General features: G+C 48.2%; 2 long non-coding RNA genes across 2 annotated transcripts; one reads left to right on the plus strand and one right to left on the minus strand.

The window, feature by feature from the left end:
* Positions 1-6,672: 6,672 nt before the first annotated feature.
* On the minus strand, positions 6,673-85,683 carry LOC140843562 (uncharacterized). The gene is made up of 8 exons (XR_012121416.1): positions 85,546-85,683; positions 62,338-62,437; positions 51,246-51,287; positions 38,583-38,735; positions 36,591-36,684; positions 25,661-25,800; positions 20,277-20,380; positions 6,673-6,946 (listed from the first exon to the last, which is right to left on the minus strand). It is a non-coding gene; the product is annotated as an uncharacterized lncRNA (long non-coding RNA).
* Positions 37,601-50,279, plus strand: LOC140843563 (uncharacterized). Its single transcript, XR_012121417.1, has 3 exons — positions 37,601-37,827; positions 48,773-48,865; positions 49,935-50,279. It is a non-coding gene; the product is annotated as an uncharacterized lncRNA (long non-coding RNA).
* Positions 85,684-144,179: the final 58,496 nt, after the last annotated feature.

Genomic DNA, 144,179 nt, shown 5'->3' on the forward strand with positions numbered 1-144,179 from the left:
GATGTGTCCTGGGAACTCAGGCAGTGTGGATGGAGAAGCTATCATGGGTCTTCCCTCAGGGTGTCTGCACTCGGCTTCCCCGTTGACACTCCCCGCCACGGCTGCGCAACCACACTGCCGACTTCACCTCCATCCCTTGCCTGAGACGAGTCTGGGATTCTATTGGTGCTCTTGTGTCTTTCTTCTGCTTGGGCACCTGAGAGAGAGCGGATGGGGGAAGGAGACGAGACTGCAGGGAGGAGGAACCCAGCTCTGTTCCCCATCGAGGACCCCCTCCTGGTGTCCTCGGTGCCGAAATTTGCCTCGGATCCCTGTTGTGCAGATGGGTCTGGCGGGTGACGCAGTCTGGCTGCTTTAGGCAGAAGAGTCTCCGGGTTATTAAATCCTCAGGGAGTCGATCGGAGGCAAAAGCAGGGGGAAGGGTGGAGAGAAGAATTGAAACAGTTGTGAAGGATCAGAGGGACGACCAGCGCAGCCGATAAATGGCTGAGTGAGTCACCTCTGCCTTGTGGAGGTGTTCCTGATTTTTCGAGATCAAGGAATTGTTGGCGTGAGATGTAAGTTTTTTGAAAGCTGTGAAATTTCCAGGACTCCGTCAGCCTCTAGGCCATTCTGGAAGACTCCAGGGGGTTATGAGAGCCTGTGAAGGCAGCCCCATCCCTTATACGGTGAAACAACGGAAAGAACCAGACAGACGAGCAGAAAACACCACCATCTCCTCTGAGTTCACCCACGCCGCTAACACTGCAAACCCACAAGGCAGGAAGGAGGTCCAAGGGTGTGGGCCCAAGTGAGCAGGATCTTCCAGAATGTCATCTAAACCCATGTGAGGTGGAATTGACAAGTTCTATACAGCTCTAATTATCACAGTCATCATCGCCATTAGCTCCCTGCTCATCCTCTGCTTAATTAGGAACAGCGTGGCTTCTTCTTTGTGTCGCTTCCGTATAGTTTCTGTCTTCTCCAACGCGCGGAGTAGAGTATCGTAAAACAGCATCGTGAGGACGACGTGTCTCTGAGGCTGTCAAGAGCTGAGCAGTCCACAAAGCAGATACTGGGCATTAAGGCATCAGACAGAAATCAGGGTAGTTACAGGGCCTTCTCAAGTTTCGTGATGTTCATAGGGAGGCTGCAACAAGCTATGCCCTAAATCGACACTTGACAGTGGCCTTAACACCTGTGGGTTTCTCCACCGATCAGGGGTCATGATGTAGAGACCATACACGGTGCCAAAGCCTCACCCGGTGGGACTGAGGTCTAGAAAGCCCCTGGGCTGGCCCAGGCCACACAGCTGACACGCCTCAAGATTTGAGTTTTTCAGCTTCCTGATCAATCCCACCTCCATTTTGACTTTACATGTTTTTGTATTTAACCATGATTGATAGTAAAAAAAAAATTTTTTTAAAGCCTTAAAAATTTAGGGTGAATTCATTTTTTAGAAAGACCCAGTCCCAAAGCATAAAGACTCCCATAAATGATGCTCTTTCATCTCTCAGCAGCAGACAAGCCAACACGCACCCAGGGGGCAGCCTCCTCACACCCAGAGAACCACCGTTCTCCTCACACTGGTCGGAGAACGGACCCCTATTCCATTTTCACAGGAAGGTGAATAAAGCAAGATGCTTTAGCTCCTTGAAGTCAGGCCGTTCATCATGCAAAGAAGCTAATAGTTCCAGTTTAATGGAATGTCAAGATCAGTAAACTAGGATCCATCATTTAGGAGTCCATTCCCTAACATGGCTTAAGATTTCCCATTATCAGTGAACTGGAAACTAGAAATCAAATTTGGAAAACAAATATAATTGAATGATTGAATCTGCCACCTCCGTGTCTTCGGCTGGAGACGAGGAGACATTTAAGGAGCGTGACCCTCTCCGCTGTGTGTCATGATCCCATCAAAGTTGACAGACGAGCACCTGGAAAGCTCTTTAGTGTCACTGGAAAAGTTGACCTTAGCTCTGGACATTTCATAGTTAAAGTGTGTTCCTGAATTGTGTTTTGTGCAAACTTAAAATACGTTCTTTTATTTCCATCATCAGAAATGCAGACTCTGGGGTCCAGCTGGGGGAAGTGTTCAGGAGCCCCGGAACAAGCAGCTCTGTCAGAACTTACAATCCCCACCTTCTCTGGTTCTCTGAAGATGGTCAGCACCCTCAGCAGAGGCTCCTGCCTGCCTGTGAGCCGGACGCCTGCGTGGAGCTGCGGATACCCTGCCCTGTTTGACCCCATGTGTGAGAGAGGACGCGGAACATACAGAGCGGCCCACGCATCGGTGGCCGCATGTTTGGGGACAAGAAGAAGCATTGCCCTCTCCTTCCCACATGTTGGACGGATCAGGGAAGAATTTCAATTACTTTGACTTTCAAGTTTGTATAATGAAATAAAAACATCCGAAGAAAACCCAAAGCTTAAGAGATTTCATTCCAAATGGCACGGAAGTGAAAAATAACTCATTCTCAGAATGCATACTGTATATAATGAAACGGTTGTTAAAATATGTATTAGGCTGCAATTCTTATTTTAATGGGAAATCCTCAGGGTAGTAAAATCAGTGTTTTAATTTCACAGAAAATAGCTTTAATTGCACAGATATGATATTATATTAGTTACGTTTATGGCTGTGAAAAATAAAATTGCCTTTCTAATAGGGGGATATGAATCTTTAGTAAATGGATTTGACAAATGCGGAATCGTTCCTGATTCACCACGTGACTGTCTCTGCTGGGACTCCTACTTAGGACACAGTGCGAGAACAAGAGCGGTTGGGGAATGCAGGGTCCCTCTCTGGACTTCAGGTAGGGTTTTCTTTCTGTTGTTAAATGAATAGAATCTTCAAGAGCCCCAGAGTCCAAATTTGCCCGTGTACTGCTGTTCAGACTGACTCTCACACGGTGATGGGGCCTGCTGCTCCCCCGTCTGCAGAGGAGACGATTTTGGATGGCAGGAAAAAGATCAGGCCAGCAGTCTTTTATTCTGGGGACTGATTCTTCTGGAAGATTGTGACTAGGGAGCTCTCCCCAAGTATCCCTGACACTTAGCAAGAGGAAAATCCCTGAGAATACTCCTTGGGCTACGTGGAGAGTACTAAAAGTTAACTCATTAATTTCCATTAAAACGAAACACACTAACACAATTAGACGTATCAGGTCAGAATTTCAGTTACTTTGATTTTCAAGTGTGTATAATGAAACCAAAGATCAGAAGAAAACCCGAAGCTTAAAAGATTGCATTCCACACTTGGGGATGTTAACATATCGTCTCAAATCGGATTTCTAATAATGTCATAATTGTGGCTGCGGTTGCATTAAAGTATCTATAGGATTGTGAAAGTTTATATGTTATATAACATATTTGAACAAGAATAAAAGACAGAGAGATTTTAGAAATGCAATACATTTTTGTCCATTTATCACATGTTTCTTGAGCCCTTAACAAGCTACCGTCTGTGTTCTAATTATTGGTAGTGACTTGTTGAGGGGAATGTGTATTTGTACTGTCCACTTAGAGTGCACGAAGCAGAAATACAAAAGGTGCCTCAAAGCTACCAGCGACTTGCCGGTCTCCCCCCACGGCCCCTCTGCAAAGCCTCTTCTCGCTGCTGGAACTGCTCCTGTTTCCGCTCCATGGTTTTCATATTTCTCTTTGGGAACAGACCAGCCCTTGGGAAAGGGTCTTAGCAAGTGTTTGGAACAACACATGTCCCAAAAGCTTTGACAAACATCAGTCTACCTATAAAAAATCACCTCTTTTCTGTTAACTTCCACCTCTGCTAACAGATTTTTGTAGAACCACATATTCAAGTGCATTTCAAGAATTTGGATCCTGGCTGTTTTGGTAAGGAATGGCTTACCATTTCTCTGGCTATGTTGAAAATCTAGACAGAATTTAAAAATCATTTGACATTTGTAAACTCTACTCAGATATGGTAGTTAGCAAAAAAAAAAAAAAAAAAAAGCATAATATTCTCGTGTGGCTCTGCTATAAGTGGATTCATAATACTTTGGTTGGGACCACCCGACACGGGGCAACAGCCAGGGCGCTTGACTCTGGCTTCAGGTGATTTCTTTTGGGTTTTTCATAATCAAACATTGCTTGGTGAGGAGGAGCTCATTAAAGAGTGCTGCTTTTTATTTGTTTTTATGCAGTTGAGGCAGAGAACAAAATAAGCAGCATTAGGGGAAATGCATTGAATTAAATTACTGGTGGCAAAAGCAATGAACACACCAGAACATACAGACCATAGGCTCTGGGGCGGGGCTGATAGGAAGGACATGGTGGCCGTTAGGCCCTCAGATGCCCCTCTTCTCCGTGGTCAGTGGTCGGACTGTGAAAATCCAGTCAGGGAGCCTGGCGTCAAGCTGGGTGGCCTCTTCCCAGGAGGCTTTTGCACTCTCTCCACCCCTTTCCACCTCTCCCCCCACAGGCTTGGTTAGGCCCTAATTATTATGTTAATACTGTTCCATTTTTCAAAGGCATACATACAGCAGCTCACTTTTCAAGAAATGTATAAAGCAGTCCCACGGAAGGAAAGAGAAAGGAACCACATCTGACCTTGGGAGGCTGCAAGTCACAGCAAGAATTTTGAAACCAGACCTAACCTTGAGTCCCTAGCGACTGTTCCCTGGAGGCAGGGAGAGTGGAGAGTCCGCCGAGCAGACCTAGCATTACTGCGTGGGGCCAGCTTCTATGCCTCACTTTCTATGTACATGTCCCTTTTTGCTTGGGACCCTCAGAAAAATTCACCCTTTGATTTTGCATTTCCTAAATGAAAAGATAATTAGTAATTTAAGCAGACCTAGAGAAAAAGAGCCAGTGGAATAAAGACATACTACCAAGATCTGTAGAATCCAAATAGTGCTAAAGCTTTAAGTCCTCATGTGTAAAGAGTAGCCGCAATCTTTGTGACATTTTACATTTTAAAGCATCTGTGAGTGGCATTTGCTAAGTCAGCAGATGGCCAAGGTGCCCTCACTCCTCAGCACCTGGAGGCCCTGGGTGACCCCGAAGCAGCCTTTCCATCCCTCTGCCCGCATTTGCCTCTGTCTGGCCGGTGGTGTCCGTAGTTGGACGAAGAGCTGGTGGCCGGCCGCTGCGGGCGGGGTCAGCTCGTCCTCTGCAAGTGCCCTTGGCACGCAGGGCGAGCCTCACCTCTTCTTTCTCTGTCTCTCCAGCTACAGGCCCTTCTTGACACACACCCCATTACCACGGCCCAGTGCGGGCTGCCTTCACCCCACTGGTTCTGGTTCCTAAGCGCCTACCCCTCACATTCCAGCCCTTTCTCCTCAGCAGTCGTTCCACTGTCTTATACAATTCTCACATAATTTATATGCAAAATGCAACTCCACACTTTGATTTTGAATGGTGTGTTTTAGCTGAACACCTGCTACTTGCTGGTCTCTGTTATATGCAAAAACTCTGGGCCTTCAAGAAGGGAAAGAAGCAGCAGGTGGGTCTGGAGATAAGGAAACATAACGTGGAAATCCAGTGTGGAAATGAATGCTCCTGTCCTGGGCTCTGGACGGGATTAAATCGGTCGGGGGCTGGTGAACTTCCCGGCCTTTATCAGGAGTCCCGTTGAGCCTGGGTGCAGGGATGGGAGGGTGCTTGGGGTCCAGAGACCAGCAATCAGGTTTTCTTGGAAGCTCCTGTCACCATGAAAAAGAAAGCCAGCCATTTCTATTTCTACAAATGTGCGCTGAGGAACATCCGAGAGACGGCCAGAATGGTCGATGCTACGCGGGTCCCGGCCTGAAGCACTCTGGCACTCTGTCCAGAGCCGCTAGCCCTGTGCTCCACGCGCTGCTGAGAGATACTGACCCTCATTAGCAGACCTGTGCCCCCTAAACCTATGTTGGGTGATGAGCTAGCCTGCTTCTTAAACACTCCGTTAGCCCTGCTTCCCTCCGACCAACGGTGAATGTTCGCTGGGCTGTGGCATGATTAGAGGCAGTCTGTGGAGCTAACTGGCCCACACAGGGGTCAGACCAGAGCTGCACGCTGCCCAAGCCAGCCACCAACGAGCCCCAGAAGCTGGCTGACTGCTGACGCCCTGTGATGCTCTCAGTGGGCCTTTGTCACCCTCGTCCCATCCGTGCAAGCCCCCTCCACACTGTAGTTTCTTTACTGTGTTCCTGTGCTGACTTTAGCGGGTGGCGGTTTCAGCTGAACACGTCTGTGACTATAAACGTGCTGTCCACACACCTATGTATGAAATGCTGTCAGGCGGGCATGCACGTACAGGTGAATACCCTGGTCCCAAGGAGAGGGACACACCAAGGGCCTCACTGATTCATGGCTGTCTGCTACTCAAGGGGCGCTTGGCATAATCAGAGGCAAGCACAAATGTTGAAGAAAGAGGATGATAAGTGCAGATTCGCCCTGCATTTTGTAATTACCTTTGTATTCATCCAGGACTCCCAATAGCATAAGGGAGGAACTAGGTGGTCGTGTTTTGGCCCCCAAAGAATTTAAAACTATGGTGCACTGCATTTCAGGGTCCTATTAATAATTAAACTGCCTGTCACTTACCAACAACATACATTCCAAATTAAATTTAAGCAAAAGGGAAAAAGAGATCATTTGGGACTGAATTAGTGGGCTTCAGAGAGAAATAAATAATAATCAAACATCTGTGTTCTAAATAGTACGTGCTTTATCAGACAAACAACTGTTACCGTCTCGTTGTGTGGAATTGCTTGGGGAAAATGCGGTGACTGGGAAGCTGAGCCTTGGTGAGGAGGTGGGGGAGGTGAGAAAAAGTTCTCTGGCAGGCCAGGTGATGGCACGTCGCTGGGAGTGTCCCCGGCTTCTTCCTCCGCGTCTTGGTTGGCAAAGAGGAAGATGGACTCATGTGGAGGCCTAGCTCGGGGGCTGGCCCCCCAGGCCCAGAAGGGCAAAGAATAAAAATATCGCGGCTGGCTCCATAACTGCTGAGTTGCCTGGAAGCCTGTCGGTGGTGAAGGTTACAGAAGAGAATTTATTTTTTGCAGGAAAGGAAGCGAGAAAAGATGTAGCATTAATAAACAAATGGGTAAAGAGGGAGAAATTAATATTGCCCCACCTCTGGGGACATCCAGTGGAGGGCATGACATTAGCACAGCGACCGACGGAGCAATGGCCAGGTGAAGCGACAGCACCCAGCCACCGCACCTGCTCATTAACCCGGCAGAGTATTTCATAAACAGGAACTTTTTTCTGTCTGTCTTATCCCAGTGACATTTAGCTCTCGGTCAGTCATAAATCTAGCTGGCTGCCACCGGGATAGTCATTGTAAATAAAGTGATTAGCTATTCTGGTCATATATTGCTCGCTGTCTTCCCGTCCCTCCCACGGCCCTGCTGGGGTCTCTGTCTGTGCTGCTGGGCCCTCATACAAAGAAGGACCTTGGCGTCTGATAGGAAAGCCCTGCAAACTGGGCGTGTGATCTCTGGGAAGTGGGGTGGCTCGTAGCTGCCCCCTGTTCTAAATGCCTGCACTTTCTGATGTGCACCTGCCGGGCCTGGCTGGACATCACCCCTGCAGCCAGCTCTTGGGGCGTCTTGTGCAGGGGCCTCTCTCTGTGTGTCTTCTCCTTAGGTAACTGTGTTAGAATATCCTATTCCAGCTGTAACACTTGTTTTACAAGAGCCCTGGTTTTGTCTGACACAATATGGAACAACATTTGTCATCCGTTATCAGGGGTGATATATTTGTTAGCCTGCAGAGAAACATCTGCCGTGCCTTAATCTCCAGTGTGCAGGCCAATATTCATAGGATACAGCTGCATGAAATCGCGGCATTAGATGGGGCTGTCCAGTCTGACAGGAAGGCTCTCTGGCAGGCGGAAAGAAACGGATTTTATTATCTCCCTTTTACATATTTATTCACGTCAAATATTTCTGAGAATCCATACATTACCAGTCCTTTCATGCACTGTTGTTGCAGTGACAGGCCATCGACATTCGGATGAAAAATGTATGTTACATATTAAATATGGACATCTGAATGATTATCAAATCTATAGCAGCCAAGCCTGGCCAATCACCCCGAAATAATGTATGAGAAGTAGATGTGACTCAATTTGTTCCGTGGAAAGCCTCGGTGACCCCGGGCCACACACTCCATCGGAACAGCTTTGCCATTATTGCTTCTGTTCCCCTCACTTGGCATCACTCAATAAAATCCACACGTGACAGAGAATCACCTCGGTCAAGAAGGAGGACAGAGGAGAGGACCTTTTCCTCCAGGGGTGGCAGGGACGGAATGGTGCACGGTGGCTTGGGGTGCACGTCAGCACACCTCAGAGGCGTGAGTATCCTGCGTTCCCGCCAACGCACCCAGAGGACCGGAGGACAGCCTCTCAGGGGGCGGGGGCAGCAGGATGTAAGGACTGCACTGTCGCCATGCTCCACGCGTGTACACATGGAGAGGGAACACGGGCATCCCACGGTAACGTCCAGAGCAGTGAAATGAGATAAGCCAAGCATCTCGTTATAGTTGTGATTTCAGACCTGTGCTCACCTAACAATGTAAAACACATTCAGGTGAATTACAACTTTTGAATCACTTACTTAAATTCTTTTTAGCATGAATGCAATGCAGTCTTAACGCCTAGGAAGCGTGTTTCTTCCCAACACATGCCTCCCTGCATGCCGCCCCCACAGGTGCAGCTGACTGTTCAGCACACAGAGTTCCCGGCGAGCCAGCGGGGCCCACCGTCACACCCTCACCCACTCGGGTACAGACTTGTGGACAGATGCACAGCCCGACTCCTTGAGTCATAGACTCAAGAGTAGGGCCTTAGTGGGTCGTAAGGGTGACTTAGTCACGGGGCAGCGTGAGTCCCCTGGGCCGGCCCATCCGAGGAGGGTTGGACGGAGGACAGAGCGTGTGTGGTGGGAAGAATGGATGTTGTAATGGAGCGGTGGGAGTCAGAGACACCTTTATGTGACCAAGAGGTTTTTATTTCACATGCAAGCCCACAGGAAGTCAGAAGAGCTTCAGGAGTGCTATATATTAGGACAGTTTTTTGTATTAATTTAAATACATGCAGGGTGATTTCAAGAGACTTAAGGCTGAAAAACACTACAGTAGTAAAGGGGACTTGAAGTAATCCAGAAATCAGCTCTACAGAGGCTGTGTGCTGCATCCTAAGGATGCCCTGGAAAATGCCACAAACTGAGCAGTTCACAACCACACACAGCACCCTATAGTCTGGGGCTCACTAGTCCCGCCTGTGTCTCCCTGAGCTGCAGGGACGTGTCCGCAGGGCCAGCGCCTTCTGGAGCCTGCAGAGAACACCCGTCCTCATCTCCCAGCCCTGGTGGTCACCCGCCTTCCTCGCCACCTGCCCCCTCCATCCTCAGTGCCTGCAGGGGGCTACTGTGCTTCTCATTCGGCACCCCTTCCTTCCTCAACCACATCGAAGGACCCGTGCAGTGACACTGGCCTCCCTGAGGACCCAGGGTAATGTCCCCATTTCAGGCCGTCCGATGAGCATGTTTCATTCCCCCCGCTGTCCCCTTGCCATTCCAGGTTCAGGAATCTGGAAGTGGTCATCTTTACAAGGTCATATTCTTTCTACCACGGGCAGAGAGAACAGACAACTGAAAGACTCGAAGCAGAACACAATGGAAAAAGTGTCTTTTTCTTGAAAGGAACAGTTTCATACATCAGTAAAGGAACTCATGATTTCAGTGCACACACAGGGTGTGCTGTGTAACAGGAGAGAAAGAGGATGCCAGGGTCAGACACAGTCTCCTTCCCATAATCGATGCAAAATAGCATCTAATAGGTACTTTCTATGTGCCAGCCACTGTCTATATAATGAGACTGACCTCATTTAGTGTCATTTAATTGCTACAACTCCATTTTACAGATTTAAGAAAATGACATCAAGACCCACGTGCTCAGAAAGATCAGGGTGCATCCCACAGTGTGTCCCTGTTGTATACCCCCTACTGATCCTCAAGGCACTCAAGCACATGCATTGGGAGGACACCACCCAGCTGGCCCGGTCTGGGTCCTGCCTAAGAACACTGCCCATTACCTTGTAATAGGCATTGAGAATATTTTACAAATGAGCATACTGCACTGAAACTGACGTTTCTGCAAGACTCAGGATAAGCTGCAATCCCGTAACAGTGGAATTGTCTAGAAACCTGTTTTCCTTCACGGAATAGGCTCAGCAGTGAGTCTCTGCCTGTGTCTTTGCCTCTCATCTCCACAGAATCTCCGGGAGCTCCTGCTGTAAGAAAATATGAGGCTTTTGTGTCGGCAAGATAGGGTTTGTTTCAGGGCCTGATTAGGTTTTACTCCACTTCATCTTTTAAATAGAGAGGTTTATGTAAATACAAAGATCACAGTGACACACTCATGGAATTATTGACTTTCCCATATCATTCGTTTGGAATCTTTCACTGGGGGACAAAAGTCGACATTACACCATGATTCTAAACATCTTGTTTATATCTGAAAACTACAGCTATTTCCAAAAGTCAGAGCCAGTAGACTAGCCACTTGCCTGAGAGGTGCCCCCAAGGATCCCATTTTCTCCTGACTGCAGGGCCATGTAATGGGGATTTGGGGAACAGAGGGCCCTGGGTCTTCCTGGGGCAGCCACGGAGTGGGGTGAGTAGGCAGTCAGGCCCTAAAGAACTGAGAACTCCGAAAAGAAAGCTTCATGGAGATGTGCGGGCTTACGGTGGAGCGGGGCTGTGCACAGGAAGGTTCCCTGGGAAAACCCGGCGCCCACACTCAGGCAGGCCCCGTGCTTCAATGGGGAGTCCTGGGGGGGCGGCCTCCAGTGTACTCAGGACTGACTTCTGCTGGAACACCCCCTGTGTGTCTCCCCTTCCAGGGCCAGGTCTTTGGACCTTTGGTTGTGTTTTGTGGGCGGCTAGAGCTGGAAGCCGACTTTCCCAGTTTGCACTGGTGTGCGGCCAGCCCCGGGGTCGTCAAGCAATGGGCAGTAACGCTCCTGGGCAGGGGTGGCTGGGCTTGGCTGCAGGATGGTCTCACTCACGACCCAATAAGCCTCATCTCATCCCCAACACCACGGCATTACCTTTCTTTCTCTTCAGGGCATGGTCGATGCTTTGTGGGTATCTGTGAATCTGAAAAAATCTCAGTACACATCACACAAAATTACTGACTTGTTAGTTCACCGAAAAATCACAGAGACTGGGTGGAACCAGGCTGAAATGCATCCCTGTCGGTGTGGTCTTATTTTTGCCACCTCCTCTGCACTGAGGTTCCTGAGTTCAAAGTGTCTTCATCTTTGAAAGCAGCACCACATGGAATGACTGGGAGCTGATTCTACCCAGTGTTCCACCTCCTCAGGGAGAATCCACCCCGACATGCGGTTCCATGAGGAAGGTCGCCTTGCAGGGGACAAGGGGGCCTCTGGTGCTTGATCTGCAGTCAGCCGTCTGCCCTGGAACCTCCAGGCACAAGGAGCACAGACAGAACGTGGCCCCTGAGAACTGCGGCCACCGCAGATACACTTTGTCAAAGGTTAGTCATTTTGGAAATACTGAGAAAGCACCGGTTATTTTTTAAGAAGAATTAAAAAATTAAGAGAGGCACTAGAAAGGTGAGGAAAAGTAAGTGGCCAGTGAGGGGTCACACAGAGCTCTGTAAGCCGGGAATGACAGGCGCCAGCAAAGCGCGGGAGTCCCTGAAACATCAGAGCATCGCAGAGGGCGAGCATGGTGGCACTGGTGGGGTTTCAGGAGGGGCTGTCCAGGTTTGCAGGAACCATCGAGGTGGCCCCTTGCCTCTGGCCCTGAGCCCTCAGAATGAGCAGGGTCCCCGGGCACCTGTGTGTCTTCATTCACTTTTAAGGCTGTCAGCACTTGCCCTGGCCAGGGGTCAGATCCCCCCCAAACTCAGCCCCGCTTCTTATGCCTGACTCTCCAAAATGCACAGCCCCCTCACTCACAAAGCCTTCGGCTGTTTTAGTGTCAAGCAAGCACCAGGCTATGGAATTCACATGTTTCTCCAGTGTTTCATGGCCCAGGTCTGACGTCTGTCCCCCCACACGTCCCCCGTTGTTGGAAATCATGGGAACGGTGAGCAGCCGGCTGCTTCTCTGCCTCTTTGAAGCCCTGTGATTTGTGCTGGGAAGCTAATGTTGGCAATAAAGTACCCCTGCCTATCTGTTAATCAGGGGAAGATGGCAGCTGTTCCCCATCACGAGGACTGAGAGACAGAAGCAGGGGAGGCTGGGGCAGAGCGGAGCGCAGGAAGAAGAGAAATCCTATTTTGTCGCAGGTTAAAATCAATTTAGATGATTCAAACCCTTCTAATGAAGAATTTAATGCCCCCCTCATAGCTCGTGAAAAATACAATCTTTCAATCCAGGGTATTGATACAATCGGCCCTGGAATTCAGTTCATTCATCGACTACCTTCGAAAACCCTTTACTTAAGGGACCTTTCAACCAACAGAGGGGAAAACCCTTACAGAATTCATCTAAGTCAAAAAAATTCCTTCAGTAAGTTCCGATTCTGCTTTTTGTTTCTCCCAGGAAGAAAGGATACAGTCAGTGTTTTCTTTTGGACCTTAGGTATAGACTTGAAAGATTCGGTAGACGGATTTTTTTTCCTTTCTTCCATTATCTGACAGGACCGAGTTAGACACACGTACCACCCAGCTGGGCTGGTCTCCCGAGATGGGGGAGGGGTTCACACCCTCGGTGCAGGGGAAATGAAAGGCAGAAGCCCCTCTCGGGTCAAGTTATTATTTTGAAGGCTATAGTATGTATTAAAAGAACTTGTAGGATATTTTCTACTAATGTAAGCTCATCTGATAAAAGCTCCCAGGGAGGCAGCCGCCTGCTGTGGGAAGGTTTCCACGGCACCGCACCGCACATGGGGCCTCTTGTTCTAGCTGTTAAGGATCCAGTGATTTTAATGAACATTTAATTAATATTAATGTTATGCTAACAAAATACATTGATTAAATAACTCCTGTAATTTATTAAACATCTTGCTAGAAAGTGGCTAAATATGCGCACCGTGAAAATCCCCTTGGAAGTTTCAGAATTACAAAGTCACTGTAAATTCAGAAAATGCATCGCAGCGAAGAGAGCATGGTTTGTTCCCGGCAGCACAGCCTGTTCATTCTTAGGAAATACATACGACTCAACCCATTCAGAGACAGCAACTTCAGGGCAGGTCGAAATTTTAATTGGGTCATTTTTTCTTTTAATGGAAACCATACCCTACATAACATGGACCAGGCAATTGTCATAACTAATATATCCCAGGTAAAAAAAATTAGCCAAGCTTTGGTTTTAAATCTCAGTGATCACAGAGTAAATCTGTTTCAGAAAGCAGTCGCTACTTAAGCAGAGCCCTCCTGCACGCCTTCTGCTGCAGGTAAGTGTGCCTCCCAAGGTCTTTGCAGGGAGAGTGCACACGGCAACCGGAACTGAAGACTGAAGACGTGGGCAATTCTGTTCAGACAGCAGGAAGCGCGAAGGCGTGAGTTTCAGCTCCAGGCGGTATTTCTGAACATCCCTTGTCTAATGATGGATGAGGGGCTCCTGCTCAGGACGCCACGTGTGCCATCACATTCTGCTCATAGTTCACACTGAAAAGGTCCGTAACTTGCGCCGCCCAAGTACCAGGGCCTCTCAGGAGCTTTGGTATTTGGGAAATTATTTGCCTTGGTTGCATTCATTTTTGTTTATAAAATACTAATTACCTCTTTTATTGTTTGAAGAGATTAAAAGTTAATAGGAGAAACTAAATAAACAGAATGCCATTCTGCACAAACTATATAAGCTGGTAATTAATTTCTGGCCTCCTCTGAGCTAATTAACTCATATAAAGAAATGAAGTTAATGAACCATAATTCTAGTCATACAAGTGTAGATACAAGCAGTTTGACTTAATGAATTAATAAGATATTTCCTTTCTTAGAGGTTTTTCAATTGTGTTCCCAATCTGAAGGCCCCTTTAATGTTCCTTTCTGGTTAAAATGTTTAATAAATGGCAGGGCAACCTGGCACTGGGTGTTAGCACATGGCATTGCCACCGAGGTCCCTGGGCTCTGGAGTGCTTTCTGTCATTCGCTGTGCCGTGTGTAACCAGGTGTGCCCTTTAGGGGTGTGAAATGCAGAGGACACTATTGCATGACACGACTTTTCCAGCTTCCTTTGACACACAGAGGTAAACTGAGCACATGTCCCCGGTGCGCTGCCTGAGGCCACACCCGCTCATGAATGTCGTAGACGTTTTCTTCCTCTATCAACATTTCTCATTTTCTGCACCCACATCTGAGACCCTGATCTGAAGTCCAAAGGCATAAAATGCAGATGAATGAAAACCATCTTTCTTTTTGCCTTGTAATGTAGCATTAAAAAATAGCATAAGGCATTTTCTATGGTATTTTGGGCACAAAAGTGGTACCCAGTGGTGCTGATAAAAGCTTACATTATTTTCTGACATAGAGGGCCCACCCAGTGTACAGAAAGGTGTATTCTTTGTTTAAAATAATTTTTAAAGTAAACTATCTACTTAAGCTCTACGTTTTCATTAACTGGCTTCCTAGAACTTATCAGGAGTTTTCAGAGTAAACAGTTAGGTTCCAGGATTGGCACATATTCCAAGTCTCTCACTCTGCGTGTAACTGGAGAGACACACTTAGGACACAAATTTGTATGACCTAATGGGACCGAAGATCGGGCATTTGGATGGGACCTTCGCAGCGGCAAAGGCGTGCTGTAATCTTGCAGGGGAGTCTCACCATCCTTGCCCCCCAGGGAAGCGTCCACCCTGGGCCCGCAGGTGCCACACAAGAGCCCATGTTCACCATGCAAATGGGGAAAGATAAGGAAACTGAGAAGGAAGAGAAAGCGCGTGAGAGAATGGCCCCCGGGGTTGGGCACACGCTGCTCTGGTCCTGCGTTGAGGGCTTGAAACGGAGATTTTTAGAGGTTCTATGAGTCATCCAAAATCGCACAGCTAGTCAGTAGGAGAGCATGAATTTTAACATCATTTCTGCTCTGACACCATGCGTTGAACTGCTGTCCTCTCCTGCTCTGCCGTGATTCCTTCTGGAGCAATGGCCCTGCCCCCAGGGCTGGCAGGACTTGGTGACATCTGACACCTCAGTCCCAGAGCCTCTATCCACAGCCTCCATGGCCTCCTGAGCAGAGCCAAGTTCTTTACCAGAGAATCGTAAGGCCTGTGGCTGCGGCGAGGGCGAACCACTTCCACCTGGCTCCCCACTCCCCACCCGTCTTCTCCTCACTGCGACCACACATTCCGCCGTTGTAGGAGCACCTCGCCCAGGCTCCGGGTGGTAGACATGCTCCTGCCCCTGCAGCCTGTGGACACAGCCCCTCTGCCTTTTGTTCTCAGCTTCTACACAGGAGGAATTGGACTTTTTTTTTTCCTGGCTTGGTCAGGAAGACAAGGATTCAGAGCCAAATATCATGTCAAGAATGTGTGCCCCCTTGTCGGAAGCAAGGAGTTTATTCCGTGTGAGCAACATGGCCCAACAGACCACAGAGGAGAAAGCGATGCACAGGGCTCTCCCTTCAGGGGACCAGGGCTTTGAACCTGCTATCACGATGCCCAGTCCTCTGACCCAAGACACGAATGCATCCCGACTTTTTAGGGAAGAGAGCAATTTCTGAGCAAAGCACCATATCTCCTGTCTTCTCACTTTCTCGTCCTGCCCCGAGGACTGTAAGGCAGGAATAAATTAGGAAGCAGACACTGGGGCCCCATTCCCAGCAGGGCGCACTCCCAGCCCAGCCCAGGCCCTTCACCGTCTGGCTCTGCAAAGTGCACTGGCCAGCAGCATGCGAGACAGCCTCACCCCTGCCTAGGCCGCGTGCCAGCCACACGATGCCTCCATGCCTCCAGGGAGGCCCCCTGCCTAAGCTCTTCAACCCAAAGCTTATCCTATTGCAGTTTTAAAATCTTCACCCAAACACCCAACATGACCCCAAGTTCAGTGTGAATGCTGAATAAAGGCTGGAGGAAAGGGGGCCTCTCCCCCTCTGTGGGAGTCAGTCTGGCCCCCCTTGTCCACCTGCTTGTGGGATTGGGGTAATGCCAGGGGGTACTTGGGATGTACATTTGCAAAGACACCTGGGAGCTGCTGCTGGGCATGCAGGGTGGGAGTGAGGGACCCCTGGCGGGTGCTGCCACCTTCCTGCACCGCAAGCCTCAGGAATTAACTGCAAGGAGTATGTCAACTCAGCAGGTGGTGGGAGGCCCACAGGGACAGGTGACGCTCCCCGGTGGGAAGACTGAGGTCCCAAGGCTGGAGAAGACGCATCTCCAGAATGACAGGTTCAGATCACGCCAAGCTGGAGAAAGCACCTGGGGTCTGGGATGGCCCCGCACTCGGAGCTTCCCAGGCCCGCTGAGCATCACTTCAGATAAGATTGCAATGGATGAATTCTCTCTCTTAAGTTTGGGACAGAAAACATGGAACTCCAGGATACGAAAAGGAATGTATAGCTCTCCCTTCTTCCTAATGGTAAATGAAAGATTGCAGGTGAGGGCATGTTAGTAATGTTCAGTTAAGCCAAGGGGTGTTTGAACAAGATTATGATTTCAGGATCGAGCTCCAGAATCCATGGCCCCCACCAGCTGTCATGCCTCCTCAGCAGGGTGCCCACTGCGGAGCCCATGCTTCCTCAGCATCCACATCTGCGGAGCAACCTCATCACGGTGTAGAAACGCCAAGTGCCTAATGTGGTGCCCGGGTTAAACGTCAGCAGAAATCGGCGCCCAGGAGCCTGCCCACCACGCCCAGGCCGGCAGGCTGTGTCATTCCCATGGGTGCCCATTAAAAGATTCCAGTTTAGGCAAATCTAAATTATAAATACAGAAAAAGTGTTTCATTATTACTGAAAGTGAAAAAGCACATGAAACTTAATGCCTAGGATAGTTGGAATTGACACACAATACCAAGGGGTGCCTGAGATGGATCTTCCGTGCTCCACCTTTAGAGGGTGCAGAGAGCTGTGTACCCTCTTTTCAGGAGATGCACACGGGTCCACGCATAATAATGTGTGTGCAAAACTTACGCATCCCATGAGAAGAGTTTTTACTTTAAGCCAACCAGAGATCATTTTTCAGATTTCTTAGGGAACTTTAAGAAACCTTGAATGTTAGTCCACAATGACATTTAGCATTCTGTCAGAAGAAAGAAAGATTGAAAGACAAAGAAAACGAGAGAAAGCAGTCCATCAACGACTGAAAGTCCCTTGAGTATTATACTAGAGATAATATGGCTCTTGTCCTATCATTTTAAAACATGCCATTAACTAAAGTACAGTAACGTCCAGTGGAGACCTTTGGTCCCACACTGCAGCCAGTTGATCAATCGTACCTCCATCCTCCGACTGAGAGCAAGGCTGACACAGGCTCAGAAATGTATTTCATCTTGATTTAGTAAATTTCATTTATCTGTCTCCATTATTTACTCAGATGCTAAGAATACATCTTTTCTTGGCCATTTGCTCCTAATTGATGAGGTGGCCATGCGTGCAGATCCAGGGGCCCAAGAGAGGTTGTCTCCGGCTTTTGATCGACTGTATATGAAGTCGGCTTTTAAAACTTCTAACAGCCTCTTCTGTGACGATGACGGCACTTGTTATTAATGAAAAGCATGGCTGTCAGGAACTGCAAAGCAATCTAATTAAATAGCAAGATTTCCATAAAATGAGTTTCAAATCAATTGGTCAATACTGGAACCACTTAAGAAGATGCAGGTATGATAAACTGTGATTTACCTAAAGGAAACAGTGGGAATGTCACTCAGCCCTGTCGTCAGACGCAAGGCTGTCTGGGTCCTGAGTCCTCCAACAGTTGTTATCAAACGTTACTTTTTTCTCTTAGAATTCAGAGGATTCAGACTCAGGCAAAACTACTGCCACAGGCTTCCCACTCTGAGCACGTTTGCTGGCAGGGTTGCATGAGAGCGAGGTGCCAGGAGCCCTTGAAGCCAGGCGCGGCCTCAGCCCTGCACGAAGTCACCGGGGAGTCCCAGCTTAGACCACGGAGACTTGGAGGTTGTTGAACCACAGAACTGGGTCGTCCAAACTGGTCCACATACAACTCTTTGTAAATACTTATAGGTCTCTTCTATAAGCTGCTGTATTCCCGAGGAAAGTTTAACATGTCATTATTTCCATTACATCTCCTTCTGGCTCAGGACATTGACACCTCTTTATAAAAGGGAGAAAACTTATTTTAAAAATTGATGGCAAAAGATGATACAACCAGGCTATGATCTACCTGCACAGTGAAGTGATGTTGTCGCAAGAGCGATGAGTCGGTACTGGAAACAGTTGCTCCTGGGGTTTGATGAGGCACAATGGCCAGCATCTCCTTAGCCTCACCTAAGGTATGTGTGTGCATAGAAACTTAACCTGGTTCCAGGTGCAACCTTAATGTCCAAGCCCAGCTGCTGCTTTTGAGTCATAAAAGCCAACAATATTAAGATGTAAAACTTTTTAACTACTAACTTGAACCACAAGAAAGTTATTTCTGCAGGCCGGAGATGGTCAGCAATATCACACCAGAATACTGCCAGCTTCATACGTTCTGATCAGAAAGAAGCTATAGGCCGCTCCTCATCTTTGCATTAATTTCTAACCACTGCTTCCAGATTTCAAACTGCAGCACACATATGAAATTGCCTTTCAGTGTGACTACAGTTAGTTGCCTTATTTATAGAGTCATGCTTTCCCGTAAAAATGACTCTTTCTTCTTTTCTGAAACATGCACAATCGTGTTAGAAAGTGAAACTGTTTCTCTGCATGGCGTTTCTCTGCCTTTGAGATGACCCTGCCCCTGTTTTCTGTCCCTGCTGATGGCTCTGCAGCACCTCCTGGGAGTTTGCCCTGGGGAAGAGATCACCTAGTCCTCAGAACAACAGAAACCCGAGGAAATAGCAACCTTGTTTCGCTGGAGATCTTACCCCTCACTTTGATCCGTTCTAAAAATGGGACTTCTCAGGACTGATAAAGAGGCGGAGTTTTAGGGAAGTGAAGAACGCTGAACTGACACAAACATCACCGCATCTAGATGTAGTGCAGAGTCCTTCTGCCGTTTCCATTACCTTCCTCTCAGGACTGCTAGCTACACACCCGATGCTGTGGGGACGCGGCCGGGGGACACCCACACCCACAAAGCATCAAACACGGGCGGTATTTCCTCAAAGCCAATCAGGTGTTCTATGTCCTAGTTTGGGGCTTGTTGAAAATAGCATTTGCTATATTAATACTAATATATATATATATATTCCCTTTAGGAAAGACAAACTGAGACTCACATTAGAATAACAATGAACCAAATTACAGGAAAAATAAATTCTTAAGCAGATAAGAAAAGCTTAAATACATCATGATTAAACCATATGTCCCAGACCATCATCTTTTAAGTACATAAATCTTTACAGATGCGCAGACCCTGTGGATTCCAGAATACCAATGAATTCCTTCTCTATTTTGACAGTCATATGTTCCCAAGTCTTTTGAAATGGGAAGTGCCTTATTTCATGAATACTAAAATTAAAATTTATGAATATTAAAATTCCATTAAAAAAGGAAAGTAAGATTCTAAGTTAACAAACTTTCTTCATTTTCTTAACTTTATTTAGCACTTGAGATATTATATTCATTTTACACTTGCATATTTTTATTTGGTTTTTACACTTGAGCTACTGTATTTATTTAACACTAGAGACACTCGCCTGTTTATTCATTCATTCATTCAGCTGACAGTTCTGCAAACTTCTCCTCCTGACCAGCATGTTGCTGATCTTAACAGAGGAGACAAAGCAACAACTGTGGTTTCTGTTGACATCAAATGTTTTTATATTTAGAAAAGAACAGGCCTAAATATCAAGAATGTTTAACTAGTCCATTTCCAAACCCAGCAAAGTTAGAGAATATTTCTCCCCTCTTCCATGTTTTGTTGCCTAAATTAAAAATACCTCCAGCCCATGCCCTTGACTGAGTACCTGCTGTGTGCAGGAGATGGCAGCCTGATTATGAATAAAATGTGATGGGTGCTGTTAAAATACTATAGCTGATTACAAAGTTGAAACTTGGAGGATTTTTTAATCAAATTACATTTATCACAAACAGTCCAATAATTGGAAGCCTATATGTGGCTGTGTGGCATTAAAAATATAATGGATAATTTGGTAAAGTCTTATTACCAGTAAAAGAAAGTTCAGCCTTGCAGTAGATTTACATTTTGAAGGAAATATGTTTTAAGAGAAATGTGGGTATTTTGTGAATATTAATATGTACTTACTAATTGTCCTGAGTGGAGACAGGGAGGTTGTTCGTCACACACACTTACAGCTTGACCATATGTGTGCTGCAATCAAAGCTGCTATCCCCAAACCCTTAGAGCAGCTGTATTGAAAAAAATATAAAACACAATGACTTCGCTTGTACTTCTTGCAGTCATCTCTTTGCGTTTTTTCACACATTTTCGTTAGATTACACACATGCACACAAGCGTGCCCACATGTGTGTGTGCTGGACAAAGGAACTTAGGACGCCTTATTTTTTCCATCATCCCTGAAATGTCATCTGCGGCCCCTTCCATATTTGGGGCACACAGATATTTTGAGTTGAATTAAATTGATTATGCTCTGTGGTTATTTTGGCATTGCTAACCTAAGTCACTTAGTATGCATCTCAGTCTTCTATTATTGGGCTGGCAGCAGTTTGCTGTTTACTGATTCACGCTAATTCAAACAGTTTATAATATGTCAGAATTTTTCCAGGGGTTATAGAAGAGACGCTCTGGGGAGGTTTGCACAGCCACTGATAATTAGTACATTCGCCCTTGGGTTGTTGGCTATTTTTGTTTCTGCAAAAGGAAAAAAGAAACAAAACACCTGGATATGTTAAAAAATAAAAATTGGGTACTTATACAGAAAGCACACAATTTAAAACCACACAGACACACACACTAACAAAATACACAAACACACTGACACACACGCCTTTGTACAAGCCAGCAGGCTCATAATTTCTGTCCAGGAATTGAAATAATCTATGCACTCTGCACTGATAAACTAAAGCCAATGATTTTACACTGTGCCAATTTTCAATTAAAATGTCTCTCTCACAGATATTAATAAATAACCAAGTTTTTTTGTTTGCATGTTTTACTGGACAGCCCATCCCTTCCATTTTTTCAAACAACAGCTTCTTCCCTTGGTTTAAGCTACGAGCATCGTTCTGAGACTATTTGTTGGCTGTATCACATCTATTGATGTATTAAATTAATATTCACATAGGGTCTTACAACCCACGTCCTTGGTGTGATCACTGATGAAACACTGCAATCCCCTTGTGACATTTCAGCATTAGGAAAGAGCACAGCCATGCACTGGAAAAAATACCTTGTAAACGAATAACAAGACAGTTTGTGACACTAAAAATAAAATTCTATTTGTTAATCTTTTTGTCCAGAAGTTAACATTCAATTAAGGAGGAAAAATAACTTTCATTCTGTGACAAGAATCTTTTATTCAGATATGATTCCAGTTTGTACTTGCAAAATAATATTTCCTTGCCCTGGGGATATAGTTACACTTTAGCAGAGAAATGTAGTGAACTCATCATTCGTCACTTTACCCCCAAAGTTCAAGTCTCATATGCACCAGTTCCTACATATGCTATGTGCATTTCAAAGCCTAGGTTCCTAATTTTATCATAAGCTGTTATTCTCACGTACAGAAATTATGGGGCTAAAAATGAAAAGTTTTATAAATACGATACCAAACTTTCATCTCAGCCTAACAAGGAGGTCAACAGGGAAAAAAACTTTCACAAAAGGAATGCTTAATTCGTGAGTTTTCAAGATCCTTTAAAAATATGTTTTTGGTAATTCTTTAAATGCAAGTTTCAAAAGAGAAAGCAGACAGAGTGAATTTTCCTATTAAGTTGGCCAATCTGGACTCGCCTTTGGAAAACTAACGGGACGCGTCCATCATAGCTCTTAATGTTTTAGTACTGGCTGTGCATTTGTCCAAAGAAATTTAAAAGGTTTTTGAACATTTATATAAATTGCCATTGAACTTCAAAATTCATTTAAAAATATGAATTATAACCCTAATATGTATTATTTCCCAGGATCATAGCCCATTCATATCTAAAAACTCTTACTCAGTGAGAATCTTGCCTGCTCGCTGACACCCAGAACTTCCTTTCCCCAAAGCTGCCTGATGAGCGAGAGGCACTAAGCCAGCTCCTGCTGCTGAAGCAGTTTCAGGAAGCTCTTGGTGCCTTGAAAAAAAATTAGAGATAGCAAGCCGTCTGCATTTGTTAAAAGAGCGTGACTCATTCTGCGACTGTATTTCTTCAATTTATGTGCTATTCCTGAATTATTGGGAATTGTTTATAGGCATAAAACTCAGAGAGGGCAGGGGCTTGCCCCAATCACACAGCACAGTGGGTTTGATAAGAGCTACTCTAGGTGAATCTATAAAATAGTGAGCAGACAGCAGCCACTTGTCAAATGTGGGACTAAGGAAGGGAAAGAACAGGGGAGGGAAGGTGGTGGGGAAGGAAGGGTGGGAAGGAGACGGGAAGAGGGGAGCAGGGAGGGCTGGCAGGTGGGTAGAAGGACCGGCAACCTGAGCCGCCCATCACCCCCCACTGGGCTCACCCTCCATGTCAGAGCAGATAACAGGAGTCACAGCGCAGAACGGCCCCACTTTTATTTCTGCCTTTCCAAGCTATTGGCTCCTTCACTAATAATCGGGATTTATTACTGGACCCATCTGCTGCCTCTATAAGGTCAAAAGGTAAACCACAGGCATGGCCGATGTCACCATCAAGGTAGCTGGTAGCAAATGGACCCTGACAAGTGTGCTTTTAAAAGAATATTGTAGCAAGAGCACTCTGAGCATGAAAGTCAAGCTGATAAAGAAAATAAAACCTAAAATACTAAAAAGATGTCAACTTTTCACCCATTAATCCTAGTGATGGAGTCCAGCTGTCAGTCTGGTATCTGAGCAGCAGTCAGAAAGAAGAATGCATCCCTGAAGCCCACAAAGTGCACTCAGGCCCGTCGCTGCGTGTTCTGCGCACCGCGGCTCACTGTGCTCCTGCATTCGCTCCCGGGACATGTGCCCGCCAGTCATGGGCACGGAGGACAGGCAGGCGAACTCGCAAGCACACCGTCCAGCTTCTCAGAGCTGCGTCAGACTTGGCAAAAGCTTGTTTTCCCTTTCGCTGTCTAATTCTAAGACCTTGCTTCCCAGGAGGAAGTTTTGGATGTTGAGCAGATAGTCTGGTTTTTGTAAATGCTGTCAAGACTGGAGAATTTTTGACAGTGAAATTTTTCTACTTATTCAAAAACGTCAAAAGGGTGCCGTTAAAGTTGAACTTTCCGAAAGACCCTGTTTATGTGTTCCTTACCAGTTTCCGGCAGGGAACCCCTTTTCCTTTCCATTTCCAGCAGAGAATGAAAAGAAGAAAGGGCAGAGAGCTCGGGGCGGGATCCAGCCCCCTCTTTTCCCGGGGAGACAGAGAAGCCACCTCGCAGTTCGAGAACAAACAAGAAATCAAAAACAAAGAATCCTGTGCTCTGTCTCAGCTAAGGCCTTAAAGAGGTTATCCGCGTCCACACAGCATCCCCAGAGCAAGCAGCAGGTAGTAACAGTGGGTGCAAATTTGTTTAATTCCTCTACTTTCTGGGTCACTCATTGCTCAAATCATTTTCTTTTGTTTTTCCATTCTCCATAGAAAGAACCTATCAGAGACTATTGTAACACAGATATGGGGACAGAACCCCACCCGCCCCCCTAAAATGGACCCCATGGCCCCCTCTGGCTCACCTAGCCCCGCCTCCTTGGAGCTCCAAATTCCCCTTCCATACAGAAGCACCCTCTGCCAGAGTGATAAGCTGGGCACATCTGTTTGTTCCCCGGTAGAGCTAGTCATGTGCCCACCTTGTAGAATGGAAGCAATGAGTAAACGTCCGTCCTTAGGTTGAGGAAAGGAAGGAGAAACGCTGCCCCCCCCCCCACAGTAGCTTGCACCCTGCGCGTCTTCAGGATTATGATGAAGATTAAATGAGGTCACACACAGAAAACGCTTAGCCTGGTGCCTGGCACAGTGCCCAGCTCCGGTAAACGGCCAGCATCTCTCTGGACTGTTTGACTCCACAGATTACCTGGATCACCCACGTCTGAGTCATGTTCACATACCACTTAGTTCTTAACACATTTCTTGTTTCACACGTTCAATAAATGTTTGTTTGTTTTCCACCTTCCCATCTTCCCATCTGTGGTTCTACTTTTCCTTGTCTTATCGTTGGGATGACAGTGTTGTGAGTGTACACATGTGTCAAAACCTATCAAAGTGTGTACTTCCACATCGTGCCACTAACATGTATCAGCTAGACCGTGACAAAACCACTAAGAAACACAGCCATCCCGTCAAATCACTATGTAGTGCACCTAAAAATAATACAATGTTATATATCAATTCTTTCTCAATAAAAATAAAATACTGTGTCCCTTAAAATAAAACTTGGTTAAAGTGCAAAAAAAATTTTCTTTTTCAGAACAAAGAACATTTATCCTCGTATTTGTACTGATTCTCTTTGAGCTTGTCGCCTCATTCTCCTGTCATGCAGTAATGTCTGGCTCCAGCACCCCAAATCTCCCTGACGTGCTGGTTCTAGGTTCACACGGAACCTTTGTGGGTCCCTCTGCCTGGTCACAGGCACAGGGGATTGCTGATGCCCGTGGGTGCAAACCACAGGGAAAGGCTTTGTGGCCCTTCTCCTCTCCTTTCCCCCAGGCCAGGAGATGGCCTCCATGTGTGATGCCCATGGCCAGGCCAGGGAGGGGGACCCAGTGGGAGCTCAGCGGCTCTGGCTCCTCATTGAACGGCACACCTGGGGAATTCAGAGAGCAGGGTAGGTGAAAGCAAGCAAGAAGCAGACCCAGGATTCCAGCTGTGGAGGACAAGCCAAGAGGCAAGGAGCCTGGGGAAGCCCCACCCAATGGGGAGGCGGGACTGAGGTCATGGGCGCCTGGAACTGGGCCCCATAAAGAGCCCAGAAGGCCCTCCATCGCCTGCATCCCCACACAGCCCTACAGCAGAGCACAAAAGCAGCTGCATGGACAAGGCAGGGCCCCAGGGCTGGGTCAGCAGCAGGGGCCAGCAGCTCCAACGGGAACTCAGGTCTCAGCCCAGACAGCCCAGATGTAGCTCAGCCTCGGGGCTCTTGTCACTGCTTCTGCACAAGCCTTTGTCGTCCCAGACCACCTTCCCACCACCTTGATGGGGCAGCCTGGACGCAGGAACCAGCCCAGCGGTTCACTGTTTCTAGAAGGTAAAGTTACATTTTTACACCATATTTTAAGCCATCCTAGATTCAATTTGCTACACACATGGCAGATACCATTTAACACATTGTCACTTTTGTTACAGTAGCGTTTGACTTTTTTCAGTTACAATTTATTTTAATGACTGCTAGAGACTAGATGTTTGTGTCTCCCTGCTAAAAAAAAACTCCTATATTACAATCCTACCCTCCATGGGCTGGTCTTGGAGGTGGGTCCCTAAGAGGTGATGGGTCATGAAAGTGGGGCCCTCATGGTGACATCAGTGTCCTTTTAAAAGGTGCCACAGAGCCCCCCATCCCTCCTCCCATGTGCTTACATGGTGAGGGGGCACCATCCCGGATTCAGAAAGAGGGACTCTCCAGGCACCCTGCTGGCGCCCTGGCCTTGGACCTCCGGACTCCAGGACCGTGAGAAGTGTGCAGGCATCGCTTATAAGTCACCAGCCCATGGTACTTTCTGAAAAAGAAAAAAAAAAAGGAAATTTTAAAATTGAAATTGAAAAAATTTAGTGTGAATATTTGATATCTTGATCTGGGCAATGGTTACATAAGCAGATACATGTGTCAAAATTCATCCAGCTCTACACTAAGATTTGTGCATTTTATTCTCTGTACCTCAGTATACAATTTTTAAAACAAATATAAAATAAAATAAAAAGGAAAGTGATTTCTGCTGTCACCACCTATGTGCAAACGCCTCTTGGGTGTAAAGCAGTGGAGCTGGCGTGTGTCCCTGCGACTGTGTCATTTCCCTGCACAGTGAGTGCTCACATGACATGGTGACCAAACACAATGGCCTGTGACTCGGGGGCCCCAGGTTCATAAGAGCCTGGCTTTGTTCTTCAGTTTTATACTGCATGGGAGAATTTGGAAGTTTTCCCAATCTGACTAGTGTTTTCTCTGCTCTTTTGGATTCTAATGGAAGGAACTTCCAAGTCTATTTTCCCTCCATCCAACTTAGCAAATATCAATTTAGCTAATGAGACACAGGTGTGATTGCAGGCGCTCCTTCAAGAATTCTTCAGCCATGAATCTGCCTGGGAACTGCAGCGCCGTCCATAGTTGAGGTTTGCAGGGAAAATTCACAGCTCCACTGGCCCTCACACATGCTCCACCTGTGTGTACGCATGTGGGCCTCGTGTGAGAACACTGTGGTGCAGTAAATAAAAGCAAGCCTAGCCAATGGCTGAGGAGCCTTTGAAAGTGTATTTCCACCTCACTCTATCTTCTTCAGTTTCACTTAGACCCTGCTTTACGTGTGCAAAGAGCGTTACCTCTAGAAGAGACGGTGTGACTGGTGAACCACCTTCCTCCCCACCCTGCCACCAGCCCCCCCTGAGCCCCGACTCCCACATAGGGCAGAGCGGAAAGTTGAGGCTCCAGTGCTGCCTGGACAGCAGACTATCGGTTTCAAGCAGTTTCCTCATGAACCAAACAGCTGAGCTGCCCCCATAGCCTGTGGGGGCCAGAACACCAGATGGCCAGATTGTCCACTTACCCATGAGATTCGGACCCAACCAGAGGAGTAGGACGGAACCTGTTCTGTGACTCTACACATCGCTCGCTGGCAGTGCTTAACATTTAACTTTGAAGACCCTGGTGGGTGATGACCTAGTGTGTGTAGATGACAATATACTATTACGCTGCACTGCCAGTTTCTGGGAATATAACATGGGAGTGCAAGAATTTCAGTTCTTCCAAAGCACCCCGTAATCTCACAAATGCATCGCCCCTCCTTGTCAATGATCATTTTTATTATTCAACGTAAGGAGAGAAATAAAAGCTATTCTCTCAACTAGTAGACATGCTCCATTGCTAAGTTTTTATTAGCAAATTTTAATTTGTGCTGAAGAAGTCTTATTTGAATGAGTCAAATCTGAAACAAATGTAAATTATTGTGAGTTAGTTGGATTAACTGTAAAACATTAAATAATGTTGCAATGAAACTAGTGCCAGGTACACACCCCCTAAACAGGCATCTTTAAACGGGGTGACGGCGTGGGCCCAGCCCCAGGGCAGCCAGGCCTCTCCTCTCTGCTGTGGAGTAGTACGTGCAGGAGGGAGCCGGCACCCGCGTCCTCAGGGTGGGTCCAAGGGAAGCAGTGACTCCTCGGTGCGTCAGCACGGGGCACAGCCCGAGCTCCCCACCTTCTCCAGCTATGACTTGCAGAACAAAGGCACGCTTCCACTTGCTGCCTTACCAAGGGTACGGCAGCTCCAGAACATTCCATATGGCCAAGCGGATGTACAAAACTGCTGATGCAACCATCTATTAGCTTAACTGTGGCAAATGCAGGTACACGACATTTTAAATTTTTATTATTTTAATGTAGTGAACAATATGACCATGATATAATTTCACATGAAAGATCAAAAAAAGCTTTTGACAAAGTCAGACTGCAATTATCTATGGAACAAATTGCTTACAATTTTGGGATGTTTTGCCTCCTTTTGGCACTTGCACCACACTGTCTTACAGACCTCAGGTCTCCCGCTGGGATCATTTTATTCCTTTAGTACTTCTTATAGCTCAATTCTGCCAGTAACAGGTTCTCCTGGCTTTTGTTTGCAAAGAAACTCCTTGGTCTTCACCTCCATATTTGAAAGATCGTTCCCCCCTCTAGGCCTCTCCCTTTGTTTCGGCGCCTTCCCCGCGTAGTTTGCAGCCGTTCCGGGATCTCTGGTGCTGCACAGCCCTCCCTGCAAACAACAGTAAGACTGGACACGTGTGGTTTTCAGGTTGATGCTGAATCTCCAAACATGACTTTTCCAGGCTTTTGATAGGGAACCTGGGAGGTCTGCATCTCCTTAGCCCTTAATGACACTGAGGAACTAACTTCTGACCTTGAGATTTGGACCTTACTATTTAGCCTTACATTCCATAAACCTTCAAAATCTGAGAACTATCTGGAGGGGTTGTCCTTAGAATAGAAGGCACAAATAAATATAAAACAACCAAATGTAAAGCATCTCCAAATGTTTTGGCCAACTATAATGTGATATTGTAGGTAAATTGATAAAATTCTATAGAGAACATTAATTTATTAACTTAGCTCACAAATGTATTTAAATCACTTATGACAGGTATTAATTTAGAAATATCATTTGGCACTTTCTCTTATTATAAAATAATTTTATTTGTTTGTCTCTTTATAAGAATATTACATAGCTCTTCACCCGTTTGATTTACATAAAGTGTTTTCTAGAAGAAATTGCTTTTATTTTATATCTAATTTATTTTAAACACAATCTTTTTTAAATGTTTGTATTACTTTTCTCACTGGAAATACTACCTAAGCCGTAAGGGTTATTTGATAACTTTTTCAAAAAACCTCTATGTGTATATTTGTGATTTCTACAATGAAGGCTCTATCACATTTTTTATGTGCCCTATACAGAGCTTTCTTATGTGACACTTATCCTTGGAAGGCCACTTGTCAAAGAAACAGCACATTTAATACAGAAGAGGAGTAGTTGTCCCAAAAAGTCATTTTGGGACTATTTGCACTTTGTTTCCTTTTTCCTGTCTAATTGCAAAAGATAAGACTTCCAGAATGATGTTGGATGGGCGTGGTGAGAGCGGACTTCCCTCGCTCGTTCCCACCCAGGCTCCCACCAGGCAGAACCGTGTGAGCTATAGGATTTTTTATATGTATCCTTTACAAAGCTCGGAGTTCCCATTTCTCTTCAAATGTTTTTGAGTTCTTTTTTATCATGAATAATTGTTACATTTCATCAAATAATTTCTCTGCATCAATTGATGTGATCATAGTTTTTTCCCTTTTTTGTCTTTTGAAGTGATTGATCACAACGGCTGATTTTTGAATGACGATCTCCCTGGCGTACATGGAATGAACCTCACTTGGCCGTGGTGTACAATGCTTTGGATTCAGTGGAGGCTTTGTATTCAGTGGAGTGTATTTTGGTGGGGATCTTTTATGTCTGTGTTCCTTATGGGTGCTGACCTGTGGGTTTTGCTCCTTTACCTGGTTTTGGTATTAAGAAGTCTCCTATAATGAGGAAGGGTTTTCCCTGCTTCTCTTTCCTGGGAGAGATTATGGGGAGCTGGTATATTTCTTCCCTAAATACTTAGAATTCACCAGTGAAACCATCATGGCTTGGTACTTTTTAAATCAATTTTTTAAATTAATTTCATAATAAATCTAGGCCTTTTTGGGTTCTTCCTGTCTCCCAGTTTGAGTTGTAGTAGATTTTTTTTCTTTAAGCAGTTGGTGATTTCATCTATGTTCTCAAATATTTGGGCATTGGGTTGTTCCTATTATTCCTTTGTTATCTTTTTAATGTCCATGGACTCACTTGCAGTGTCCCCTTTTTTCCTGATACTGGCAGTTTGTACAGCCCTTTCTTTCTGGGGTAGCCTGGCTGAAGATTTTTCAGTTTTACAGATTTTTATCAAGAAAGCTTTTGTCTTTTCTCCCGTTGATTTTCTCTGCGTCAGCTTCATTGCTCCCCTCTTCTGGTTTCCAAAAGGGAGAAGCCTTTGCTATCAATTTTAGATCTTTACTCTTTTGTAATATATCCATGTAATGCTTTACATTAATATACATTTGCAAACAAATCTAAAACTTTAAATGACACTGCGCTGCTCCCACGTCATGCCGGCCTTTACATCAGCGTTTGCCTTTCCTCGCTCCCACCTCATTACACTGCTGTCAGATGTCTATCAGCTGCTGGTTCTGATCACCCAACACACTGTGACTACTATTGAGTTAAATGAGCAATTAGTGATTAAATCAATTAAGGATAAGATAAATTAAATATTTTATTTTGCCTCTATTAACGTCTTCTCCAACATTCTTTTTTATGTAGATTCAAGTTCTGACCTATATGATTTTCTGCTTTAAGAACTTCTTTAATATGTCTTGCAGGGAAGTTTTGTTCATGGTGAATTACCCAAGTTTTTGTTTGTCTGAAAAATTATTTTTCCTTCATCTTTGAAGGATATTTTTTGTTGCATATTGAACTCTAGGTTGTCAGTATATAACTTGCAACACTAAGTAGCTCACTCCATTTTTTTTCTTCCTTGCATAATTTCTGATAAGTATGCTATAGTTCTGTGTTTTTCTACACATAACTTTTTTTTTACTACTCTTGCTTTTTTTCAAGAGCTACTCTTTGTCTTTGGTTTGTGTAGTTTTAATATCATATGTGTCTATTCTGATTGGTCTCTTCTGAGATACTTGAATCTGTGGGTTTGTGTCTGTCATTAATTTTGAAAGTTTCTAAACCACTGTAATTTCCAATATTTCTCTGCTTTGTTCTCATTTCTTCTAGTATTCCAATAAGGTGTTTCTTATACTTTTTATATCATCCCATAATTCTTAAATGTTCCCTTATAGGTTTTTTCCCTTTTTACACCTATTTTCATTTTTGTTTGGAGGGTCCCTATCTATTTATATTCAAACTCACTGATTCTTTCCTCAGGTGTGTGTATCTACTAAAAGCATATCAAAGAAATTGCTTTTATCTCTTACAGTACTATTTTTATTGCTTATATTTTTTTTATTATTTCTTAGATTCTTAAAAATATTCATCTTTGAGATTTATTTTGTAGGATCGACATACACCTTAATGTGATTTTGAATTTATATGAGTAGTTCATACTCATATATAGATACATAGATACTCACACTTACATTTGTCCATTTACACTCACTTTTGGCATTTTCTTTACTTACATTTTCATATTTATTCAAAACATTATTACTTTTCTGATTTTACATAAGTGAAGCCCATAACTGCTTTGTGGTTATACCCCAGTTGTTCTGCAACTTTATGTGTGATGGTTTTGAATTCAGCAATAGCCTAAAGCTACAGTTTGAGAATATCTGGTGCTAAGTCCTTGGTATTTTCCAACTGGTTTCATAGCATATTTTAACTGGATAATTTCATACAGCGATGTATCCAAAACTGGTTAGTTTATTTGTTATAGGAGGCAGTGTAGACAGGCCTAAGGACAGGTGGCAGGAGCCAGCTGGCCCTGGGTTTGAGTGCAGGTGCCTCCGTCCACTGTCTTGTGACCACGAGGGGACAGTTCATGGCCCTCCTCAGGGTCCTCATCTTGAACATAATGATCACAACAGCACTTACACACCTGAGGATCATTCAGAATATGTGCTTAAATAAACATGAGGTGCTGAGAACAGACCTTCACTGGTGAAGGCTTGAAGCGCATCAGTTGTCGCTTGCTTAACACACGTGGGGACTCTCTAAACATGGTCAGATGACTCGTATTTGCTGATGCGCCTGGAACGGCCCTGCGTGCTTCCTGCTTACGAGTAATCAGCTTCCGTGCACATCGCTGCATTCCTCAAAACCTCACAATGCTTTGTTTGGAATATGAGGGTCTTACTGCCATATCACTTTCACCCTGGAGCTTATCAAAAAGCTCTTCATATTTAGGAATGTTCCAGAAGTAGTGGCACTAACTGTCTGACACTTCGTCTCCTAAAATGAATGGGCTGGATTTTCAAGACAACTTTTGGGGTAACTACTAATGATGTTAACTCATGAATACCCCAAATGGTGTAATTCTTACCACTGAGGTCATACGAATATCATGCATATAAATAATGATCTTTTGTAGAGTAAAAACTATCAATTATAACTTATACACCTAAAACCATATGAAATGGTGACTAGCCTTTTCTGATTTTGAGTTGACATAATCTTGGTATTAAAGTATCTGTAAATATGGAATATAACTGTTAATAAGCTCCATTGAAAATATTAAACAATGAATCATGAATTCAAAACTTTCTAATTATTTTAGTTTCTCTGAACTTTTTTAGGTAGATGAGAAACTATATGTGTCAATTTTTTTCACAGCCTCCTCAGCACTGGTTATAACTTTTAACTAGCAGATTCTTAACGAATACATTTTTTAATGAATTGGACAACATTCACTTTCAATATAAATCTGAATTGTCATGAAATTTACATTATGCTTTAATTTAAGACCATTTTGCTGTAATTATTGTACATAGACTCAAGATCAATATAGCAAAACTATCAGCCCTCATTTGATTTTAAATCACGATAAGGTCTTAAAGAAAAAAATGCATTCTGACAACTTCATTGTTTGGCCCTAAACATTATAGCACCTGATTTCTAGACGTGACATACTCCCCACCCAGCCCGGGCTGGTCGTCTCTGTCCACGTGCGACTCGGGGCCTGTGCTGCCCCCACGGTCACTCGCATTGCCAGCCCCCACCCTTCTCAGCTTTTTGCACACACTCCCTCCAGCAGGACGCAAAAGAGGAACTTTTACCAGATTCTGGGGCCGACAGTGCGACTTCACCTGCCCACGCGGTGAGATTTACCGGCAACCCACGCTCCGCCGTGTGGGGGACGACGGGATGCAAACCATTCCTGGACTTGCCGGCTGGCGTGCGCAGGTGTGGGGTGAGGGGGCCGTTGGCCACCGCGCTCTGGTGACGGGGGGAGTGTTCTGCAGCCAGAGGCTCAGCATGGCTCTGTGAGGGCCCATCTGGCTTACCGAGACTTTTGTCTTAAATTGCTGGTGTCTGGTCATCACAGGCCAGGGATTCTGTGCAGAGAAGAGCCTGGAGGCGGGGGGCCCCCCTGGTGGGGGCATTCCATTGCTGTCCCCCTGCAGCAGGGACCCCGCGCGGGGAACAGACCACCAGTCCTGCTCACAGTGCTGGCTCGTGGCTGGCATCTCTGCTGAGACCTGGCTGGGAGCACCCGTCTCTGACTGGGGGGGGATCACCGAAGTGCCCCTCTCTCCGCACCTGGAGGAAGCTTGGGACTGCAGCCCCGCCGGTGGGACGACAGCTGAGGACACCCTTCGCTGACCCCCCAAGGCCCTGGGTCATGGAACGTCAGTTTGGGGGACGTACCCCGCTCGCCACCCACAGCCAGGCCCTGAGAACAGGTGCCCTGAGTCACGCATGCCTTCCTCCACCACCCCCCCGTGCCCTCCACCGCACCTGCACCCCTGCTGCCCCGCTTCCCATCCCGCGCTGGGGGCCCAGGTGAGCGCGCCTCGTGGGTCCTGGTCACGGTTGGTCTGGCTGCGTTGGGAGCGTGCTAACAGGTGCAGCCAGGCAAGCAAGCTGTGTGGCATTTGAAAAAGAAGCATTTACTGCCCCCCTGCCATGCGTTTCAATCAAGCGATCTGCACCTCTTTTAATTTTTGAAATACTGGTTTGTTGGGAATCCCATTCGCTTCTTTTCTGCTCTCGGAGTGCCCCCACCCCGCCCTGTCCCTTCCTGTCCTCACACCCCACAGGTGCCTCCACTGGCTCAGCCTTGGTCACAGCACCATCTCTAGTAAAGAACTAACTACTAACTATATGGTATTTATTTCCTTTTAATGTGTCAATGAAAAGCTAATTACATTTCATTTGTGTTTTCAGGTTATAATTGACTTGAAGCGGAAGCTCACTGCCTGGAACAAAACTCACAGATTAAACCGAAAAAATGAAACAAAGTTGACATTTCCTTAAAGCAAAGTTACTGTTGTCATTAATTTTTTTTTGATATATCAATAACTTTGCTCTGAAAACTCTTCAGTGGAGAGTTCCAGAAAATTCATAAACCTGGCAGATACACTGAGGGTGCATTTGGTCTTCTGGGCACCGTGAGGCTTGCGGAGCTGCGGCCAGCCGGTGGACACGCACAAACCCCAACTCCTCCCGCGATGACAGTCCCGCCAGGGCATGGAGAAACGGATTTCCACTTTTAATGGTTCTAAGTTTGATGAATTTGAGTTTCCAGTCAGTTATTTTTTCCTCCTTAAAGAATGCCAGCATGACTGACAGGAGATGAGTGGGTAGATGAATTTGCTCAACGTTTGAATTGTAGAAATTGAAAAACAATCCCTAATAAAATTATTTATTGATTTATAATCTTCCTTTCCATGACATAAATTATTTATGCTAAATTTAAGAACAGATTAACAGAATGGCTTGAATATTGGTTATTCTTATTTAAATTATTTAAATTATTTTTATTTGGGGCTCTATCTTTTCATGATAGTTTATTTTTCCACTATTTTTCATTAACCACACAACCCAAAGAATGGATACACTTTCTGTTTCTCACAATTTTTTAATTTGTTTTTTACACATATGGGTTTATTGTATTCACAATAATAAGCTGTTTTTAAAAATGGACGTCTACTAATTACTGAAAGAGGGAAATACCATATCAAGAAAATGTCATTTAAAATATTACATCTGTTTTCTATTTTTAAATCTTCATTACTCCCAATTCAAACGTCTGATCGCAACTTACACTGCATATTAATTGTTGAGCCAGATTTATCGGAAAGAGTCTTTTATATAAAATCATCCAAAAGATAATTCCAGAGAAGTTTTGTAAAACAAATGACCATGCCACTTCCGGCCGTGGCAGGTGCCCGGTGGTGACACAGACACTGCCCATGGTGAACCCGCTCCCCCTCATGCATGGAGTCCCCCGTATCCCTTATGTGTCCATTGATAGTACATTCTTCTGGGTTAATGAAATATGATACACTTCCACAAGCATGAGACAATATTTGCACTTAAAATATTTGCAACAGACTTCACTCAATATTTGAGGATGAGAGTAGAGTTTCAAGCCCTAAAGAAACATATTTTCTATAATTATTTGCCTTTTTGAAATTATTCATGTGTGGTTTAGAAGGGAAATTATACACAAACCCACACACTGAAGAAGGAGGTATCAGAAATTATCATTGTAAATGGTAATATATTTCAGAATCATGGGTTAACATATACTAGAAGAGAAATAATGTGCAGAGCTAGATTAACTTCTAGGATGTAGGAAATAGCTGTTTAATATTATTGGGTCAAAATCCCTTATGAGAATACAATAAAAATCTTAGGAGCCTCAAACCTGGAAAACTACATTTATCACCAAATACACAAAATTTTGTGTATAACTTTAGAACATTTACAGACTCTCTGAGGCCTGTTAAGCATACCAGGTATAAAAGCTATCTTTACATAAGAATATAAAATGCTTTCCATGTTTTACCATTACAGCTGCCGGGGTATTTTCAGTGGGAACCCTGAAGCTACCTGGTTCTGAAAGAAATTGATCTGGTTCTTTTCTGTCAGCATCATCATACGTCTTATAAAAGATCCATGCCTAAGAACTCACCATCTCCCCAGGACAGGGTAACAGCCACCAGATTCACCCTCCCAGACTGGAAAACTTCAATATTGGTTAGAATATATAAAACAATGGTTTCCAGACTTCCAACATATATCAAGTGACATTTAATAGAGAATAATAAGCTTTACAATGAACGGTGCTGGGACAATTGTGCGTCTGCATTGCCAAGAACCTGGAGATGATAAAAGGATGATTATGCCTGAACAGGCCACACCCACACCTCGCGTCCTTACAGGCGGGCCACGAAGGAACCGGGGCACACGCACAGGGCCTCTGTGCTGTCTGCAAGGGTTTTTACTAGGACTGAGCAGATCACAGTGATAAAAAGACTAATGAAAATGTACTCAATTGAATAGAAAGTTCACTATATGGATACTCTGTTATGTATCTTTCTTTAAACAAATATTCCAAAATATTGACAGCAATGATAATAGCAGACACCTTTTTAGCCCTTTCTGCTTTACAATGTCTTTTATTTATTAAATAATATATTGGCTAATTTTTTTAAAGCATTCCTGGCTATTACTCACAGTTTACAATTGAGAGAAAAAAAAGTAGAAGGGTCTCAACCACAGACCTAGCAAGTGACAGTGCCAGCTTCTGACTGGCTCCTGACTCCAAGCCACACATTCAACAGCTTTCTATCCTAACCGGTCAAGACAGCACCTCATTTCCCATAAACTCCCACCAACACTTCTGCCTTATTCCAGATCTAAGGATGGAATTGTAAGTTTAAAAATGCATAAACTAGCCTTTATTCATGTTCTATTTTCATGTGTTATGCTCAAAATACTATTATAGTCTGTAAAGATAATTTTAAAAACTGAAACCATCATTTGAGGTATTAGCCCCTCAGGGAGAGTGTGCCATCTGCAAATGGAAAAGCACACCTTTGTTGATTTCTAAATAAGTTTATATATATATATATATATATATATATATATATATATATATATATATGAGTCAGGGCAGAGGATGGAGCTCAAAGGAACAAAATTAGAGCCTCCCTTCTGAGTTAACCAAGAATCATTAGTTCATACACTTTAGGCATAGTGGTTTGACCATCAGCGACCCACCTTGCACAGACACAGTGGACGGTCCTGGCCCTGGGCAGCCAGACAAGGCATTTCTCCTTCACTTCATCTGCCATCTCTCCATGCACAGATTTCACTGCACACCAAAAAGGAAAAGGAAATAAAACTTATTTCATTTATTACTGCAAGCGAAAGAACAGACTGATCGAATTAAAACGTTAATTAAAACATTTGCTTCACTTAAGACTTGTAAACTAAAGTTTCTCTCAGCTCTGTTTTCTATTTATGATGAATGGCACCCCCTGGTTACTTTGAAGTTTGAAAAGAAGTTAGGAAAATAGAAAAGTAAATGCCTTTTGAAAATAAAATAACACAGAACATATTAGTGTGTTCATCTTCCTGAGCTTTTAAGGACATTGTGTTGCTCTAGGTTGAATATTTTTATAGTAATTAGAAAAATAGTTATTTCCTCCATGGGACCATTTCCCAAGGGCCTGTGCCCGCTGCACAGCCTACACCTTTGCTCTTTTATTTTTATTAGGGTTGTACTTTTATGATGAGCAAGGTCAGCAAGTAGATGGGAGACAGGATTCCAGCAGGAGGTGAGGGCAGCGGGGCCAGGAGTAGAGAAAAACCCCAGCCTTTGCTGCTGTGAAGAACCACACCAACCCAGCCCAGGCAGAGCATTTGGGCAACAGGAAATTCACAATGATGAGTGCTAAGCAGGACAGGCCCTCAGGATCCTGTGTGCCACCCCGAGGACCATGTGTGCCCCCTGCCTGTTTCATCAAACAACCACTAACCTCAATGCCTTAAAAAGTGTACAGTGTAAGTCATTATTTGTGTGTTCTATGAAAATGCACAAGCTGCTGTTTTTAAAATCAAGACAGACTGGACAATGAAATCTTGGAAATTAACAAAAAAAATAAAGTGGGGAAATCCCCTATAACTGAAGGGATCCACAAGCGTATAAAGTACCCAGGAGAATGACCTGTAAACGGCGCGCATCAGAGAACAGCGCCACAATGTCCTGTCACCCAGGGAGAAGGAGAGGGTCCTGGAAACTCCCAGAGAGGAAGGAGGGGGCGTTAGAACGGCATCGAATTTCTCCAAAGGAACACCAGAGGTTAAAGAATGTGGAACGTCCTTCAGAATCCTCAAAGAATAATGATTTGAAGGCTAGAATTTTATACCCAGCTCAGGTATGAACACAGAATAAGGGCTCAAGAAATTTAACTTCTGTGCATCTGGAGAAAACCACGAAAGCAAGACATTAGAGGTAAGAAATGGGGCTTCTAATGCAAGACAGAGGGAAAGATTTTCAGCAAAATGAGGCAAGAAAGCCCCAGAATGAGGATGGCAGCAGTGCAGCAGGCCTGCAGAGCAGCTAGTCAGGGGCGGGAGTCAGAGGCCTTCTAAGGACAAAGTCCCCCACCCAGATAGAGGTACTGATGAAATACAACCAGTTTGACCATCCTGAGAAGATACAAGGAATTGTCAGAATGTTAGGGCAGAATTGTTGATAAGTACATAGAAAACTAAGCAAACAAAGACAATTATTAATTCCAGGAATAACGGACGTTTGTACAGAAAAGTAACAGCATCAGTGGGTCAACAGTGACCAAACCACAGAGCCACATCATGATGTTTACATTGATTTTTATTTAACAAAAACTCCATGGAAACATGTTTGGGGGATGTGCTTTTGTATTTATGGGAAGAATTAAGGCAACTAGACAACTAGATGGTCTTCTTTCGTCCAATGGCAATTGATAATATCTAAATAACATCTGATAGTATATGAACATTATTTAAATAAAAGTGTAAATGTCAGGTGGAACAGCTACTATATTATTATATTTGAAAGTGGTTTCCTCTAGATCAGAGGCAGGCAAATTTTTTCTGGGAAGAGGAAGATGATTAATATTTTAGATTTTGCACAAATGGTTTATTCTGGCATTACAGCATGAAAGCAGCCGTCACCAATACAAAAGAACAACGGTCAAGGTTGTGCTCCCATAAAGCTTTACTTACGAAAGCATGTGCTGGCCCGTACTTGGCCCCCGGGACAAAGCTTGCTCCCCGTTCCTCTTGAGAGTGGTGGCCAAGCGTGAGGGAATTGGGGCTGGCGTCAGCTCTTTTTTTGTTATCAGCCTTTAAAACTTTTTGTAACGTGTTATATATTTCCTGGAGAAAGAAATAATATCAACATTTAATTTTCTTTCATTGATATGACATTTTCTTTCCCTGAACTGAAGGGGGAACACAGGATTTTGATTAAGAGAATGCACTATGTTCTAAGAAAAGGTGAAACAAATCCGCAGTCGGTGGACACACCTAGTTAAGCCTCTGAGGGTCCAGGGAGAGCTGAGGGTCCAGGGAGAGCACAGGCCCCCTGGAGCCCCAACCAGGTTACAGCAAATCGCCAACACTGGGAAAACGTGAGCTGGCCTCAGAGGCTCCCACGCTCTGGCCAAAGAGAGATGGGGAATGGCCCCCCAGGCACGATGCTGCTCAGGAACAGACACTGTCTTCCGGGGAGAGAGCGGGCGCCTGAGAACAGGCTGGGGGGCTGGCCGGACACCATGGTCAGCCCAGCACAGCAGGGGAATCAGATTCAACTGTTGAAAGAACAAAGGGCTGAGATGAACATAGAATCAACTTGCCTAAAGAAGTAATACTAAACAACTCAGGGAATGAGCTATTATAGAGCCAAATGTGAATGTGACCTGTATCATGAATGTGACATGATGTGATATATGTAACGTGATGTATGTGACGTGATATGATATGATGTAATACATTATAACCACCTCAAATCAGGGGACAGCAGAAAGGTGAATGGGACATTGTATAAGAAAGCCTTTAGATTTACTTTTCAATGCAAAGTAATCAATGTGCCATTTTATTCTGCTCTACTGTGTTTCATAGTTTGTTTTCTTAATATTCTAGAATCCTTTCTGGTACTAAAGAAACATTTGTTTGAATTTCCAATATGACGTTTATTTTCCTTCCATGAACTTAAATTCAAATGAAATTAAATTTTATCTTTGAGCAAAATATCTATAGTATTAAAAGTATCCCCAGTCATCTTTCTACCTATGTTCACCATAGACAGATATTTGAAATAATAGTCGCTAATGTTCATGAAGGTTATTTCTGATTATATTTCATGCATTTTATTATACTTACATGCTGTCATACCTCATTTGAACTGTTTATAACTACATTCATGCATAACTTTTACAGTAGCAATAGACTGATTTTTCTTAAGGAAACAAGAAGACTGGAAGTAAATACATAAATATGTAAACAGTACAGTGGTCCCCCCTCCCCTGTGGCCTCAGTTACCCGTGGTCAACCACAGTCTGAAAGCAGACATACTGTCAGAAGGCCGACAGCAGCCTAAGGCCATGTCGCAAGCCCACCCCCCACCTCACTTCCTCTCATCACACGGGCATGACCGATTTGCGTTCCCACAAGAAGACTGACATGCTGAGAGAAGAGAGACCCCGTTCACACACCTGCTATTACAGTGCATTGCTGTAAGTGTTCTCTAGTTTTTAGTTATTGCTATTAATCACTTGCTGTGCCTAATTTATAAATTAAACTTTATCATAGGTGGCACGTATAGGAAGAAACAGAGTATATATGGGTTCAGTACTACCCGTGGTTTCAGGCATTACTAGGGATCTGGGGGGCTGTCTACTGGCAGTAAGGAGACCACTGTACTTAATTCTAGCTGGTAAGGATTGGATAGTTGTTATTTTCTTCTTTCTTATTATCTTATACTTTTCTGCTTTCTGTCTTCATATTTTATCTTTTAATTTTTGTTAACTTGAATTTTAAATATAATTTTAAAACGTAATTAAAATGTTTAAATTTAATTCTAGTTTTTATTTTTAATTAAATGAAATGTTTAAGCTTAAATTTTAACTACTGTAATTTTAATTTAAAATTTTTTCATTTTTGTATTTTTAATGAAAAAAAAAACTGTGAAATGAAGTTTGGCGACTACTTCAGCCAGCAGACCCTATCCATATTCCTCCTTTTATTATATGCTGTTCTACACCCAGTAGATACCCTACGAGCAGACACCCTCCCGGCCAGGGTGCCTCTGGGAGGGAGGCTGGAGCCTTAGCCTCCTGCCCCCCAGCTCTGTCTGGGCCTGACTGAGCCAGTTCACAGATTTGGACCTTCTAGATTCTAAGACCAGCTCTAGTCAGATAAAAAAAAAAACACCATGTGACGGGAGCTTCCTTATAAAAGTCGCCCCATCTAAGCTCCATGCTCCCCCCAGATCTGGTTTTAGGCCCAGATGTTTTCGCCTTGGCTTCTGACTGACTCATGGCTCTGCGTCCATGTCACAAACTGGTCATCTTCCAAGCCGAGCGCTGGGGGACGAAAGCGTGGTCTTTGGGCTCCTGAGTTCACCCGGGACCTGGGTTTGTTCCACACCCCCGCCAACACCCTCAACCTCAACTCTGGGCATCTCCGCCCTGCCAGCGCCGGACGGGGCGGGCAGGCTCCAGTCACTCAACACCGAGCAGGGCCCTTGAGCCCCCAGTGGGCTGGGTTCAGCGCTGCCTCCGGACGACCGAGTCCAGTGACTCACCTTCTACCCAACAGGCCTGCATTCGGAACGGCTTTGCTCTCGGATCCCCATCTCGGGTTTAGACGGACCTGCTGCTCCAGCTTCGGAAAGCATGCCCCGGGGAGCCCAGGGCCTGAACATGCCCCCGCGGGGGGCGGGGGGCTGCCCTCCCCTCCCAGCTCTGGCGGCTCCGCGCCTCTTGGCTCCCCTGCTCTTAGCGTCCGTCTTCGCATGGCCTTGTCCCTGTGTGTCTACATGTGTCTTCTCTTCTTCTAGACCCATCACTGAATTGTAGCCGACTCTAACCCAGGATGACCCCATTCTGACTTAACTAATTACACCTGCTATGACCCTATTTCCAAATAAAGCCACATTCTGAAGTTCTGGGATGTGGAATTGCAGGGTGGGGGGCACTGTTTGCCCCACTACACTCATCTCTATAATGTGACAGTCCCGGTCCTTACCTCTTATGGATGTTGAGGGGCTGGATATGGTACAATGAACACAAATACAAACCCAGAATAAGTGCCCAGCAAGTGCAGCAAGTGTTATTTTTTGTTCCTATGCCTGTAAGCGAGGGTCTAGCTTACCCTGGGATATGCTCAGGCACTTACGTGCATCCTTAGTCCGTACACTCCGATTGATATGCCACTCACTCAACCAATATTGTTATCTGACTGGTTTTCTGTTAAATCTCCCTTACAGACAGCGATTACAGGTTAAGATCTTGGTTATCATTGCGTAAGAGTATGAAGCCAGCAAAGGAAATGCTGGGAGGCCGTATATCATCATACGTCCTCCCTGGACTTTAGTGAGGATTGGCGCGCACCTTGGCCTCTATGAATATTTTGCACAAGGAGTCAATTAGAGCTCATAAGAGAGGCAAATGTATTTACAGACTTAAAAACCACTCCAGGCACACGAGAAATGAGATTTATACCCAATTCCATCTTCTGGTCAAGCCTCGCTTGTTCTTTTGCATGAATATTTGGCATTCTGCGTGAATTCTGATGCAAGTCGAGGTGGCTGCTGTTTCTCATTTAAGTAAATTAGAGGCACAGGTAGGAACGTCCCATCTCAACTGGCACCACACAGAAACCATGCATGGGATTCAGAGAGGGTGCCAGGCCAGCATGGTGCTTCCAGAAGGTCTGGGAGTCGCAAGCCAATGAGTGAGTGGTCGTGAGACTGGCATTTTTTGACAGAGTTGCACCCTCTGAATGGAGTCAGCCAAGTGGGGAGTGAAAAATTCATTTTGTGACAGGGGTGTCAGCAGAATCATCAGGAGCCGATGACAGCAAATCCATAGCTGAGTAAAAACCTGACAGGGCGGAAAACAAGGGCCTCCGAGGCTGGTCTCTCCCTTTCAGCTGGCCAGAACATCATTTCGCAGCAATTATTGCCCCAGCTGGTTCTACTGACGATGGGCCTCGCTATTTTCTCGTTATTGGGCTCACACAAGCAACCCAATAAACGGAAGAGCAGTTAGGGCTTATCAATGAACCACAGAAGTGATTTCTGCCTCTTCTGCAGAGCAGATAGGCTTGGCTACATGGGGACCCCAGTGCCTGCGTGACGTGGGCGGTCCGGACGTTCCCCCTCGGGACACCTGGCTCTCCACTGCAGTCCATTCGGGTGTCCTGCCCTTCTGGACAAGCACCACACCCTGCTGCTCACAGAAGCTGTGCTTGGCTTTCTAGAGACACCCAAGATCTAAAGAGCCAACTTTGCACCGAGGAGTGTAAGGGGATGAAGATGCTTTCATGCTTCCACTTTGCGCCGCTTGCTGTTCGCATGCTAACTACACTCTGCGGACCTGGGTGGCGAGGGCCCCATTTCCAGCACAGCATGGAGTGGGTGATCTCCTCAACTGTAAAATGAAGCCATAAGAGCACAGCATGACAATGGATTAGCAACAGTTAGACAAGGGGGACCTCAGCAAGGCGTACATGCTTTCAATTGGTAAAATAATGTCTGTACAAATTGTTTTTGGTACATTAAGTACCTTTCACAGCCAAAATTAAAAAAAACGAAGAAGAAGACGGGAAAAACAAGAACGACAGAGACACAGAACAGTACACACAAAAGGCAGGGCCAGGTTGTTCTCAGGCGAAGTAATTTCATGCAGAAATTTTTTATTGAAATTGTTTCTCAAGTTGACAGACCTAGTGTACAATGATAAATGACAACGTGCCAGGCAGCTCGGCAGCCTGTGCTGGGGGAAATCTCACCCAAACCTCTCCATAATAATAATAAGTATGCGTTTCTTCCAACAGAAGGTATTCTAAGCTTGTGAGCGCAGTAGCCACGCAAAGTAGCGTTAAATAGCAGTGAGCTGAGCTGAGAAAAGATTTATATGTGTGTACAGACCTAACAGCTCTTTACAGGCTATGACACGGAGACAAGGAAACAAGGGTTATGAAAAATGATCTGACTCAACACAGCTGAATCCATGAATTTCAAGGGTGTGAGGGGTCTGGAGACCTCCTTCTGTGGTTGTTACAGAAAACTATGAATATGACAACAAACCCTAAATTCATTAGCGTCATGAGGACACCTGCTGAGCAGAGCTGATGGGAAGCGTCACTTTTGCAAGGAGGCCAGTTTAAAGGGAAGCTTAATCAAGGTCAAAGGTCTAAAACCATAGAAATGCAAGTGGCTGGCAGATGAGCAGATAGGAGGACTCACCTCAGCTGAGTGTCCCTGCAACCTGGCTCTGGCCCTGGCCTCACCCGCTGGGCTCACCAGTGGATCCTCTCTGCCTCGGGGGCTGCAGGCAAGGGCTCCGGAGTTTATGTCAGTGTCTCGTGTAACACACATTCCACCGAGATCACCCAAGACTCCCATGGAAACGGTCTTACACCTACACACACGGGGGCAGAACCTTCCTAAGAAACATTCCAGTTGTGCGTTAGATCCGAGTGTGATTTCCCCAAAACTACAAGGTAGCACAAGAGATCAGTAGAGGCGAGGCAATAAGAGAGCCGTCAGCCTGAGCGGCGAGAGCGTTCCCTGCGTCCTAGAGAGCAAATCCGGCTGTACATCAGCTCCAAGTCCTGCTGTGAGCCAAGAACCCTGAGTTTCGGTCTCTGCTCGGATGTTAAGTGGCAGAGCAGGACCCATCGCCAGCAGGGACCTCCTTTTCCTCGTCAGGAAAATGACCTGGGTTCATAATGATCTGGATTAATCATCTCCGAGGCCAATTCTGGCTTTGGAATCAGACATCCCAGAAGTGTCTTTCACAGGCAAATGTTCTAGAGAAAAAAACCCCAAACTCAGAGATGACTTCACTTCTAACCCCACCACTTCCTGGGCATATCCACAACTTTTCTGTCTCACATGAAGTGGACACACAGCTGTGGCTATTCCTGGGCTCCTCAGCCACTGACTCAGGCCAGAGAGCAAGGTCTCCTTCATCTAGGACATGTACCAGGTGGGCATTCCTCCTTGGCAACCTTCACCAGGCCCGTCTGCCCATTCTCGTCCAGGGCCAGGGCCCGGGAGGGGAAGGACAGCCCAGAGCCTGGGCGGGAGGCCCTCCCTGAACACGCTGACCCCCGCTGAAGGCTCGGCCCTGTGACTCTTTTCTATGGACCCTGTAGGCAACGGCTGGCCTGTAAGCCTCAGCCCCACAGCCCTGCTGCTCCTGCCCAATGGGAAAGGAGAGCTCAGGGGCTGCAGGAAGTGGACGACGGTCCCTCGTGAGGATGACACTGCAAGCCGGGACCCTGGACACGGAGGCCTTCAAGTGCATTTGATTATCCATCACGTAAAGTTGTACGACTGGCTTAACTAAGCTGCGATATAAACACAGGTTAATACCTGCCTGTTCACTCCCAACAGACTGCCTCCCAGGGGCTCCTGTGGTCTCACATGGCCCAGCTGCAAACATATCAGGCACAGAATACTCGAGCCAGTAACCAGCCTAACCCAGAATCAGCAAAAACACATAAACTAGGACTCATTATTGCCAAATGACAGCCTCCTAATATATGTTTGCATAAGTTCTGTCCCGAGCATGCACCAAATATTAATATAAGACATTTTAATCTGTAAAGATGTCTTTTTGATTCACAAAAAGAAACAATAGTCTGTTTGGAAAGAATATAGGATAAAATGTCAGGGTGGAAAGGAAAAGCTAGTGCGTGGTGTGCAGGATCAGTTTAAATCATCCACTTTCTACTAACTCACTTTCCTTGACGACACTGACGGTCATTATATACACATTATGACTATTTAATTTGTTCTCAGGACATTATTTTTAGCAGATAAACACTGGGGGGAAAACTAGGGCTGTTTAATCTTTGCCACAAAGGGACTCTGAAATCATCTACTTCCAAGTGTCTCTTCTACAGAATCTGACACTTTCCTGTTAATAGTTTAACTATAATTACTAATTTTCTGATCTAACCTTGAAAGGAATCTGAATACAAAAGGTGCTTGATGTGAGCCCAAGTTCTTTTTAGAAAAGAGATACTATTTTCTGAGACACCATAGCCAAGTTTGCCCGTCTTTCCACGGTAACATTTTTATTCATAATGATGTTCCTATAGAAGGTGTAATTCATCCAAGGATGAACATTTAAAACAAGTTTCTTAAAATGTTATTAAAAATAAGTTTACATGAAAGCAGTCATGGTAGGTGGATTCTAATGTGAAAGTAGAAAGTTCCTGGCACCTTTTTTGTTCACACAGGAGGACTTCAACATATATTTTTTCCAGATCAGTTAATTGTAGCAAGCAATTTAACCTTTTTATTTTAATGTTAAGATAAAATGGTCAACATCTTATTAACACATGGAAATCAATAGGTTGACAAGTAGCATCTTTAATCCAAATAATACTCAATGAAATCCATGCCTGTATCAATAATTTACTCTTTAGAAATAAATACTGTGCATCCTTGGAAACTATATTGACCAACCAGCCAGTTAGCACATTGGTTTTACTTGCCTCTGGGGAGTCTTATTTTCCATTTATATTTTGTTACTGATGAGTATATTTCCTCTGGTATACAGAACTCAAAGGCATGTCTAGAAGAGGCAGAATATTAAAAGAATGGTTTTGGAAAAGGAAAAAAAGTAAAGAAAGAATCTATCCTGGCCAAGTTGTTTCTGATGCAAATTGCTCCTTTAATATCAGACCTCAAATTTTACAGCTACAGAGCATTTTATGCTCTGTCGTGATGAACCCATGGACAAGCTGCCCTTATGTAGAGGAATAAAACAGCTGAACTAGAATAGCATGAACTAAGGTTTTTAATACAGCTATTTGCGGGCACAGAGATTCACTGATGTCAGGGTAGTGGGAGTGACAGCGTCAGTTTGTGTGTGGATATCTGCATAAACACAAATCCACTTTAGAGAGAAGAATTCAAAATACATCACGAAATTACAGAAATGTTAACAGAAACTAATTGTGCCTCCTAATGCAAGAAATTGTATAAAACATTTTGATACTTAAATGATTAGAATCTATATTTATAAATTTTAAATTGTGTATGCTATCTATTAGAATATACATAGAAGAGCAATGCATTATAATTTCTGTCAGTTTTCTGGGACTTAACAATATTATGTTTTGTCATAGCATAACAGCTTGCTTTTTAATAGGTTCAGTCTGAGACTTAAAATAATTACAATTATTTCAAATGTTGTATTGGTATTTTTAAGAACAAAACTGTATCTACCAATGTTTTAGAAGTCTATCAGTGTCTTTTCCTGTATGTTTTAAGCCTATGAATGTGTTCTGTCATTGCATAGAAGGGTGTTCCTATGCTTTAATTTTGTTTTTATCTAAAATGAGTCAAAAACCAGGACCAAGATTATGCAGAATAACCCCCCAAGGTATGTTGAAATCCCAGCTGTGTCTGGGTTCTTTCTGTGCAATGCAAAAACATCCAGTCATGAGGCAGAAACCAGAGCATCAGTCAGCCTTACGATGTGTTAAATTCCTTGCCAACATAGAGCTGTGGTGTCTGCAGGAACACACTTACCTGCTCCTAAGAAAACCTGTTCCATAGAAACTGAGGCAAGATACATATTCATAGAAATTCAGCTCATCCATTTCCTGGTTTTCTTCAAGATGACAGCAGGAAAGAGCTTCCTCACTTATGTCCCAGGGCACGCTTACCCTCACGCCGGAGGAGCAGGCATGGAACCCTCCAGGAATGTTCCTGCAGCGAGTGTGGGCTGTCGCGCTGTGGCTGACATGGCGGCAAGACAGTGGCCCAGGTTGAGTGGAAGTCAGTCCATTTCCCCAGTTTTAGCTGGAAAGCTTTCGTCAAAGTCGAGAGCTGTCAGGGCAAATGCATGAATTCCTACAAAAAAAGTATGAGTGTGGGAACAACGGTCTATGAAGAGCGAGTCGACTGCCTGGTTGCAAGGCCAATGGTTTCCAAGCTCATTTTAAATTGCCCGGTGTTTCCATTTTAAACTAAATCCACAGACATGGAGCCGCTGTTCTTCATGACCAAACCCGTCAGAGCCTTGGGGTCTGACTGAGAAAACCCAGTCCTCTGGACCTGGTGCCACCTCCTCACCGCCCCCCACCCTGGGCTCAGCCCCAGGAGGCCCACCCCAGGCCCCCAGGCAACAGGATGAAGCAGCAGGGGTTCCCTTTGGGCACCTCCCCTGTGGCAGAGGCGAGCCCTCAAAGTCAAACACTGGAATTGCTCTGTGCACATGGGCTGGAGGAGCCCAGAGAAAGGAGACACCAATGGTTTTCACATGTTTTTGTGGACATTGCCGCTTCCACTCAGATTGCAAGTTTCTATTCCATTTCTAGAGGTGAAGGAACAGATGGGGTGCAAGCACGGCTCCGATTCAAACAGGAGCTACCACACCGGGGTGCCTCAGTTTCTCTTCTGTAACATGGCGAGGAGCAGTGCCACTTGTCAGCCGCTCCACTGTCAAGCAGCGAACTCAGGCTGAGGGTGCAGCGTGGGGGCTGTGCATGCGGTGTTGGCTACTATTAATTGCTGTTAACTATTTATAAGCTATATTATTTAAAGGCTCTTATTTTCCCTATGCTTGTTCACTAAAACCGCCTGTATGCCAATCAATACCACCGTTTCTCACCCATAACGACATTCTAGTTCATGACAACTGACTGTGAGTTTGGCCAATATAAAAGGGTGTCTGGGCAGAACTGGAAATCTATTCATTCGGACTCTGTGCTATCTGGTGGGCTCCGACACATGCCAGGCCTGGCCTTGCTTGCTGCAGGCTCTCAAGTACATGCTTCATGGTGAGTGGCTTTAGCTGTGCACCCCTATGTCCCGTGGTGCTCGGGGCTCATCGCCCAGGACCGAGGGCCCCGGCCCAGCGCCTCCCAGGACCGCCAGCCCCGCCTGGGCCTGTGTCGCAGCTCTGCAGTGCGGTTGTTGGGGACAGACCTCCCGTGCCCTCCAGAACACTGCTACTCTGCGCCCCTCCGAGGGTCCGCAGGATGGTGGGGAGCTTGTACACAGAGTGTTCTTTACTGAAGTAATGACTGTGACCAGTACATAAATCCCAGAGTTGAACTTTGTTTGGTCCAATCTGATCCTGTTTCCTCTAAGTACACATATGCATTTGGTGGGAACAATTCCCTCAAAACACAGAAAAAAAAAATCTCGTTTCTTACAACAGCCTCTGCAAGCCTGACCTGTGCGAGTGTCCATCTGCCCACCCTGGCAAGGAAAATGTCCTGCCAAGCACCCACACAGGCTCCTCCAGCTTCAGGTAAGCAGGGACCGTGTGCTTTGCCCCCACACACATTTATTGCCTGCTTACACTGGGTGAGGCAGCACCCTTAGCGGGCAGCAGAAGTTCTGATGCCCAGCCCTTATCAGAATCCCCCAGGACGGAGCACCCCACTGCCACGCCCGCATCAGTGAGCCCAGATCAGGCTGGGTCCGTGGGTGTGGGCGTCAAAAGCCAGGGAACACCTGCTTGGGGTGACCCCCGGGGCTGCTCCATTTGCTGGCCATGTGGGTGTAAGATCTGCTCTGCTCCGGCTCAGCCTCTATGAAATCTCAGCCCGCTCACAACAGGCCTTGTGGATTCATTCAGCTGATTTTTAGGAAGCCGTCTGTGGGCGCACAGCCCTGGTGGAGAGCTTAGTCTGCTGACGGAAGGCAGGTTTTTGGCCTACTGTTTAAGCCCTTGAGCTGAATTTTTAAGCTCGTGTGTCCTGAAGTACCTTTAATGGTAATTTAACAGAGGTGACTTTCTTAAAGCAGTTAATTTAATTCTCGTTGATAATGAGATCCTGCCTCTTAGGCAATCGGACTGCGCAGGCCTGAGGACAAAGCGTGTCGAGGGAACGGGCTCTTTTGACCGAGGGACAGAGTTTTCCGGAAAGCTGGCCGCTGCTGCCCTCGGCACCTCCAGGTTTCCGTCCTCGGTTCCCTTTACCGCGGGCACCCCGTGAGCCAGCTGGCTTCGTGCGGGTCTTCCTCGAGTCCCTCTGGGCCCTGCGGATCCTCAACCAGCGGCCCGTCGGCAGAAGTCCCATTCCAGGGACCCACCCAATTCACAGCCCCACCAAACTCCAGGCACAGTTTGGAATTGAGTAGAAAAGGAAGGTAAAATCTGACATCTGCAGTATTGGTCGTAACCACAAATCATCTGCTAAAAGAATCCCCTCGTTTCCCTTTTGTGTAGATGCAGAATATAAACCAAAGTCACCTTTAAAAAACTTCAAAACGCATTTTTGAATTTGAATTCAAATGCACTGATATTTGTAAAAGAGCATTTTGAATACTGGAGGCTTTAAAGCACTAATGAATCCACATATCTCTGCCGGTAGATCCATACCACCAGCTGATAACGGATGACATGCAGTTTGCGAATTATAATGAGAAGACCAGCCACGACGAAGATTCAGACCTGGCATCCCAGGGGCATCGCAAGGAAAGGCAGGGCGGCGATGTAAGCGGCCGGGACCAGCGTGGCAGGCTCCACGTACTCTCCTTCATCTTCCTTCCTATTTTTTAAATAACTACTGGTGATTAGAATCCCCAAGTGGGGGCATCCATGCAGGTGTGCACAACAGAACAGCAAAATTAAGCTATTGCACTGTTAACAGCTACCTTAACTACATTTCAAAAAACTCAGTTTGACCACTAGCTGTCTTTATGGAAATAATGGATGGTAGACGATTCAAATTCTTCCACATCAAAAATAATTTTTTAAAGAAGAAAATGAAAATAAAATAATACCACAGCCCTCAATGAAATGCAACAGTGCTGACTTCAGATCCAGAAAGAGGGGCTTTCCTGGTAAAGCTGCAGAGGAGGTCTCAGTACAGGCCCCGTGTTGTGCCAAAGAGCAGAGCCAGTGTGGCAGAGGGCAAGGTTAAGGGATTTGTCACTAAGTGCTGGGCAGGCCTCTGAAATATTAACTCCTTTCTAACGAAGTTTGTAGGGGGGTGTTTACACCCCTGCACCCCATTTCCGATCCCTTGGCCCGCTCCCCGGCACTGCCATCACAGAGCCTAAATGTGCCTCTGTCTGGAAAGGCTGCGATGGCTTCCTCCCATTTTCCCACCCGAGATCCAGTTCCAAACGGCGGCTCCCTGGAGACCAGGCCCAGGGCTCATCGTACCCATGTCTAGGCTCTGGGTTGGGGTCAGTGAGAGCCCCACGGGCAGGGTCTCCTGCATGGCACCGGGATGCTGAAATAGCAGCATTTGACACATTTAAAACTTGCTGTTTGTGCAACCACTAAAAACTGCACCATTAGCTGGATTTTCAGATTGCATGAGTGCAGATCATTAAGTGTTATTACAGTATTAATTATTAGAAATGTCCTGTACTGCCCAAATTAAATTGGGATAGTCAACGACCTGCGAGTTCCCAATACCACGGATAATTTACCCGGGGATCTGCTGCACTGGTAAGGTGTCTCCAATTCCATTCGCATTATTTCACATTAAGTGCCCACTGAGGGTCCCAGAAGAATATGAATAAGTCAGAACTTAATATTGTCCTCTGGCTACCTTTGTCACGGGAACTTCTGGAAGAAAACAGAGCCTGGGACCAATATTGATGCTTTGGTGACAAAAAGGTGCCTCAGTACAGAAGGTTGACTGGTTATAATCCAGGTTCTAACAACGTACCTGGTGGTGCGCTGATTTCATGTGACTTCTGTGTTTCACACTCTGTTGAATTGATACAAAAAGAAAGTAAAATGCGCATCATCAGTATTTAAGGCCAAAACTGGATGAATATTTTTAAAACACCTTTGACTAAATAGACCCAGTCACTTTCCACATCGTCACAAACACTGGGTCTTAAAGCCGTTCAACCTCTTCTTTGCAGTAAGGAGGCTTCTTGCTGCTGGAGTGGGCGGCACCCTTCCCCGCAGTGACGCTGAAAGTGGCAGGTGGCTCCGTCCTCCCCGGCCATGGCCCATAAAGGCTTCTTCTGGGCGCCCCCTACCCTCCCAGCAGCCCTGGCACGTGGCATCCCCTCGTCCCAGGAGACCAAGCCTGGGGACCACTCAGCTGCCCAGGTACATTCAGCAGGAGTGCCCATTTCCACAAGAGCCCGTCTTTGGCCATTTGGACATCTAAATTGAAAAGCAAGTCCAGGAAAAAGATATTCTTAACAATAAAAGTGAGTTTTGTTCCTAAGACGTGTTATTAGCAGTTCATAAATTAACTCAACAGTTTAATGCAGTAATTCAGCTCTGATTTAAATGTGTTAATGTGCAAGTTACATAACATTCTGTGGGCTCAGTTTCCACATCGGGAAGAAACCACCTCTGATTCCCCTCCCATGGAGGTAGCTTGGCAAGGGGAAGGGGCAGGGCCAGGTTTCTGATGCAGCCCCACCATTTCCTGGAAAGCCATCGTCTTGGCCTCACCATTTCTGTCATCAAAGCATCAAGAAAGAAAATAGGTATAAGTTCCCAGTTTTCGGCACTGTCAGGTAAGCGTCAGCCTCTTTCCACATGTTCCGCCCCTTTCAGATGTGAAATTCAAGTCCACATGCTGTTTAATGGCAGTGGAAGTAATTCACTACAACCCCTGACTCCCTTCTACCAGGAAAGAAGTTGAAGTTAACCCAAGTGAACACTTAGATATTTCAGATTATCCCTTAGGTTGGATTTTTAAATTTTTATTGTCATTCACAAAGTTTAATATCCTTACAATGTTAGTTTTTTACACTTAATGTAGATATATCAAAGTCATTTGAAACTTTGCTTTATAATTAATGTTTCTTAATACATAGCTCCAAATGGTGCTCAGCCTAAATATCCAAAAATTGGACAGTGATGGAGCTATTACGTGGTATTTAATCTTTAAAACAATGGTTATGAAGACTATGTAGTGAGATGGAAAGTGGTTATGTAAGATGCTTGAAAAAGTAACATCAAATTGTATGTGTAAGCATAGTGTTAAGATTACAAGTATGTACAGAAATGCACATTCAAAACAGAAACACCAGAAATTATAAACATGATAGAGTGACACACACAAGATGAGACCCTCTGTGTGTATATATATCTGATGTTTACACTCAACTAGGACTTCCACATCCAATCTGATGTGAAAGTTAATAATATTTAGTTTTTCCCTCTAATAAGGAAACCCAACATTCCCCCAAATCTCTACACCTCTCAAAAGCCTATCTTTGTTTAATAAGGCACAAAATATTTTATAAGTGACCCTTGTATTGAAGACAGCCACTCCCATCTAAGTGGGGTCGTGTCTTATTTGTAAGTCAAAGCTGAGAAGGGCTACACTGTGGGGTGGCACAGGCTGGGAGCAGACCCCCTGGGTTTGAGTCCCAGCTCTGCCCCACTGGGTTTTGTGGAACAAAATGAGCCAATACATGCCCAGCATCCTCCATGCAGGGCCCGACCATCACAAATGCTGGCTCTGGTAAGCCTGCCTGCTGTAAACGGTGCAGAATAGCAACTGGTCCCCGTTTACAAAGCTCTTCAGGGCTGTACCTCCGTGGGGATCCCTCAAAGGAGGGAGTCGTTGCCCTTTCCCCAGCCCAGGTGGGGACATGAAGGTCCCAGAATTTGATAAACTCCTCCAAGGTCACACATTCCATGAGCCACAGAAAGACAACTCAAACGTGGGCCTGTGGAGCCAAAGCCGGTCTGTTTCCTACAGCTCATGGGGGGCTTGTTTGGGGTCTCCCAAGAGAGCGCAGAGCGGCAGCAGTTATGGGCACTGCTAGAAAAATGAGGACAAAGTAGGGGTGGAACTAAGCCTGCAGTCATGAAAGGCTCACGGCTAATGCCCATTCCACGCAGCACGAGACCCAGGGGCATCACCCCCAGTGACTAGGTCCCAGCAGGTACATGCCAGCTTCACATATTCAGACACACAGAACGGGGAGCAAAGCTTACTAACTCTGTTTGGGGCGCACACATCCTGTCGCAGGCACAGCATATTCCTCAGACTGCGCGATGTCCGTACGCCTCCCACTTCCTGCCCTGCTCCCCTCTGGGATCCCACCACGTCCCCGAGTCCCAGCACTCTGGGTGTGCGGTGTCCCCAGGGTGGGCAGTCAGACAGCCTAAGTGTGGCCGGCTGAGAGTGGGGCTGTCACATGACTGTGTCAGGGGCCACCTGAGAGGGACCCTGTCAAAAGCGGGGTGGGTCTTCCTGCCTCTTTCTTTGCCTGTGCAATGCCAGGGAAGATGTTGGGTTAGGTGAAGAATAAAGCTGGTCATGAAAGGGACAGGGACAAGTCAAGGGAGTCAAGGCTGAGAACTGGGGGCTCCAGAGAGCCTGCCAGCTAACCCAGGAGCCAGCAAAGCAGGACCCCAGCAGGCACCACACTGCCCCCTCTCCCCACACCCAGGCCCTGGGTGTCAGTATCCTGGCCACATGGCACACCTGGGCTGAGGGCCTCCAACACTTAACAATGACCAGAGCAGTCTCACAACTGTGCAATCTTACCGAGTCCACAGCCTCCCCTTAAGTCTGGGTGGTCAAACACTGTTCCAATTCTAATACTACACGGTGCATGGTGGGCTCAAATATCTCAATCTTACCTAGTTCTATCACAATTAGTAGCTCAGCAATTAAACTCTCTACAGTTTTCAGGTATTTGCTTTCTTGTTCTCTTCTGCCAAATCCAAAACTTTTTAGAAATGCATAGCCTCCCAGTTTTTTCAGCTGCAAATTTCCAGACTACAGAACAAAATCCAGGGTGCTGCTGTGAAGGTAGCCTGGCAGAAAACTGTCTCCAGCTGTATGAAGGCAGGCGCAGCAAAAGTGTGAATTGCTTCTCCATCTATTCAGCTCAATGAGGTGATGGTCACACAGCCCACACAGGCTGTTTAAATGCAAACACTATTAACCACTGTCTGTGTCTTTCTGTTATTTCAAAAAATGGAGAAGAAATTAAACATAAAAACTTGTTAAACCAAAGTTAAGATTACAAATTTAAGCACAGAAAAGTCAGTAAATGCAAATGCCAATGTTCTAATTGTAACGTTAAGTTAAACACATTTCACATCTTAGCTCCATCAGCTGTATGTTTAAAAGGTCTAATTAGAAACTTAAGCTGTTATGGGCGATATGGATGAACACATTTAAAATGAGTGTGTTTATTTCTTACAGCTTTACACCTTTAAGTAGTAAGCTCCTTGAAAGTAGGGCTTTTTTTAAAAATTCATTATGTATGTGCAGCATCAACAATATGGTGTTGATCTGACAAAAATAAAATAATCCTAGGAAAACGCTCACTTGGGTCTGGATCAGTGCAGTAGCACATTCTCTTACTGAACCCAGTGCTGGCTTGCATGGCAACATGGTTGCACGTCACATGCTGACAAATACACCTGGAGAGCGTCTGCACCTCCCATCACTTCATGGATTAGCTTTCCTTAATTAAAAAAATCTGTTTCAAAGCATTTTCAGTTTCAGCTTTAACTTGTTTTTGGGGGGTTCTTTTTATTACTATTTTAGATTTCATGGGGAAAAATTTAAGATATCAGTAATAGAAAAAGAAAAATAAATGCAATCAGAAAAAAATATGCCTGTATTCCCATACCCTGGAAAATCACCCATTTTCCTATCCTCATTTTTCCTGCCTGTCCTCATTAACAGGATGCATGATTTTGTGTAGTTGAAAAAATGACAATGCACATGTATAGGCTTTATCTTGGTTTTGGTAGTGTGTGCACACCCATTTCTTGCCACGCCACCCTCTGCCTAGCTATGGCTCGACCACTGCACATTTTTTAGGTATTTTAAATACTGCTATACGGCGCGTGACCACCCTGCCACTTTGTGACAGATTTTTCCTGGGTCTTTTTTTTTTCTTTGATTAAATGATCCTTGAAAACTCCTCAAGAGCTTGCAGTATTCCTTCAAAACAATTTGGATAAATTGAAAGCACATTTCTAGCACAGTAACAATTTATTACAGTAAGTTATCCATCTGACCAAAAGTTGCAAAATCTCATTAGAAACTCATATACGGCTGTCATTACTTTTTTAAATAGATCTAGAATATCCTCTACTATTTCTATGATTTGAAATAAGTAACCTATTAAAAAATATGAAACATTTATAGGCCAAAAATTTTTTTTAAAGCTAAAGAATAGCTTTAAAAGATTCTTTGAATCTTGAAAAGAGTAGTAAATAAAAGCACTTAAGATTCATTCTCATAATATGAGAAATGGCAGCTAAAAAGTAAAATAAGATTTTTCACCTATCAGATTTCTAAAAATCTAATATTTAATCAGTAAGGTCTAAAAAAAAACAGGGGATCTCAGAATTTGAAGAAAGCTTTCAAATAGTTGCATGTGAACCGGTGATCCATATTCTATTTCTCTATCAAAAATGAAATTAGATTAAGTGACAGATAGATGATACATTCACTTCAATATGACTGGTAATTGTAAAAGTTGCAAAAGGCAACATTCCAGAGATAATAACATAAACTATAACGGTTCTCAGGGAAAGTTGCTATAGACCATTGAGGACATAGTCACGTCAGCTCTTACCAGCTAAGCCAGGGCTCATGCCGCCTGGCTCAGAAAGGGCAGAGCTTCAGCAAAGAGACTCGGACAGGACTATTTTCTAATGGTAGCAGTGGGTTTGCCAATATAATGTGGTGGTGGATATTTTTTCCTGATTCTTTTCCCTCTCACGGAGTGCTTAGGTTTTCAATAATGAGTCTACTTTTGACAATCCAGGAAAGGTAACTTACAAAGGACATCATTTTGCATTGCCCACCCCCAAAAGGAAACGCAGCCATGACTCATTTGTCTTTCCTTCCTTTGAGATGAGCAGTGACCTCACCAGTATTTTACAGTATTTAATTGGGAAAGATAACATTCACGCCAGATAATATGCCTGTCTGGTGCCTCCCCACCGAACAACGAGCTCATGTTCACGTGGAAAACACCAGCCAGGGCGGAAAGTAGCAGACAGAACCCTGATCCCACAGCCCTTGGCACCCACACGCCTCCGCTGCCCCATCTCTCGGCAGAGCCGTGGGCACTGAGTTCATCTCCGTCTCCCTCACGCTCAGCCACTCTTGAAGTTCAGTGACTCTCACACTTTCTGATCTCAGGATCCCTTTGCACCAGGGGACGTCTCCTAAGTACCTCTGAGAGCTTTCTTTGGAGGGTCTTATCTATCAATATTTACCGTACTGGAAATCAAAACTCATGAAAGTTAAATATGTATTAATTCATTTAAAAGTGACAATACTAAACCCATTACATGCCATCGTATGCATTATTTTTATGAAAGTAATTATTTTACAAAAACAAAGAGGAAGTGATGAGAAGCATGGCACTGTTTCAGGTTTCTGCGAGTCTCTCGAGTGTCTGGAGTGTGGGGGGCACCTCCTGGTCTCTGCTTCCACACACTCTCAAGTACCAGAAAGAAGGGCTTTCTCACAGAGCCATCGTTGGAAACGGGGTATTTCAATCCCTTTCCAGATAATTGCCCATGTTCTTCAACAACATGCTGAAGCTCAGGAGGTGCTGCCCTCTGGAAAGCTGAGTCCAAACCAACCACTGCAACCGACCTACCGCCCACGGAGGCCCCTTGGCCTCTCGCACTGGAAGGCGACTTCCACCCCGATTTGGTGCTGTCTTCCAAACCCCGACCCATTCAGTACGAACACACTGCGCTCGTTAATCCCCACCCGTCTCGTGCATCCCTGGGGTGCCAGCTGCAGGCCAGAGGCATCTCAGTCTGACCGTGCAGAGACCTACGACCCTGTGACTCCTCGAGCTCTCTGGGGCCCTGCAGTGCCCCTGGGCCATACGTGAAAAACTGCTGCTCCACTGATGCACGTCTTGTCGGGTCAGGGAGACCTGCCACATGGTGAATCCAGCAGCCTATTTCTGTTCTGGTTTTGGGGTCACCCATCCCCTGGAGCACCTGCCCCTCCCTTCCACTTCACGCCTCTGCAGGACCCTCTCAGCTCGCTGGACTGTTCCTCTGCTCTTATTTTTAGGTCCTGCTGCCCCGCCCTTCGTCCACTCTCCCCTGCAGAGTCTCCCTAGGCATCAGCCATCATTCCTGTCCAGGAACAGGTGGGTGACTGCTGCCTTCGGGTCTCCTAAGCTCAAAGCTGGACATGTGTGCGGACATCTCAAACCCTGATTTCCCTCCTTCTCTGCTCCCAAACCGGATCATTTTCAGCTACCCACACTTTCTATCAGGTGCACCCAATCCCACCCATTTTATTTCGATTTTTCTTGAATTTTTGCTTATCTGCTCCTCTGTCAGGCTCACTCCAGTCCCACCTGCTCACCTCTCTGCAACTGAACCATCCTGCACGTGTCCCCTTGTTACTTGCCATGAACACCATGCACACAGAAGTGACCTGGGACGAGAGGTAAACGGTGCCTGGAACCCGGTGCCGATTCCACGAGTGCCAGCAGGCGCTGCGGGCACAGGGTCCTGCAGAGGCCGGGGGAGAGCGCCCCGCACAACAGAGGCAGTGCCCACGAGGAGGCAGACCACCTAGAGCCACAGAGAATGCAAGAAAGGAACCCCGAGATGGAAGGATCCTGAGCCGGAGACACTCGGGGAGTCAAGGCCGGACCCTGCGCTCCTCCACCGGTGCCCCTCCCCGATGCTGGTTCAGTTTCGCTCAGTCCCTCTTCCCTCCTCTCGTAACAGACAGTTTCCTCCAAGTTCGTCTCCCAGGCCTTCCTCCCCTTTTCGAAGAAACCGTTGTTGGTAACATGGCACCCAGTTTATGCCACTGACCCCCGAACCTACGTCTCCGTCTCCAATTACTACGCAGGAACGGGGTGTGCACTCAAGGCCCGCAGCAGCGCGGTACCTCCAGGGTGGCGCCCGGGCCAAGCCACCTTCCAGGGCCCTTGTGTGGCCAGCGCCTGCTCCGCACCGGGTGGCCTGGGCACTTCTGCCCCTGCGCCCTGCACCTGCCAGCAGCCACCCCCTCTCCCCCAGGAAGGTGCCCGCACACCTGCCTTGCCTGCTCTGGGTGTCTGTCTGTCTTTTCTACCCTCCGGTGTTGCCCTGGGCCCCTCACAGCCATTGGCCACGACGAAATAGTGGTTTTCATAAGCTACTTCTGTTTGCGTGGGTTTCTTTCCTCCCACAAAATAAAAAGAGTCAAGTCCCTAAGAATGCTGCTGTCACCTTTGAGGACTTATAAGCTAAGCGCTCTTACTCAGCAGTCCTTGGGACGTATTTGCCCATAATCCATCTCAAAAGTGCATTTCATGTTACATGATGTCCAATATGCCCGAAGGCAAGATGGCCCAGGGGATCAGGTAAGGTGGGTGGAAAGAGGCCTGGGGTGAAGGAAGGGTCCCAGTGGGTCATGCGCTCCTACTCACACCTGCAAGCAGCCAAGAGAGACAGCAGTGGGGCATTTGCACTGGTCGTGTGGCCATCTCACAAGAAGAAACCATTTACCCATTGATTATAGTCACTGAAATGTCCTGTGACTCTCAGTCTTAAATAATTGTCACAGTTAGGGAACCGTGTCATTTACTGAAACACTAAGACAGTAAACATTGTGTGTGTGTTTGTGCAATGATGTTCAACACATGATAATGGATATAATATATGCACAAATATATCAGTATCAACACACTCTCCCATAGCTGCACACAGATGTGCACATGTTTGTGTATCAGTGTGTGTCGGTTTATATACATGTTAATGTGTGTCTGTGTGTCTGTCTACACCTATGTCCGCCTGTGTGCCCCTGTGTGAGTGTCCTGGGGAAGGGGCTACAGGCCTGGCTTCACAAGCACCAGAATTTGCTGACTAGTGTACCAATACCTTGTGTGCTTGTGTCTTCACATAAAATGAGGAAAAAAAGCAAAGAATGGAAAAGGAACAAATTAGCCTCCCTAGGGAAGAAACGAGCCACCCTCAGTATAAATGGATAGTTCCGCCAGATAAGTCAGAGCCACAGCAGCCTTTACACATTTTGGAAAGTCCTGTTTTTATTCTTTCTCTGTCAAGCCCGACTCCGAGAGGCAGTGAAATATAATTATGGATCACTAAGCTGCCCCCTGATGTCACGTGGGGTCCACGGGGGGCTGGGAGGACCCAGTGAGCTGTAGTGTTTTGGTTGTGGGGCCATGTTCAATCACCAAGCCCGCTTATGACAGATCGATGAACAGGAACTCATTATATCCCGGCCAAAACCAGCCACAGGACGGGGCAGCCTGGGTAGGTGTATGGGGGTTAAATTATATATTGTTTCTACTGTTGTTTCATTTCACAAAACTGCAAAAGTCCAGGCAACATTTTGTCAGTAAAAAACAATAAAGAATATGAAAAGCCTAACTTCACAGAACATTGGACATTGCAAAACAACCTGCAGCTATTATGGGATATATCAAAACTGACAGGTAAACTTTGGCCGTTGATTGGACCATATCTCACAGGGACAGCACCTGCCGCCCCATTCTCTCCTCCATGGAGCCACTTATCCAGGAGAAGCAAGGGAAAGGAGCTTATGGTCTTAATTGAACTGGTGGCATTTGGATGATAGAAAAAAAATTGGTGACATTGCAAAACTGGTCATTAGATTTTCAGATGGATTCTTATTCCTGACGGTCCAGGAGGAATAGTGGGTTAGAAATTTTGCTCATATACTGTTGCAGAAACCAGTAACATCTCATGAATCCATTGTTAATGTGCTTCCTGTTAACTGCCTCTTACCTTTAAAAAAACTTAATGGATGGTTACACACATTGGTTCTAATAGTGCCAAAAAGGCAAATTTTTCTTGAAAACAGGAAAAAATTTCAGCACCTTCGCTCTCATGCTCCATTTATGCCCATATGGAATGCATTCTATGTGTTTTAATGTCACTTTGCATCTTTCTAACATTGCACCATGAACTGTGTGTGTGAGTGTGTGTGTGTGTGTGTGTGTGTGTGTGTGTATAGAAATTATGCCCCTAAATTAAATCAGGAGGAAATAATTCAGAATGTTGCTTTTTCTGGGCTGCTTACAAGTAGGAAAAAACACATGAAAGCCAAATAGGGGTCATATCCTAAGTTACAGATGTGCAAAAAAGCACTGTTTTGCACAACCGGCATCCCCTGAAATTCCCTTCAGTGTGCTTAATAGTACACATTAGGTATTTCAGGTGCATTATACCACTGCACATCTGTTTTTGGGGTTTCTGAGAGACTGTAGTGAAAGCATAAAGGTTTGGTACTAAGGGAAATAATTAGCATGTTCCTTGGCATCCAGCCAGCAGGGCCAGACCCTCACCTGGAGGGGACAAACTCTCTTAATATCCTGCGTCATCATGAGCAATGCCTAGAGTAGTTCAGAAGAATGGTTGTAATAATATGCCCCTCTCCTCAGAAGCTAGGGATGTGACGGTGGCACATGATTTCACAGGTGTGGATATCGGGGGACATTCTTCATGAGAGCTGAAGGTCAATGGGTTATCTATTCATAAACTAGCCCTGACGTGACATTCTTTCAGTTCTTAAAAACGGTATGCTGTTGCATTAATAAGAAATTGAAGATTTTCATGGATTCTAAAACCTGAAAAAACTTCAGTCTTGAAATATACATGTAGACATACCTCAGATTCTCTCATTAATGAATTACAACCACAGGTCTGAAATTTATTTCCACTTTTCCACCATTGACCCCAGTATTATCGGACAAAAAAGTTTTTAGTTATGTCAGGTATCATTTAAGTCTTCATTTTCCTTGAGTATACAGAAAAACTCATCCTCAAAGGATTTAAACCTTCTCAAAATAGAGCAGGAATGGAAACAATGAAGTCTGGGGGGTGCTTTACTTCTTTCTCTTCCAATGCTATGATTCTTGAGATATGCGAGCAGCGCAGAATATGCACTGGGCTCTCTGCACCTCCGGCGCTCCCATTACATATTTTAGATACAATGAATTTCTTCTTCTTTTGTTTTAGATTTACAAGGCATTTTTATTTTGCTTTAAATTTTGGGAAAACTAAAGAAGATACTCAGGAGGTTTTTGCTCATCCGGCCCAAAAATGGATTCCCTATTTAAACATTTCTGGAAAACACTCTATGAAAGTAAACACCCATTTCAGGCAGCAGTGTGATGGTCTCCCAGCAGAGCACCTTTGGAGAATGTGAGTAAAGAAAGGAAGCCTCCTCCTCCCACCCCTAGGATGAATTTTTTAATTTTTAACAATGCGTACTACGGAATCTCTTCTTTATTCTTTCACATGATTTGTAAGTTCGGTATTAAGGGAATTATTAGCTCTGTTCAGATGGCATTTACGTATTTCCATGCAATCCGCCTCCCTGTTTCCCCTGCGTGAAGGTGGGAAACTGACAGCGAGCCGGGGCTGCTTCAGGAGAGCAGCCCAGGCGCAGAGAGTGATTGAATGATCTCATTTCGGGCTTTTTGTTAGACAACAGGCAGCCCTCTATGAAGATTGATACAGAAGTGCTGGGCTCCGTTGGCCGCATCATCAAATGGATTGATATTATACTCCAGCCGTGGATGAAGACAGAGTGACTGTTATCATACTCAATACAACGGCTTGTCAGGAGCAGAAAATCATCCCGTGTCCCTGATTATGGGAGCGTTTCATGACTGTCATGCGAATTTAGTAGTGCAATGTCATGGGCAGGCTGCCGGGCCCAAAACTCTATGTAAGAAAAGTAGAGGATGCCTGCAAATCCCGCCCGTGGAGGCCCAAATAAAGGAGCCTCTGGCTCCTGTGAGGACCCCCTATGAACATGCAGAGAAACAAAGGCCACTGACCTGCAGGTCAAGGTGAGCCTCAAACACGTGCGCATCTGGTTCCCACGGCCGGGGCGACTGGGTCCCGGGACTTGGTGTGCTCTGGTTCTCTGATGTGTATCTGCAGAAGGAGGACACCGTGCACCCAGCTTAATATTTTGTGGGGGAGAATAGAAATAACATATATTTTGAAAAATGGCTATGATTTATTGACCACTTACTATGTGCACCCCATTTGTTCTTCATGTATGTGTGCACAAACACACACAGCGGTGAGGATGGAAATGCTGCTCCTAGGCTGTTATGGGGAAACTGAGGCTTACAGAAGGCAGGCGCCTTGGAAGAAGCGCCTGGGTGGGAGGGGGTGGTCCCTACGTGGCGTGATCGGAGAGCGTCCGAGGCTTGTCCCGCCCCATGCGCACCGCCAGCCGGACCATGTCTCATACTGGAGAATGTATTTTTCTTGTCTGCAGTGCCTTTAGGAATGCAGACATCTCAGGGCGAGTGCCCTGTGCATAAAGCATGTCACAGCACAACAAAGTGATTTGACAGCATGGATTCTGCTGCTATAAATCACAATGACCAAGCATATAAACATTGTTCTCTTTTCTCCAGGCACGTTCAGATGAGCAAGAGCAACCCCTGGAATGTAAGTTTCATGAGGACCAACACCCATTTTTGAGTCCCCAAAACTTAAAACAGACACACGGTGGATGATCAGTACTGGTGGAGTCGACAGTGACTTCCCAAGGACAGTGCTGGTGGCAGGTGGGGGGCCGCAAGGCGGGGCGGCCAGGCCATGCTGGGACGTGTCCCGTGGCCAGCTCTCCGTGCGATCTGTGCTTGGAATAGACGTGTTGCTGGCTGCTAGGCACAAATGGCAGGGCGGTGGGAGGGCAGCGGGACAGGGGGCCGAGCGGGGTGGACGGAGGACAGGAGCAGGGGCCCCCGCCGGCCCCGCAGTGCCTGCACCATGGGAGCGGGAGAGAACCAGGCTGAGGAAGCCCCAGGCTCACTGGCGGTGCAGCCCGGGGCGTCTCGCGCTAGTGTGGACAATGCCGGGCTAGGAGGGCCTTGCGGTGGGTTAAAGGCCAGACATCGGAGCTGGCATTTCGATCAATGCCAGAGAGGCTTCAAGATGCAGGAATGGGCTAGCTGTGCACCCTACAGGGGCTTCCCCACCACAGGGGCCACAGAGGGAGGAAGGTGCAGGGAAAGGAGAAAACGGCCCAGAACAGCAGGGAGAAAGCCGCGCAGAGATGGTGCCGAGTCTCATTTATCCTGGGTTTTGACAACACTGAAACTCCCCGCAGCAGGAGGAAGCCGTGAGCCGCTGCCTCACGGGCAGGTGGCGCCCTGTAGGGAGCCAGGGTGACCTGCGGCCACGTCGGAGTCAGGATTGAGGCGCCCTTCTGGAGAACGCACTAGAGTGGCGAAGCCAGCGTGAGGAGAAGCAGGTGTCAGGCTTACAGCTCACTCATTCATTGCATCAGCCCTGCCCTCTCCCTTCCGCGACACCAGGCCGCCCGTCTGCAGGAGAGGCGCAGCACCATATAATTTGAGTCCCTGTCACTGCATGCCTGTCTTTCTGTTGCAATTTCCATAAGTTTTTGTTTTAGGAAAGAATAGATGAATGCGGGATGTTTCCGCTCTTACCGATGCAGGTTTCAGACCCCGTCAAAGCTCAGGGGCCTAAAACCAGTTTCATCTCAACTGGGAGGGAAGCTCCGGGCACCTCTGCCAGCTGCTCGCCTGGCAGGAGACCCCCCCCTCCAGGAGGCACACCCCGGGCTGGTGGTGTACGACTCGGCCTTGCCCCATGGCCCCCTCACTGGATGCTCCTGCCCTCCCCTGCCGCGGCTGCTGTGGACAGGGAGCAGCTTTTCCCTTGACCTTGTGCAGCTTGGGCAAATTTTGGTCACTGTGCCGAGTTGGCGCTCATGCGTTCACCTCCTTGCTGCTGGCCAGGCACGGGTGTGCAGTGCACATGTGTCAGCATCTTGGAGGAGCTCGTGAGTGGGGGGCCGGCACCCCGGGACATTACCGACTCCCCGCCCGCGCCCTAACTCCGTCCTCTCCCTGCTGCAGCACGCCGCCTGGGGCATTTGCAACGGTGGCGTTACCATCGTGCAAGGCAGCATCTGTCCTGAAAGGGGTGACCTCGGGGGGAGAAAGCTGTTTCTGAGCCTGGATCTGCAATTTTCTGGTGATTTGATAAGCGCATTATTCTCCCTGCATGAACAAAGTCCACTTCCCTCCCGCTAAGGGACTGTTTCAGTCCCCCTGCACCTGCCTGTGTGGCGGGTCCAGCCCATGGTCACCGATTGTGTGGCTCTGTCCTTCTATCTGGATGCGGGGAATTCACTACCCTGCCCAGGGGAAGTGAGGACGCTGGCCCACTCGCTTTGGCCGCTGAAATGTGGGCAGAAGAGCCACATGTCGCTGGCAGACAGGTGCACTGCCAGTCAGGGCAGGACCCACGTGTCCTGTTCCTCTGGGAAACGGAGGTTCAGATGATGGGCCCCAGGACGCCAGGGCCACGCCAAGCACTGCCCGGGGATATTGGCCAGGTGACCTCCTGTTTGCCGTGGCCTGTGCCAGATGGGAAATGGGTTTCTGCTGGTTGAGCAGCTGCGAGGGGTGTAGCCGTGGGGGTCCCTCCACCCACTAAGCCCCGGAGCACTTGTGACCTTCAGCGGGGCTGCAGTGCCCAGCACAGACTCCTGCCCGGCTTGACCCCATCAAATGGATTTTGGAGTGAAAAGCTAGGAGGGGAAGAGTAGGTAGGGGAAAGAAACGTCTGCACAAGAATCTCATCGACTCAGTTTTGTGGACAAGTTATTTCAGGTTGATCAAAAGGTGGTAAACACACACGTACATGCATACGCTTCTACGGTGTTATATATTTGTGCACTCCTTAATAAAAATAGACTATTTTTAGTGTATGCTGCTTGGTAGAGAAATTCTGTCACAAGGCCAGGCTCCTGGGATGCAGCAGAGCAGGACAGGGGAGGACACAGCACAGCAGCATCTCCAGCCGGGGCGCCACTCATCTTGGTCACACTCCTGCAGGGGAAAGCCTGTGGCATGCAGGGCCCAGGGCAGCCCACAGCCTGTTAGACCCTAGGGACACAGCTGCCTACACCATTTAAATATAAATGCAAAATTCCACTATTCCAGGCTCAAAGCCTGGTGACCAGGACGAGATGTGATCCCCAACTTATTTGTTTATAATTACTTTGTTCACAATCAGCTGCTTCTGACCTAAAATCCAAATACTACATAGTGATACACAATTGGAACCTTTTTTTCCAAATCAAGTATAAATATCCAGCCACCAATTAAAATAGGGGGTGGAACTAATCTCCCTGAGCTGGCATTTTAGATTAATTTCAATATGTTAACACATAAAACTCCATGTGCAGCATACTTATAAAATCAAGTAATTAAAGGACATAATTATTATGTGAAGAAATTTTGGCATTTATGAAAATCAAGAACACACTTCCAAATGATTGGAAAATTCCTCCTGCTTCTGGTTGTCTGGCACATTTCTGACCAAGAGATGGTCATCAGATGATATGGAAGTTGCAGGATCCTCAGTGCATTCACTATAAATTTGGCTACTGTGTCAATATTTTCATTTATGCTTTAAATTTTTCAGGGTGGCATCTAATTTAAGAAGACATTCTCTTTGGGTTTAGTAGGTGGTGTGGTTTCATAAAGCATTTCTTAAAATATGACAACTTTAAAAAAGTGAAAATGTCTCCTTTTCCCTTTAATTTTTAGCAGTTATTTTCATTACATAATCAATTATTTCTGTGGAAACTCAGTCATGTACATTCACTAATTTTTGCAGAAATACTGTGTTTTTCTCTCCATCATTGCAGAGTGCTACGGTGTGCTTCTGGCCGGAAAGTATGGCTTGCTTTTGGAATACAACGCAACAGGGAGCGACAAAAATACTGATGATTACTTCTTCAAATATTTTCTAAAATCAGGTTTGTATCCATGGAATCTACACGGCGCAATAAATATTTACAAATGGATTTGATTTGGAGAACAAATGAAGTCTGTTCTTGAGTCAAAACCTGTCAGTGTGGTTTTAAACAATGGTGGTCATGTGTGTGTGTGGCACTACAGCGCGTGGAAGCCTGACCCAAAGTGTGCTTCATCGTTTGGTGACGATGAGATTCAGAGCCTCCACACGCCACCCCCCAGCCTGCTCTCTCCCCCCTGAAACAGAGGTCGCTTTGCCAGAGCTGTGGAGACCACGCTACCTGATGGGAGGGAATTCCAGCTCTTCAAGCCCATAGGGTCCTGAGACCAAGAAGAGCCACAGAGCACAGATCAACCTGTCTGCACGCTGTTTCCAATGTTTTAAAAGAGGGAGCTTCTATCTGACCTCGTAAGGATTGAAAGGAAAACCAAAGAGCAGGGGAAAGTAGGGATCCCACAGCTCGTTCCAATCCTACAACATTTGTATTTTATACTGAGTTAACATCCTGGGAATTATGTCCAAAACTTACCTGCATCTCAGCTTTCTTATTATCTGTGGACAGTCATGCATGTGTTCATCCTATAAACACACATGAGCACCTGCTCTGTGCAGCCCCACCACGGGGTGAAGACTAAGACACCGCCCCTCCCGCAGGGAGCCTGGGGCTGGGGGGACAGTGGAATACACAGACAGTTCTGCATGTCCATGCAGGTGGCAGGCGGACACGGCGATGGAAGGAACGACGACCAGCCCCACTGGCCAGGTGGGGTGTGGGTGGGGCCCGACGAGGCATGTACTCAGGGGGTCACGTCTATGAATCACTTCACAGCAACACCCACACGGGGGGTCGTCAAACAACGGGGACCCACAGCCCAGCCAGGTCGACCCATGAAATGAGCCCTCACGGTCAGGAGGTGGAAGGCCCCAGCGTCCCGGGAAAGGGACCCAGCAGTGCCACCATCTGCCCGGAAACCGGCTCCCTCTCCTTTGCCCAAGCAGCGGCTTTGGAGAGTGGCACCCCGCCCTGCCCCCAGCCTTGTGAAACTCTCCGAGTCCTCCAGCCTACAGGCAGCCTCTTCTGGGAGGACAGGTACAGGCTGGGAGGTGAGACCCTCAGTCGCCGCGGCCCCTGTGGGAGCACCATGCCAGGGCCCTGACCTCAGACTTTGGTCCTCAGGACCAGGAGAGGACAGACGTACTGTTTGAAGGCCCCAGTCTGTACCCGCAGACTGGTTACAGGAGTCCCAGCAATGGGTGCACCAGTGAGTTTCCACGCCACTGTTTCTCTCAGAAATGCTCGGTCATGTCCTCTGCACTTTCGTTAAGAAATCAGGTGCCCCCTTTGCAGAAGCAGTGGAGGAAGGCATTGCACCCCACTGTCAGCATCCTCACGGCCTGCAGAGGGGGACTTATGGGCCCTGAGAATACTGTGGTCAGAGTCCAAGGGCTTTGGTGCCCTTCCCCTCAACAGTACAGACACAACCCCTCTTTCCCTTCCAGGCCAGACCCGCTGCAGAAGCCCTCGGCTTTGCAACGTGCATCCTTCCACCGGCTCAGATGCTGCACGTGGGTCCTTCACCTGCCCTCCTGTGGGCCTCTTGGTGAAACCTGCCTCCTAACAGCAGCCCTAAAAACTACAGGCAATTGCACCATCCCCATTTAAAACAGAAAAAAAGGGAGAGGAAAAAACAGAAGCAGCCTGGTATCCCGGGAACTTGCTGGGAGAATATTTTCCATGGGAACCAACTGACCATCCATCTCCTCTTTAAAGAGTGTCAGGGCTGGTTGGCTTGATGATGATTTGATCCTCTCAACTGCTCCCCCTCGCCCACTGAACATGAGTGATGGCAGGGGACAGCCATCACGCACAGGCTGAGGCCCTGTAGCAGGCACTCGGCTGGCCTGGCCCTGAAAAGAAAAAAGAAAAAAAAAGCAACTGTTTTTAAAATAATGGAGCTCCCTGGGAAAAATATACTTCATGATTCGCTTTGTGGGAAGTATTTATTTCTCTCTGTTTGTGAAAGAGGTTTATCATGCCTGGTGCATTTCTCCACAGTAAAACAAAAACCTCAAAATCTATACAGAGAAAAAAACACAGTTGAAATAGAAGCTGCAGGTACACACATACCCATTCACGTACACACACACATGTGTATATACACATGCATATGTGCACATATACACACATTTTCATATACATACACATATACATACACATATGTACATTCACATATGCACATACACATACATATATACATATGCATACATATATACACATTTTCATATACAATTTACATATATGCATATAGGCACAGCACACATGTATACACATGCACGCACATGTATACATATATGCATATGTGCGGTGCATATGCACACATAGGCACACATTTTCACACATGAACATACACACATGTACTTCAACATACACACACATACATGTCTATCCTATAGGCTCATTTCTCTCCTCCTCCCTATGTGCCAACGTGTGCATGTATTTGAAGTCATATAGTTTAAACGGACTCTGCATCCTGTGTCTATTCTAATGTAAACAAGGGGTTGCTGTGATGCATCCTCCCGTGATTGGGGTGGGGAGAGCGACCAGGTAGGCAGGGCCAGGTGAGGATGCGGGTGCCCTGCCGCACCCCGTCAGGAGTACAAGGCCCTTGTCACGCGGCAGGTGGGGTGCAGGGGATGGATTCATGTTTGCCAACTGCTGGCTGGACCAGCATTACTAGGCTGTTATACTACTTCTAAGCATGAAGGGTCTGAGGCTCCGCGAGGGTAAAGACGGGACCCAAAATCACAGAGCTGCAGGTGTGACGGGAGCAGCCAGACGCTGGCTTGGGGATGAACGCCACCCAGGCAAGGTCAGGACAAGCTGCCTGGATGCAGATCTCAGCTCCGGCCTCTCCTGGCGAAGGGCATGGCCTATACCGACTTCCAGTGGGTGCAAAGGCAACATTAGCACCCACTCCCATGATGGTGCTAAGTGATGTGAAACATGTTTGCCTCGCTAGCACAGAAGACAATTCTTTATCCCAGGCCGTGCTGAACTTGTTCTGTGTGGGAGAGATGAGAGTGCACAGACTTCACAGCACTGACTGCACCCGGGTGGGGAGTCAGCCAGCATTCTGTGACGTGGTGTGGTCCCGAGGAGCAATCTAGCCAAGTGAACACTTGACTTCCCGTGAGTGTTCCGGGGTGTGCAGGCCCGGCCAGGGCTTGCTCCCCGCAGAACATGACAGACCCGAAACCCACCCCTGCGCTGACATCGGGTAGAGGCATGGTTTCTGGAACACTGGCCTCCACTAGCCTAGGTGACATTCGTGTATACAGTTCCCCACAGAACCCTGGGGACTAAATACACGCCCTTCCACTATGTGCATGATACAACTGAGGAGGTCACACAGCTCTTAGTCAGCAAAGCGGCAGCCAGTCAACTCTGCCAAGTGTTGAAATTCACTCTTTCTAACTACATCGATTTCTCATTTCATTTTGTTATTTTCGAGGATAACAAGATTATTCCAGTATAGAATCCTTAGGCTCACTGGCAAAATTTTAAAGTACGTCATTTGGACTTTGGTTCAAGAAGATAGGGCAAATGAAGTCACTTATGCCCTCTCACTCCCAAAACCTTTATTAAAGTGGTAGAAAACATAAAAATACATTTACGAGCAGGCCTTGTAAGAAATCAGGAGGCCTAAGAGCTGAAAAGATTCCCCAGGGCATTGCAGAGAGGTGGATGGGATGAAGGGGTGGAGTTGGGGGGAGACAGAGGTGCAGCGAGGGGCCTCCCCAGGTGCAGAGAGGCCCAGGCCCGTGGGAGACTGAGCGTGGTGGGTGGTGCTCACCCAGCGTGCTGGCAGCAATTGCTTCATGCAGGTATAACTGTGCCCACAGGCCCACTCACTAGCTCACATCATGCTGGACACAGGTTGGGTCCACAAGGCCAGAGCCAGGGCTGGAGACCAGGAGGACAGTCGGCACCAGGGCTGATGGTGTTCAGGGTAGCTGTGGGTCTGGGGCTTGTTGTCCCCAGTACCAGGCACATGGCCCTTCATGGGGAAGCCAGAGGCCACGTCCTGTCTGCTTAGTCTGGGGACCCCTCCGGCCTATGCTCAACCCCACCTGCTGGCCCACCTGCTGGCCCTGCCCCAGGAATCCCTAGTCAGCTCAAACAACTCACCTGCGGTCAGAGGGAGAGAGGTAAATACATGCCATCAACCTAGGCGACTTAGAGGTAAAGTCCCAGAGCACAGAGCTTGGACACAGGATGACCGAGAAGGGCAGGGGCTTCTGATACCCTCTTCAAACAAAGCTGCCACAGAACACACTCGGTATCCGAGAAAACAGCGGTCGTCACAGGGAAGCAGCCTGTGTCGGATGGACCCAACAGGTAAGGGCACCTGATGTAAATGAAATCTTAACTGAAGATGTAAAGTGGTCATCTTGGGGACAGACATGTGGGGCAGAAGTGGGTAAAGCATTTTCACAGGCGTGAAAATCAAAAATATGAAATACTGTTTTTTTTTTGCACTATCAGTTGAAATTCATTCTCTTTCATTCTCCTTCTCTCTCAATACACACATGCACACAACACACAATATATTTTTTTAATAAAAAATAATCGCTAGTCATTAGCCACATGAATTCAATGAGGAAATGTAAAACTGACAGCTCTTATTACCACCCAAGGCAAAATGCTGCGTAGGTCTGCTTAACTTAACATACCAAATATTAGTGTCAAATGGAAGCAAGGGCAGATAATTTTAGAGAGTTGTTATTACGTGGCATTCAAAATCATATGCTATGTTCTGCGACGCTCAAGGAAAGATAAAAATGAAAAATGAAGTTAATGAAAAGTTATTGCCTTCCTGACGACTGCAGAATCAGGCACTTTACATTAAAATAAAATCTTTTCAGAACACTAATGCTTACAGAAAACAATAATTTACGAGTGAATTGCCCTAATGGAATACTCTCAATCTCATGTCCACAAATAGTCTTCCCAGCTGAATCAGAACTCTTTATTTTTATCAGCACACATGATTTATAAATACGAATTTCTGGAAGAACTCTCATAGGGAAATGTGGTGGGAACTGCCTGCAAATGGGACCTGGCTGCTGTAGGAACGTCGCTGTCAGAAGACAGGAGTGGTCACTTCCCGCTGTCGGCATGACAGGCCGAGGCCAGGGGTCCAGTGTCTAACTGCGTGTGGCTTTCATGTGGTGCCGTGTTTGCCCTTTTTATAACGGGCTCACCACTGAGATGGGACAGCGTGCCCATTCGCGGGTGTCTGTGCTCCCCTCTGCCTAAAGATGAAAAGCACGCTGGCCTCTAAGGACTTACTCACCCTTCACCGGAACTTGCCTTGCGCCACGGCTCTGCCACAGGGCACTCGACGGGGTGTGCGATGCCCAGTGCTCCTTGAGTGCTCAGAACATACAGCACACACCCAGAGTGCTTGTCCTTCCAGAACCTTCTCCTTTGGGCTTTCAACAGCCCCTTAATCAGTCTCTGTCAGTGTTGCCCATGATGGACAGAAGCCCTTTTAATCACAATGCCTTAATTTTCAGAGACTGTTTCTCTCACTCACAGGCTGATTTTCCTGATCCTCGGCTGGGCCCTCAGCTTCCGGCGGGGCTCATGTTTATCACCTCACTCCATTCTGTGCACAACACACCCCGCAGTTCGCAGTGATGCCCAGCCTCCCGCGCACTCCTCCGTGGCACCGTGCCCCCGCTGTCTGCGAAGGCGTCCCCGCTGCTCCCGCTCTGTGACACCTGAGTGAGGTGACTCGGTGGGTGCCCCCATCTGGACGGGTCGAGCCCCTCCTGCCTGCAGCCCTCATCCCTGGAGGCTGACCACCAGGCCCTGTACCAGCTGAGCCCCACGGGACATCTGCACACCCTCAGCAGGGATCTGCGGCCCCCTGGTCCAGACCACACTGCACTCCTGGGTCCCAGGGCCCTGGCAGGAGGCTCCTCCCTGGGCACAGAGCTCCTCTGCCAGTGCGTGATTTCAGCCACCACTGCTCGAGCCTCAGAGAGTGGACACTGCTGTCTCCTTTCTGCATCTCAGATAGCACAGGCCCTGTCTCCAACTTCCCATCACACAGGTGGTACCAGCCTGCAGGTAACATGGGGCATATTTTGCCAAAGGCTTGGGGTAGCTGACGGAAAACACACAGTGAGGAATTTAACCATGGATAGTAGGCATTACTGCTTTCAGAGGACACAGACCCCAGCCCTCACTCAGGGACTCCTCTGGGATCTACCCACCTGTCCACCTGCCTGGTCTCCATCCCACCACATCTTGCAGGAGGAGCTTCCCAGTCCCATCAGCGACTTGTCATGCACCCTTCCCAGCAACCAGGCCCATCGAGTTCAGACCGATAAAGAGCTCCCCAGCCCTGAAGGCACTTCCAAGCTCCTCCACTGTGAGGATTGTGCCCTCCAACTTCTCCTGACAAGAGCTGCCCCCAGCACTGAGCTGCAGTGGTCTGACACCTGCACTTTCCCAGATACAGTCACCCCGCAGCCAATAAGGTACACGTGGGATGTGAGCCGCCCCATCCAGGGTCTGAGAGTGCATTGAATTTATGTCAGCTGGGGAAGAATTGACATTTTGATAATATTGAATTATCTTGATGACATTTTCCTCTATTTATTTAGGTTTTCCCTAATTTCTCTCACCAATACTTTATGGTTTTCCAAGTATAGGTCTTACACATATTTTGTTAAATTTACCTCTTAACATATCATATTTTTTGATGCCACTGCAAGTGGTATTTTTAAGTTTGATTTCTGAGTGTTTATTTTAAATACATAGAAATACAACTTATTTTTGTATATTAACCTCATATCCTGCAAACTTGCTAAACTCATTTATTAGTCCTGATAGATTTTTAGTAGATTTCTTAGGAATTTCTACAGAGATTTTCACGTTATCTTCTAGTAAAGACAGTTTTACCCCTGGCTGTCCTATTATATGCATGTCTTTTGTTTCTTTTTCTTGTCCTATTGCAGTGGCTACAACATCTAGTGCAATGTATAACAGAAGTGGTACGAATGGATATCATGGCCTTTTCCTCATTCTCAGAAAGATAGTATGATAAAGTATAATATTAGCTGTAGTGAATTGTGGATGCCATTATCAGGTTTAAAAAGTTATTTCTTATTCCTAGTATATGGAAACTTTTTATCCTGAACAGGTGTTGAGTTTCATCAGATGCTTTTCTGTATATATTGAGATAATCATATGGTTGTTCTTGTGGAGTCTGCTAATAAAGTGAATTGCACCAATTTATTTTGAAGTGGCAAACCGACCTTCCATTCCTTTAATGCCACCTGGTCAAGATGTATTTGTGTGTGTGCGTGTGTGTGTGTGTGTGTGTGTGTGTACACATATATTTTTTAACCCAATTACTTTTGAAACTGTTTTAGCTAAGAGCAGCAAGGATGGCATGTCACTAAATTTAGCTGACCCCTCTCAATGCTCCTTTGATCTGACCTGCCAGCAGTACACAATGGGAACGTCCTCATCTATTTAAAGTCTCAGTGATTCCACAAGCTCCTCATCTTCCACCTGCTCTGTTTCCACTTAGGACCTCCTGCTGTTTCTCTTATCCTGTCCCCTATACCTAAATCTGTGCTGGTATTTCTCTGGGCATTGCTTGGCTTGTTTCTGGGCATTTCCCTGCTTTCTCTCTGAACCCTTCCCCTTGATGATCATCATGACTGTATGCCTGTGTGTCTGTTACACTCCACTCTGCTATGGTCCCACAAAGTGGCACAAAGGGGTCTGTCAGTCAGTGGTGCCAGCACAGCCCAGCAGGACACACAAGGCAGTGTCCCCCTGTGGTTGCCTGCGCCAGATACTGCTATGGCTCAACATTCCACATACCATCCTACTACCCTGACCCATAAGTTAGTTTCCACAGTGAGTCCATCACAGGTGTGTCTCCCACAACGTGCTGTGCGTGTCTCATACTTTCTTTCCTCACTCCCTCCACTGAGATCCTTCTCCTGAGGTTATTCTCATTCCTCCTGGGTTCACCCATTATGACTTCCTTTGGTGGGTTTCTAATAGTAGCACAAGACTTCTGTTTTTATCTCTGAAAACATCCTTGCTTCCTGAGAGCATTCCACCTTGTCCCTGGATGGCAGTCACCTCCGTCGGACTCATGAAGGCAGCAGTCCCCTCCCTTCTGTGCTGCGGCTCAGCATCCAGCCACGACTGACTGGTATTTCTAGGTATGCAAACTCTCTGCCCTTCGGGGTTCCTTTCTGCGTCTCTCTTCATCATTGCAGCTCTGTGTTTGACTGGAATATGGCTAAATGCATACTTCTAATGATATATCCTGCTTGGAATTCATTCAACCTCTCAAATTGGACAATTGTTGTCTTCATTAATTCAGGGAAATTTTTAGCTGTGTCTCTTGGATTATTGCTTCTCCTTCACTTTTTCTATCATTTCCTGCTGGAAGCCTGATCAGGCATACATGAGACTTTCTCACTCTCTATCCCATGTCTTCAAATCTGCCTTCCATACCGTACATCTTTTTTTAATTTCTTTTTCCCTTTCTGTGGCATTCAGCTCCGCCCTCTGGCTCACTTCTCTTCAGCTTTGGTTAATCACTGTTTAATCTATGTATCCGTTTCTAATTATAATTCTATTCTTTAAGTTCTATTATTTATTTTTTCAAACTTAACTGGTCCATATCCATAGCTTCTTGTTGCTCCCATTTTTTTTAAGTACCCATTTTAAGTTAACCCATTTCTCACTTTACAATGAGAAAAAAACACAAGTTCTGCAGCCCAGGGAGAGGAAATACAGGCTGACGTGGTGTGACGCCTGTGCCCTGAACGTGTACTTCTGCGGTCACTTGTTTGGCGACGCCACCGGGCAGGGCGTGAGCAGGAGTGGCTGTGGAGAAAGCTCCAGGGCCAAGCGCAGCCGCAGGGGCCAGGCTCACTGAGGCAGCGGCAGCGCGGTGAGCTCGGGACTCTGCCGTCAGGGTCCAGTGACAGAGGGGAGATGGCAAAGGCCACAGGCTAATTTTAATGTGAAGGGAACACATCTCTAACTTAATTAATCAAGCCTCAGTGGAGGGAAACGATCTGGTGTTTCTGGGCATGGCCATGACATGACAATATGACAGCGGCAGTGAGATTTTAGTCAGATATTTTCCCTGCTGGTTCTCAGGGATGACGTCTTAGAACTAATCAGATGAAGCAAATAATTACATTTCAGATTACCTGAATTCAAAGCATCTGACTGTCGTAGAGTGTGTGGTTACAAGGATTTTTTGGTTTGTTTAGTCTTTGCTTGCTAATTTCTTACCTAATTACTTGAATTACCCCCACTTTTGAGTATTTTTGTAATGTAAAGTTTAAGTTTGAGTTTGACACATAAAATCCACATTTTTTATTTGCAACACCTCTCACCTTGATCTCAACAGCAAATAATTGGGAACCAGTCACATTTAATGGAAGCCAAACACAGTTGGTACTCGATCTAGTTAAGAATTTGCTAAAAAAAAATAAATGTATGGCAGTTGGGTTCTTATCATAAAAAGAGTGTACATTTAACTGTGTTCCAGGTCAGTCCCAAAGTCAGCCTGACCTCATCTAACACATTCTATGGCTCTACAGTCCAGGGATAGGTCACTGGCAGGTGATGTGGAGTTTCTAACATCTTGGATTGGATTATCTTTGAGAAGAGCGGGTGTCGTTTCGGCCTGTTTGTGCCCTGTTTTGTGTCTTTGGAAGGAAGTCACAGTGGTGGGTTTGGCCCCGCACCGTGTGTAGCTCATGTTGTCCCCTGAAGAGCCGGACGTCCTGCCTGCAGCCTCACAGTGTGGCCCCCTCGGCCAGCTCCAAGGCGCCATTCACCCTGGGCACAGTGAAGCTGGCTCGGGCAGAGCGCGTGGCTGGAATTTCACACCAGCCGGTGTAGGGATGCTGGAATCTCAGCCATGGCATCTGTGCGCTGGTGAGGTCGGTGTGAAGCACCGCAGGGTCAGAGCCCCTTTAGGGCAGGAGAGGTCTGCACAGGGCTTACTAAACGCAGGGGCAAATTAGCTCTACCTGCACAGCTTCCCCATCGTCACTCGTTTCACTTCTCTGAAATGTTAATGAGATGTGAAAAGCCTGTCCTCTCCTTGCCAGGTGCCAGCAGAGGACCATTAATGCCGCAGCATCGGCTGCAGTGGACGGGGAAGGGCTCACCTGCCCTATGATTTGTGATCGGCCTTCTCAGGGACTGGACCAGCCTGAGCTTTCAGATATGTTCCCTTCAGGCTCACATCGTCACAGAGAAGGTCTGGAAGAGTCCGTGTGCATCTGATTCAGACGCCAGTATTCTCCTCTGAAAGGGCTCAAAGGGCAGAAGAGGAGGGGAAAACCCTCCAGCTTCCGTAAGGCCTGCATGTGACATCAGGATCTGGGCATGAAAATGCCCTTGTGACAGGCATCATTCTATCATTGCAGTAAGGAAAAGAATGGATCAGTCCCCCAAACACTTCTTGCAAAGATCCAAACGTCTGCAGACGTGCCAACTCCCCCAAAGCCTTCTGCGTCTGGGGTGACGCAGGGCTGGAGCGGCAGCCCATCGGGGAACACTTCATCTTGAGCTTCTGCCAAGGGGTGTTTAACCACCACTAAGTTAGAACAGTGGCTCAGGGAACTGTATTTGTGAGTCACGTACATATCAAATGATAACTTTGTGACGGGTTTTACTGCACCGAAAGCCCGGGAGATGAGGTCTCATAATGGGGCACGGAGAAGGGGCTGTGGCCTGGGGGCCCTGGGAGCCAGCCGGTGCCTGCGAGGGAAGCAGCCTGCCTGCAGCGGTTCGCACCCTGCCAGGGAACCAGACACTACCGGTCACCTGCTGACCTACGACTGGCATTCCTCACGGGGTCCCTGTTCCTTACTCATGTGCTGCAGGGAGCCCAGGAACGCAGGGAGGCCGGGGGGCAGATCTCGGAGCCTCCACAGTAGCTTTGTGCCAGGGTCCCCTTCCTCCCCATCCCTGTGTGTGTCCCAGAGCCTCCTGCACTACAGAACCAGGTGTGCCGGGCCTGGTGCCGCCCTCCCTCACCGGGCTGTGAGCTCACCAAGCCCACCCGGCCCTCCTCCTCTGGCGCCCTGGGTGTCTGGTCTGGGAGCAGCAGCTCCCCACCCAGTTAGGATGTCAGGGCCCCCCAAACTCTGCCCTCACACAAACCCTCCAAGGCCCACCATGGACACCCCAGCACCTCCTGGAACTGTCGCACCTTCCCCACCACTTGGCTGAGCCTCACAGGATGCCAACTGCAACCGGCGCCCGTTCCCCAGTCTCGCTCCCCAACCCAGGACCTTTGGGGGCAAATGGCATCATGCTGTCACCATTCTTATCTGCAGGCGCCACCCGAGTCCCCTGGGGAGGGTCTCCGCACGCGCCCTCCCATGCTGCCCCACAGCATCCCTGCCACCCGAGGTCGCTGATGACGCTTACCTCCCTGACCCAGCACACACCTGTCTGCAGGCTGCTCAGCTCCAGGCAGAAGTGCAGGCTGCGTCCATGGCCTCCCCCGGGCCCACAGTCTTCCCGCCCCGAGGACACACTCTCTGCAATGCGGCCTCCGTGCCCGTGGCACAACGCGCTCCACAGGCTCTGTGAGGGCTACCACCCTGCGCAGACAAGACCGAGTGCCCCAAAGGCACAGGCCAGTCATTAAACAAAATTCTCAGCCCACGTGGCATGCAGGAGAAAGCGACCTGCCTGCTGAGCAGACCCTGGGCTGGTTGAGGGTGCTGGGCCAGGAAGAGGCTGCCAGAGACTGCTCATCGAGACCGGGCGGCAGGCTTGGGGCCGCGCGTCTGCGGGTCCTGGTCCCCTGACGCCGCCGCTGCTCAGGTTAACCCACAGTGCAGAACAGAGTCCCGTCTGGCAGGCGTAACCCTGAGTGGCCGCTCGGAGTGGGCCGGGCAGAAGCTGATCCTCCTCGTGGCGAGGCCGCCTCGCTGCCCTGTTCCAGCTGACCCTGCTCGGCTGTTCCTCCCGCACCCGCAGGCAACCCCCTGGCTTTGCTCTGCCCCAGGCCCCCCCACTTATGGAGAAAGATGATTCTTTCTTCCTAAAGGTTACTTCATTCTAAACAAACCAAGAACGGGATTGTCCTTGTCCTCCTAACAGTTTGACATGGATGTTATTTTGTATCTCCTATTACAATTAAGCATAAACACCTTTTAAGAAAATAATTTAAATAATTAATGGAGAAATTGTGGTAACCATCTTTTCTGGACAAAACTATACCTGCCACGAATAGTGGTTCTGACCGCTCACTGCGCACATGTGGGGGCCACAGGCACATCCATGCGCACGACCTTCGAGCTGAACAAGGTTGACCAGGGTCTGAGGCCCTGGAGACCATGAACGTCGTGGGGACCAGCTCAAGGCAAGGGAGGGGAGAGCCAGGCTGTACCACGGGTCGGAGCAAAGTAAGCCAGCTGTGGGGGTGGACGGTGTGATGGTCAACAACGTGGCTCCACTTTGCATGCACCCTGGGGGGCGGGCAGCAGGGGCAGGTGTTCGCCATCTGAGCTGGAGGCTACATGACCCGTGTAGTGGCGGGTCACTGCGAGACACTGGTGTGAGCACACAGCAGCTCAGTGTGGGCACAGATGGCCACATACAGAAGTAGTTACTGGTGCTGGTCTACAGCCTAGAACACACATACTTCCCTGTTACGTCACTGACAGGGTCCAGGAGCAGGGAACATGCATGGAACAAGTGTCCAGCAAAAGCAACCAGCAATCCTCAGAGAAATAGCTTCTTCTAGAACTGGGGCTGGAAATGTACCAGAGAAGCTGGAGCATCTTGTCGTGAAATGGGGTGGCAGGACTAAAGCGCAGCCCTCGATGGGGGTGAGCCAACTGGAAGTGCTCCCAGTGGCCAAAGCTGGAATCATCCAAGCAAGAAAATAAATACTGCTGGATTATCACCCAATGAACAAATATCCATAAGTCATGCTGATTACAAGAAACGAGCCAATGAATAAATAAACGGAGCATCGGCAAATATCCCTAAGGAAGAGTCCCAAGTAATTTGCATAGATGCTCCATCCCCAAGGAGGCAGACGTCCCCCAGTCCTTACACGCGGCCGCTCACATGCTTCCCTCCCAGCGCGCAGTGTGCAGAGGACCAACCCAGCCGCTCCCCAGAGCAATCAGGGCTAACGGCACCGGGAGTCTTGTGGACAGCGTGCATGCTGATATGCTGCGGTGCGAATGACACTCCACCTCTGTGGTCTTCCTCCCCAAATTCCACATGCCCACTCATGAGAAAAACACAGGCCAATCCCAATAGACAGATACCATCCAGTTCCCTGCCAGCCGTACTCAAATTTGTCAACATCAAAAATCAGGAATCTCTGAGAGATTGTCACAGAGCAGAAGAGCCCCAGGGGCATGATGACTAAATGTGGGGTCCTGGATGGGACCCTGGGACAGAGTGAAGACGCTAGGGAAAACTAAGGAACCGAATAAAGATGGTCTTAGGTCATAATAACGCATCCACACTGACTAGCTGGAACAGACGCACCGTGTATGATGTTAACTGCACAGAGCCTGGGCACTGATATGTGGCAGGCAGCTCTCTGTACTTCATTCCAGCGCTTCTGCAAAACTAGAATTGCTCTAAGAAACACTTATTTTTTTTAAAACATTAGCTGTGGGGCACATGCAGGGCTCCGTGTACCAGGTCACAAGGTTTGAGCAGTAGGGATTTGAGCAGAGTGACTGGAAGGAAACAATCCTCTAGGAAGCGTCAACAGAGGATGGCAGGACAGCTTGGACAGGCAGAGGGGGTGGGTCCCTCTCGTGAGCTGTTGCTTTGTCAGGCCTTGACCCAGTGCCAAGCTGGGGTCACGGTCTGGCAGTGCGAGGTGGAAACCCACCTACCAGGCTGCAACCCCAACAAACAGCCTGAAGAGTGATCTAGAAGAAACCACTTGGGTGCATATGCATCCTAGCTTTGGGTAGCATAGTTTAAATTCAAACCCAGTATGATATAAAAGGGATACAAGTTCATCAAGCAAAAATTAAAACATGCAAAATGAATTTCTGAATGTCTTCAAGAAGACACGGTTAGAATTTCAAAGCCGAGGAACTCACAGGAGCCATTTCTCAAACGCTGCTTACAGCAGGCGCCCCGGGCTGGGAGCACCCGGAGGCCTCTAAATGCTGCACAGGTGAGAAGTCTGTGCTTTAGCGATTTGCTTAATTATTACACAGCCGAGGAGGGGGAACTGAGAGTTAATTCATTCTCCACTCTCTCTTTCACGTTGTGTCATCTCACATCACAGATACCCCTCGCGTGTTTCATCATCTTTCCTAAGCCACTTGCAGTTTTGAATGGGGTTTTAATGTGTGCCGGTGGTAATAGCAAATTAGGAAATTATCACCTTTTTTTGGAAGAGCTCCACCTCCTCTGTGAATTTGTTGGTGACAATGAGAAATTTATGTAATCTGTTTCAAAACGAAAACTCACCCCATTTCTGCTGTAGAAAGCATCAACTGGCTGCCCGCAGAGCAGCCAAGGAGGTGCTGAGGCTTTCGGTCAGAGGGCCGGGCTCCACGCTGCTCCCAGAGCCCACGAGCAAGGGTGCAGACACTTGTGTCTCAGGAGCTCCTCCGGGGTCTCTCCAGAGCCCCGTGGGCGCACACAGAAGCTCACCGCTCCACAGGCGTGCAGAGCCCCTCTGCCACCAGGAACTCAGATTCCTGCGATTCATAGTTTCCATTTTTCCCAGCTAAATTTGGGAAAAGGAACCTGGAATCTGATTGCTAAATATATAGACGAGTGGGGAAAAAAATGAACTTGGGTTTTAGTTTTATAGCTCAAATAATTTTTAGCTGAAGAAAATAATAGAAATGAACAACAGACATAAAACTTTAGCCTGTGTAAATTAAATGGTTCTGCTGCATTAACTTCATAAAGCCATAATCCTCTCCTCCATAAACTATTACATGCACTGCAACATATCTGATTTATGGGGTGTAGAATCGATGGGAAAAAATTAATGCTTGAAAAACATATTAGAGGCATTATTGAACAGATTTTAATTGAGATTTGATTTCAATGCCCCTTATCCACATGATTAATGGGTCCTACCCCTCGACTGCTGCCGCCTGAAAAGAGTCTTTAATATGACAATTAAGTATCTGTCTTTAGGTTTTATGTCACTCCCCCACCCCCAGCCTCCCGCCCCAGCCACTTCATCAGTACAGTGTGGCTTTTGTGCAGATTAAATTGAGACTCGATTTTCTCTATTTTCCAGCACTTACTTATGTTTTATGACAAGCACTAAATCAATTTTATGCTATTATTGATTTTTTCTTAAATGGACACAAACCATTTCGCCTTTTGCCCTTCGTTTCTGCTTTCCTTTCCTCCCCTTTCCCCACTGTACGCTTGATAGATGGCCAGGTCAGGAAATTTCTACCGCTTCCTGAGATTTCCACAGGTCGTGCCAATCCATTCCATTTTTACAACATCAGAATTGACAAACTTAACCTGGAATTCTATCAAAACTTATATATTTTTGTGAGGGGACGGGGTTGGGAGTTGTTGCGACTCTTTTATCCTTTTTTTTCTGAACCTAAAAGCCTCCAGGTTAACTCATTTCCCTGTAAATTCTGGCAAGATTTCTTCTATAATATTGCCTACATTTTTTTAACAGAAGCTTAAGCTCTAATTTTTCTAACATCCTTGAAGTCTAATTAATATAGCAATGGAGGAAGAATCTATTTCATGGTTTGCAGGAAAGGGCATTATCTGCAAGGTGCAATAACTCCTGGGAGATGCCTGGCGACAGCTAGTTGCATGCGATGCAATTAAGAAGCTCCCAGATCTTTGGGGCTTTATCCTCTATGACCTATGGCAAAAATTAACTGCTGCCTTGGGCAGAAGAAGTAAGAATAGGTACATAATTTGTAATCAGATAGCATTTTTTTCTGAGTGAAGAATTATACATGAAGAAAAACAGCAATGCAGGCTGCTATAAAGGGACCACACTGATTTGGTGGTTCAACTGCCTGTCTTTCAAAATAAAATCATTAAGTGCAAATGCCCGATTAAAACATGTACAAATAAGTACATTTATTGCACTCCATTCTATACTTAACACATTTTATATATTTATTCAAAAATTCTCCTCATTAGGCTGTACATAGATACGAAGACAACCTGTCTTTTCCCTTGAATCTGTAAAAATACAAAACACAAGTAGTAGTAGAGTAACACACGCAATGAAATTTTGAAAACAATCTAATTTGCAAATGCACATGATACAGAAATCCAATGCCTGCTTTTGGTATCTTTATATAATGCAATATTAGTTTACTTTTAAACTTTGAAGGAAGAAGAATAAAGGAATGCTTAGTGGCCAGGAAAAAAAAAGTTGCTCTTTTTTTTTTTTATTTTTATTTTTATTTTAAGGGCCAAGCCAGCCCAGCTTCTCTTACAGGGTCTCAGCCTGCATGTGATGGCTGCTTTTTTTTTTTCAATCTCAAAAGTATTCTCAAGAACATTATGTAAAATTTTATAAAATGCTCTCTAATTTTAGGCAATATTCATGCATACATAGGTTTAAAAACAAACACTGTTTAAATATTTCCCATGGAAAAACACCCAAGGTCGATTTACGGTAAGTGTTTAGACCACAGCTACTGCCACATTGCAGTACAATGGATGTGTGAGTCCCGGCGGCTTATTCTGGAGCAGCCGGTCTCCGGTCCCGCGGTGGGCACCCGGGTGTGAGCGTGTCCGCAGATGGCTGGACCCTGGCCGCCCACCCGCACGGGGCTCCCTCACGGAAGATACGATTCTGGCTCTGATGTCACTTTCAAGACTGTCCGGAGACTCATCCCGTCGGCCTTTGGGTTCCTCTTTCTCCTGAGTCCAGGATGATGGCGCAAGTATCTTGAACCAGGTTCTTCCCACCACCCACATGACGTAATAGCGAGCTACCTCCCAGACGGCCATCCATCTGGGGCCAGCACGGAAAATGCCCATGAGCAAGAGGGCGACGGACCGCTGCCCTCTGTGTGCAGGAACACGCACACTGAGACGACCAGAGCCACGGAGAAGTGGGCAACAGACCAGAAAACATCATTCACAAATGGAAATTCATAAAACACGGTGGTTATGAGAATATATTTGAAAACTTGCACATGTGCTCCAATTTTGCTGAGAGCAGAAGTGACTTGAAGAGCTCTCTCTTCTGGCAAACAGATCTGTACTTCTCTCCTGCCAGGTCTCCCAGCCTTGACGCTCGTGACGTGTTGGGGGTGTCCACGTGCATCCCTGCGTCCACCCATGAGAAGCATATGTCTACCCCAGTCCCCTGTTCTCTGACTTTCTATGTTTGCATTAATGACTTGGCTTACATTTTATGAACTTCAAATAAATCTCCATGAACGTGCCCCACCTGCACACCACCAACCCTCATCTATCCAGTGCACGTGGCACAGAACTTCTGCAAGGAGAAAACCCCCGCTCTTCACAGTGGTAGAAGCGTTCCGATGTGAGGCGGCCTCCACAGCTCACCTCCACGGCAGTCTGGCCGTTTTCAGAAGTGCCTCAGAGAGTGTCCGCCTTGAGCACCGTGTTGGACACTGGTGACCTGGTTCACCTCCTTATTTTTAACACGGCAGTGGCCAGGGACTCAGGGTCACAGCCAGGAGCCGAGGCAAACGGTGTACGCGTTTTGCATACAAGCCATTTGTTCAGCAGCAGCAGGGAGGGAGCCAGGGCCCCGAGGCAGATTTGGGTTCCCCAATCCACATGCAGCTCTGCCTCCCCTCCCGTCGCACAAGCCCAGATAAACTGAGTAAAGGGCTGGAGCTGTTACTCTTCTCTCATCAGTTTTACAGGTACTGTGTGTGTTTCCACAGAACTATAGTCAAAATAATTTGGGGGGTTATTTAGCAATTGAAAAACCTAATACCAGACCAAATTTCCTTGCGTAAACCAAAATACAAAAATCATGATATACACAATAGGTACTTAAATTTCAGCAATGAAAATTACGAAATTGTCCGGAGCTCCCATAGCCATCTTCTCCATCGCTTCAATTAACGAGCTAATTAAGGCGAGATGGCTGTGTAATTATTGATGAATTAGTTCACGGCTGCTCACCACACGGAGCAGGATGTGGGCCTGTGTCACCGTGGGAGGAAGGCCCGAGGCCTGCGGGTTCTGCCCCCAGGCCTGCCCCGCTGTGGCAGGCACAGCACCCGGCGTGGCGCGCTGGGACCCCGGGAGCCAACGCAGCCCTTCACCGCCGCCCTGCCCTGGGCCCCCGCCCCTGCTCATGTCCCCTGCCCCGCATGCCCAGGTCGCCGCCTGGTCAGGGAGGAAGCCCAGCCCGCCCGGTTACAGGGGTCGGGGTGTCTCAGCGCCCGTCCAGTGGGCACCCTCCGCTGCGCCCGTGTCATGGGCCACACAGACGTGGGCCCTGTGGAAGGACTCCTGGCTGCCCGCTGTCGGGGATTCCTCGGCAGGGCTGGCAGCAGGGACAGCCGCCCAGCAGAGTGGCCAGGGGGGGGCCCTCGGGCAGCATATGGGCTGCCCATCCCTCTCTTTCCCCCGACGATCTGGGCCTGCCCGGCTGGGTCCCTGTTCCCAGACGGGGCGGGTGGGGAGGGCTTCCTGGGGCCACAGGGCGAGCGGAGAATCCCCTGGGCTCCTCGGAGCCGCAGCAGCAGAGAAAACACCCCAACTCAGCTCGGGAGAGGGGGACCCCCTCTGAGCGCAGCTGCCGCGGGAGGCTGTCTGCCTGAGCTGCTGGGAAGACGCGGAGACATTACCGAGCGCTCCCCGTAGGGGCCTCGGCGCCGGGCCCGGCCGGCCGCTCAGCGCGTGGTAACACGCTCCTCTCAGCTTTAATAGCCCCGTGCTGGATTCAGGAGGTATTATGGATTGTACAGCAAGCATATTGTCATTAAATTAAATTTTCAGAACATTCCCCAGCTCATCACAAATACCACAGAGAGTCATCATAATCGGCTCTCAACACATGTGTAATTGCCTTCAGCTGGCGTTTTTTACAGTTGACATTGCTCAGCAGTGATAAGGTGATTGGCGATTTGAATACACAGCTTGTTTCATAGCTGCCGTAATTGAAATATGGCATGTGTGAATGGAAGATTACATTAAGACCTCGGATAATCACCTGACACGGGAGTAATTGAGTCGACAATCTGCCACTGGGTCTCTCAGGGAGGCGGAAATGAAAAGCAGCCGTTAGGAGCCGCGCTGCGGGCTGGCACGGGCGGCGGGCCCGGCGCGACCCGAGGCCGGGGGCTCGGCGGCTCCCCGGAGGGCCCGGCTGCTGCGGGGACAGTGGCACGTGGCTGCGGCCGCCAGCAGGGAGCGGGCAGCGCGCGCCTCTGGCCCGTCTCTCTCTCCCCCGCCCCATCCGCCGCCTCCCTTCTGGCCTGGGGCCCTGCCTCCTTCTGTCTGCCTCCCTGGGGACCACACGCTCACACACACGGGCACACGGGCACACATACAGGCACGCGTGCACACACAGGCACACATGTGCACACTTGCTCACACGGGCACACACTTGCATACATACAGACACACACACACACACACACACAGAGAGGCAGGCACACGTGACTCCTACAGAGTGGAAATCAACCATCAGGCCCGCCAGGCCCGGGAGGCAAATACATCGTTTTTCCTGGACGCTGGCTGGCCGTACTGTGCTGCACATCGTCCCTTCCGGTGGAAACACTCCTGCCGGCCCAACTCCCCCGTCCGCATGCAGGTGGTGAGCGAGGGCCTGCCGACACCCCTCCCTGCCGTCTCGGCGTGAGTCACACATCCCGTATCCTGAACTACACTGGACCAGACTCCTGAAGACATTTGAAAACAGAGCTTGTTTATTGCTCCATATTAAATTTAGACAGTGATGTTCATTTAAATAATCTTGACAAACAATGGGCAGACAGAAATCTGAGTGACTCTTAATTTTTTCGTACTTAAAAAACAGCAGAACATTTTGTTTTACAAAATCTCCTCTAACCCCACACATAACGTTTCAAAATTGGAAATACCATCTTATTTAACACCCTGAGCTCCCCATCTTAAAATGCAGTGTGATGCAGGAAGCGAGAGGCTGGCACGAGCCTGGTGTGGTGTTCCAGCAGGACATCAGCTTTCCGCTGCCCCACAGGGCAAGGGAAGTCAAAGACACAAACGAAAAGCAGAGTTAGACAAGGTCTCCTGACCCTTGGTACTGTGTGCACTGCTGGATCCCCGAAGTGTTCATTGTCCAGGAGGGGAAATAAATCAGGCAGAGAGCCCCACCCGGATGTAGCAAGTGGCATGATTTTCGGAGGGACTTTGGGATGGAGCCCTTTCCTAAGCAAGGACTCCAGGCTGAGCAGGGAGGGGACATGCCGCTCAATGGTGCATGGGTGCAGCCAGCCCACAGGCCCCCAAAGGAACCCTGCATTGGGGTGCAAAGGGTCAGTGCCCAGGGAGCACGACCGAGGGCCCAGTGCCCCCTCTGCCCACACGTCCCTGTGCATGCACGTCCACGTCCCTAAGGACCTGCAGCAGGTGCCGCTGGACAGAGAGGCACTGGCCACATGCTCCTCCGGCATTTCCTCACTTGTCTGTATCCCCATGGCTCTCTCACAATTCATGTGCTGCATACCTGTGCCTAGTACATAAATTGATTTGTGGAATTAATAAAATGGGTGATAATGAGAAGTGGAAACATTGATCCCACAAAAAAATACACAGAAAAGGAAATTTTTACTGTCCAGAACAGACATACTCTAAATCTTACCAGTTTTAAATTCATGATTAAGGAAAATCAGGTTAAAGATTATCTATTGAGTGCAGAGAACAATAGCATGGACATTTGCCAAGTTCTGATCATGTGCCAAACACTGTCCCAAGGAAGCATTAAGACCAGGTCATTAGACTGACCCCACTCTCAGAGGCAGGGGGGTCCCAATGCACAGGTGAGCGATCCCGGCGAGAGGCGCTCTGTGACCTCCCACGTGGTTGGGTGCGCAAATGGCACAGGCTGCACGTGACCCCGAAGTGCTGTCTGCACAGCCGGCGGCACACACAGGACCGGGAAGGAGCTGCATTTGTTCTCCCTGCCCCAGATTCACTCCATCTAATCCTCTTCACTAACATGCAGGTCATGTATTTTCATAAAACTTGCGTGGAAACTGGGATGCAAAGCTATTAATGGCATGGCAGGGCTGTAAATGTGGATCAGTCAGTCCCGTAACTACATGGGTCTCCATACGAGGGTCACGGGTGGGCATGACCCTCAGTCGTGTGCTCCAAGGCCCATGGGCTGACCTGCCCAGGGGGAAATTATGGCACATCATTCTGATTAAGTTCCCTTCCGGAAGAAAACTCGCTTAAGCTCCAAGTACATATATTCTGTGGTATTTGAATCCTAGTGGGTTCGAAACTCTACAACTCACACAGGTTTCCATGATTTTGAAGATTTTTGTCTGCCATACCAACTGCATTTATTAATTAAAAGTCTGTGTGTACTTTTTCCATTCTGCACAGACATAATGGCTAACGCACTCTTACTATCTTACAGAAGACTCCGTTTGAGTCACCATGACAACTGCAAGCCAAGGCATTATATCTTGGTGGGTTCCTTGAGTAACAAATGAAAATTTCTATCCCTTTTTTGGCAGTGCACCGCCCGTGCTCACATCAGCATTTGTCAGGCACCTGCACAGGAAAGGACGCCATGTGCCAGGGGTTCGGACCTGAGCCATCTCAGTTTTGGCTGGGCAGCCCTGGCCAGGTGGAGTGATATCAGCAAGTCCCTCCCCACAGTGACCCAGGCTTCTCAGGGAGCTGCGAAGGCTGACCAACGAGGGCCCTGCCGGACAGGCTCCCATCTGGAAGGGGGGCGAATGCACACACCACAGAGGGGAGCAGAGCGTGGGCAGGCCAGGAGCAAGAGTGACATGGACGTCAGACATTCATTCACTGATCTGTAAGGCTGTCCGTCCACCACAATCCATTTCCAGGCACAGGGTGAACACCTCTCACACACACAGCTTCTCCAGGCGCGGCCCTGACTCAGCCCTGACCCGGCCACCCGGGGGCTGTGCTCCCTGCACATCGCCTGCCTTCTCTGTGCCTCGGCCTTTTCCACGGCACAGCGGATGCCTTAGCAGTGACCGTCTGGCGGGGCTGCTAGGAGTCCCGCAGGAGGCGTGCATGGGAGCGATCGGCTCAGGGTCCCGTGCACAGAGATGCGCACCAACAGCAGCTGCTGCCCTGAGATGTGTTACTGGCCCTGAGGGGTGAGTCCTCCCACAAAGGAACAATGCTCCTTCGCATCCGCATCACTTGGGTTTACCTGCAGGTCAAAGGTTAAACTGACACCCGGCACGGCAGCCCGAGGGGCCTCCCTCCAGGGGGCCTGGACATGGGGCAGGCATGCTCCAGCCAGCTACAGCTTGAGAGTCTACCATCTGCTTGGGTTAAGGTCATCCTTCCCGGCAGACGGAGGCACTGCCCGGGTTCAGGTCTAGGTGCCGTCCCTGCCCTGCTGGTCACAAACTCTATGGCACTGAGGAAGTCCCAGGACCCTGTAGGGCTGTTTCTTCAGGTGAAAATCGGAGATGATCACACCTTCCCCACCTTCTTCCCAATCTGTGGTAGAGATATTAAAATACATACAGTCATGGGAACCCCTGTGAAAGCTGTAAACGGCGGCACGCGTACAAGGCACTGCTGCTTGCACTGACCCCTTCTCTCCCCCAAGCTTCACACTGTGGTCACGTGTCTTCCTAGGCAGGTAGCATGTGACACACACAAGCAGCACAGAGTCGCATTTGTGTTGACAAACAGATGGTCTGAGAGACTCCTGGGACCCCACTGGGTCCCCCAGACCAGCAGCGGCAGAGATCCTGAGGCATTCTTGGCCCTGGGCTGCGTACCAATCCACCCAGCTACGGTGTTGATGGTAAGTTGCGGGAGACTTAAGAAGCTATTTCTCCTCTTTGAATCAGAAGTCAGCTGGGCTTCAAGGAGCCTCTGTCCAGCCAAGGGCAGTAATATATCTGACTGTCCAAGCAGATTGAGAAACTCATTAACTCAGAGCTCACGCCACACACAGAGGTGGTAGACTTGGAATATGGACACCGTAACCCACACTAAGCGTGCAGAAGTAAGGACGACCTGTCCATGGCAGGGACAGGGCCCCAGCTAACTCAGCACCAAGGGGGAAACAGCATAGTGAAAGCTTGGGCTGCTCTTCTGTGTATGGACTTTCCCCTCCATAGATGGCTGTCCTAAATGCATCCTCACACCTGGGAAAGCCCTTGTGCTTTTTTCCTGAGAAGCTGACTGTCACAACTTTAGTTTGTTTGACCATAAAATAGTGCAATTTTACAACATACAAAAAAATACAGTAGTATGTATGACACTGTCAATATCATTTATGGCACAATTTTACACAAAGGAAGAAATGTCATAAAAGAGAAATAATTCCTATCAACTGCCCTAAAATGCCTCATGTCATAAATAAGTCAGATTTCTGAAAGAGAACCAATAAAGTCCTAGCAAATACAATTTTTCCCACTAAATAATCACCCTGACCTTTTCCTGTAACATCAACCCCCTAAAAAAAAAAAAAAAAAAGGCAACACTGGTCTTGAAGAAAAATATAAAGAGTCCATCCCTGAAGGTTGGCAGTCTCCTTCTCAAAGGGGGTTGGGGAAAGTTGGTGTCGATGTGGACAGGGACCCTGCTGCCAGGCGCGGGGGGCGCCTTAGGGCAACAGGCCACTTGTCTCTCTTTTCGTGACTAAGCGGCCACAAGAATATTGAGCCAGCCACATATTCATTCTCCACCAGTGCGGTTATGGCTACCACATTCTCCCCTGTTTACCTGTCCTCATTCCCATGCACAGGCACATTCACACATGCACACACATGGACACACGTGTGCACTCGCAGAAGACACACATGTGGACTTTGCTCACCTGTTGGGGGATGGAGCAGCCACTGAGCTGTGCCCTTCCTGACACACACCAGGTGGACACTAGCAAAAGGGAATTCCGCGTTCATCTGGATCTCGACCACTCTGCATGGAACGCCTCACACCTGGTGGCAAGTGTTCACTAGGATTCAGACACGAAAATGTGTGAGAGTCATGCTGGCAGCTTCACCCTGGACCTCCTAAACCAGTATTTTACCCATGGCAACATGCTACGTCTGTTCTTCCCGTGTGAGTGCAGGCACTCAAGTGAGGTTGTGGTCATGTGCGTGTTATGCACGGATAATGCAAAGTACTGTAAATACTTAAAACTCAGTGACTATTAGAAAACCAGACAAGAGCTTTCAGATTTAATGACTAAAATCTATTTCCTTACAAGAGAAAAATTAAACCCCTCATTTCTTAATTCAGGGCATGCTTAAAAGCAAAAGATTCATGTTTCTTTTGTCGCGTTCTAAAAATCTCCAGCCTTTTTAAAGCAGAGAATCAATTTTCCAGGTTGATTTAGTTTTTTGGTCTTTGTTTTATTTATTTTGTGTGTGATTTCATAATAATTATTTTCTGTTGTGTTTACTATGAAAAGTGATGAGTCTGCTTTGATAAGCGTAAATTTTCAGCCAGAGCCTGTGGGTGCACAAGTACTGTCTTGTCTTCCTCAGATCAGCTGGAGCTTTGTTTCTGCAGTGCAAGACTAAAGCAATAGTAAAAACAGACCTAGGTTCATAAAGGTAATTACAGGTAAGTGGTACAAATACACCGTTTTGTTTCTGCAGCTTAGTTTACAACCTCAAGTCACTCTTTAATTAAAATTTCTAAATCTTGACAGAAAAGCATATTTGAATTTTCCGTAAAAATCTCTGGCCTTACCAGTCCCTGTTTCCTGAACTGTTTCCCTCAGACCTCGTGTTCAATTAACAGAGAATTTAGAGGGACCCCTAAGCCAGCTTAGTGTCTGGGGGAAAGTTGGTATTCTACAAATGGGTCTTGTAAAATTATGAGATATTCACCAATGTAATTGAAAAAAGTTTTACATGTTGAATCTGACGTCACCATTTTAATTTTATTCTAACACTTTGTCTATATGGAAAACATGGAAACAGCCTTTCTAAGTTGAGCTCATTTGACGTTCTCCAAACAGTGCATTCTCTGCAAGGGCTGTTGCTCCACTCGGTCTCTGCCGCGGACACAAGGAATGGTTATCAAGTAAACACATGAATCAGGACAAAAGTCTTAGTAATGTCTTCACCCATTTGAAATGTTCACTTCTCTCTCTATCCTTCAGGAAATGGACCACTTTCAGCATAAACTTACAGGCCTTTGTGTTGTGAATTCCTTTGACAGATTGGCCATTTGAATATTGCCCCTTCATACAGACATCAAGATGCAGCACCGATCTGGAAGCCCTGGCCCCGTGACGGCCAGTCTTGCCGTGTAACAGGAGGGCACTGTGAAAAAGCCGCTCTGGGCCTGCTCCTCTGCGCCACCTTGGCACGGCCTTTGCGCCATCAGAGCAGACGTCGCTCCCTCTCCTGCTTATTTGACAGTGTTTGAACAGAGCATGTACAGCCCCTGCGAGAAAGTGTCATGTGCTTTTGGATAAGGAAATATATTTCCCTTGGATTCACGTCTGTGTATACATATTTCATTTTTAATGTTATTATTTTTTTTTTTTTGCAGAACAAAGAAAGCCACAAACCATATTCTCATCCCATTGAATTTTAAAGATCTCATGAAACTTAAATCATCAAATTAAGGTGCCACTTAGTTGACTGGTCATTCTCATGTTCTTCTCTGAATGTTATCCAACCATCATGGTAAGCAATGTTAGGGGTGCTGTTCTCACCTCCACGGCCCCGCCCAGCCCACCCAGCCCAGCTGAGCTGACACACCTGCTGCTGCAGGGATGTCTCCTTGTCCTTCCTGGGGCGCTTTACTTTGAAGGATGCCATTACCAGCACTTCAATGCAGCAAGGGCCAGGGATGTTGGTTATAAATCTGTTGATTAGAAAAGCAAAGCAAAGAAAAGGTTTATGACTTGGAAATGTGGGGAAAAAATGTTATTTTTGAGATGATACAATATTTTGGGGCCCAGAGACTCTACAGATAAATCATTAGAAATAATAAAATTCAGTATAACAGCCACACACAATTTAAAAAACAACTTAAAAGTCTAATTTACAATAACATCCTGAATAATAAAATAACTAGGAATAACTCCAAGACAGGATATGAAAGAGTTTTCTTAGTAAAATGTCATTTGAAAGACCATAATATCTAAGTGAATGAAGAAATATATGATGCCTGTTCAGAGCACAGCATTATTTTCATAACAGTATGACAGTATAGTTCACATAGTACATGTATATGCGCTAAAGCCCTTAAAAAGATATTCAGCAGTATTTATTGTGGACCAGCTGCATCCCAAATGTTTTCTATGTAACAGGGATGTGGCTATCAGCTATTATCCTGGGGATATATCTCTCACACATGCAAAAGATACTTGTATAAAATAGTTCTCAACAGCATTATTTGCCATTAACTTTAAATACAAAAAAATTCATTTCTATCAAGAGAAAACTGAAAAGGTCAATATCCAAAATACATAAAGAACTCAAACAACTCAACACCATAAACAAAACAAACAATCTGAGTAAAAAATAGACAGAGGACATGAATAGTCATTTTTCCAAAACACACATACAGATGGCCAACAAGCACCTGAAAAGATGCCCCACATCACCCACCATCAGGGAAATGCAAACAAACCACAGTAAGATGCCAATTTACACCCGTCAGAGTGACCACTATCTGCAAGACAAGAGATCATAGGTGTTGGTGAGGATGTGGAGACAGGGACCCTAGTACATGGCTGGTGGAACTGCAAATTGGTGCAGATGCTACAGAGAGCAGTGCGGAGGTTCCTCAAACTACTAAAGAGAATTCCATACAAGCCAGCTATCCCACTTCTTGGAATTTACCCAAGTAAAACAAAATCACTAATTGGAAACCATATACGCCCCCCTATGTTTATCACAAGACCCAAGATATGGGAGCAACATAAATGCCCATCAATTGATGAGAATGCAAAGAAGAATGGCACATATACACAATGGAATATTACTCAGCCATAAAAAGGAATGAAATTTTGCCATTTGCAACAACATGGAAGGACCTAAGGGTATTATGCTAAGTGAAATAAGCCAGAGAGAGAAAGACAAAAACCACAGGATTTTACTTGCATATGGAGTCTAAAAAATTAAAAATAAAAATAAATGCTCATAAACCCAGAGAACAGACCGGTAGTTACCATAGGGAGGGAAGTGGGGGAATGGACAAAATAGGTGATAAAGAAGCACCAAAAAAAGATCAGAATAGAAAAATTTTGGAAGAATACTAACGAGTTCTGCAGCTACATGTATCAACCTAGATAAATATTGAAAATTTATATAGAGTGAAAAAGGCAAGTTTGCAGAAAATGTGTGGAATGATTACATTTATTAAAAAAAACAACCTACAAATACACAAAACATTATTACATCATTTAGGGATATATAAATAAGTACTACAAAATTTTAATTGTGTTTAAGAGATGAGAATCACTCAGTTTCAGGAGAAATTACTCTGGAAGGAAGAGAATAAAATTATGAAGGATACACAGGATGCTACAAATTCATCAGCTTTATTATTTTAAAATGAAAAGGAATGAAGGAAAGAGAAATCTCTTAAGGAATTGGAGCATAATATCAAGATCTGATTAAGCTGGAGCTGGTTATATAAGTGTTTTCTATCATACACTATACTTTTCTTCAAACTTGAAACAGTTCTTTCTCAAAGGCAGGAGGGAGGGGGGAGATTCTGGGAGAGAGAAGACCCCCCAACAGCAAGGGAGGCATGAACCTCACTGCATGAACCTCAAAGAAGAGTGTTTAATATTTGCAGTTAACCCACCGGTGAAAGCCTCCACATATTCCTGATTTGTTTTGTATTTTAATTTTTATAAATTCTGTTCTTCTTTTACCCTTCAAAGCCTGCGAACCCTCAAGCATTCAGCTGTCCTCAGAGGCTGCAGTGAAGGCAAGCAGGATGACTCTCCTTTCACAGGGGCGGCCACCAAGGAGGAGGGGGTTTTCCCCGAGAAGGCCGCTGAGCCAGAAAGAAACTTAAACTCCGTAAAGATGAGGGAGCCTCTGAACACTCTTTGGTATTTTCCAGACCAAATTCAGGTGATATGGCCAACTCTGAAATACACTCTTATTGCTTATGTAAACCAAGAGGCATTTTGCTAATCAGGAAGTCATTGCAATAAATAACGGGATATTTTGTGGGTTTTCTGTAACAACTGAGACCCAAAAATGAACACAGGAGATACCACTTCTCCCTTGACTCAGGAGTACACGTGGGGGCAGCTGGGTGGGGGCTCAGGCTGCTGCAGCCCTGATACATGGAAGCCAAGTTAAAGATCTTCATAAAACACTAAGGTTTTGAAAGGCTAATTCTATCTCCCTAAGTATAAAATTTATGTAAAATATACATTAAGAAATGCAATTTAAATAGTAAAACAGTACTTAAAATGATTACTTTCTTTCAAATTTTTCTATACTTATCTGTATTTCTATACTTATCTGTATACACTTATGTGTATCTGATCTTACTTGTGGATTCATACATTTACGTGCATTTGCCTTGACATCAAAATTGGACATGTTATTTGACAAGTGATCTGGCTTGTCAGTTTAAACAGAGCTAAATTGATTTACACTTGATGTTTAAAATGTATGCCCAGAAAAGGATACAAAGAAACTTGATTATTCATACACTGCAGGTGGGAATGTACAATAATACAAATATTCTGGAAAACAGTTTAACGCTTTCTTACAAAATGAACATGGAAGTACCATGACACATGGCACTCTTGGACATTTACCCCTGAAATGGGAACTATGCTCACAGAGCCCTGAACACAGCAGATTTATTCCTAAGATCCCCAAACTGGAAGCAGCCCAGATATCCGCCCAGGGTTGAATGGTTAAGCAAATGGCGGTGCCTCCATCCAGGGAATATTAAGTGGCAATGAAAAAGCAGGGCTATTGAAGCAGCAGCCTGGATGGATCTCAGGGGCCTCAAGCAGACTGAAAAAGCCCACTCTCAGAAGGTTCCTATTACTGACTCCATACTGAACATTTTTGAAATAACAAGATTACAGAGGGTCTGTGTGGCTGTACAAGGGCAGGAGGCGGCTGCGTGGTGTCAGATCAGTCCTGTGTCTTTTTTGTGGTGGGGGTTTAACAAATCTACATGTACAATACAATCTCATAGAGCTACATACACACGCGCACATACGCACGCTCACACACTCATTCATAAGAAGGATGGACCAGGCGAACAGTGCTGGGAGCAGGGAGCCCAGCACCCCAGGGGCCCCCACACACACCTGCCGCTGGAGCCGCTTACACCCACAGCTCTTTGTCCCCAGAAGAGGGAGAGCTTCCAACCACCAGGCCAACGACATGCTGCTGCCGTGGCCACCCTGCCAGTACCTGCCAACACCTGTCCACCCCTGTCTGCAGGTGGCTACAGCAGGAAGCCCCTCTCATCTTCCTGCCCTTTGTCTCCCACCAGTGCCTCCAGGGGTGGATCTTAACCAGAAGCCACCTGGTACGAACCAGATGATGGATCTGCTGGCCCCCACCCACCAGTAGAAAGCAGAACACCAGGGCAGCGAAGGGCTGAGCTGAGACATGGCAGGTGAAGCATTTGCTGCCTTCTGAGCACTGCATAGACTTTAAAACTTCACTTCATTCAAACCTCAAAGCAGCCTCGCAAACTGAGAGCTACTATGATCTCCATTTTAAGAACAAGGAAACCGGCTAGATGGCCCAGCCCCATGGCTGGTGAGTGACGGCCACAGAGTCATACCCTCAGAGCTGGGGACCACCAGCAGCCGCCCACCCTTAGATGATTGTTTTTATTTTTTTCAGTTAAAATATAATTATTCACGTGGTGCCCAGAGTTTGGGTTCTAATTGCATTTTCCAGCTAGAGGGACCAGGGCTCCCTGAAGAAACGGCAGATGGTAGGGCCGGGGCAGGTGAGTCTGGAGCTCCTCTCAGTGCCCGAAAGAAGGAAGCGCCTAGGACAGGGCATCACCGGGGCTGTCAGACGGGCAGGAGACGACTAGGTCTGGAACCACTGAGCAGCAGAACACATAAAGAAACACTGGATTATATAGCCCATGGCATGTGATAAACGTCCATGAGTGAGTGCCAACCTGAATAAAGGATTCAACACGCAGATGGACAGCGCAGAGCTCTCCGCATGGAGGAATGCCAAGCAGACGCTCCGTCCTTAAGGAGGTTGAGAGGGATGCCCTCGCTCCTTACGTGCGGGCTGTGCGCGACTCCTTCCAAAGAACACTGTATGGACAAGGGGACAGGGAGTCAGAGTGGCTTCCCAGTGGAGCCACCTGACGGACACGCCCAGCCAGGGGCTCAAGGTCAGGGTCGGCAGCGATAAGCCATGCTGATGGCATGCACCCTTGGTAGGAGTGATGAGTGGGCACTTTGCCCCTGTGACCTTCCCAAAGCCAGGCTTACACTGAGAAAGACATGGGACAAACCCCGGCAGAGGGCCAGCCTACGGACCACCTGGCCGGTCCTCAAAACTGCCAAGGCCGTTGGAAATGAGGGCGGGCTGAGGGGTGAGTCACAGCCATGAGGGGCCTGGTGAGTCACGACAACTAAACGTGTGGCATCCTGGCAGAGATCCTGGCACAGAAAAAAAGAGTCCAGGTAAAAACTTTGGAACGCCAAAAAAGGAATAGACTTTTTCAATAATAATGTTTCAAAATTGGCCCACCGATCCTAGTGGATGTACGACATTCACATTAAACATTAATAACAGAGGAACTGCCGTACTGTCTTTACTATTTTTCTGTGAATCTAAAAATCATCTATAATAAAAAGTTTATTTTTAGAAATAATTACTGAAATCCACCCTAAAGCAATTGACACACCATGAGATTCACATTTTTAATTAGTGATGGGGAAAGAGGTAAATTCACCACTTACTATTTCATTTAAAGCTACCTGCTTATGTTTTAAGAGACCCGCCTCATCCCTCAAACTAGCCTCTTCCCGATCCCCAGTGCTCCCCGAGGTGGCTGGCTCTGATGTGCAGGTCCGGCCCGGTGGCAGCACTGGGAGATGCAGCCCCGGGGAGCCCCAGGAGGGCTCTGTTCTCCCCACACAGGTGCCCGCCGGCACCCTCAGCTCCTGCTCCTCGCGGGGACAGGGGGAGGCGGGCGCCCTCCCCATCAGGGGTCACCCGACGGGAAGGCACGAGAAGCAGGCGCTGCGGGACTGCAGCACACAGTCGCCGACCCGGAAGAGGCGAGCATCCGTGTGTCTGTACAACAGTGGGTCCTTCGGTCCAGTTGCTTTGAGCGAATAAGACCAAGGAACATGAAACACGGCCGAAGCTTTTGAAATGTAGAAATAGACATTTTAAACAAAAGTTTCAAGGAGGAGGATGTAGCTCCTCCTCAAATCATCTGAAAAACGAAAATCAAGGGAATTTCTGACGTGTTTGTTCACGGCTCCCATTTTTTTGCACAACAGCCTCTTTGATTTTCCTTCGTCCTCGAGTTGCGGGGCTGCTTCAGCAGGATGAACGCACCGCCGGCGTCCTCCGGGCCCCTCTCCCGCTGTCCTTGCTCTAGGCTGCCTTACACGGTGGGGCCGTGAAGGCCCAGGCATCCGACGTCACCGAGAGTGAATTATTCATCATTACAGGCTGAAATGCGGAGTCAGGTGGAGTCCCCTGAACTTGAGAGGTTTTGCGGGTGTAGGTTTTCAGTGGGGCGCCTTCTCCTGCCGTTCTGACCAGTTCGACAAACGGGCAGCGTTTGCCCACCCTGGGATCAGATGCCATCACTCGCCTGGTGCGAGCTCCGATCCTTTCCGTTAAATAAGATGAACTTAACTCTTCCCAAACGTCAGCTTTACCGCGTCCCCGTAAATAAGAAGAGACTAAAGATCCCAAAATGCCCCAAAGTCATTCTCTAAAGACAGTGCTGCTGATGACTCATCCTAGATCGATCACCATTGAAGGTCGCCTGTCCTATTTGGCAATATTTGCTCAGTAACTAATAAAGATCTGCCTGCAGTTATTTATATTAGGTTATCATCTCTCCTGGGGGAAGCTTAATCCATTTTGCAATGTTTTTCCCAACAAGACAACATGAGTTTCTCCGTCTGAAAATGAATTAAGTACACGGTTTCTAAATATGGGATCTGACATTGTTCTTGTTACAAAAAGCAATTTATTCCCCAAAAGGCTTACACTTCAAAGGTTATATAAAAAGGTTCAAATATCAATGCTATCCATTTTTCAATTACTGGGCTTCCTAACACCACTAGCTTTCGGACAGATAAGCAGTGGTATCAGTTTTCTTATTCAACATCTTATAGGTTTCCAATTCCACAGCCCAGAGAAAGCAAATTTATTGTAATACATTTAGCTGCTTTGGAAACACGAGTATCCAGTCTGTTCCCTCCATGTCTATAGAAGGTATCAAATGGCATCTTAAAGCGATATTTATGAAGTCCTGATATCAACGACTGCAATTGCACATACAGTCCCCAGTGTCTACCTATAAATAGTCTCACGTAAGAAAAAGGAAAGGTGGCTGGGGAAAACTACTTTCACGTATGAAAATTAAGGAGCCATGAAAACAATCCAAACATCTCCTAAGAGATAATCTACAGACACGTGTGTTTTCCTAAGAAGGAAGGAAAAAAAATCCTCTCGTCTCAGGTTGTACCAGCAGATAAAAGGAAGTAGTGTCATTTGTACTTTCTCTTTAACAGCCAGGAAGAAATCTTTGGATTATATGTGAAGAATTATATATGGTAAAAAAGAACAATGCCCCAATACCCAGAAAAAGACATATTTTTCCATCAGCCCAATCGTGTCATACAAGGTTTCTGTGATTGGAATGTTTAGTTTATTTATTTGTGTTGATCTTTCTCAGCAACAAACAAAACTTTTTAAAGTAAAAGAAGCCAATGATTCTGTAACATCTTTCTACATTGACTAATAGCAACTACTCTGGTTGGGGTGAGCATTTAATAATGTACAGAACTGTCAAATCACTCTGTTGTGTACTTGAAAGCAATAGAATATTATACATAAACTATACTTCAACTAAAAAAGAGAAAAAAACAGAAATCACATTGTCCTAGTGGGACGTAATGCTGGTACCAGGGAGTCCCGGAGGCCGGAGGCTGTAGCTGGAGGGTGAGAGGGGGTCGCCAGGAGGCAGGGCGGGCAGCGCTGCCCGCAGAGCACAGAGCACACCAGCCCTCGCGCAGTGGCCAGAGCCAGGCTGGCAGAAGGGAGCCGCTGACCCCAGGCAAGAGCTGGGCTGGGAGTAGGGCAGCCCAAGCAGACACAGCCCCGCCGTCTCCCACAGCCCCAGCGGACACTCGGGTTTGGAGGCAGGTGGGGCCCCGGTGCCACACGAAAACGGTCCTCGTCAAGGGTGTGCAGAGTTTGGAGAGGCAGCAGCGGGCATGAAACCAAGTGCAGCGGGTCCCAGCATGAGCCTGGTGCTCCGGCCGCGCCACACACACGGGCGGGCACGTCCCATCCAGCACACCCACCTGAAGGCCCACCTCGCCTGGCCCGGACTCCCACCCTCTCTCGCTGTCAGCCTTCCTCCATACACTGAGCCTCTTTCATTTCCCAAAGATGTCCTCCATGTGTCACCCACACTTTCCGAAGGAAAGCCCATCCCCTTATTGAGCTTTCTTGCAGCCCCCCAACACTGGAGGACGTGCCTCTCTGCCCCACAGGCCAGGGGCTAAGCCAAGACCATGGCCGGTGGTTTCCCCGTCCAGACACTCAGCCTAGGGCGCTGCAGAAGAAATATTTGGGGGATGAGGCCACTAATTGCAGAGCTAAATGCCACTTTCCTACCTGTTATGGGTTGAATTGTGTCCCCCCAAAAAATGCTTTTGGTCCTAATCCCCAGTTCTTCAGAATGTGACCTGATTGGAGATAGGGTCATTGCAGATGGAATTAGGATGAGTCCGCACACAGGAGTAGGGTGGCTCCTAACACAATACAACCAGAGTCCTCATGTGAAGACAGAGACACCCAGGAGAACGCCCGCTGGCCACGGGCAGGGACTAGAGGCATGCAGCTGCAGGCCAGGAGCCCCAGGAGCACCAGGAACCCCCAGGAGCCAGGACAGGCAGCAAGGACTCCCCTGCAGCCTTCAGAGAGAGCACGGCCCTGCTGACACCCTGATTGCAGACCTCTGGCCTCCAGAGCCGTGAGAAAACACATTTTTGTTGTTTTGAGCCCCTGGTTTATGGCACTTTGTTCCAGCTGCCCTAAGAAGTGCATGCACCATCCATCACTCCAACAAAGGTCATCTCCTGCTGAACCTACGCTCATCACCACTCACCATCACTCTCCGAGAAGCAGCACCTGAGTAGGTCTGAATGTCCAGGTGTGGGTAAGCCATGACACATGAGGGGCAGGCCCTGCTCTCCTGCCAGGAGGGGAGGCTGTTGGGGGGAAGGGGGGATGCGTGCATTTGTGGTTGGGGTGAGTCTGCCTGGACTCCAGAGTGCAGACCGGACACAGTGGGTGAGCTGATACGTGATCCGCTCTAAATACCATTCACAATTGTCGTAATTTACTGCCAATTAAACTGTCAAAGATCATTGACCATGCCTTCTTATTAGATAACCTCCCTGTTACTGGCTTGAATAAATCTCTCAGAAAACAAATATTTATAAACATAACAAACAATTATTACTTTATTCTTTTCAAGCATATATTGATCAGTTCCTATGTTCAATTGAATTTAAGGCATAATGAAGGAAGAATTACCAAATTACTGAAGGAAACCTAAGACTTCGGTCCAAAAGTTCAAATACTTGGGAGGACCTAACTCCCTGGAGAAGCTGAAGTACTAATGGGTGGGCACTGGCCCTGCCAGCAAGCCTTCACCGCAGAAGCCAGCTTGTCAGCTGAAAGTCTGACCTTTGCTTCCTGTACTTTACTCAGGAAACACGCTCCCCAATATCCACGGCCTCATCACAGGAAACCTCACGAGCACCACGCGTCCGTTCCTGACTTTTCGACTTGGATGGCCTCCCAGTCTTCACAGAAAATGTCGTTAATGGGTATTTTTCTCATGTTCTCCATGGAGTGTTCAAAAACAACTGGCTTTTTATTGGATTTCTTCCTTAACGTTTTATTCTAGGAACACCAAAGAAATTGTGGAAAAAATGCAATAAACTTCAATTAATATTTTTATGGAAGAAAGGCTGATTTCTATAGATGGTCATACTCCGACAGCAGCACCTGTTTTCTGAGCTATATTCCACCTAGATGATGGCAGGTATTAGGATGACTGATACCTAGATAACACTTTCTCAGTCATACACTGTAAGCATTTTCATGTGATAATCCGTATGACCCCAGGTGCCCCTAGAGTCTGTGAGACATACTCTTACCCACACTTTATCCACGAGGAAAGTCAAACAACAGAAAGCCAGCCTTAACATTTAAATTGGTGCATCACAGGGAACCATGAGCCATTTCCTCTACATCCTTGGTGCTGCCCAAGAAATTCCTAAAGGATTTGTGATACCCTGATGACCTGGGTGGGCACGTGGTGCCCGGGCAGAGCACCTTGGAGATCGCCCGTGGGCCGTTGGCCTGGGAGGACAGTAATAGCCCTTCCCGCACGTGGGAATCGTAGCACCGCTCACCACAAGCCCCAGACTGTGCCTTTAGACTCTGACGCTTTCTCCTCGGCTCTTAGCCATCAGTGATGACCAGCATGTATGTGTTGTGCTCACACGTCTGCCGAGGAGCAGCTTAATAGCTAAGGCCACCGGCTCCTTGCACAGACGAAAATCAAGGGACCTAACCTTTTTCATGAGCCAAGTCCTTACGTACACCGAGAGGTATTGTGAATTACTATTTCAAAGCAATAAAAACAAAATATAAATGGCCCTGGGACAGCCTGTGCTTTTTATTTTAAAGCCAAAGGGTATGAGGTTGTTTATGTGTATCAGCAAGTTTTGCTCGGATCAGATAAATATATTGACCAGTTTCTAAGTGTACATTTGCATGTTTTCAGGCTTGGCTAGACTTAGATCCCGAATGGAAGCCTCAAATCTCAACTGCTATTTGCAGCTTTATCTTAATAAGTATCTTATATCACTGTCTCTCTATGAGAACAATACAGTGTCACTTGTGCGGTGTTTTTCTCTTAAAATATTCTTAACTGCCATTCTAGGCCTAAAGTAAAGTTACATTTTATATAGTCATTATAATTTTAAATATTTTAAGCAACGGTGTTTGTGCTTAGCTCCTTTTCCTAGTCAGTATCTGTATGTAGAATGAGATAAGAGGCGTCAACATTTCATACAGCGTTCACCACGATGTCTTTATTCTTACTCACGTATTAGGAAGACTAATGCACTGGTCTGAGTTAGGACTCTCCCTCCCTCTCTGCTGGTAATTAGCACTGGAGGGGACGGGTCTGAGTTAACTGTTAATAGTTTAGAAGCAAGCCTGAATTCTAGAAACAGCTCATTCTCGGACGCAGTAAAAACCTCATCTTTCCTCCACCCAAGTTCCTATTTTTTCCAGCACAGTTGGCTACCACAGAGACATTACTTCAAAGGCCACAGAAGACATTACTTCATTTTATTTTTTTAGTTCAAACGAATCTTCCCCTAATGCAATACCCTCCCATAATATGAAGGTATAGAATGGTTTTGCAAATACTTTAAAAAGATCATTTTGTTGGAACACTCAAATAAGGACCCTTGGAACCTTCTGCGCCCTATCTTTCCCATAAAGGCCTTTCTTCCCATAAGGCTGCCTCGTGGCCCCAAAAGCCTCAAGCCACAGGGGGTGTGGCCAGAATGGCTTTTCCTAGGACATTGGGTGAAAGCATCAGGCTGGCCGGACGCCCCTGGAGTCAGACTCCTTACCTGGTAAGGCAGCTTGCCTTGGGAGTGTGATTCCATTAGACGTGGGTGGTGCCACCTCAAGTGTGGCAAGACACACCTGTTTACGGTGCTCACACGGCAGCAGCCAGCTGCCTGATCACTGCTCCTGAGCACAGTCCCTGCTTAGTGTCTGGGTGCATGTGGATGAAGACCTTACCACAGTGCACATTGCTGGAAACAGCTAGACTTCCATTGCACGCATGAACCCTATGAACAGAAGACACCCTAGAGAAGGACGTGCAAACAGGGACTGAGCAAAACCATGTGCTTTCCAATGACGACCGTTCACATGAGCTCAGGTACTTTGGCCTGGAGCCCAGTGAGCCCAGCACCCTTAGCAACCTGTGAATCCGCAGCACCTCTGGGCTCTGGCCGGTCTTCAGGGCTGGGGGCCAAGGTCCCTTCAGCCTAGAAGGGGTTGCCCTGGTGAGGTGACGCCTTCCCACCTGCTTCCTCCGTTAAGCCTTATAAGGAGAGACAATTCACATACCATCACTTAGGCTCATTGTATGCACACAATTCAATGATTTTTAAATTGGAAGAAGTGTGGGACCACCACCTCCATGTACCTTGAGGGCATCCTCATCAATCCAAGAAGAGGCCCAATGTCCAGATGCAGCCCCAGTCCCAGCCCAGGCACTCGCCACTTGTAAAAATATGGTTGTCTAAACCCCGCTGCAGGGGGACTGGACTTGACCCAGGCTGGAGAACCTCCCGGCGGGCGAGACCCACCCTGGTGAGTTGGCTCGGCGAGGGGGGCCGAGGGGGGCCGAGGGGAGACATCAGGGCAAATGGTCCACAAGAGCTCCCATAAGGGGTCAGAGATCCTTTAGTTACCGAGAACAGGGCGCTGAGTCCAGGCAGTGTGAACCAGCCACTACTGTATTTCTCACAGTGTTTGCATAGAGGGTGCCTGTTAATGTAGAATAAACCTGACTTTATAAATATGTCAAACCTGCAAAGATCCTTCCCTCAACCGTATTTTGTCATGATGCCAGAACCTATTTAGGAAACTGTTTTTCATATAAAGTTCCAAAGCTGATTAAGCCTCAGCGACAGTGAAACCCCATAAGCCCTGTACCTCCGCAAACCCGCACATTTCCCGTCCTGATAAAAGCCAAATGGGTTCATCATAATTAATGCTATAGGACAAACCCTGCATAATAATACTTAGCCACATATTGTTAAATGCTATCAAAAATGCATGGCATTTAATTAGCTTGAAGCAACATTCTCTGTACATCACAAAATGAGCCATGATATTCTTGGGGTGATCAGTCTTCAGCAGGAAGTACTTTTGTTAACAGTCTTTTAATGTATTTATTAGTACTTCAATAATATTGAAGCAGTGCACTAGCAATTTAGTTTAAATATTCCACTTCAATTAAACATCTGACCTCTTTGAACTCTCTGGAATTCTCAAATTAGGGATTGGTTTGTAATTACGCCATTTGTGGATACAGTATAATATAATAATTGTAGGCTTTTACTGTTTCAGTACCTAATGGAGATGGCATTCTGTATAATGAAAGATTTCCAACATATCAGCACCAATTCCCTTGAGGGTGGGGACACAATGTCACTCAAGGACATGAAAGAAAAATTTTGGCAATAGCTGATACCCAGGAAGAGCTCAGACTCAGCAAAGTCATGTTCTTCTCCCAGGGCTGCACTAACTTCAGTGTTTCCTAGGCAAGCTTTTCTCTCTTGTCTATTTTTTTTTTTTCAATGAAATGGGATAATATAGTTAGATTCATTTTAGTTTCCAAGGCTCCTAGAGACTGTACTAGTTCCTAACTTCTTTCTAAATGACTTTCTGCTAATTGGTAGTAAGAGTAACTTTAGTAAAATGTGGGATTATGATTTAATCTTTTATGGGAATAATTATCATAATAATAACAATAATGTCCCCATTTTTATGAAAAGAAAATGAAACAATTGTCATGTTGGATTGGGCTTTAAGCATCATAGTGGCAACTTCCACCTGTAAATAAATAGCATGGCTGTGATATGAGTGCAATGCTGTGCATAAATAAGCATTCATGAAAGTCTGAATGTCTAGTGAAAAAAAATGGCACTACTTGATCATATGTTGTATTATCACTTACTGAACTATCGTGTTAGTTTTCTATTACTCATCAACAAAATTAAGTGTGGGTGGGAAATGGTAGGATCCATCCTGGGGCAAAACTTCTCCCCATTTGTGGACCTGGGAAATTAGAAAACAAGCTATTGCCATGATGTGATGAGCATTAGAACCAACGGTAGACATGCTGGTTCAAGAGGGAGAAAGGGAAGGGAGGGGGTCCCTGGTCCCTGGAGGTTCGCCGGGGGGACTTGCTGGGGCTCCGGCTCTGGGGCCAGTCCCCCACTGCGGTGGCTCTACCCTGAATCACTTTTTTTCTCATGAAAAGCAGCACTTATTTTCTGCTGGGTGGTTCATTAGCCTGTTCCCAGCCTGCTGATCTCGGGCCCTGGCAGCTTTCCTTCAGCTGTGTTCTCTCTGCTCCTCCGAACCAAGCTGGCAGCGCATCTGCCGATACAGGACTCTCAGGGACCTCGTGGGCCTCCCGTGTGTGCCCCAGAGGCTCACTCCGGTGGACAAGAGGCTCACCCACAGAGCTTCCCCCGTAACCCTGTCTGCACTTTCGGCTTTTGCTGAGATGGTGGAGAGACAAAGCCACGTACTTACCTATGCGCCCTGGTTTGATGGAAGGGTCTCTGTGCCACACCCCTGCTCTCATCAAAGAGCCTGCGTGTGGCGGACTTCTCTGACCTCTGGCTCTTCCTTTGGTACACGTGACAGATCGTGCACACGGAGCCTCAGCCCTTCCTCCAGAGCGCTGTCCTGTGCATGCAGCTCCTGATTTCCCATGCATGGCATCTGGGCAGCTTGGGGGCTTCCCGAATCATCGAGTCCCTTTTGTTCCTCTTGTTTAACAGCCCTTCTCTCAGCTTCCTTCCCTCCTTGCATTCCCTGCGAGCGCTGAGAAGTCAGGCTGCACCCTCAGCACTGTGCCAAGCGATCATTTCAGCCGAATGCTCCTTTTCCCGGTCTGCAGGCTCCACGGGCTGCGTGGGGGACACGGTTCTGCTGCGCTGGCGGGACCGCCCCTTCCCAGTTTGCAGGAAGGGGCCCTCCTCCTCCTGAGCTCCCACTGGCAGCATCCTCCTGCCCAGGGTCCTACCAGCACTCTGCAGGGGCTCTTCTTCCAGTTCATCCTCCATCAGCAATCTGCTCAATGCATCTAGGTTTTTCCTATTGCGACCTTAAACTTCCAGCCTCCCCAAGGTCCAGTTCCAAACTCACTCCCATCCATGTTTTTAGGCATTTTTTATAGCTACATCCCACCTCAGGCAAAGGTGTTGGGATCTTCTATGTAGTCTGGGCCTTAAGAGTCCAGCTACCTCAATAATATCTATATATATGATGATACACACACATGTACATAACCTATTGGTTTCACTTCTCTGGATTATATATATACACACATACATATGGAATCATATGTATGTGTGCATATATGGAAGAATATTTTATAGTTTAATATGTGACATATATTGTATATTAAATGTGATTATATATGGGACATATACAATCGGCTGTGTAATCGTGGGGGCCAGCAGTCCGGCTCCGCGGGGCGGGCCGTCCACCAGAGGCTCAGACAGGAATTGATGCTGAAGTTTTTAGGGGATTCCATCTTTTCCAGAAAACCTCAGTCTTTGTTCTTAAGAAATTCAACTGATTGGAGGAGGCCCAGCACATCGTCTGGGTGACCTCCTTCATGCAAGGTCTGTGGCGGGGGATGACAGCCCTGCGGACACGGTCACAGCAGCTCCCGGGCCAGCGTCGGAGTGACAGGACGGCAGCCTCGCCTCGTGGCGCCTCCCCTTCTCCCGTGGGCGTCCCCGGTTCTGGCTCCTGCCGGGACTCTGCTTCTCAAAGGTCCCTTATCCTGTGACCCAGCTTCGTTATGCTCCCCAAGAAGGAGACCTGGAGGACACAGATGTAGGAGGCATCTGACTTGGGGACCAAAGTCAGGCTCTGAGATGCATTGGGGGACAGAGGACAGAGATGCTGAATGGAAGGAACAACGTAAAACGGGGGCTGGAAAATAGCATTGGACGTAAAAGCAGCACCTTGAGTAGGAAGAAAAGTGTTTCATTTGGTGTCAAGGAGACCACATCAGCTTGTGCGTGTGTTGCATGACTGTGAGAAGCACGTCATCTTTAAGTTAGGAATACATGAGGACTAAAGAAAAACTAGAAAATCGTAGAAAAGTGGAAAGCCTAAAAAAACGGTCCTGGCTCCACAGCGCAAGCACACGTGCATGGGCATGCTGGGGTGTGTCCTTGTGTGGATTCATGGAGCCGCAACACTGCCTACCTGAGTCCCGGGGAACCTGCCAGGCCGTCAGCACGGGCCGAGGGAGGATGGGGGACGTGCCGCGGGGGCCCAGCAGGCGCTAGCCTGGAGCCCATTCTCCGCGTAGAGCACATGTCTTCTTGAAGGGCTCTGGGTGGAGGCCCAGCTGCTCCTGGAGGTGCTCACGCAGGGAGCACAGGGCCGACACAACCACGTCCTAAGCCAGCCTGGGCCGGGGCTCAGGGAAGCCAGGGCTGCCTCCTCCGTGGTCTAACTGACCTGCGTGCCCCTGTCCAGCGCCGCCTTATTAACCTTTCTATGCAGATTTGCAGTCCGCCCCCTTCCACCTGCCTGTTCACTTCCTTCAAACTGTCTTTGATACATTAAGCTCCTGTGTTGCGTTCCGCTGGCACCAGCACCCTGTCGGAGCCCCCAGGTGGCGGGCATCCCCAGTGCCCAGCTCTCAGACCTGAAGGAGGGCCACTCAGCACCTGCAGGACGGGCCCCTTTCTGCCTTGCCTCCTTCCCACCACACGTATCACCTCCTGCCCTCCCACGGCGCCCAAGCCCCAAGCCCTCCCATGAGGGCAGTGGAGGCTAAGCATGGGGGGCCCTGTGAGGCCCAACGCCAGGCCCCCACGTCTGCTGTCCTGACTCTGCTGTGTCACACACCCCATCCAGGCACCAAAGCCCTGGAGGCTCAGAACAGGACTTAGTCCACAGCAGGTGCTCCATCAACATCCTCAAACAGTGACTGCAGGACACAAGCCTCAACCACTGCTCCCTGTCCTGGGGGCCGACGGCTGACGAGCTGGCATGTGGCTTCCATCCTGCCATCCTCTGTCCAGCAGGGCAGCCCAGTGGGGAGTGTGTGGCTAGAAGCACCGGCCGGGTGCGGTATTCGTGGGGCATTGGAAATCTCAGCTGTCCAGTGAACACAAATGCATTCTTTTATTTTGTAAAAAGTGACAATCAGTGCAAAAAAAATCCACCAACCAAATGTCAAAAGACAGGATCAGTATCCCTGATTTTTCCTTCAGCCAATAGTCTTCAAGGCGCTGCCACAGATCCTGCCTTTATCTGCAATGTCGGTCGTTTGTTTCATGGGTTTTTTGCATGCATTTTGAATTCTTTAATTGCATTAAAACATGACTTACCTTTACGTGTGAACTTTTTTGGAGCCCTTACACTTTGCACCGAGACGAGTGCTGTGCTAGCCGACCCCACCCGGCAGCCTCGAGAAAGTCTCCGCCTTGCCCATCACTTGCCTCTCAATCGACTGCCCAGTTTCTAGTAGGGTCCAGGGTCCAGTTTGGGGGCTTCATTTTTGGCCCAAAATAGATGTTCTTTTATGAATATGTCTTCTCGGATATATTCATGTGAGATTAATTGAACCTCAGCTTATGCTATCAAAGCACCCAAAGTCCTCAGTTATTTTTTATTCATTCTGTCTTTGCTACACATTTGATTAGCTGATTTATTGTAGAGAAATCCTTCATTGCCGTAGATATGGAAATGTATGAATCAATAAATGAGAGATTTTGCGTTTATATATCTACATGACTAACATAATCCTTAAGCCCAATAATACAATGAAACAAGCCCCCAGAGGAATAAACTATTTCATTTCGAAGATGACAAAGTTTTCAGTGTGTCTAAATCGCCCTGACATGGAAAGATGTTTGGTGAGACTTACCGGACGCTCCAGTTCTCCGACCACAGACCTGCGCCCCCAGGCAGGACACCCACGTGCAGCCCTGGAGACCCAGCCGGTGTTGAAGGACCACAGTCAGAAAGTGGATTCTGAAATTATGTGACAAGGATGTGAAAATGGGAGGCAGGAATGGACTACAAGGTGGTCTGATTGTTTAAGAAAACAAATTGTAATTAGTACCAAAACCCAACATAAAGAAAGATTTCAGCAAATACCACGTGATGTGTCCCTCGTGGGTATCACAGGCTGTTTCACCGAGGATACAGGGTGTCAGCAATGTGACAGCCGCACGCTTCAGTCTGCCATGCGGCTGGAGTCAGACTACATCAAACTGTCAAGGGGACTTGGGAACATAGAGAGGTTTCCCAGCGGCGGGGTGGCTGGGCCTTATTGCCTGGGCAGGATCTCCCTGTCCACCTGCATGGCCAGGCTGAGCCCAGAGCTGTGTGAGCCACCGGGCAGTCCACCACCAGCTGATGCTGGGCCCCTGTGCCCACCAAACGGTGACTGCTCACAGCTGTTGTGGGGGCTTGTGCCAGGATGAAGTATTTGCAGCTAGCCCATGTACGGGAGGTGCACCTCTGAGAACTGGCTGGTTCCAGGGAAGGCTCCTCCTCAAATACATCACCTGCTCCTGGCTTCAACAGGTGAGAAACCAAAGTTCAGCAAGTGTTTAGTGAATTAACTACCCAAGGAGAGGTCTGGCCATGGTCCTGGCTCCAGCGGGTCACCTCTACCCTCGGCATTTCCTGAGAAACAGGAGATCTCTGGAAGGCATCGTGGGCCCCAGGACCACACTGGGCTCAATGTAATGAGGCAACCACACAGGGAGCATCCCAGCAGAAAGACCAGCCACGGCTGGGGGTGGGGCTGGCACAGCAGATGCCAGCCCGCCTCGGGGGAGGGGAGGCTGGAGACAGGTAGCGAGCGCACTGCCCACTGACTCCGTCTGTCACGGCTACGCAACAAAGCCCGATGGAAACCAGACTGTCACTCGGGCGGGCTCCCTGGGCTGGCAGCATTGAACCGGACAGCGACGCGGGGTGCCAGGAGGGTCGCCGGTCCCCGAGGTGACACAGCCTTGCTCTGGAGCCCGCCCAGGCAGACTGCGCCCCGTGTGTCCCCCCGCAGCTGCTCCTGGTGCTCATTCTTCCACTACAACGAAACAGGAACTGCCTGCACTGCACTTTCCCCAAGCTTCCGAGTCCTTCTGGAGAACCGTCAACCTGAGCGGGCCCGGGGGAACCCCAGATGTGCAGCTTGCTGGTCTGACCCAAACGTGAGCCTTTTGTCAGAAGCCAGGGTGGCCTGGGCTCCTGCCTGTGACCCTGCAGCTGTCCATCTAAAGCCAACTCATGGGGCACCACCCTGGGGCACCTCCTCCTCCCAGGAGCTCGCCCCTCCCCTGGAGAGGCTGGTCCCCTTTAGTTCCATGAAAACTGCCTTCTGAAAAGCCAGACCAAACCCACTTTTCCCAGCTCAGGCCACCCTGGCGCCTGCAGCACTAACTCCCTGTCTGGCGCCCCAAACTCCTCCGCACACTTGTCTGGAGGAGCCCCACCCTGGCCGCAGGCCTTCCCTGGTCTCGCTCCTTCTGTGGCCTCTAAGCTTGTGTCCACGCATTTCCTTCTGCTACACGGTGGCTGATTTTCTGTCATCAGTGAAGCACAGGCCATGCCTGGGGACACTGACAGAGCAGCAGCCAGTGTGCGCAGCACCTCACCTACGTCTTCTTACCCAGGTCCCTCCAACGGAGGCGGGAGCTGCCCCTGACCCCATTTGCAGAGGAGGAAACAGGCTTTCACTGGGAATGGAAGCACTGACAAGTGTCCCGATGGGCTTCTCTGGCTCCGAGGGGCACAGGCCTGGCTTCCCCCCAGGCTGCAGTCCCACGTCCACGGGGGAGGCTTCCTGGGCCTCTGCTCACCTTGCTCTCTAGCTTGTGACTTACTCTATTCATGCCTGTAGCACTATTTCCCCTGAAATTTCCTGTCTGCTCTCTTCCCTTCCCTCAAGAATATTCTTTCTGTCTGCTTCTCAAAATTGTACACATCCTTCAAAATCTAGTTTAGCTGTGCTGTCACTGACACTCCCGGAATGCGGAATCACAGAATGGAGGTCCAGCTGCTGACCCCCTGGGCTAGTCCGTACCTCTGCTCAGCACTGCTCTGTCCACTGAATGTCATGTGCTCACATGCCTCGCCTTCCCCACCAAGTCCTGAGCTTCTCTGGAGGCACGAGGGGCCCACCACGTTTTCAGCTCCCTGTAGCATCTGGCACACGGAGGGGCTCACAATTTTTTAAATGAATGACTCAAGATAATGAAAGTCAGAATTCTTCACTCTTTTCTAAGACCTTCTCTCCTCTAGAGAATCATATATAATTTAGTTTTATTACATTTTAAGGAGCATAAAATAAGCTTACACATAGATATAAACTAAGCTAACCACACACACAGAATAATTATGAAGTCAATAAAATGTTCCACATCCTAAGAACACATGTCGATAACCCTGCCGAGAGAAGCCCGCGTGTCACATGGAACACGATCCGGAAAGGCAGTCACTATGCCAGGCGAATTCGAGCAGGTTGGCAATGTGATTTAGCTGTCTTACCTGTGCAGTGATTGCCTCTGCGGATCAAGGAGTAAATGGTGAAGAAAACAAAATACTGCTCTCAGATTCGATTTCCCTACATCTTGTGTGACAATCATGCGTTCCTGTGTGCATTCTCTGCAGTCAACGATTAGCCGGTAGGACAGGGAGTTTTATTCTGCAGTTCCGCCCATTAGCACATCAAATGGACTTGTGTTACCTCGGCACATGCCCAGGTTTGGGAAAACTATCCATAAGACCACAGGCAAGAGTGGTGCTAAGAATCATCACAAAGTTTGCATGAGAAATATTCCATCGTGATGGAGAAGTGGAAAATGCGTGAGGCTAGGAGTTCACATACTAAACCCTAAAGCTGCTGTCCTGGACACACCACCTCACCCTGATTTGGGCCCCCAAGGCTCAGCTGCAAAATCGGGGGGGTCAGCTCACTTTGCCAGGTGGCCATGGAGATGAACGGGAGAGCACCCTGAAATCAGCTCCAAGAAACACCCGGTTTCTTCCTATGCTCTTTCTCCTTGCATGTAAGTCTCTCAATCTCTTTGACAAAAGCAAATCTTTTAAACTCTCAGAGTTTCATTTTCTATAAATGGAAAGTAGAAACAACAGTAGTATTTGTTAGAGTCATACCACAGGACCACTTTTTAGTTAAAATTAGCCACCATATATAAAACTACTTTATAAATCAACAGCTATGCGAGCGCGGCTTGTTGTCTGCCTCCCATACCGGCCGCCTTCTTTGCCTTCCTCCGTGTGTTGTTTGTATGACCTTTGTGTGTAGACATGAGATAAAGCATCAACTTAAAAATGACACTGATGTGTACTCACCAGACCTCAGAAGCAGTCAATCTCATTACCTTAGTGTGTGAGTTAAAGGTGAAATGTACATTCCCCTCCCCCAAAAGATCCCTGTAACTATATGACGCAAGAACATTCCATTTCCAAGTGAAAAACTGTCACTTACTGGTATACTTCGTGTCCATGATTTGAGACTCAGGGTGTGAAATGACAGAAACAAACTAGTGCGCACCTGACACCACCGCGTCTCCATACAGACGTCAGTGTTGGATCAGCGTGCTTTCTGAAGGTGCTCCAGCAACACGATTAAACCTGTGAGGATGTGTTGCTTGGATACCTTTCATCTCCTAAAGATATTGGAAATTAAATAGATAATCTTACTGTTAACCCCCAAATCACTCATTTTTCTAAAATATGTACAAATACTGACTTTTAAATATACTTTCCACACGGATAAGTGAGGGTGTTACAAGCTCTGAACAGTCCCAATAATCTCCCATGAGAGCACGTTTGGTTTCCATGTTTAAATGGCTCAAATAGCAAATGTTGTTTTTCAGAGACAAGACCCATCGCTGCCCACCCACCAACCAGTGTGCGTCCCCGGGGGCTGGCCTCGCGCTCCCTCAACGCCTGGCGCAGTGGAAGCATGACACGCTTGTCGGGTAAATGAGCGACCAGCTCATGGCCTGTTGGGGTCCAGCCCAGCGTCTCCCCGGTGGGAGGGCGTTGGGTTTTCCGGTCCTGCCCATCTCTCCGTGTTGAGTCCATTGTTCCCAGTAAGGCCAGCAGGTGCACTCGGGCCGCCGCACCCCTGCTTCTGCTGGAACCCTCACTGGGGTCACTGCTGGGCAGCTGCACGATCCCACTCACTGCAGCAGACGCTTAATGAAGGAATCAAGAGTCTAAGTAGCAAACTAAGAAAAAGTTGTATGATTACTTAAATGGTAACAGAAGTAAACATGGAAAAGGTGCCTCGAATAAAGCGACGGCTCTACATAAAACTCTCTGTGCAAAGGGAGAAGAGAGGGAAGGGGGCTCCTGGGAGGGGGCGTAGGGCGAGGGCGGCGACCTGTTAAATGGGGGGAAAGAGGCATTGTCATAGTTTGAGCAATAGACGAGATTCCTCAGCAAAGTAAGACGCATTCTAAAGTCCTTATTAAGGGTGGGAGTACATTCAGGTTTAGGAGAGGTCGGAGGTCACCCGCCGAGCGCCTGTCGGACGAGTTCTCTCCCCGGCGGTGCCCCTGGGAACGCTCTGCTCACCTTCCCTTGAAACAGGTCTCGCTTGCACCTGGCGTGCATCCCCGAAAGAGAACAGCCCCCTGCGATGCCCAGCACTCCACACACAGCAGATTCCACGACTTGCCTTTTCATCATCTTAAAAGGACAAGGACGTGGGGCTGGAGTACAAGAGCAGTGCTGAATATTTTAAGAGAAAATAACAGTTTCGTGTCCTTTTCACATCCCTCAATGCAATGCTCCCTTCTTGAGCCCTGTGGCCCAGGAAGACGAAAAGGAACAGCAGACAGGAGACAGGATGGGGACACGCACAGCCAGGGGGTCACGGGCTCCATGAAAGATCCTCTTCGTGCACACCTGCCCCGTCTTTCCCAGCTCCCTGTCTGCACGGGCTGGTGGCAGGCGCAGGAAAGGCTGGTCTCCATGCCACAGCACCAACAGCGCACACGCTTTCTGACCCCAGTTGCCAAATGGAATACCTTTGGATTGGGGCTGTCCCGTCCATCCTTCAGGACCATCCTAAGGTCATCTCACAAAACTGCAAACTGGATTCAGTGCCCCCCATCCAAAGATTCACACCCAAGCTTTCCGCTCACTCTGGCAGCACGTTATGGTGTCTTTCTGTGGGCTGAACTGTGTCTCCCCAGATTGGAATGTACCAGTACTCTACTCTCTCTGCTGCTCCAGAATGTGGCTGCATTGAAGAAAAGGTCTGCACAGTCGTGAAAAATTCAGCGTGGTCCTTAGAGAGGGTCTCATGCAATCTGACTGGGGTCACGTTAGCACAGAGAGGACACACGCCGAGGGACCACCACACTCCAGGACGGTGACGGCGGCCTCGCTCCGGCAGCTCTGCTTCCAGCTCAGCCTGATGACACAGGTAGGCACGCAATGACTGTTCATTGTGTGAAGGAAAAGAAAGGAGCCATCTACTCACCTTTCCACCCCAGGGTGGGCAGGGCCTGGCTGCGACGTGCACACGAGTCTGTGCCGTTACTTTTGGAGAATTGAGAAGGAGGAGCCGCTCGGAGGAGCCAACAGCCAAGCGACCGAGTCCACTGAGATCCAGAGTCTTGGGCACAGTCTATGGTGAGACGTGTGCCACTCGATTCATCACATAAATCAGAACATCAAATTTTTACTTCAGAGTTGGAAAGAAAATGTTTTACAACAAGCTGTAAGTAAAGAGTTGGAGAATTTGGTGAAAATAAAGAAAATGACGTGTTAAATGTTAAAATGATGTTATTTGGGAGAACAATTAGCAATTGGGTGCATTCAGTGAACCAAAAAGCAATATGACTGCTTTATTATTTTCATAGATCAAAGCATTAATATGGATGGGGCATTTACACATTCAAAAGTGATTAAGAGATGTTTCTTTTCTTACAATCTCTCTTAATATATTGAAACAAAAATGGAATTATATCTCACACTGTAATCGGAGCCCTCATTGTAGTTATCACTTCCAGTTCTAACAAGAATTGTTCTATCTCTGCTTATATTTTGTCAATCTTCATTTCAACTTCAATACCTGTAATACAGTAAGTATATAATGAAGTAATGTAATAATAAAGTATATGGAATGTTTTGAAACTTACCTCAGTATAATTATCCAATTTTCATAAAAATTCAAGAGCCATTAAAACAAATTTGAGGAACTATACCAATATTCAAATTATTTACTTCACTTTACCTCACTTCAAGGTCACACGTCATCTGAGCCGCCCCATAGGGTAACCATTCACTATGTGGGGTCATCTGCTTCTAAGCTGATCAAGATCAAGTGACACGGAGCCTAGGTCCCCAGCCACACGCACGCATTCCGGGCTCTGCTGTCCACTCTCGCTGCTGTAGATTCGTCAAGGTTTCTTACAAGTTGCCCAATCCCACCCCCAGGGGACACTGGGCAATGTCTGGAGGCACTTCTGACCGTCCCCATGGGGCAGGAGGTGCTGCTGGCATCTGGGTGGGCGTGCCCCACCCCACAGGGCCCAGCGCCCCCCAGAAAGGGCTGTCCAAGAGCTCCGGGTCAGGAAGCCTGCTCTTCAGGTCTGCGGCTTCTGGCGACTCAATCCCAGAGCCAGATACTCCACGGCTTCCCGCCGAGGGCTACCTGGCTGTTTGCATTCATTCCCTCTGTTCTTAGCATCTTACTATTTCTGCATATCAGTCCATTCCTAGTTGGCCACAAATCAGGATGTCGGATTTTATTTACCTCAACGGAGAGGATGATTGGGGTGTTTGATGTGAAAATAAATTAATCAGTTTCATTTTGAAAAACCCTACCTTCCTGAAATAAAAACGAATCGTAGTTCATTTTTCACTGAACATCCTACTGGCCATTTTGTCCTGTTTAGTGTTTGCAACCCGGCGTGACCCTCCCTGGTGCTCCCTGTGTGCATGTGTTTGTCAGGGTTATGTCAACAGAATCGGGGGCAAAAATACTCATATTTTGTCTTCTCTGGAGAAAATAGAGAGGTCTTTCTTGAAAGTTTTAAATAATTGCCTGTCTAGATGTTCAATAAAATATCCCAGGATGAACATGCCCTTGGCCAACCCTACCATGGGCCAGGCACAGACGCGGGGCAGGTCCCTGCTCGTGTGGGAAGGTGGTGCCCGTGGTGAGCGGTGCAGTGGCTGGACAGGAACCCCTCCCCTTATTAGCCTTTGGGTCCTCAGAACTGCATATGAGCTAGAGAAAGACCACAGAAATTCTCCAGTATTGGGTTTCCAAGACCCACCTGCTCCGGGTCCTGAGGACTGCCTCCCGCTCAGGCCATCAGCTGCTGACAGCGCACCTGAGGCAGGGGAGATCTGCCCTCGCTCCCTGGAGCCCACCCTCCCATCCGTATTCAAATGCAAAGCCCCAAAGGGGCCGATCTGTCAAGATGCTGACCTGGAAGGTAGCCTTCATCTCCGCCTGGCTGGGATCCCTCTTTGGGTTCCGATGTGCTTCATCACATCCTTTTTCCTTTATCCTCACTGCAATTTTTATTCCCTTTTTCCTCATATTATTCCCACATTATTGATTTCTTTTTCTTGAAACCCCCATAACCACTTACAGCCTTTACCACTCAGAGCATCACTGAAGTGAAAGGAACATATAATCCAAACCCTTCATAGTACAAACAAGGAAACAGATGGTTCAGGGTGGTTCTGTCATTTGCCTGAAATCAGGAAACCGGTCGAGATTCACTCAGACCTCTGACAAGCCAGCTTATTGCTGTTTCTGAGATGTACGGTTTGCATGCTGGTATTTAATCTTATATTCTTTTAATATGTTATGTTCAAGGATGATATTAATATTCACATCTATATGTTACCTTGCAGTTTAAAATAATACATACAGATATGTCTAGATGCAGATGTGTATAGCTTAAAAATAATATGTGTAGCTCTATGAAGCAAGCAGACAGGTATTTTAGGGATGAGAAGAAAACTCTGAGAGGCTGAAAATGTGTCCAGAGTCAAACAGCTCCATGTGAGGAGGGCATCATCACACCACGACTCCTGCCTCCACGCCCTCTTTTCTGAAGTCTGGGTGCTGGAGAAGGCAGCCCTGAATGTCAGTCCACGTTCTATCAGCCTCATGCTGTGACCACCCAGTGACAGCATACAAAGTGATTAAAAAGCTTATGACCAAGTGGTCGCATCTAAGCTCTGAAATGACACTCATGACTTTCTAAGAAAATTCTATGTTGTTTTTTTCCTCTGCATCCCCATCCCCATCAGCATGCACCCTATTTCTCTATTTTTATGATTTTAAGTTCTGTTGTTGGAAATACTCAACTGCACAGTGTCCAAATTGCTTTTCAGCAACTACTTGTATCCAATGGGGAAAAGGTGACATCAAAGGCAGTGATAAGAAAAAGAACATCTGGTTCCATTCTCACAGATGTCAGGTACTTCCTGCCCAAGGGCTGCCTTCCTGCTTTGGCGGGAGAGAGTTCCAGAGCCCCGGGAGAGGGGGTGGGGGCACGTCAGGTTAGAGGAGCCGACTCAGCATGGCGGGCGCCATGCTCAGGGCCAAGTTCTCCTCATCCAGCCACTGATGAGCTGACATGGAGAAACGACACCCTCTAACCCAGATCACTTAAATAACTGATGTGGTATCAACATTCTTTGGTTTCTTGGGACTTTTCAGTATCTTTGGGTGAAGTGATGGCTTTTTCAACATGCTTTCTCAGTGCAGTTAACTGAGGAGGATCTTGAACTGGCTCAAGCCTATGTGAAATTATACAACTGGACATGAATAAAAGGACCAAGACTCAGGTCAGAGCCCAAAATGTGCATTTCTCATCACTCTTGCATTTTTTCTTTCCATAGCTGGTCAAACACACCCACAGAACACCTTACCTGCCTCAAGCCCTTCATCACTCCTTGATAAAAAATAATGAACAAAGTAAGAGATCATAAAGCCTGATGCAAACATTTCACTTTCTTAGCAGGCCTACATACAAGTACCACATAGTCTGGCCAATGAATCTCTTTCCAGCCAAATTCCCACCTCTTCCTTATACAACCACACTCAATTATACTGAAGCTCTTAAAATCCTAGGAACCCACTCCCCCACGCTTAAAAGTGGAAAAATTAAATGGAAGTAAGGTTTATACAAGTCAGTTGACAGCAAGAGTGTGATAAGTCACACATGCACACTGCAGGGGAAGAGCAGCCAATAAGAAAACATGCGAAGTTGCATTATAAATAAATAAAAACAAAACCCTTAAAAATGGTCAAGTGACCCATAAAAAGAGACAGGAACAAGAAACATACAAAGCATAAAATAATAAAATGGTAGACGTAAGCCCTCACATGTGAATATTACCTTAAATGTAAATGGTCCAAATATACCAATTAAAATACATGAATTGATACAGGGGATTTTTTTAAAAACCAACTTTATATGTTTCCAAAAAACACTTTAAATTCAGTACTATAGACATGTTGAAAGTGAAAGTACAGACAGAGAAAAGCCATACAAACATCAGCAGCAACGACAGCAAAGCAGGAGCGCATGTATCAACACCAAATACAGTCAGTTTCATAGCAAAGAAGTCACTAGACGCAAAGAGAGACATTATATGATGATAAAATAACTGAACTACCAGGAAGACATAATGATCCTACATGAATCCACAACAAAGCTCTCTGATCATAATGGATTCAAACTGAAGACCAATAACAGAAAACATCAGGAAAGCCTCAAACACTTGAAAATTAATAGTACACTTTCAAATAACTAAGGGATCTAAGCAGATGTAAAATATAAAAATATAATATATAAAAATAGGTGAGATGCAGCTAAAGCAGCGCCAAGAGGGAAATTTGCAGCACTATACATTTTTAAAGGAGGTGAGGTCTCAAATCAGTAAGTTCCACCTTAAGAAACTAGGAAAAAATTGAGTAAAATAAGTTCTGAGCAAGCAGAAGCAAGGAAGTAATAAAGACAAGAACAGAACCCAATAAAATTCACAACAGAAAAACAACAGAGAAAATCTACCAAACAAAAAGCTATGATTTGAAAAAATAAAATTCATAAGCCACCTAACAAGATTGATGAAAATACAAAACAGAAGACACAGATCACCAATATCTGGAATGAAACAAAGGATATCAGCACAGACCCTGTATACTTTACAGAACAACACGGGGATATTATGAGCCCTTTAAATTCATGAATTAACCAACTCAGAAGAAACTGATTCTCTGAAAACCATGAGCTACCAAACTCAGTCACAATAAGACCAATAATCTGAGTAATCTGAGAAGCATTACGAAAATTGAATTCATAATTTAAGACCTTCCCCCGAAAAAGAAATCTCTAGATATAAATGGTTTTACTGAAGAATAGTACTAAGCATTTAAAAACAGAAGAGACAAATTTATATAATGGCTTCCCAACATACTTTAAGTCCCCCATTGCCCTGATACCAAAACTAGGCAAAAAAAAGGACACACACACACACACATACAAGCTCATGAACTCAGACACAAACATCCTCAATAAAGTACTAGCAAATCAGATCCAACACGTATAAAAAGAATTTTATACCATGACTGAGATTTATTCCAGGTATTCAGTATTTGAAAGTCAATCCATATAATGCACCCTATCAGCAGACTAAAGAAGAGAGGCACATTATTGATCATAAACAATTGATGCAGAAAAATCATTGGACAAAATCCAACACTCATTCATGATAAAACCTTTCAGAAATTTAGGAATAGAGAAGGAACTAAATTTGATAAAGAGCTTCTACCAGAAACCCTACAGCTAACAGCACCCTTGATGCTGAAAAAAGGGGGCTTTCTCTTTAAAACTAGGAACAAAAAATGGATTCCTGCTCTCACAACTCATATTCAACATAACAGTGGAAATTCCAGCCAATGAAATTAGGAAAGAAAGAAATAAAAAGTGTACAAATTGAAAGGAAGAAATAAAACTTTGCCTATTTACAGACGACAGAGTTGTCTATGTAGAAATTCCCAAGAAATCTATGAAGAAAACAGAACTTCTAGAACTAATAAGTGAGCTCAGCAAAGTTGCAGAATATACAAAAAACAAACATGTTTGTATACTAACAATGAATATGTAGAAATTAAATTAAAAACACAATGCTATTTCCAAAGAAAATGAGTTAATTAGACAAAAACTTAGCAAGAGATGTACAGGATCTGTAAGCTGAAAATGTAATATGCTTATTAACTAAATCAAAGATCTGAATTCATGGAGAGACATTGCCATGTTCTTGATTTGGAAGACCTAAATGTTAAAGATGTTCATCTTCCACATATGTATTTATAGATTCAGTAGAGTTCCTATTAAAAATCTGAGCAAGGTTTTTGTAGACATAGGTGGGCTTCTTCTAAAGTTTGAATGGAAAGACATAGGCCTTAGAAGAGTGAAATGATCTTTATAAAGTAGAATAAAGGGTGGGAGAATCATTTAACTTGATGCTGATCTTACTCTATGGCTAGAATAACTGACTGTGTTGGCTTGGGTATTGAGATAGATACAAATAGTAGTAAACACAGTAGGTAACACAGAAACAGAGCCATATAAGGTGCCCAACCCGTTGCTGACAAGGGCGGAGAAGCGTGTCTGGAAAAAGGACAGCCTTCCTAGCACACGGTGTTGAAGGAACCAATCCAGAAAATAAACCTCACCCAAAACCCCACACTTCATACAAAAAATAACTCAAAGTACATCACAGGACTCAAAGGTAGAACTAAAAAACTTTTAGAAAAAAGATCAAAGGAAATCTTCCGGATCTAGAATTAAGCAGAGCTCATCAACTTGATACCATGACCATTACCCACAAAAGGAAAAACTGATCCGCTGGGCCTCTGCAAAACCGTTTTTGTGAAGTTTCTCTGTGCAAGGCCCTATGGAAAAGCCAAGCTCCCAAATGAGATAAAACACTCAAGCCACACAGCTGGCAGGGGACCAGCCCCAAAATATGTAAAGAACTCTCAAAACTCAACGTTAAAAACACACAAGCCCACCAGCAAATGGGCAAAAGTCATGAACAGACATTTTAGTGAAGGTACATAGACAGTAAAGAGCACATCAAAAGATTTTTAGCATCATTTTCCAAAACACAAATTAAAATGACAGTGAATATCACTACCCACATACCAAAACGTCTAAAACAAGCACCACTGAATGCTGGTGAGGACACTGCTGGGACCTTGAAAGGGTGCCGCAAAGCAGTCTGGCGGTTTCTCGCAACACTGAAGGTGGAACCACCATACGGACCAGCCATCGTGCTTGTGCAAAAATCTACACAGGAATGTGTCCAAAAGCATAATAGCCAACAACTGGACACACAACTGTGTAATCTCATGAAACGTGACTCAGCAATAAAGAGGAAGGAGCCCCTGATCTATGTGGGCTACAGCTGGGGCAGATATCCAAGGAATCAGGCTGAAAGAAGAAAGAAAATGTGAAAAGGTTGTACAGCGTCGGATTCCATTTACACAGCATTCCTGGAGGGCAGGGCACAGGGATGCAGGCCAGGGGTGCTGGTGAGGCGGGGTGGGGGGGCTGCAGGCGATGGAGGCGGGTGTGGCCACAGAGGGTCAGCAGGCCCAGGGAGCCACGTCCTGTGTCTGGTCTGGGTGTTGGCATCCTGGAGGTGAGCCTGGGCTGCAAGTTTGCAAGATGCCTCCACTGGGGGAGCTGGGACAAGGCCACCTCGCCTCTGTTACTTCCCACAGCTGCCAGTGAATCTGCAAGTGTCTCAAAATAAAAAGTTTAATTAGAAAAATGCAAGTGAAAGACAACTTTGGGTCAATTCATCAAAGATTAATTTGCCTTAAATCAATCTGGGGAAGAACAATCGCCGACCCAGTGCGTAGCTGCAGACCCATCCCCGAAAGCCAGCTGGCGGACCAGCTTCTGCTCATCGACCCATTTGCCAAATGACCTACTCACCAAGCTCGTTGCCACTAATGACTCACAAAACATCAAGCACTTCAACTTTCCTGAAACTGCCAAATGATAGCTCGCATTTTATGCAAAATGACAGATTTCTAGTTTGGGTATTTCACAAATGTAAAGGGTTTCATGGGGGGAAAAAAAGTAAGTGCAGGTTAGTTTCCCCCTCCGGGTTGTGTTAATGGGCTGTTTTCTCATTCCTAGGAACTCAGAAATTTGGGGGGCTGGGGAGAGAAGAGGCACTGAGACTGCTGCCCGAGGAGCCCCCAGGCGCCCAGCAGGCTTCAGGGTGCACATTTCCTCCCCTCTGCCAGGGGGGTGACTCCCGGGTCTGTGGTCTGCCCCCTCCTCACAGGACTCACGGCAGTGCCCGAAGGCCTGCCCAAGGCCCCTCTGCCCCGCTGCACTTACCAAGGTAAACGGAAGCAGGGAAAGCCCCCCACCCTTCTGCATACAGGCGCTGAGTGGGAGGCGGGGCTGGGCTGCACTTCAGGGACCCAGGGGGCCAGGGTCACGGTGCGCAGGACGTCCTCCAGACACCTCTTACCAGTACTGATCAATGTCTGCTCCTAGATTCTGGAGGATCTGTCCTGGGTTGTCAATTCTATTGATTACTTATGAAACTCAGAGTGCTGAATAAATTATCACACACACCCTGCACGCTGTAAACCTGTGTCCTCGGCAAAGCCCAGAATGCCCTGTGCCTTACGAGCAGGTGCCGGAAGATGCACTGTGGCACACCATGAAGTCAGCAGAGCACCCTCCTGAGCCGCCCTCTCAGGTGCCCGGCGGGCAGTGTCTTGTCCTTGGAGTGAGGCCAGAGCTGCGCCCCCGGGATCCACAGCATTTAGGCACACTCCCCTGCCTCAGCGGGAAGGTGGGGGTCTGAATCAGGAAGCCAAGGGGCTTCCGAGGGCCCAGGGCTGGTTGGCCAGACAGACAGAGACCACCAGAGCAGGTACTGGCCCTTTCTGCTCCACCACGGTGCCCTCGGGCCTCAGGCAGAGCGGTTCCTCCGCACACTGTGCGAACATCCTCATCACCATCCGTCCATCTATGTCATAAGCTCCAGAAGTACAAAGGTGCCCATGACATAAGGGCCTTGCCCTCAGACAACCTGAAGCTCAGTTGGGGGACAAAGAACACCGGTGAAGAGGTTTGGCAGGTGGCACCGGGCCCCAAGGAGTGGACAACAGTGGGAGCAGCAGAGAAGGCAGTGACCAGGGGTCAGGACGAACTGCACTCCGTGGCCAGGCGCAGCGTGACCAGGACCCTGCACAGGCAAGGTTTCCTTCGGCACAGCCAGTGGGAGCAGATGCAGCCTGGTGGGGAGGCGGAGGCGTCCGCAGACGCTTTACTTCCACGCACAGAGGGGATCACGGGGGAGCGATAGAAACTAGTTTAGAAAGGAGGAGGGTCCAGATGGTGCAGCCCTCACTATGAGCTGGGGGCTGCCCTGAAGCCCAGGGCCCTGGCAGGGGGAGCAGATGTCAGCCCAGCTCCTGCCCAAGGGGCTCTGGCTGCAGGGGGCTGAGAAATGCTGGGCCGTCTGGGCCCTAAAATCCTTACACACTCCCAGGAAGCAAGCCCAGCTGACAGGCAAAGAGCCACATGGAAGTTTCCTATCAGGGAGATAAGCTGTGCCACGCTGTGCGTATGAATAATTAGACACCCATTTGCAGGATCGGTGGGCAGAAGATACTCCGAAGGCAGAGAAACCCCTGAGGAGACAATGCAGAACCACAGGCCACTGTGGGGACCAGAACTGGGATCGTGCTGGTGGGCATAAAGCAGACACCCTGCGGTTGTTGGAAACCAGGGGCCATGACTGGCAGGGCATCAGAAGCATAAAGGAAGTGACACTGGTAGACAGTCTTTTCTGAAGCATTAGCAGAAAAAGTGCAATGACTGTCCATGATAAGCTCGAATCCTGTGCGCAGGTGCCCACAGGAAGCGGTCGCAGACGTGGAATCAGGGTGACTCAGGCAGAGAAACTGCAGCCGAGGGGAGGACCGCGGAGCTGGGGAGACCCAGGATCCATTGCCACCCCGAGGCCCATGGTGTGGGTGAAAGTGCCGGAAGTTAGAGGCATAAAGGGAAGGCTCCAGGGGCACGTGCACGTCCTGCAGCCCCTAGCAGAGCACCAGCACCGGGGCCTGAGGGACAGTCTGGAGGCCAGAGGCCCAGAGGCAGAGCATGGGCCTTCCCAGAGGCTCTGGGCTCGCCGCAGCCCCTGCCACCCTCCGCTTTGGCGCGTCCCTCCCTCCTGCCTGCTGCCGTGGCCTCTCCCACGTGTTTCCGGCTTCTCAGCAGTCACTGCACTGGGCACCCCGCAGTCCAGGTGACCTCTAATGACAATGTAATTAGTCTTAGCTGATCACATAGCAAAGACCCTATTCCCAAACAAGGTCACATTCTGAGTTCCGGGCGGACGTGGATTTGGAAGGAGCCCTATTCACCCCAGTGCCCAAGGGTTGGTCAGGGAGCAGCTGGCTCAGGCCTCCGGGTCGGCAGGAACCTGGACGGTAGTCCCCGACGTCACCCAGCCTTCCTGCCAGTCTCCTGCCCGGGGACCCTTGGCGGAACCTCATCAAGGCATCGTGGGCCAGGAGCCTGGGGAGGGAGTGGCCAGGGCACTGGCATTTAGGCCTGCAGACCAGGCCCTGGGCCTCGAGGGCACTCAGCGGGCTCCAGGGGCAGCCCTGCTGGCTCTGGGCAGGTGCACCCCTCCTGGGGTGTCTGCTGACAACACAGGTCATCCTGGTCTCCAGGCTCATGGCCTGTGGTACAGAATGAGTGGGTCACTCTGGCTGCTTCCTGCGCCTCGAGACAAGGACTGGGCCCTGGGGCAGGACGCGGCCCCCGAGTCCACCTGCCAGCCGGCTCCTGGGCAGCTCCCTCCTCCCGGGATGCTGGGTCCCGCTCTGAGTGCTGGCTCATGAGCGGGATCAGCTAATGGGCCGTAGAGGCCGCATGGCACCCACAGCTGTCCCCTCTAATGCCCCGAGTCTGTGTCACACGTGTCGCACAGGAAAGCCAGCTTCCGGATATAAGTGAGCAAACTGCCTGGGTAGGCAGTGCGGGTCAGGACGCCAGGCGGGTCTGCCCGTCGGTGGCACACTCGCCCCCGGGGCCTGGCCAGGCCCCACGCCACAGCTGCTCCTGGTTCTCTTCTCATCTCTGCTAAAATGACCCAGTTTTGGGCTGAGCTGTGTTATGGCAACACGTTAACATACAAGTTTCTGTGGGAAACAAGATGAAACCATGCCTTTCAATCATGACATTTTCTACCAGCTTGAGCCACTGTGGCCGACACCACGGGAACGTGTCTTACTGACCGGGGGCCGAAACACCCCATCCATGGTCACCGTCCCTTGATACCGGTTCAACATATTTCTTTAATGCTTTTTATTGTTCATTCTTCAAAGACAGTTCGGTTTAATAGAAATGTTTTACAATTGCTGAATGTATAATATTGTTTATAAGAGGGAATTAGAAAGAACTGATGTATACCAATAAAAATGGCATATCAGGGAATTTTTTTTAATTCTCAAAGAAGAAATAATAACAAAATAATGTCCTCATTATGGGGGTGGGTGGGGGAAGAGGAGACAGGAAAGTTAAAATAAACAGAATAAAATCCTATAATAATCAAATGTGCTAAAATGGGTTTTCTCCCCTTTTAGAGAGGTGAGGTGATAGGGTTTCTGTCCATGAAACTAAATGTTTACAAATATTCAAGCCCATAAATTTGAAGAGAAACTGAATACAGAAAATTCTTGTTAATGCAGTACATTTTCTGGTAATTTTATAGTCCAATTTTCAGTGATTCCCCACAGAACGAATGCAGTTCAAAGGCAATTTTATAAAGTACTTTGCAGATAACTATTATCTGCTAATTATTAGAAATTGCATGTTGTTGTTAATTGCATAAATAAATTGTTTTATCTGAAAGCCATTAAAAAAGGTTTGGTGTTTGAAGCATATACAGTTTTGATGTTCCTGTATAAAAACGTTTAACTGTTTAACTCTAAAATAATGACATGCTGCTTTTAAGACAATTTCTTAGACTAATGGATTATGGGGAGTGGGGGGGTGGAATCCCTAACATGTATTTTACTTTATTTCTGTGACATACTTCAGCTAATTTTATAAATTGGCATGGGAAGAAACACTCCAAATATTTATAAAACATATCAGAATGATATCCATATATTGCTATATTTATTTTCTGAATCCCTAAAAGAGATTTATGCAAACATTTCCTTCTTTTTCAGAAGTCGTATTTTTTAATGTTCTGTTTTATTAACATATTTCACTTATAATTAGCAGTAAGAGAAATATATTTGTATGAACAGTTGCCTTTGATTTTCTACGAAATAACTCAGAAAAAATAACTCAGCCCCAAGGGCCAGAGACTTACATTTTCCCAGGAAATGCGGGCTCAGCAGTCGTCTGCTCACTGGGGACAACAAGGTGGGCCAGGCGGGGGTCTCAGTCCCCAGCCCTGCTGCCCAGGGCTGGCACAGGGATTCCTTGCACAGGCCAAGGAAGAGGGACGGAGGAGCACAGGCTTGTCCGAAGTAGCCTGGGGGTACCAACCTAGATGAGGGGCGGCCTCCGTCCTGCCCTGTGAGAAAGTCCTTGTGATGGCAGCCAGCAGGCCCGGTAACAAACCCTTTCTCATCCACAGGCCCCATACTGACCTATGTGACGAGCAGAGAGTGGCAGACAGCCGACGGTGGAGATGGACAGGCACCACACTCTTGGCTGGAGAAGGGCAGTGAGGGGACAGGAGTTGATAGCAGAGGTGGCACAGAGGGACATATGCTCGGTCTCTTAGGACAAACGGTCTGTATCTTGAGCATGAGACAAAGCAAACGGGCCGTGAGGGGTGCCTGAAGCACCTCCATGTGGCCAAGGGCACCCAGAGTCCACAGCCCTGATCCAAACCCCGCCAGCCCCAGCCTGCCTCCCTGCCCGCACTGCGCTGGGGCCTCCCCAGAGGCAGCATCCCCGACGCCCTTGGCCGCATCTGCGTTTGCCCAGTTCTCGCGTTTGCTCCTCTTCGAGCTGAATCACTCAGTTTGTCAAAAAGGTGTTTTTCTTAGCAGAAGGACTGGCTACTTCCCACCCTGGAGCCGGTGGTCACAGAGTCCGGGGCTTCAGTGTGGCGTGGCCGGGAGGTGGCACCTGTCTTCGCCTTCTCGTCTACAGAGCTTGCAGCGTCTCGGGTCAACTCTGAGCCAGGAAGGGACCTGCCCCCAGCTCAGGGCTGCCCCCTGGCTCCCACGTGCTGCTCCGTCTATGAAGAAGAATTGCCAACGACCCACAGCCCACCTGGGAGACAAGGAAAGAAAGCAGCAGAGAACACTCACAGCGCGGGTCATACGGTGACCAGACACCACTAGTGACACCGAGGTTTTCCTTAAGCTTCTGGAATGCTTTTATTTTATTTTTTTATCTGGTTGTTCAGTTGGTTTTCATTTTTGTTTGGTTTGGGGTTTGCATTTCTTTCATTTACCCAAGCACAGACTGCAGAAGCAGTCAGTTCTTGGTGTGCCCTCTTTGAAGGTAAGTTTCATTAGAAAGAAGGTTGGCACCCTCACTTAGCAGACTGGAACGCTGCGTCCCACCCCAGCTGGTGGTCTAATAGGCACTAGGCGGGAGACCAGAGCCCCAGGCCGCCCAGCGCCTCCGCTCAGGTGCCCGGGCGGCTCAGGTTGGGCTGCTGGGTCTGGAGTCTGCAATCAGCTGTGGGGACGAGCACAGCGGTGGGTGGTGCAGTGATCTGTCATGCAGTTGGTCCACAGAATTGCACAGATTATCAGGGAAATCTAATCCCCAGAGGGCACTGGTCTCTGCAGAGACACTAGATGGTGGGAACTGGGAGCCCCAGACCGTCAGTGAGCCTCCACACCCGGCAAGCAGGAGCAGGTTGCTGGCCATGGCAAAAGGGCACAGAAGGCCAGGCCCTGGCCGGTTGTGAGTGCCCTGGGCCCGGTTGAGTCACGCGCCCCTGACCACCAAACAGGTGAATCGTAAACCAACCTGGACAGGCAATGATGAATGTCAGGTAGGCAGGGCTACAGAGAGGATGCAAAATCAAGTCATGGAAGTCAGTGGGGGGCAAGGACACCCCCTCCCACCCACCTGGGTGGATACCCATGCCTGCCGCAGACCCACACCCTCTGTGCACACCCTGCCCTTCCCAAGTCCATGAGGCAAGGGGGGACAGAGGGGCAAGATGGCCCTCAGAGTGGGCAGGGCACACACCCCCACCACCTGGGGAGTCACCGAGCCGTCCAACCTCCGTCCCAAGTCCGCCCTCAGCTGCTGAGGGTGCTCATGACACGCTACCTGGCGACCCGTCCGTGAACGTCAGCATTCCTCTTGGAACAGCTGACAGTGTTGTGATCATCTACTCCCTGCAGATGAGATGCTGGGAGACCACGGGCTGCTCCACAGTCACTCCATGTTCAGAAAGGCCGCACCCGGTGGGTGGGTGCTTCCATGTGCTCACAGCCTCTTTCCTCTCTTTCTGTGTAGTTCGGTCCTTGCGAGGGGCTCCTGGCAGGACACCCGTGGCTCACGTCAGCACAGAACTAGCTGTTTTGGTGACAAAGGGAGCAGATCCTGTAATTCTGGCCCGGCCACCCAGGCTCACGCTCACAGCCTCCCACTCCGCATCACGCCTCGCTGCTCTCGCCATCCTGCCTTACGCCTCCTCCTGTCTCTTCTAACTTAGAAGAGATTTAGGCCTTTTTTTGGACATCTTTTTTGCCTACCTGCATCTCTCCCATGTGTCCCCTGCTTAGCCCTAATGGCTTGGCAGTGTGACAGGTGTACAAGCCACAGGATCCTGGCCACTCTCCTCACGGAAGCGCAGTGGATGACAGAGCCAGGGGTGTTCAGGCACCTGCCCGCTGTGAGGCCACCACCAGGCCCCTGACCTCCTAGCCTGGTGGGCAGCATGTCGGGGAGCCCATGGTGGCAAATTTCCGGGGGTGCCTCCTGAGAGCGGATGCCAAGGGCATGCTAGCGGCTTCCCACTCAGGGCCCCTCCCACTGGACGCCTCACAGCCAACACCTGGCAGGCCCTGAAGCCCGACTCCCTGTCCCCGCACACTGTCCTCTGCCTTAATCACATCACGTTCCAGCACCCGCCACCACCTCCCACACAGTGCTTCTCAGTCTCGGAAATGCTCGTGCACCACACAGGAGCAGGTGGTTGCAGGTGGGGTGGCATTTGCCCGCCTCCACAGGGTGACTGCAGGCTGACCACTCGTGGCCTCCAGATTGTCCACTGGACCCAGGAGGTGCCTGGGACGCACTCAGGCCACGCGGGGCACCTGGTGTGGGCTCAGCTCTGACGAGCCGGGTCCACCACTCAGGGCCGGCCATCTGCTGGGCCAAGGCGAGGTGCTTGGAGAGCCCCAGGCCAGCTGCTGGCACGGATGCCCCACCCCCGACTCCCCTGCCAGTGGACTGCAGCCCCCAGCAAGGGGCAAGGAGAAGTTGGGGCAGCTGTTTTCCTGCACTTCAGGGGTGGAGGAGCTCCTGCCCGGCGGAGGAGCCCAGTGGGCCTCCCTCTGTGGTGGACAAAGCTCAGCCCCGGGCTCCCGGCTCCTGACCCCCATTCGTTCCACCCCACCATCCGGCTCCTGGCGGGGCCCTGCGGGGCTCCTGCCCCACGAAGGACTGGTGTTTTCTGTGAGCTTCCTGCATTGCAGGCATGGGCCAAGCCTGTTTCTTGTTTTATGAGATCTGTTGAGATCACATCTCAGGGGGCATGTTTGAAGGTGTCAGTCAAACTGATGAAAGAAAGGACAAATTCATTAATTAATTCACTCCTGAGCCGCATTCTCTCATGCCAGCCTTAAGTTTAGAGTGCATTTTTATGGTTGAGTCATAAATCCCTCACAAGTGGGGTTTCCAATAGACAAGCCGTCAGAGGTGTAAATGCCGCGGAGTTCGTGGGTGCTGGGCCTGTGGTCAGAAGGGCATCGGCTGAGGGCCTCCTGGGTGAATTTGATTTAGGCCTTTGGCAGGCACTCCAGGGACCACGGGTTTGACTGCCGGCTACACAGCTCTGCCTCCAGCCCCGAATCACTGCTTTGCTTTAAGGCGCATGGTGAGATAGGGGCCAGTTCCAGGCTGACAGAAAGCATGACTTGATCCTCCGTGGCTGTCCATGGGGGGAAGCATGGATGCAGCAGGGACACGGGAATCCCACCTCACTGGGCAGCTGAAGGAGGGAGCCGCCTCTGTGCCCCTACGCATCAGCCCATGTGGTGAAGTGGACAGGCGTGCTGCGGGCCTGCCACTCTGAAAGGCAGGCAGTGCTTCTCAAAAGAGTGGGGTGCAGGCTGCCTCCTGGGGGACGGCCTGCAGGCCTGGCGGACCCCCAGGTGCTCCCTCCAGTGGGCCACCTGTGCTGCCTCTGTCATAAACTTTCTTTCTGCCTTGAGAAAACAGAATAATGCACAGCCTGAGAGAAAAGGCCTGTACTATCCCAAAGGCTGTGACGTCTGGGGGCCCTTCTCAGAGCTGACTTCCCCCCAGAATACGAGCGGGGGCCCACTGAAAGGAGAGCCTGTTCTTTGCTCACATCACCTCCAGGAAGGGCACCACCTGTCTCTTGCCAAGCCCGGCATTCAGACCTTCAAAGTCACCTGCACTTGGATAACAAAATGGGTAGGAGTTCAAGTTCAACAAGACAGGACCAGGCCACAAGGCCTCGGCCCAGGGAGGCTGATTCCAGACATGGCCTCCTGAGCCACTAGACAACGCATGCCATCCTGAGCCATCAGTCTGTGGTATTTTGTTAGGTGGACTCAGGACCCAAACACAAATGTCCCGGCCCAGCCAGAAGGGTTTGAAGGGAAGGATGGCATCTGGAGCCCAGGCACTGTGGTCTCCTGATCCAGCTGAGCCAGGCTTCCAGGTGAGGACGAGGCCCAGAAAGGCAGTGCACGCAGGTTCCAGGGGCGCCCGGGGTCCAGCAGAGACCTCATGAGACGCAAGGTCGTGCTTCGGCCCTGAGCCTGGACTTTTGACCCAGTCGCTCATGGGGGCTTCCGTTTTCCTAGGCGGCCCCTCCCCTGGAGAGCCCGGCCCCCACCTCCTCCCAGTGTCGTGGACTGGCCTAGCTGCCTTCCCTCAGGGCTGCAGGTGCCAAAGCCGAAGCTCTTTACAGCATCAGGGGGCGGGAAGGGCACCCAGCACGCGCTTCAGAGGCCCCCAAGGTAAATCTGCAGGGCAGCCAGCGTGCAGAGCCACTGGCTTGGGCACAGCCCAACCCTGGAATCTATGCACGGTGGCCCCGTCCCGCTCGGCGCCTGGTGGCCCTGGCCGCGTCCCCACATCCTCCTCCGCGTCAGGCTGGTACTTCAGCACCTTTCTGAGGAGCAGCAGCTGGAGGTGGGAGCCCAGGGGGAACACATGCTCCCTTATGCAGGAAAGCACCTCCCCACAGCTCAGAGAGTCGGCTGGTATCTGCCATAAAGCAGGCAACCCCGCCAGCATGACCAGGCACGGCTCTGCTGGCACAGCCGTGACAGCACCAGCACGCATGGGCTCGGGCCAGAGGAGGCTCCATCACCCCCAATGTTCAGAAGAGACGCGAGCCCGCGAGGTCCAGTGCAGGCCTCCTGGGCTTCTGTGCGCCGCATCCCGGCGCCTCTGGCGTGCTGACCCCAGCCACGCAGATAGGCATTCTGCGAGGCCAAGGAGCCCGGCAGACACATTCCTGCTGACCTCGGTGACCCCAGCGCGGGCTTCCTCCCGGCAAGCCGCTGGGGCTCCGGGCCGTGGTGGGAAGCCAGCACCCCACCAGGAGTGTCGTGAGCCGCCTGGAGGAGAGAAATAACGAACCCCACTCAGACTGAGATACCTGACGACTCAGTTCAAGCTAATATAAAGAGATGTTCTATTTTCCTGTTGAGCGGCCTCAACTCCAAACAAAGGCGGGTCCAGCACCAGCTCACTCACTTTGTGTGGACGGACGCAGGTGGCAGGTCTGTGCCCCGTGGCATCCGCCTGTCGTGCTGGAGGGGTTCCTAGCTGTGACCCGGGACTGGGTCTGTCTCCCCTGCTCTCCCATGGCATCCCTGCTTCTGCCGTGTTCCTGCGCCACCTCTGGGCGCAGCACACCACTCAGATACAGCTCCAGTTTCCCAACTCAGAGGCTCACATGAGTGGTGAGCGTGGCCCGTGGCCTCCAGCGATGGGAGCTTGGGGCACGGCTATAGCTGCCGCTCCTAGAGCCGAAACCAGCTGGTGCTGAGGAGAACACACCTTCTCGTGCATCGAAGTGCCCGGTCATACTGAGGCCACACCCTGGGCTCATCTCGCCTGCCCAACATGGCTTGGGCAGCGCACTGTCCCTGGGGAGCCATTCCTTCTGCGTCTGGAAGAGGAAATCGCATGGCAGCACCTACCCTCTGCGTCCACCGCCGCCCCCACCCCGTCCAACTCCAGCTCATAATCACCGTGGCTTAGGAGGTCTGCAGGGCATGGAAGCTCGCAGCGGCCGTGTCCCTCAAAGAAGCACTTGAGTGTGACGTCAGCTTATCTCTGGTAAGGGACCTGCGGCTGCTCCGAGGTCTCTCTCTGTGGAGGGCAAGTGCACTGAGCTAAGGCAGGGGACCCAAATGCTGCCCTTGGGACCTGCAGGCCTCCATCATGTGACCCTCCTGGCTGGCACTGGGGACCTGCCTCCGCATGTGGCTAAGCACAGTGCCCAGAGGAGCGGAGCTCAGCGGCTGTGCACATGAGGAGCTGGACCTCACAGGGCCACCCGTGGGCCCCACACATCCTCTGCTGTGAACACCAGTGACAGGACGTCAGAGTGTGGCCTGCGGTGTGCAGGTCGAAGGCGCCCCCATCCTCTGCCACGTGATGAAGCTCTGACAATGCAGCCCTAGCAGAGCCCAGGGACCACAGGGAGGCTGGATGCGCGTGCACTGCCTCTGGCCATCACACGGGCCGATCTTCATCTCTCACTCAGGAGGCCAGGAGAGCGCCACGTCACCGTGATTACCAGCAACCTCTCCTGACAGGTGAATGATCGGGCGCGGACCATAAGAGCTCACATCAGGCAGAAGGGGGACTAGGAAAGTCAAAGCACAGCAACAGATTTGCTGCAAGATGCCCCAGCCTCCACCAGAGGGGGAGGGGGCACGGGAGCGCGCCGCGTCACGCATGTGCCCAGGCAGTGCTGGGAAGACCTGCAGGCGCACCGCACAGGGCACGGAGGGGGCATGACCTCACCGCCATCTGGCCAGGGCTCAGAGGGACGTCGGGCCACCTCACTGGACAAGAGTGACAGCCGCTGCAGCCGCACTGGCCTCCCCCTCGGGGGCTAAGCAGTCATCACACTGTCCACCCGACTGTGAGGCCTGATCACCGCAGCGGCAAGGGGCCTGTCCTCTCCCCACTCTGATCCCCGCCGCCCCCCCGCCTGAGTCAGGACAACAGGAGACAGGTTTATGCGCCATTGGCAGGACAACGCCATTTACTCTGTTTTGAGTATTGTTCTTTTTTCTTTATTTTCCCAAATGTGTTGTGCAAACCAAAACAAATTCCTAGAATCTGTAGGCTGGAGTTTTTCTCCCCTCTTATGTTTCCCAAGGTCTTGAACAGTCCCATTCGAGCACTGTTAGGAGGTGCCTGCGTGTCCCACCGGGAGTGGGCACGCGTCTACGCAGCCCCTGGTCATCTCGCTGTGACAACCTCTGGGGAGGGGCCCCGGGGAGGGGCCCCGTCCCCTCACTGGTCGCCCTCAGGACCCCTTGTGGCGGTTTTCTGCTCAGTTCTGGGGAGGGGCTCCCTGGCAGAGGGAAGGGCCACAGCAGGGGGGCAGCAGCCAGGAGCCAGGGCGCTCAGCCCTGCTGCTCTGGGCGCCCACGCCGGCCCTCCAGTGCCCGCATTCTGTCACCTCCCCAGCTTGATTCCTTCCCTTCAGCTTTCATGTGACCCCCGCTCATAATATTCCACACGAGGAGCATCAGCCCAGTGCAAACAAAAAGCCCTTTCTGCTCAGCAGAAACTCTTAGGGTCTGCAGCACCAGAATTTATGGCAGCTTCTCTCAAAATGCCTGACATTTCCCCACCATTCCTTAGATATTCTTGGTGGGCAGAGTGCGTCATCTCTGTTTGAATTTATCGCACAGAATAAGCCATTTTCTCCACTTTAATGTCATCCCCTCGGTAACTGGAGGTCAGGGGCAACAGCGTAAAAACAAATGTGTCAGTGGAATGTGCAAAGCTGGTATAAATTCACCTTGTCCTGATCCCACGCCCCTTTCCACATGTGACCTCCTAGCACGGAGCGTCTTCGGAATTGCTTCCTCACACGCCTCACTGCCCAGGGACCCGGCGCCGTCCCCGCCCTCCTCACCTGGCCCTCGGCTCCTCTCCAACCCCACTTTCTAAGGTGCACACAGTCAGCCTCGCTCCTCAGAGCCCCTCTGATGGAAGCCCCAAGCGATGCTTCCCATGATATGTTCACAACCACGTTCTGAGAAAACTAGGTAATTTTTTACAAAGCAGCCCATGTGGTTTTTGCCTCACTTGAGGCGCTCTGAGGGCCACTGGTGCTCCCTGGTGCCCGGGCCTCCCCTTCCTGCAGCCCCCACACAGTCCAGTCACCTGCCCAGCTCTGTGGGGCCCCTCCATGCCCCCCATGCACCAGGGCCCCCAGAGGACCCCTCTGTCCTTGTGGCCCATCCACCGGGGGAGCTGAGGCCTGGGCCCTCACGTGACGTGCCTGACTTTGCTGGTGGGTAGGACCACTCCTCCGCCACAGCTCCTCAGCAGCAACCTCTGGCAGGCGCCCAGAGTGTGGGCACAGATTAGGGCTGTGTCCACCTGCAGCTGTGTCCCCTTCTCCTGCTGCTGGAGGAAGCATCTGGGTTGCAGGTGACAGGAGCTGCCGAGCTGTGTCCAGTGGTCCCTCTGCCTTCACAGCCATGTCGGCAGCAGCCCTCTGCCCGGCCTCATCCCCACCCCTCTTGGGGAGCCCCAGGTCCCAGGTCCCCTGACATGGTAGGTGCTCACAGGCTAGAGCTACGCCTGCAGCCGGATGCTGGCCTTGGGGGCCCTGAGCCCACAGAAGTGACCCTCCCCAGGTCCCAGCAGTTGCCTCTTGACTCTCAGTTAGACACCAGGCTACTTGGGCCAAAGACACATCTTTTAAAATGCAAATCCCCCAGGCAGAATGGTGTGGCCAAGTGACAGATCTGGAAGGGCTCTTCAGGGCCACTGAGCCTCCCTCCAAGTGCAGGCGGGAAGTGAGGTCCATGGCAGTGTCCATCCTCAGCCAGGGCACCAGTGGGCTTCTTCCCGCAGCACTGTGGCTGGGTCCCAAAAACCGTCTGTAAGCTGAGCTCAAGCCCGTGTCATGGGGCAGGCTGAGAAATGGGAGGGGAGGGAGGCGAGAAGCAGGCGGTCCTGCAACAGCCACACGCAGCGGGAACAGGCGAGGAAGAGACTTGAGAGGCTGGATGAGGAGCCTGCCTGCTGTGAGGCTGGGGGTCCACGCTCCCCTCCCACCTAAGGCCACTGTGCAGCAAGCTCCAGCCCCCTCAGGGGTCTGCGCACATGCACATGAGCCAAGGGGCCTGGACCGTCTAAGATGCTGGGAAGCCCCACGGCCGATGACCACGAGGATGGGAAGACGGAGCCGAGGGAAGGCAGGGGAGGTCTGTAAGGACTTAGCAGTTATCGGAGCGCGTCTGTGAGATGGACAGGGTTGGGGCGCAGGGCCAGGACCGCAGGGCAGGCAGGTGTCGCCTGCAGAGAGCAGGATCGCTCACCTGGCAAATGCCAGAAACTAGAGGAAGCACCTGAAATGTCATGAATTATAAAATTAGTAAGGTAGCTGGGCAAAAAGTGACACACCGGTCTCATTACCATTCCACATGTAGTCAACTATCCGGCGAACAATATGCCGGAAAACCACAGCTAAATGACACACACAGGTGTGTGTGAGGACGACTTTAGAGCCGAGCATGCAAAAGAATGATTTTCTGCACTGAAAGCCACACCCTACCTTTCCTTAGGAAGTCTGTACCACGAGGATATCAATTCTGCTTGAGTTAACTTAAAAATATCATGCAACCCTGATAAAACATCCATAAGGGACAACCCATAAAATAATGCCCATAAAATCGCTGTGGTGGAAGGAGGGTAGGAGGGGGCATTCATACCAGATGTCAAGACACCCCCCAGTGTCAGTGCCGGCGCAGCTGCAACGCATGAAAGATGAATCAGTGGAATAGAACAGGGAGCCCAGAAATAGATCCAAATATCTATATCAGGGATTTGGTGTATAGTAAAGGTGTCATTTCATATCCCTGAGACAAAGAAGGTTAGTAAATACTACAGGAGCCCAGAGTGACAACCTGAAGAAGCAAAGCTGATCCCTGCCTGACGACCGACACTGAAATAAATTCCATGTCAATAAAAGCTTCGAAAGCAAGACAACAACGATACAGAAAACACTGGGAATATTCCCGGGCCCTGCAAGAGGAAGAGCTCCTTTCTAAACAAGACGGAAAACAGAAGAGAATTAGACATCAGTTCAATGATATAAAAATAGAACTTTGCTGACCACAAAGCCCCACAAAACAGGCAAAAATGAATTAGCAGACAGTGGAACCACAACATGTGTTCCAGCGAAACCCTGCCTCCCGTACCGTAAAGAGCTGCTGCAAATCAATACACGAGAGATCAATAGGTGACAGCAACATGGACAAAATGTGTGGACAAACAGAAGATGCAAAAGATTAAAAATAGCTCCTCAACATACAGAAAATGCTCAACCTTACTCATTACATGAGAAATGCAAATTAATACCACACTGGATACCATTTTTCATCAAACAGTTGGCAAAGACCTAAATTTTGTTGACATAATGTCAGAGTTGAGGATAAGGTGCTGTCGTGAATTTTGTAAGTACGTGATGATCCATACCATCACCATAGGTAATTTTGTAACAGCTACCCAAATCTGAAGCATCTCCATTTTAAAATGTTCAGGCTCTCCGACCCCCTGGACATGCACCCCACAGATGCGGACCTGCAGAGACTCAGAGCAGCTCTGCTCCTCGGAGCACATGACCGGGAAACAGTCTGAACCACGAGCCATCGTGCAATGGCCTGGGCACCCCAGGAAGAGGGGTGTCCTCGAGGCCCATGCAGGCACAGGGGGAAGAAGGGGTGAGAGGACGCGGACAGGTGGTGGTTTGTTTGCATCCTGTACCCGTTTGTGTGCTAAGCGTCTACACCATGGCCATACATTTCCTGCTCATAGGAAAACATTTTTCAGAACAAGCGTGAGTTCTTGGCCTGGAAGATGAGAGACCCGTCCCTGGAAGGCTGGAGGCACATGGCAGGCAAGAGGCCAGTGAGGCGTGGGCAGGTCCCTACTGGGCAGCCCTGTCTGGCCCTAAGGTGCTGGGGGCCAGGGAGGCAGCTGGGAGTCGGGGCTGCAGGGCCGGGCTGGGCACTGGGGGTGAGGGGCGGCACCGGAAAGTGCTGGAGACCCTCTGTGGCTCAAAGCTGGGGAAATGTTAGAATCCTCCTTATACACCAACAAGGCTGGGGTGCTCCCGGTCAGGGAGGGGGGCAGTGGGCTCAGGGTCAGGGTTAGGGGCCGGGGGTCAGTGGTGCCCCTGCTCAGGGACATGGGCACCCAGGGGCTCCCTGTCAGGGACGGGAACATGTGCAGGCCACAGGGCTGCCTCCCGCCTTGGAGCTGGGAAACTGGGGCTCGTCTTCTTCCCTCCACTGAGGTGGGACTCATGGGCGATGGCCTACGACACATACCAGTTGACCTCGCCGGACCAGGCCCACCTTGGCGTCAGTGCCCAAGTGAGCTGGCGGGGGATCAGCAGAGCGCTGGCTGGATTCTGCCACGTGCCCTCCTGCACTTCATTTCTGAGTCTTCCTATCTATAAATGGGGGTGCTTCCTGGGGAGCCCCCACATTTGTTCATTCTGCTCGCCCCTCTCTTAATGACACTCATTTCTGTTTCACCCACTTTAGATTCGACTCGGTAAAGGAAGGATCAGCTTGGCTGGATAAAGACGGCAGCGGTCAAGAGCGCGGACCTTCGGACCCTTTGCCATGGTCGCCGTGGAAGCGAGTCAAGATCCCAGAATGTGTGCAGGCAAAGCCAGAGGCGAACGGTCCTGGGCCCTCTTCCCAAGTCACACCGGGAATGAGCTGATCTGGCAGTAAATCACGTGAAACTAGTCAGGAGAGAAGCCGATGCGGCAGCCTCGACGCCTCCTGGGGACGTTCCCTTGGTGAGTAAATGGGGTGAAAACCTGTGTGGAGAGACCAGGCCGTCTGGCTCTTCAGGTGAACAGCCAAAAACGTACTTGGCACAGGACGCCGAGTGAATCCACGCTACCGCTGATGCTGGCACACTGACCCAGACACACAGCTTTCCCTTCCGGGGACTCTGTTCTGTATGAAGAATTCAGCAAACTACCAGGTTAATGGAGAGAAACAGGGAACCTGTAATCTTCGCTGTGTCATCTGTGTTTAGTAAAATAGCTTTTCCATTTAAAAGAGCTTTAAGCATATGCGTTTTCTCTTCTCGTCTCTACCATGAGATAAATCTTCATTCCAAGGCTGTGTGCGTTCCCAGAAGGGCAGGAAGCTGGGCGGGGAGCTGGCTGAGGGGAAGGCTCTGTATCCGTGAGCACAGAACCACTTCCTGTCCCCTGCAGACCTGGACTCGAGCCCCGCCTGGTGTCCGTGGGGCTGCTGTTAAGTTGCAGGGTTTATATTTCTGTTTGTGGACTTTACTCCTCACAACATAACTACAGGCGTAAATCAGATTGAAGTGAAGAAATTACGTGGCATGTATGCGCCACAGAATATGAAAACTCCAGCTCTGAGGTGGCCTCAAGGGCTTCTCAACACAAGGCTGGTGGTTTCAAGTTAGATTTTGTAAAGTCCCAGGATTCCACAAAATTTTCATCTTCTATGTTCTTTCAGGATAGTTTCCTTAAGGAGCCACATTTTTTGTGTCTTGGAGGGAAAAGAAGACATTAGCCACATGACGTAAGCTGCACGTCCTCACCCTCTGCCCACCCCTGGTTTAAAATGGACAGTTTGATCTCTTACGTGCCTTGTCTCCTTGAACTCACGCTAGGTGGAAATGCACACCTACTGTGTGCAGGGGGACACTACCCCACGCTTACACTGACTGCTTACTTCCCTCATAAGGAGCCCCACCAGTCCCTACAGCACATGGGGAAGGGGCAGCTGGGACCCCGCAGGACAGAAGCAGGAGCTTAAAGGTGAAATGGGGCAAGCTGAGCTGGGTGGGGGGTGCAGGTGGCCAGCGCCCTCCCTGCTCTGGGGGCCGGGGCCCAGAGCCCTTCTGGGTCTCAGCAGCTCTACAGGATAAGGAACCCTCAGGAGACCAGCCAGGGAGGACGCATCTCCTAGATGCCCCCACCCACCTCAGGTCCCAAGTGGACCTCCTGCCAATGCCTCCCATGGCTGCCAACCTTCCGGGGAGTTCTAGGCACCCCCCACCAAGCTCCTACCCATCCAGAGAGCCTCTCCTGATGAGCCCACTGCGAAGTGCCAGTGTCGCCCCTGGCCTCAGCCCACCCTGCCTGCCCCTCCCCAATGCCATCAGGGAGGGAAGCAGGCACAAAGCCCCCCAGGGGTCCCAGGCACCCGAGGCAAAGCCACCTGTCCCCGAGCTCTTCCCTCCAATCCCCCAGCCTCTACATCCAGAGAGCACAGCGGGCTCCTCCTGTCACCCCATGGGTGACCTCTGTGTCAGCCTTGGACCTCGTCTGCCAGCTTTGCTCCGTCCCTAAGACCCAAGCAGTCACTTCCCCACAGTTCACAACCCTTCAGGGGCACTTCATCCATTCCTCAGTAATTATCCTTCATGCCAGTCACCCTGTTGGGCACAGAAAATGTACTGCCATCCCTGCCATCTTGGGATTTAGGACAAGGGCACTCACATCCAAGCCTCACGACACCTGTGAGGCACCTGGGCTTCCCTGAATGCCCGTGTGTCACCACAGCGCTCAGCCCATGTCCCCTCACCGCATGCCACCAGTGAGCCCGGGAGGCCCTGGCAGCCAGTCACAGGGGATGACAAGCCCCAGATGAGGTGCACAGCCCAGCTGCACGGCCGTGGGGGCCTTCGTTCCAACCGGAGGCTCTCTGGACCCGAAGCAAGTGCCGCATTGCACCTCATAGAAATAAAAGCCCGGTTGCCGTTCTAAGTCTTGACCAGTACGTTTCAATTTAAAAAATCAAAATCAATGAAAAACATACTAAGAACGACCAATTTCAGCCATTTCAATCTGTGCATTTCAGTCTGCACAGAGAAGCAAATACGTACAAATGGCCCTCTGGCTTGTGGAAGCCCGAGAAGTTCTCTGTAGTAACGTCTTACAGAGCATCTTAGAGGCCCACTGAACCGGGGGTGCCGCAAGGGCCTCTGTGGTCCCAAGTATTCATTTAACATGCTCCTTGTCGGGGAAAAGAAACACCTCACCCGACCCAGCCCACTGTCTATGCTCTAGTCGCCCCTCACTCACCCATGTCTGCACCTGAGCAAAGTCCTCCTGGGGCCAGTGACAGCTCTCCCATGACAGCTGGCCGGTGACACTGGGCAGCTCCCAGGAGGTCCGAGCCGTGTGGGCCACAGCTAGTCCCAACACACACTGGTGTTACAGGAGGTGGTGTGGACCTCTTGTAGAGGTCAGGTGGGTCTAGTTGGAGAGATAGAGAGTGGCAGACGTGGACGTGAATGTGGGCGTGGGTGGGTGTGGATGACATGGTCGTGGACATGGACGTGGATGTGGGGACGGGTAGGGTCTGGGCTTGGTGTGGGTGTAGACGTGGGCAGGACATAGGGAAGTACACATTTAGCTCAGACAGACTCCCCGTGGATTCTTGCATGCTCCATCCTCAAATACAGGTCATTCCTGTGCTACCCAGCAGCCCGCGTACACCCGCGCACACCCGCGCACTCAGGGACAGTATCCGAGCAAGGCTTTCAGCAGCAATATTTTCAGTTGACAGATGGCATTTTCCAAACTCCTGTAAGAACGGACTTAGGCCTGCTGAATGGGAAGATGGGGACACCAGGGACTGGCCCCTGCAGCCTCATGGCTGCTCACTGTTCGCTCAGAGGTGGTCACCTCATGTACGCATGTCCGACTTCATGAAATAAAACATTGGGCCGCACAGTCGCTGACGTCGACAAGTGTTAGAGGTGAAACTGAAGTTGTGCTCTTGCCTGGAAACAGTGCATCCCTCTGGACTGGGCCTGGGCGCAGCTGTAGACCTTGGTACCGACCATCTGGATGCAGATGTAAGTATGGACGACATAGACACAGATGTGGGTGAAGCAGATATGCACATGGGTGAGTGCAGACGTGGGTGTGGAGAGAAGTGCTGCAGACCTCTGCATCTGTATGCCCGTAGGTGATGGACACATGGCTGCAGATGTACCACTTGGAACAGTGCCCCTTTTGAACCAGCTCGCCTAGAAGAATTCCTGTCCCTAACCGTGGCCACTGCTGTGGCCCCTGGACACTCAGCACTTCACCTTCTCACGGACCCGCCTACACGTGCAGCACTGCAGCCAGCCAGCCCTCCTGGTGCAGACCACACCGGAGAGAGCAGCGCGGGGGCAGGCGTTTCTGTGCGCCTGTCGGGCAGCTTCTGTTGGTAGAGGAGCCCAGGTGCCCTGCGATTGCCACCTAGAGCACCTGCGGGAGGCAAAGCTGCCCCTCACTGCTCTACCCCCTTCACCTTGAAGGAGGGCTAGAAAATTCATGGAAATCCCCTTTTTAGTCCCAAATCTTCAGAGTACCAGAGAGACAGAGAGGAGAAAACACGGGGGCATGTAGGAGGCACCTCCCTGCACAGACGGGCACGCGTACACCTGCTGGGGCTTGTCAGCCGGGCCCAGGCCCTCCTCTTCATGCGCAGTGCAAGTCCCTCCCGGCGCACGTCTGCAGCTGGGCACCAGCAACTGCATCCAAATAGCACAGCAGTGTCCATGCTTGGGGGCGGGATGCAGGGTCCTCCCTGGCCTCCACCCATCCTTACACCGCCACCATCCCCTACACATGCAGGTGAACACATGCATATACATACATGTACTCACAAACACAAAGTAAGTAAAGCCAATGTATTTTTCTTTTGCAACTGAAGGACCTTTTCAAATACCGCAGTCTCACACAAATTGAAATAATATCTCTCTTTTTATTCCCTTAATTTTTTTCCAACTTTCCTAAGGTATAACTGACAAAAAAGTGATGTGTATTTAGATGTACAACATGATGTTTGATATATGTGTACATTGTGAAATGATTGCCACAACCAGGCTGATGAGCATACCCATCACCTCACGTGTTACTATGTATGTGTGCACACATGTGCATGTGTGCTGTGAGAACATTTAAGATCTATTCGGCCAGCAAATTTCAAGTATACGATACATCACTATTAACTATAGCCACCATGCTGTCTAGTAGATCTCCAGAACTCACCCATCTTACAAATGGAAGTTTGTATATGTTGGACAATATCTAATATTAGTTAAAAATTAAATAGAATAATGACATCTGCTTTGCCATCCCTGAAAGGATAAAAGGATACTTGGCAAATCAATTATTGCTTTGAAGAATATGCTTGAATATACATACATGAGATAGACTCTAGATGATATAGATGGACAATAGGTAAATTCCTGATAGAGGGATGAATGGGTGGGTGGAAGGACTGTTGGATGGGTAGAGATTCAGTTAGCTGAGGATGACAGATACAGATAGATACACAGATAGATATAGATACATGGGAGATGATAGATAGATAGATAGATAGATAGATAGATAGATAGATAGATAGATAGATGATAGATAGATAGATAGATAGATAGATAGATAGATAGATAGATGATAGATAGATAGATAGATAGATAGATAGATAGATAGATAGATAGATTGATAGATAGATAGATAGATAGATAGATAGATAGATAGATAGATAGATAGATGATAGACTGCTTCGGAGCTAAAGCAATAAATTCTCCTACACATTAATTTGACTTATAATCCCTGAAAATACCAAAGTTCTAGAAACCACTCAGGCAAAGAGAAATTCAAATGATAAACCAGTTTATTCTGAGCTGCACCCACCTTTTCCAGGCATATTCCAGTAAAAAGTTAATTTGATAATGGTATGAAACACAGAAGAGAAACTGGCAAACAGCATGAGTAATAGACGAGTTGCGAATTAAATACCAAGCAGATAAGCATTATCAAGGAGAGGCAGAATCTACCAGAATTCGCGGTGCCTCCAGGGATAGGCTGAATGTGCTGCGCCATATACAACAGTGCTATTAACACGTCATTGCAAGATTTCCTTTTTGAGGAGATTACTTTGGTAAATGTGGATGTTTTTTCAGCACAACTGTTCAAGCGCAGAAGAAGCCTAGCAGCGCAAACGGCAATTCAGTGACTGGCCCCAACAAACGCTCAGCCGCCAGGGCGACCGGGAAGTTCGGGGACAGGCTGCAGTGGC

Source organism: Manis javanica, chromosome 9, assembly GCF_040802235.1.
Source record: "Manis javanica isolate MJ-LG chromosome 9, MJ_LKY, whole genome shotgun sequence".
Classification (NCBI taxonomy): Eukaryota; Metazoa; Chordata; class Mammalia; order Pholidota; family Manidae; genus Manis; species Manis javanica.